Source organism: Lactuca saligna, chromosome 1 (genome assembly GCF_052625555.1).
Source record: "Lactuca saligna cultivar CGN05327 chromosome 1, ASM5262555v1, whole genome shotgun sequence".
In the NCBI taxonomy this organism is placed as follows: Eukaryota; Viridiplantae; Streptophyta; class Magnoliopsida; order Asterales; family Asteraceae; genus Lactuca; species Lactuca saligna.
The window spans coordinates 79389993-79534171 of NC_136417.1; the positions used below are offsets into that span (position 1 = coordinate 79389993).

Consider the following 144179-nt stretch of genomic DNA (forward strand, 5'->3'; position numbering starts at 1 on the left):
GTATGGTAGGAGGTGTCGGACTCCCATTTGCTGGGGAGAGGTGGGACAGAGAGTGATGGGCAGTACAGAGATCGTACTCTAGACGACAGAGCAGATTCAGCAGGTTAGGCAGAGGTTATTGACCGCCCAGAGCTGACAGAAGAGTTATGCGGACAGACGCCGGTCCGAGCTGGAATTTCAGGTTGGCGACTTCATTCTCCTGAAGGTTTCTCCCTGGAAGGGAGTGATCCGGTTCAGAAAGAGGGGCAAGTTGAGGCCCCGATTCATAGTTCCATTTCGTGTAATTGCAAGGGTAGGTCGGGTAGCTTATCGGTTGGAGTTGCCAGCAGAGTTGAGATAGATTCACAATACCTTTCACGTATCACAGTTGAGGAAGTGTATAGCCGATGAATCGGTAGTGGTTCCGTTAGAGGATATTCAGGTGGATGCGAGCCTGAATTACGCCGAGAGACCAGTAGCTATCAGGGATCGGAAGATCAAGGTTCGGCGGAACAAGGAGGTACCTCTGGTGTTGGTTCAGTGGCAACACCGGAAGGGATCGGAGATGACTTGGGAGCCGGAGCGTGAGATGCGGGAGCAACATCCGGAGTTATTCGTAGAGTGAGACTTCGAGGGCGAAGTCTAGTTCTAGTGGGGGAGAGTTGTAACAGCCCGAAATTTCAGGTATTGCTTTAAAACTATTTTGGGGCATTTTAGGAAGGGACTCGGCGAGTTGGTGCCTGACTCGCCGAGTAGGACCACAGGCTTGGTCGCAGGTTCGCGACTGGACTCGACGAGTCCAGATATGGACTCGGCGAGTCGACGCTGTTCAGCAGAAACCCTAGCCGTTTGGTTTGGATCGTATATAACGCCTCTTAGGCCGTCATTGTTCGTCTTTTGGCCGATTGAGAAGAACCCTAATCGTTTGTGGACGTCTAGAGCAGGAGGGAAAGCTATTGGAACTTTGAGGAATTTGTTAGGCAAGAAGAAGAAGAAGAGTTTTGGCCAAAGGAATATCAAGGAGGATCGAGTCCTGAGGTTTGGAGACACAGAGAGTGCGTTTTCAGGTAATACTCGGACCATTTCTGTTATTTTGATGTGTACACGAATCTAGGGTTTATGAAACCCATTTGGTGATTAGATAGATTATAATGTTGTTACCCAAACGTTTATACCCCAGTAATAGGATGTTTAGAGGTCCAGAAAGTCGCATGATTGCGTATTTCGGGACTGCATGGCATGGACTGCATGGCATGGACTCGCCGATTGCGTATTTCCAGTAATAGGAAGCAGTTGATCGACTGCATGGCATGGACTCGCCGAGTCCAATGATCAGACTCGGCGAGTAGCTTGAAGATCCACTGGGACTCGCCGAGTTGTTCTTCAGACTCGGCGAGTAGCTTGAAGATTCACTGGGACTCGCCGAGTTGTTCTTCAGACTCGGCGAGTGGAGTCGGGGTAGCCCCGCGATTCTTCCACGAGGATCTCGTCGAGTCAAGAGGGATACTCGACGAGTAGAAAGGGGAACAATAGGGAAAGTTGGGGAGGACGTCTAGACTCGCCGAGTCGCCTTTGCACTCGACGAGTCCGGTCAAGTTGACCGTTGACCAGAGTTGACCTGCATGTAAATTCTTAGGGTCAGTTGTCTTGAATGATAAGAGTATTAATAAGGGTATATGGTATTATAGGGAGTCTGCAGATCGGCGGATCGAGTGCGAGTAGTTTCAAGAGTTGATAGCTTACATTACCACGAGGTGAGTCTTCTCACTATACTTCACCCGGAAGGGTTTGACTGTGAGACCGGAAGGTTGTATATTATATGTGTTATTTATGCTATAAATAGAAAGGTAGTTGCTATGCATGATATGTATGTTTATACGGGCCGGAAGGCGATATGTTATGTGACAGAAAGGTCAGGTATGATGTATGATATATGTGCTATGTGTGTTATATTAAATGTATTATATGTTGTAAATGTTATGGGCCGGAAGGCAATATACTATGGGCCGGAAGGCAATATGATACGGGCCGGAATGCAATATGTTATGGGCCGGAAGGTGGTTATGTTACGGGCCGGAAGGCGAAGTGTTGTGGACCGGAAGGTCAGGGCCTGGAAAGGCGTATATGAGTAAGTCGTATACTGGGGAACTCACTAAGCATTTATGCTTACAAGTTGTTATGTATGTGTTTCAGGTACTAGCGAGGACCGTGGGAAGGCGCCGGCATGAGGCATACACACTGTTGCTATTTGAGATCTTGGGGATTTTTATATATGTATTTGATATGGAACATGGAATAAATACTTTTGGTTGAATGAAATCACTTTATTTTAAATGAAAATTTTATTTGAAAATTTGCGTTGTTACAACAAATGACAGCCATTAGGCCCTTTAAATAAGTCTCAAACCCGAGAAATTAGGGTTTCATTACACAGCGCTGACTCGCCGAGTCCATATCCTGGACTCGTCGAGTCCAGGCGTGATCCTGCGTCCAAATCCGCGTCCCTACTTGGCGAGTCTGAGCTCCAACTCGCCGAGTCCCCCTCACAAAACAACAAAATACAACAAACAAGATACCTGATAAAATCTGGCTGTTACAAACACCATATGCTGAACATACAACCCTAAATACCTTGGATCTATGTTTTATCTATTATACATGAAAATAAGAAGTTTCCAAGGTATTACCTGTGACAACCCGAAATTTCCATTCTGAACAAACCATATCAAGCCAATAGAAGTTAGAACAGTTATAGTGAAATTTCAGACTTTGGGTATAAGTTTGCGCATTTCTGGTTTAGCACTTAAGGAGATATCACGAGAGTGGATGCACTAGGGTTTTGTGCAACACTGTTATTCCAATACTCTATGATATTAGAGTTCATTCCAGGAATAAAATATTTTCTGCCAAAAATCTCAGGACTATATATAGAAATCTGAACCATATTCATTCATTAGTTACATTTTCAACTAGAGAAAAGCTAAATTCTCTCTCACGGATCTTCAGGTCTTTATCCCAAATTGTGAGTACTTCTATCTAGTGGTATTATATAGATTAGATTGTGTTTTATAACATCAAAATCGGATCAAAACCCCAAGATTTGGGAGTTTACCGCCCAAGAACACTTGGAGAGTAAACTCCTTTTTAAGGGCCAAAGTATGCCCAATGTCCCTCAAAGCCTTGGAAATGAACCTAGAAGCTACCATTGCATGTTTTAGACCACAAAATAATTAAGAATCAAGGGTGAAAGTGAGTTCACGGCCAAGGAAGTTATTGGTCCATGAGCTCTATATTTATGTGCCAAAATGCCCTAAAAGCCTTCCCTAAGGCAAGAGACTAATTTAGACATGTACCATAAAGTGTTTATAGCCTAGAAAACGTAAGGAATCACAAGGATAAAGGAGTTTACAGCCAAGACAAGTTCTTGGGCCGTAAACCCCTATAAATGGGAGAAATGACACCCTAACTCCTTCCTTATGCCTAGAACCCAACATACATCATATCCTTGAAGTGTTAGGAACCTCAAAACATCAAATGGCACTCCTTACCATGAGTTTACGGTTGTAAACTCATGGGGGAGTGGTCCCAGGTCCGTGAACATCAAGCAAGGCCATTTTAAGGCCATAAGCCCACCCAAACACTTGTTTAAGCATTGAAGCACTACACCACTTGAGTTGTAATAATGTTAACCTTCATTTAGGGGCCTTATAGAGAGTTTACAGCCAGGTGTTTACTCCCCTGGGCCGTAAACTCCAACACACTTGGTCTATTGACCCTAAACTCCCATAAGAGGTCTTGCACTCCTTTGTTGCAACCCATTAGCCTCCTAGCACTTAACCAAAAGTGTTTTCCTCGCATTAGGATATTTATACATGTTTAATTAGTGTTATAATCACTAATTGATTATATACATATTCTTCATATGTAATTAGGACCATTGTGTGTATCTAAAGTCTGCACTTGACTCCTAGCAGTCCTACCTCTTCAGTTCATCCGTATCACCCACAACATGTGAGTTCATACCCGTTAATCAATGTTTTAACTGTTTTTAAATGTTTTATGGCGGGGATACAAGTAGAATCATGTTAGTTACTATATCAATCACATGTGATTAGTAAGTAGCATTTAAATGATTTACTACTCATTAGCCATTTTACCAAACAGTTTCCTTCAAATGATTTTCATAAACATTTTATATGATTAAAACTCCTTATTAAGTTGTACACTTTACTCTGTACGCTTCATTTCAAACTCATTTATAATTGTGTTTCAAACAAATGTTCCTTTATACTTAAACTGTTTTATCAAACCCACGCTTTCAAAACGTTTTATAGATTGACCTCAAGTTGATCGTTTCTTAGATAATAATTACGTTCAAAGGTTTTACCAAAATTATTTTATGCGTCTATATTATCAATTGCATGCCTATATATGTATAGTTATATAAGAAATATTTAAAAAACTTAGGAAGGCTATCCACCCTATTTCCTTTTCGCACTTGAGATGTGGTCTGGTGGGATATCGGGGACCCGTCTGAAGGTCGTTTAAATATTAGTTATATATCATGTGTACATATATAGTCATAAAGGTTCTTCCAGTTCATTCAATACCCTTGGGTAGCATGGGTATATGCCCATGTCCATACGTACCAGTTACATTACTAGTAAGCTACCATAGGGGTAGTTTAGGAAGATACTAGAACTATTATTAGAACACGATATCATACAATGAGTCAGTTCATTCATGAGTCAATACTTGCTAGATAGAGAGAGAACACATGTTATAGCTAGCACACGCAGAACATTACAGCACATTACTATACATTTACGTGAGTACATTTATATGATTACATTTACATGAGTACATTTACATGATTACATTTACATGAGTACATTTACATGAATACATTTACATGATTACGTTTACATGAGTACATTTACATAAACACGCTTACATAAGTACATTTACATAGATAATATATGATGAGTTATTATTACATTTTATATGTATAGATTACGTTATATAATCGTCATTCTTATCTTTACCTTGTGATACAATCACATAATCGACGAGATGGATTGGATTTAATATCCTAGTACCAAAGGATACTTCGCGGGATTAACCATTCCTAGAATCTCTGTTAGCTACAAAGATAAAAGCACATCTCGGATGTCAACGGTTGATACCATTACAAGTATACTTTAAGGGATTAACTATTCCTACACGCAGCTGTTAGCAATAGAGGTAAATGTACATCTACGGATGTCTTAAGTTAACAACATTGTTATTTACGCTAGTACCAAAGGGTAATACTTTGGTTAGTTATATTATTACCTTTATTTTGTGACTCATTCACATAACCGATGAGGTGAATTATATTTGGGTATCCTAGTACCAAAGGATACAATTTATTATAATAATAATAACAGTAACATAGTCGGGTCTTGGTAGAAGGCTACATTCAGAGCAGCTAGGTCTTGGTAAAAGACTCCCTTTTATAATAGTAGGAATCATAGGGATTTCTAGGGTTTTCCAAACGTTTACAGTTGTTCTACAAACATTTTCATACTTATACGAGCTTTCTTTCAAAACAATGTCAAGTCTTTAATTAAAACTTTTACAAAATAAGACAAATTAAAACTTATGATCTCACTAACTGTAAAGTTGATACTCTCTTTCAAAATAACTTGTATCTTCAGGTCAACGATAGACATGTACTGATGTAAGGTTTAGAGAAGATGGAGCCTGATCAAGACTCATCTTTTATTTTGATTGTACTTTAGTGTCTATATTATAATTTGACAGAAGAAACTTGTATTAAAATTATATTATTAATGCAATGGATGATGTTGATGCTTGTTTACTGCTTTTCATTGTTGTGATACTGTACATGACTTCCTCCGCCCCAGAACGTTTCCACCGTTCTTGGTTTTGGGGTGTGACAGATTGGTATCAGAGCATTGTTTATAATGAATTAAGTATATCAACCCATAAAAGATATACTAACTATAAATACATAAGGGTTTAAAAATACTCTGACCAAGAGTTTATACTGTAAATAATAAAATATTTAATTAAGTATACGTGCCTGCATTCATGCTAAATCCAGTGTCACTAGGACAGTACAAACGAATTACTATTGTTGGGCAACATAGGTGGACTTGAGACATATAGTCAAAACTGGGAAGATATAGCCCGATCACCTCTATTATCTGAGGGTTGACTAGCATGTTCCTAAGTGTAATTGTGTGGTTGCAACAAGTCTAAAATCTTACCAAGCCTACCACAATGAGAACAGTAGAACATAACATTGAACTTCAAATACTATAGGAGTATTTGGTGTTACTATAAGTACTTAATACTTGAGAACTAAAACAGGATCTTCATTACTAAGTTGATAGTTGCTAAGTGGATACACTAAGGCTATATGTAATTAGGATGTTATAGACTTAGAATCTGTGAAAAAATTTACTTTACCCCTATTCTGTGTGAATTTGGAGTTAATGTCACTTATTCGAAGGCCTATCCTGTTTCGATTACATATAACTGGTATGCACTTCACAAATAGCGATGTAACTAATGAAGATTTTCTAAATAATTATATAGATAGTTTCATCTAATAATTATTTTCTTACCCCAATTCTCACGTAGATAACATGGTTGGACTCCATCCCCACGACAACCAGTACCTTCCGAACGAAGTCATTGCTGGATGGTTTGGAGAAGAAATAGAGAATGATCATCCGATTCCTTTGAATGATCACCATGATGAAGACGTTTTGGATGGTCCTAACTCCAAACCTGAGGTTGAAAACCTACCCCAGGCAGCTCCCATTCCAATTCCTAACCCGCATCGCGCTTTTCATGGCCCAACGCCTCCATGGGTTGAATGTTTGGAAGCATGGAGTGAAGATCAAAATCAACCTATGTCGTTTAATGGAGATCGAAGCTTCTACAACATAAATGAAGGGAGCACAACAGATAGAGTTCTACCAATCCTGATCAGTAGAGTTGCCCGAAATGAAATTTAGGGCAGGACAGCTCTACGTCGTATCGAGGAAGTTGACACCAATGGAGGGATGCATATCCTTCGCACCAACAGCCTTGAACATGCTCGTGAGAGATCTGAGAGAGACCACGAAACCCTGCTGCAAGCACTAGCTGAAACCCGAGCCAAAGTCATTGAGCTCCGAGTACGTCAGAGGGTATACGAAAGATACGTGCTTGATATGGAACGTTAACTGGCTGAACTGAGAGTTCACCAGAGGGATTACTGTCGCCAGTAATAGATGTTTTACTTTATTTTTCCTTGTTAAAAGGAATTTTTTCTGTCTATGCCCGAAATGGCATTTTGTATGAAATTATCTTGTACATTAAGTACTTTTGGTTAGGATCACTATGCTGTCAAGGACTATCCTATCTGGATATGATGTAAGACCTTTTTACAAGGTCATTTTCCCGAACTTTTACGTCATGAATATCAAAGATATTGACAGTCGGCTAACTTCTGTGTCATTCTTTATTCAAGTACTCATATCATCCTTTCATTTGAGTCTATCTGAAACTTACTTTAGTCAAGTCATTGGACTATAGTAATTTAACTTCGGAGACATTTCCATGTCTCTTTTAGTGGTTGGATCATGTTATTCACCAACCATTGATACCCCGACTTGAACGAAAGACGTCATGAGACCATTTTACGAACTTACTCTCACTCAGTACTAGGGCTGCATCATAGGGATGTAGGTCAAACTCATGAGAACATACTTCTATTCTTTTCATAAACAGTCGAACTAAGTCTAGGTTCAACTATGCTTTCTCACAAATTCATTTTCTTTCCGTGAAACATAATCATGTCGCCAAAGAAAAATGATCAACCCATCAACCAAGCACCGACCCTTCAGATTGATGCGGCTACCTTTCAAGCTGCAGTCTCGGCTACCGTGTCAGCTATTCTGACCCACCTTTACGCTAACAATGCGAATGTTAGCGGAGTTGTTAACAACAATGCCAATCCAGGTGAAAATCCAGTACCTCAACGAGCAGCAAACTACCACGATACCCCGAGTGCCGAGACCAAGAGTAAAAAAAGGAAGTTTTGGGCCAAAAATAAGGACAAATCGCTTTGAGGGGCGAATAAGAAACAACCACCGATAACGACCTTCACAGCTACGTCATCTGCACCTCCTACTACCATTCCTTCTGGTGTTCTAATTGTCCCTACACCAGCCAGGCAATATGCCGGAAACCTACTGAAATGCTATGAGTGTAGCTTTCATCATCTGGGTAGTTGCCGTCTGTTACACTGTTTTAAGTGCAACGTGAATGGACATACTACCAGCTGCAGGATCCAAATCCAACGCATTACTTCAACCACCAATTTCCAAACCTCTCAGATATGCCATCTATGTGGCATCATGGGACACTTCAAGAGGGACTGTCCAGCAGAGAAGGAGAACGACGAATCCAAAGGACTTTGACCTCAAAATGGAAAGAGGCAGTTAAGGACCCTAATATAGTATAGGTTCCCCCCAAATCGTCAGTATTTTGTATGTTCAAAAACATGTTTAAAACTAGTGCAACTAGAGTCTTATCTTTTGCAAGATCCTGTCGGTATAGGGATGCTCGTGCTGCATATACTTGTCTTTTGTAGTATATCTTATTCGCAGCAATAGTCTTGTAGTAAATCTAAGGTACTGTAACTCTGTTCATGGTTGCACGGTTGTGTTTTGTCTGTAAGCGCCTTATGTTCAAATCTAATGTCTTTAAGTTTCTGTATGATTCCGACATTATCATATGACTCGATTCGATTTGATCCTCACAAAAATAGCTTCATACGTACATCTCTTTGTCAGTAAATGTCGTTTTAGTGAAGCCTTCATATCAGAACACCAAAGTACTCATGCAGGGAGTACCTCATAGTTCTTTTCTTTTCCGAAGAAATGCCCGAAGTACCACTCGTACAGTACGTCAAGGTCAATCCAAAGATCCATACGGTTAATCTATCGCTGAAGAATGTATACATAGGGGCGATATGTAATCAAGGTTCTACAGGTTTAGAATTGATGATTCCGCTTTAACTTCTTTTTCCTCGATAGGATGTGTGCTTAAAGAAGAATTAGTTATTCGACTACCTTTTCAATCTTAATTATATATGACTCGTATACATGAGGTTGTGATTGTGAAACCATGTATGAATTCCAATATGAACTTCAGGACGGAGAACTGCTAAGCCTACAAGTAATCGCATCGTCATGTGAACAAACTTAGAACCCAGTACGACTTCTATAAACAGATTGCTCTACAGTCTAAACACCTACGAAGATACAAGAACAGCCTGGACAACTTAGCGAACTACACAAAAATAGAATTAGAAGACTAGGCTTCTCACCCTGGAGAACCCCGGTCATATTCTTCCAGAGATCGACAGATTGCATTGTAGCTATCGAGGAATCCGTCAAGATTTTCTAGTAGAAATCGTTATCTCTGCCTCGCATAAATGATTTGGTTGAGCAAATGCAAGGAAAGAATTACTTCCAGAAATGGATCTGATATCCGAATATCACCAGTTCGAGTGTTAGGGAAGGATGTCCGGAAGACTACCTTCCGAACTCTATGCGGACACTTCGAGTCCGTAGTCATACCCCTCGGATAGGACCACTACGCCCATAGTTTTCAGGAGCTAAATGAGTACGGTACGTGTTTCTTACATGGATCAGTTCGTCATTTCTCCATGTAATGACTTACTTATCTACCATCGTAGTAAGAAGAAACCCATGGAAACATTACATTCATAGGTACTTTTCGCGAAGTTCTCTAAGCACGAGTTTTGAAATCGAAGAGTCAAATTTCTATGACGCACTGTTAGTGATATGGGAAATTTTGAGTACTCTTACGATTTGTCAAAACCATTGAGAATTTGTCGACACCAGAGACGCCGGCAGTCATTCGCCAAATTCTAGGTCATACAGACCTATTGTCATAGTTCATCCAGAACCCCTCGCAAATCACAGGAAACCGTACGACCTTGACCCAGCAAGGAGTGGCCCTTGACTGGGAAGTTAAACAAGAAAAGGAAACCTTGGAGATTCCAAATTAGAGACCAAGTTCTTTAGGAAGTCTCACTTTGTGAACAGCTTAATACACTTCATAAAGTGTGGAAAGCTAAACACAAGATAGATAGGACCTCTGAGATTCTTACCAGAATCGGTCATGTATCTCACAGGCTAGATCTACTCCGCGAACTTAGTAATGTACATTCGACTCTTCGCGACTCCATCGTGAAATCATACCTCTCCGTTAGGACTCTTGTAAGTCCACTTGTCGAGATCCTCGCCTTCGTATTAGAACCGTAGTGACCCTCGCCCGAGAGGTAAAGCGGACGAAGCAATGCCATCGCAAGTTAGTGAAGGTTCGTTGGGATACCAACCGAGAACCCGATTTCACTTAAGAGCGCTAGAACCAATCGATTAGGAAGTTTCCTCCACACGACTCGATCATTCATGCTTACTTCCTTATCTAAATTCTAATTTCGGGACGAAATTCCCTTTAACAGGGGGATGATGTGACAACCCAAAATTTCCATTATGAACAAACCATATCAAGCCAATAGAAGTTAGAATAGTTACAGTGAAATTTCAAACTTTGGGTATAAGTTTGAGTGTTTCACGTATAGCACTTAAGGAGATATCAGGAGAGTGGATGCACTAGGGTTTTGTGCACCACTATTATTCCAATACTCTATGATATTAGAGTTCATTCCGAGAATAAAATATTTTTTGCTAAAAATCTCAGGACTATATATAGAAATCTGAACCATATTCTTTCATTAGTTACATTTCCAACTAGAGAAAATCCAAATTCTCTCTCACGGATCTTCGGGTTTTTATCCCAAATCGTGAGTACTTCTATCTAGTCGTATTATATAGATTAGATTGTGTTTCATAACATCAAAATCGGATCAAAACCCCAAGATTTGGGAGTTTACCACCCAAGAACACTTGGAGAGTAAACTCCTTTTTAAGGGCCAAAGTATGCCCAATGTCCCTCAAAGCCTTGGAAATGAACCTAGAAGCTACCATTGCATGTTTTAGACCACAAAATAATTAAGAATCAAGGGTGAAAGTGAGTTCACGGCCAAGGAAGTTATTGGTCCGTGAACTCCATATTTATGTGCCAAAATGCCCTAAAAACCTTCCCTAAGGCAAGAGTCTAATTTAGACATGTACCATAAAGTGTTTATATCCTAGAAAATGTAAGGAATCACAAGGATAAAGGAGTTTATGGCCAAGACAAGTTCTTGGGCTGTAAACCCCTATAAATGGGACAAATGACACCCTAACTCCTTCCTTATGCCTAGAACCCAACATACATCATATCCTTGAAGTGTTAGGAACCTCAAAACATCAATTGGCACTCCTTACCATGACTTTACGGTTGTAAGCTCATGGGGGAGTGGTCCCAGGTCCGTGAACATCAAGCAAGGCCATTTTAAGGCCATAAGCCCACCCAAACACTTGTTTAAGCATTGAAGCACTTCACCACTTGAGTTGTAATAATGTTAAGCTTCATTTAGGGGCCTTATAGAGAGTTTACAGCCAGGTGTTTACTCCCCTAGGCCGTAAACTCCAACACACTTGGTCTATTGACCCTAAACTCCCATAAGAGGTCTTGCACTCCTTTGTTGCAACCCATTAGCCTCCTAGCACTTGACCAAAAGTGTTTTCGTCGCACTAGGATATTTATACATGTTTAATTAGTGTTATAATCACTAATTGATTATATACATATTCTTCATATGTAATTAGGACCATTGTGTGTATCTAAAGTCTCCACTTGACACCTAGCAGTCCTACCTCTTCAGTTCATCCGTATCACCCACAACATGTGAGTTCATACCCGTTAATCAATGTTTTAACTGTTTTTAAATGTTTTATGGCGGGGATACAAGTAGAATCATGTTAGTTACTATATCAATCACATGTGATTAGTAAATAACATTTAAATGATTTACTACTCATTAACCATTTTACCAAATAGTTTCCTTCAAATGATTTTCATAAACATTTTATATGATTAAAACTCCTTATTAAGTTGTACACTTTACTCTGTACGCTTCATTTCAAACTCATTTATAATTGTGTTTCTAACAAATGTTCCTTTATACTTAAACTGTTTTATCAAACCCACGCTTTCAAAACGTTTTATAGATTGACCTCAAGTTGATCGTTTCTTAGATAATAATTATGTTCAAAGGTGTTACCAAAATTATTTTATGCTTTGATATTATCAATTGCATGCCTATATATGTATAGTTATATAAGAAATGTTTAAAATACTTAGGAAGGCTATCCACCCTATTTCCTTTTCGCGCTTGAGATGTGGTCTGGTGGGATATCGAGGTCCCGTCTGAAGGTCATTTAAATATTAGTTATATATCATGTGTACATATATAGTCATAAAGGTTCTTCCAGTTCATTCAATACCCTTGGGTAGCAAGGGTATACGCCCATGTTCATACGTACCAATTACATTACTAGTAAGCTACCATAGGGGTAGTTTAGGAGGATACTAGAACTATTATTAGAACACGATAGCATACAATGAGTCAGTTCATTCATGAGTCAATACTTGCTAAATATAGAGAGAACACACGTTACAACTAGCACATGCAGAACATTACAACACATTACTATACATTTATGTGAGTACATTTATATGATTACATTTACATGAGTACATTTACATGATTACATTTACATGAGTACATTAACGTGATTACATTTACATGATTACATTTACATGAGTACATTTACATAAACACGCTTACATAAGTACATTTACATAGATAATATATGATGAGTTATTATTACATTTTATATGTATAGATTACATTATATAATCGTCATTCATATCTTTACCTTATGATACAATCACAAAATTGACGAGATAGATTGGATTTAATATGCTAGTACCAAAGGATACTTCGCGAGATTTACCATTCCTAGAATCTTTGTTAGCTACAAAGATAAAAGCACATCCTCGGATGTCACCGTTTGATACCATTACATGTATACTTTAAGGGATTAACTATTCCTACACCCAGCTGTTAGCAACAGAGGTAAATTTACATCTACGGATGTCTTAAGTTAACATTGTTAGTTACCCTAGTACCAAAGGGTAATACTTAGGTTAGTTATATTATTACCTTTATTTTGTGACTCATTCACATAACCGATGAGGTGAATTATATTTGAGTATCCTAGTACCAAAGGATACAATTTCTTATAATAATAATAATAGTAACACATTCGGGTCTTGGTAGAAGGCTACATTCAGAGCAGTTAGGTCTTGGTAGAAGACTCCCTTTTATAATAGTAGGAATCATAGGGATTTCTAGGTATTTTCAAATGTTTACAGTTGTTCTACAAACATTTTCATACTTATACGAGCTTTCTTTCAAAACAATGTCAAGTCTTTAATTACAAGTTTTACAAATTAAGACACATTAATACTTATGATCTCACCAGCTTTAAAGCTTATACTCTCTTTCAAAATAACTTGTATCCTCAGGTCAACAATATACAAGTACCAATGCGAGGTTTAGAGAAGATGGAGCCCGATCAAGACTCATCTTTTATTTTGATTGTACTTTAGTGTCTATATTATAATTTGACAGAAGACACTTGTATTAAAATTATATTATTAATGCAATGGATGATGTTGTTGCTTGTTTACAACTTTTCATTGTTGTGATACTGTACATGACGTCCTCTGCCCTAGAACGTTTCTGCCGTTCTTGGTTTTGGGGTGTGACATTACTCAATACTAGCATACAAATATCATATACTACACAAGAATCTAGTTAGCATAACATACCTTAGGGTTGAGCTTGAAGTCTTGATGTATCTAGCCTTAAGAGCTTAGCCCTAATAGTGTGGAAGCCTCAAGTGGAATCACAACAAACCATGGACAAAGTATGAACTTGAGAGAGAATCTCCATGCACCCAAAAACACCCATGAACCCCAAGAACTTCATGTGTAACCACCAGTGGCGTTTTTAGGTCATGATGCGTGTATTTATATATGTGGTATTTCAAGAGTCATGGGCATAACCCAAATCCATACCCATGGGTTTTATGATCAATGGTTAATGTGGCCCAACTCTTTATGTATCCATACATAAACTTGGTCCAACGTGGATCATAAGCCCAACACATATAAATATAACTAATTAAGATAATTAGTCCCCATAGATTTAATTAGTCTTTTTTGATCACCAAATTAATTCTTGATCAATACTAAATAACTCATATGATTTCATATTAATATATTATGACTTATAATATATTAATAAATCATATATAACATCTTCTCTCAAAAATCCATCCTAAGAAATCATCCTGATGATATGCAACCCAAATGGACCATGCTACTCTTGGGTTAAGTACATACCAATAATAGTTATGGGCTTAAACATCTAATCCAATAGGGGCAACAGGAGTTGTGGCAGCACAGACAACCACAACCTGTTGGTTCTTGGAAGAGGATTGAGCTAACTTGCCCTTCTTTTGGTCCCCACACTTCCTCTTGTTGTCGACCGCTTTGGATGGTGCTGAGACAACATTTGTAGGTGTTGTTGAAGGAGGGACCCTATGATCGATATACCTTTGGGCCAATTGTTTGGCACTATCAAAGGTTTCAGGGTTTGATGCTAGAACGTTCCCTTGATACAGGGGTACCAAACCCCAAATGTTCCTCTCGATTTTGTTGTTTTCCTTAGGGACCATATTTGGACAAAGACTCACCAGATCGCTGAATCTGGCTATATAGGCTACTATATCAGAACCCTTTTGTCGTTAGGTCTTTCAGTATCTCCCAGCCCATAGCGTTAGCCACTACCAGTGTGAGTAACTTGACGTGGCCATTCCACCACATCAGGGCCCTGTCAGAGAAGGTACGTGCAGCAAATTTTTACTTTCTTCCTTCAGGACGGGAGGAAATCTCAAAGATTTCTTATGTTCTTTTGATCAATTGGGATAATGCAATGATTCCTATGGTTCAGTTGAAGAACATTGGTTTGTAGCTGATGAAGTCCTTATAGGTACACTCCCGTGTACGTGATTGGCTTTTACCGTGGTTAGAGTTGGTGCCCGTTCCAGCTCCACTGACACCACCAGAATTTACTTGAGTCATGGCTACGGTCACAGCAGCTTGGAACATTGCCGTATCAAATTGCGGGGGGGGGGGGGGGGGGGTTGGTGGTGGAGTTTGATTTACAGGCGTGCCTCTGTTTGGATGCTTGCGAGGCGACATCTTTTACTGAAAGTTTATAGAGATGATGATAATAGTAAGAATCAATTGTAAGTATGATGAGAGTGTTCCATGGAGTAAATCGCCATAGCCCAACCATTAGAATTAATGTATGATTGACATAGAGAAACAACAATAGAGTAGGGAAACAAAAGAGTAAAGTCTTTCCAATAGATTAGGTAACTGTCAATATTACTAGTATTAATGATGTAAATGAGTTCAAGAAAAATGACCTAATAGTAGGTCTTACATCAAACCATAAGGTAAAATGTTGACAGCTTAAAAGTTTTAGTTACAGTACTGGAAAGACAGGAATATTTTACAGGAAAAGTCCTACATAGATCATAGATACGAAGGCTATTCCTTAAACAAAAGGAGAAGACGAGTAGAGAATCTTCTACCGGCGACGGGTACCCCTTGGGTGAAACCTCAAGCTTGCCAGTTGACGCTCCATGTGGAGCAGGTGTCGTTCATAAACCCTCTAGCGAACCCGAAGTTCTATGACTTCAGCCCGAGTTGTAGCAAGCTCTTCCTTCAGTGCCTCGTGATCTCTCGTAGACCTCTCACGAGCATCTTCAAGATGAATGGTGCGGATGGTATGCATTCTAACATTGGCATCAACTACTTTGATTTGATGGAGAGCTGGCCTACCCTGTATTTCATTTCGTGCAACTCTACAGACCAGGATTGGCAGAATCCTATCTGCTGAGCCTCGTTCGCTCAGGTCATAAAAGCTTCGGTATCCATTGAATGGCATGGGCTGATTCTGCTCTTGGCTCCATGTTTCCAAGCTTTCCACCCATGGAGGCATCGGGCCTTGAAAAGCCGGACGAGGGTTAGGATTTAGGACATGAGCCACAGGGGGTAGGTTATTGAATTCAGGCTCGGAGTCAGAGCTATCAGTAAATCCTTCAGTGTGGTGATCATCCAAATGGATTGGATGATCATCTTCTGGCTTTGCTTCAAACCATCCAACATTGACTTCGTTTGGGAAGTAAAGGTCACCAGGAGGATGGAATCCAGCCATGATATCTACGCGAGAAAAGGGGCATAAGAATCTAATATAAATAGACGTACTACTTAAGATAATTATAAGATGATCCTTACCAGTTACTCCAATAATTGCATAGTGCATACCAGTTATATGAAATCAAAACACGATAGACCTTCGAATAAATGACTGTAACTCCAAATCCACAACTAAACAAGGAATAGGAAGTAAAGCAAATATCACAAATTCTATTTCTATGACATCTTAACCTCATATAACCTTAGTGTATCCACTTCGCAACTATTGACCTAATGGTAAAGACCTTTTTGGTTCTCAAATATGTAATTATAGTAACATAAAACACTCCTATAGTATTTTAGGTTTATGTTATGTTCTAATGTTCTCATAATGGTAGTGTTGGTAAGTTTTTAGACTTGTTGCAACCTCACAACCATTCTTGGGCATATGCTAATCACTTATCAGACAAGCATAGTTGATAAGGCTATGTAATTCCCAGAACTGATCATACATCCTCGAGTCTACTTGTGATGTTCAACAATCGTAATACTTTTGTTCTATCCTAGTGACACTGATTTTAGTATGAATACAGGTATGTATACTTAGTTAAATATTTTATTATTTAAAAGTATACAATCTTGTTCATAGTATTTTAATCCTCTTGTGTTTATAGTTTGTATATCTTTTATGGGTTTATATACTTGATTAACTATACACAATGCTCTGATACCAATCTGTCACACCCCAAAATCAGAACGGCGAAAACGTTGGGGCGGAGGACAACATGTATAGTATAACAACAATGCATAATAGTAAAAACAAGCAACAACATCCCTTGCATTAATAGAATAGTTAAATACATGTGTGTTCTTTTGTAAGTTTATATGACACCAAAAATGTACAATCAAAATAAAGACTAGTCTTGGATCTACTCCGTACTTCAAAAGCTGCATGGGTGTACCTATCTTACTGGCTCCCTGAGAGTACAATGAAAGAGAGTTTCAGCATAAAAATGCTGGTGACTTCATAAGTATTTTAGTGTCATTGTTTGTATAAAAATGTTTGTAACAGTGTAATGCAAATGCTTGTAATCGTTTGAAAATATTTGTAAATGTTTGTACTTCCTAGAAAATCCTATATTTTCTACTGAAATGTAGTCTTCTACCAAGACCCAACTATTTGTATGTTTGTTCTTTTAAGAATGTATGAGTTTTCCAAGTACAACTATTATTATCAAAATATAGTTTACATTATCATTTATGTGAGAACATCATAAAGTAAATGCAATAAGGAATACAATGTTTTATCTCAGCAGTGACACTACTAACTGTAATTGATAAAATAAAGACTTTGGGTAGTATTAAATGTGTTATACCCCTCAGGGAGTCTTGTTGCCTTTAATTCTTAGTCGGTTAATTAAAGGTTTAGATGTGAACTGGTTATAACCATGCTGATTGACGGCTGGATACATGACGACCTTTCAGTGTCATAAAACAGTGAGGTGACATTTTGTCACCCCTTGGCCTTACCGGCTAGTACTGTAGCTAGAAGTCGGGGTGTGGGAGTGTCTGCCTCATATACATATATACACACGATGCCTGCTCTCCCTCTAGGAGACTCTGGTTACAATATGATACAACAATGCCTTGTCGTATTCGGAAATAGTATGTCACATTCTAGTTATCATATTGTAATGTTTGTATAGTAAGTTATAGTGTATTAATGTTCTCTCTATACTAGTGTATAGTATGTTCTCTTGTATTGTATAGTGTCTGTTCTCTTAGTTTCTTGTCATAGTATGTTCTTCTGTTTCTCATAATGCTAAGTTTGTACCGACTCATAAATGAATTAAATCTAATATGTTTCATAGTACTAGTAATAATGAGTAATGACTTCCTAAACTATACCTATTTTAGTTTACTAGAAGAGTTGTCTGTGTGACTGAGTGTGTTCAACTGAAATAAAAGATTTTATGTCGATATATATATACTAAATATATATAGCTAAGGATCAAACGACACTCGGACAAGAACATGGTACTTTAAGTCCACAACCTAACAAGGAATAGGGAATAAAGTGAGTTATTAGTCCTAAGTCCTTCAAACCTTACTTATATAACTATTTATGCATTAGATATGGTTTTGACAATATATATATAAGTTTGAAAGAGTTAAAAGAAAAGGTTTGGCATATAAAAATAAGTTTGGTAAAGAGTTTAGTATTGTAAAAGAGTTTGATAAGCATTTTGAAGTAGGTTGTTTGATAGCAATGTTAACAATATAGTAAATTCATCTGTTTGATAGTTATTAATCACATGTGATTGATATAACAACTATAATGTTTTAACTTGTATTCCCCCCATAAAAGCATTTAAAAGTATTTAAAGGTTGATTAAGGGGTATGAACTCACCTGTAGTGAGTAACTTGAATGAAAGATCGATATAGGATTATTGGGTGTCAATTGGAGTCTTGAGCACAAACAAATCTTGTTTAACATATAATTACACATATATGAATACATTTAATGTATATAAGCACTAATGGTGATAGGGACACGCCTTAGGGACATAAAAAACACTTAGAATTAAGTGTTACCACCACATATGGTTGCACATAAGGGGTGTATGGCCCTATATTGAAGTGTAAGGCCACAAAATCATGGGTTTTGTGTGTTGCGGCTAGAGTGTGCGGCCAGGTTGTGTGTGCGGCCGCACACCCACTATGAAGTGTGCCAAAAACATATTTCAAAGCCTTATGAATGTTATAGGGAAGGTGTTTTACCCATTGGTTAACCTTATTGAAAGTTAAATGTTATTTTAGACCCTAAAAAGGGTATGTACGGCACACAAGGGGTGTACGGTCGTACACCCTTGATGATCATGTAAAAATGGTCAAAAGTGTATTCCAAGACTCTATCTTTCATTCCCTAAGTGTTCTTGATCAAGTGCTAGCCTAGAACATGAGTTTTAAGGCCCTTAAGCACCAAATGGAGGGGTATACGGCCACATGGGGTGTGTACGGCCGTAGACTCCTCACTGATCATATTCTAGACGTTTTCTAATGAGTAAATCAGTAAGTAACTAGCACAAGGAGTGATACTTATAATATGGAAGCCTTTTGGGGTGTTTGTGGTCCAAAAACATAGAAGATGTGTTTGGTATTCTTCGTGTTCTTGAAGAACACTTGAAGATCTAAACAAAATGCGTAGATTCTTGGATGAAATGATAGATTCTTACTAGGTAGTGAAATGAATCATCAAATAGGAGGAAGAAACACTTACAATTTGGAGATCTAGAAGTGGAAGATGGTTGATACTTGAGAGAAAATGAGTTTTTGACTTGAGAGAAGATGTGTTTGCTATTCCTGGTGTTCTTGAATAACACTTGAAGATCTAACCAAAATGAGTAGATTCTTGGATGAAATGATATATTCTTACTAGGTAGTGAAATGAATCATCAAATGGGAGGAAGAAACACTTACAATTTGGAGTTCTAGAAGTGGAAGATGGTTGATACTTGAGAGAAAATGAGTTTTTGACTTGGAGGAATGGAAAAAGTGTTCAAAGATGAAAAAGGCCATATATATGGGGAGTGTGCGGTTTCGGATATGTGTAAGGTTGGATGTACGGTTGGGATGGGTGTGTGGCCACACACTTGGGTGTGCGGCCGCACACACCTTGTGTTGGTGTTCTGTAGTAATAATGGTAAAGGATTCTGCTTCCATTAGAAGCATCAAATCAATAAAGGGTTGGAAGCTTTTTGATTAAGTCTGGACTTTAACGAAAATTTGGCATGGTAATGGTTCTCCATGGGTGGTCTGTCCAGGAATTAGAACAATTCGAGATTTCAGATTTCAGGAAAAGTAGGACAGGTTTTCAATATGGGATTATGTAGCACCTGGTTCCTGGTATGTAAATCTTATTTGAGTATTTCCCATTTTAGCCTTGGACTCGGCGAGTCATAGGTCCGACTCGCCGAGTAGGGACGAGACCCAGGACACGTTTAAGTTGGCGACTCGGCGAGTCCATATCCTGGACTCGGCGAGTCACCGCTGCTGGATGAAACCCTAAATTTCAAGGGTTTGCACCCTATTTAAACCCTCATTTCCGCCCCAAACTCGCCCCCATTCACCCTCAGAGCTCCCAACATCGTTTATACCCTTATTTCCTTGAGAGATTGCAGTGTTTTGGTGTGTTCTTGAAGATTTTGAGGAGAAAGAAGAGTAGATCAAGAAGAGGAGAAGGAGGCCAGGCATCTTTGTGTCATCTCAACGTTTTCCTTGAGGTATAGCTCGTTTCCCCTCTGTTTTCAAGCTTGTAGTCTCTTTTAGCTTCATGGAAGTCCTTCTTGAGCCATTCCCCAAGCTTGTTTGTGCATTGTGGGTTGTAATAAGTTGTTGGCCTTTAGACCTAGGCATTATTTAGTCCCTGGAGCTTGGATCTAATGCCTTTACGGGGTCATATTGCATGAAAGCCCTAGATCTACCCCTTTTGGTGCACTTTGAGCCCTAAAATCCATATTAGTGAATATCTACACGTAAAGTTGGAAACTTTACGTGTGATTCGTGTCTTAGAAGCCCAGATCTATGAATGGCATGGACTGAAATCGAACAAATTGGTGTATTTAATGGATGCATGGCGACGACTCGGCGAGTCACCAAATTGGTCCCTTTATGTTGTATCGAGTTTGAGCAGTGAGTCATAGGGGGTGACTCGGTGAGTTGGAAGCTGAACTCACCCATGGTAGGACTCGGCGAGTCATGGCCTGGCTCGGCGAGTCCAAGGCAATCTTCATAGATCAAGAACAGACTCGGCGAGTTGTTCATACAACTCGGCGAGTCTAAGCATGAGTGTTCATCGGATGAAGATGAACTCGACGAGTTGTTCATACAACTCGGCGAGTAGGACAAAGAACTTCAATGTCAGTTTAGAAGAAGAACTCGTCGAGTCATAGCCTAACTCGACGAGTAGAATCAGGGACTCAGGACAATCGTCAGGATAGGAACTCGGTGAGTTGGTGAGCCGACTCGCCGAGTCGGGTGAACTGAAAGTTGACTCTGACTTGGACTCAGGGCTAGACCTGGAGTGAAATGATCATTTTACCCAAAGGACAATTAGCAGTGTTTGATTGAGTATGTTGTGGGAATTGCAGCCGGAGGATTTCCGAAGCAGCAGCAGCAGTGGTGGGTCTAAGGCCACAATGCTGGCCCACCAGTAGGAGACATATGATAGATGATTGTCTTTGTGATATCATCTAGGTTTGCTACTACCCGATATGTTGTATGCTAGCATGATACGTTATATGCGATAATAGTAGAGTTCGGTTGTTAGGACCGCAGGGTAGTCAGACACCCCAAAAATGTCTGACAGTAAGTGATGATATGTTTGTATGTTAGCCTGTTATGTTATGCGATATAGGTAGTAGGAGGGGACCAGTCCCCGAGGATCGGTTGTTAGGACCAATGGGTAGTCAGCACCCCAAAATGGCTTGACATTGGTAGTCAGCACCCCATAATGGCTTGACATGGGTAGGACGGCACCCCAGAATGGCCGTATGGGTAGGTCGGCACCCCAGAATGGCCGTACCGGGTAGTCAGGTACCCCAGAATAGCCTGGCAGTATGCATGTTATGTGTTTGTATGGTATGTGGTACCTTGGGGGAACTTACTAAGCTTTGTGCTTACGTTTTACAGTTTTGTTTTCAGGTACCTCTTCACCGAAGGGGAAGGAGCTGACGCGGTAGCGGCACATCATGCACACACTCTGGTTTCCGCATTTACGAGATTCACTGGGATTTGTACTCTGATATTTTGATGGCTTGTAGGGTTTGGCTTTCAGACATGGTTTACGTTATGTTATGGTTTGATCAAACGATGTTTTTAATTGCTAATGTTTTTCTAAAGTAATGTTTTCGAACGAAATTTTCGGACGTGAAAATTGGGTCGTTACAAGTTGGTATCAGAGCCCTGGTTTGAGGGATTCGGACTCACCTTCGGAGGTGTCTGAACTCAAATCTAGGGATTAAAAGAATTGTTTTTAAAGAAAATGATTTCCAACAAGGAGAAAAGATTTTAAGAAAGAACAAAAGTGTGTGTGATGTGCGCGACCGGCAGAGCTCAAGTAAGTACTCCCCAAAGTACCCATACCAGTTTATGTTATGTTTAACTTTTATAGAACAGCATGCTAGAGTAGGACTAAGGATCTAGGAATGATGCCTTATGTGCCTGCCTTATGTGTTCCACCTATATGTGTATTGCATGCTTGTATAGTGTAGACAGCGGTAGGGTAGCCTATTAGAGTATGCCTGGTAGTATGAGCTAACACGGTGTGCTAGTTCAGTTCTTCTCTATGAGAGCGGAATTGTTTGAAGTCGTTTCCCTTGTCTGGATGCTGTTTGCGTCGTGCTACATGGGACTCCGAATAATGGGAATTAGCCATTAGGCGAATACGTCACACCACATGTGATCAGAGTTGAATAATCTTAGAGTACCGGATTTGATCCTACTGCGCAGCTCTTGTTTGAGTCCAACCGTTGTAGGGACGAGTCGGGTACTCAAAGGATTATCTGAGTCTCGTCGCATGTGATGGTGTTCGGGTGATGGCGAATTGGCATTACAAGGAGGCCTGCAGCAGCTGAGGATTGAATCGAGTAGAGCCAGAGATTTCCCTAGGGCGGGCCTGGGATGAGTATAGTAGTAACCAGCCTTAGTGTAAGGGATCTGGTGGAGTCGAGGCAGTCCTTGAAGAAGGTACGGATAGATGTGGAAGGTAGTATGGGCCCGTACTACTGAAAGCAGAGGATCTGTACCCGAACCAAGGAAGGCCAAGACAAGACCAGGGAACTTGTAAGTAGCTATGATCCCTCAGAGAGCATCAGTATATCTAATGATTGTTGTGATGTATTGCAGAATGGTGGTACTTCGATCGAGGTCGGTGGACGGTGGTTCTGGAGAGGGGTCAGGTTCGGGATCAGGTTCCAAGCTGGTAGATGAGGGACTACGTGAGTTCATCGCGTCAGAGATCACCAGGGGTATCCTTGAGTCAACTCCCATTATCTTCGGGTCGATCAAGGAAGGGATCATGGAGTTGATGGAGGATCGCCTGCGGGCATTCAGGAGCGATTTGGCATCTGGCCAGTCGGGGTCACGCACACTGTCCTTCAAGGACTTCAGGGGCAGTGGCGCGCCGGATTTCCATGAGGTAAAGGACCCCATTGCTGCCAGGCGATAGATTGCAGACATCGATTCTGCACAGTTGACTAGCTTCTGCCCCGAGGGGTCGAAGGTGAGATATGCAGCGGGGTGTTTACGGGACCGAGCCCAGGATTGGTGGGAGTCAGTGGGTGACTCGTTGGGAGCCTCAACTATCGAGGCTATGACCTGGTCGGACTTTGTGACCAGGTTCAGGGTAGAGTTTGCATTGGCTGTCGAGCTTCAGCAGCTGGCCAGGGAGTTTCTGGATATGAGACAGACGACAGAGACTGTGGCGGAGATCACCGCCAAGTTCCGAGAGAGGGCATCATTGGTGCCCTAGTATGCTGGTGACGAGGATATGAGGAGGACTCGTTATCACGATATGCTTCGAGCTGACATCCGGGAGTATGTTAGCTTTTCGGCTTGCCCTACCTTGGACTCTATGATCGCCAGGGCGAGGGAGAGGGAGATAGATTTGGAGCACATCCGGAAATGGAAATTAGAGGAGGGACAGGCAGGAGGGGCTTCGGGGAAGAAGCCCAAGGGATCAGATGGTAGGCCGAAAGGCCAGTCAGGACCCCAAGCGGGGGAGAGTTAGTGATTCATGGTGAAAGGTCGCAGTGTGGACCCACTGTATGTTTAGCAGCGAGGGCTAGGCGCTATCTTCAGCAGGGATGTGCGGGATATGTCGCGTATATGATGAATACCCGAGAGGCGAGTAAGGTGATCGTGATCGAGGTTCCGGTGGTTCGAGATTTTGCAGATGTTTTCCCGGACGAACTACCTGGGATACCTCCGGAGCGACAGGTGGAGTTCAGGATTGACCTTATTCCCGGTGCAGCTCCGATAGCCAAAGCACCCTATCGGTTGGATCCTCCCGAGATGTAGGAGTTGTCTACGCAGCTGCAGGAGCTGCTAGACAAGGGATTCATTCGTCTCAGCAGTTCTCCTTGGGGAGCCCCGATTCTATTTGTGAAGAAGAAGGATGGGTTGCATCGGATGTGTATAGATTACCGGGAGTTGAACAAGGTGACGGTGAAGAACCGTTACCCACTCCCGAGGATTGATGACCTCTTTGACGAGCTTCAGGGAGCATCTTGATTCTCCAAGATTGACTTGCGTTCGGGTTATCATCAAATAAGAGTTAGGGAGGAGGATACGCAGAAGACCACGTTTCAGACACGTTATGGCCACTATGAGTTTGTGGTGATGCCGTTTGGGCTCACCAATGCTCCTGCCGCGTTCATGGATCTCATGAACTGCGTTTGCAGACCGATGCTGGATCGGTATGTGATAGTCTTTATCGATGACATCTTGGTTTATTCCAAGACTTAGGAGGAGCATGAGGAGTATCTGAGGGAGGTGTTGGAGACCCTGATGAGGGAGAGCTTGTATGCCATGTTCTCCAAGTGTGAGTTCCGGCTGCGCGAGGTGCAATTTCATGGGCACCTCGTCAACCAGAACAGGATTCTGGTCGATCCGGCCAAGGTCGAGGCCGTGATGAGATGGGGGGTTCCGAAGTTTCCATCCGAGATTCGGAGTTTCCTGGGATTAGCGGGCTACTATCGAAGATTTATCCATAAATTTTTCAAGATAGTCGTACCCCTGACGCGGCTGACGAAGAAAGCCGTGGTCTTTCGGTGGGGACCCGAGCAGCAGGCTGCATTTGAGATGCTGAGACAGAGATTGTGTGAGGCACCGATCCTAGCGCTGCCAGAGGGCGTAGAGGATTTTGTGGTTTACTGTGATGCGTCCATTTCAGGGTTGGGCGCAGTTCTGATGCAGAGGGGGCATGTCATTGCCTACGCTTCGAGGCAGCTCAAGCCTCACGAGGCGAACTACCCGACGCACGATTTGGAGTTGGGGGCCGTGGTCTTCGCCCTCAAGATTTGGCGACATTACCTCTACGGGGTTCGTTGTACCATCTACATGGACCACAAGAGTCTGAGGTATCTCATGGACCAGCCGAATCTGAACATGAGGCAGCGTCGGTGGTTGGATGTGTTGAAGGATTATGATTGCGAGATCCTTTACCACCCGGGGAAGGCCAACGTGGTGGCCGATGCACTTAGCCGCAAGGCGGCGCCGATCAGGGACGTATGCATGAGGATGACCGTAGTGACTCCCCTATTGGAGCGAATTCGGGAGGCTCAACAGGAGGCTATCAAGGAGGAGCATCGGAAGAGCGAGCGCCTGGTGGGTCAGGTGTCCTCCTTTGATTATGATAGCCGGGGTCTATTGACACTACACCATAGGGTGTGGGTGCCGTAACACGGGGGCGTCCGCCAGATTTTGATGGATGAGGCGCACAAGTCCCGATTCTCTATTCATCCCGGGGTGACGAAGACATATAGGGATCTCCGTCTAAACTATTGGTGGCTCTGCATGAAGCGGGATGTGGCATGGTACGTTCAGTGGTGCTTGACCTGCAGGAAGGTCAAGGCCGAACATCAGAGACCGCAAGGTAAGATGCAGCCGTTGGACATTCCACTGTGGAAATGGGAAGACATCACCATGGATTTTATTACAAAGCTTCCCAAGACCGCGCGTGGAGTGGATTCGATTTGGGTCATCGTGGACCGACTAACCAAGAGTGCTCACATTAGTCCGATTCAGGAGAGCATATCGGCCGAGAAATTGGCCGATATCTATATCAGGGAGATCGTGGCGCGGCATGGGGTTCTGATATCGATGATCTCGGACAGGGATGTGCGTTTCACTTCCAGATTTTGGAAGAAGTTTCACGACGAGTTGGGCACTCGATTGCATTTTAGCACCGCCTTTCACCCGCAGACGGATGGTCAGAGTGAGCGGACCATCCAGACTTTGGAGAACATGTTGCGGGCGTGTGTGTTGGATTTCGGTGGTAGTTGGGATACCTATCTTCCCTTGGCTGAGTTCTCATACAACAACAGCTACCACGCGAGTATTGACCGACCACCATTTGAGATGTTGTATGGGCGGAGGTGCAGAACCCCGATATTCTGGGGTGAAGTTGGCCAGAGAGTCATGGGAAGCACAGAGGTGGTGCTCGAGACGACCGAGAGGATCCAGCAGGTTCGGAGCAAGCTTCAGACTGCTCAGAGTCGGCAAAAAAGTTACGCCGACAAACGTAGATCCGACTTGGAGTTCCAAGTCGGGGATATGGTTCTCCTGAAAGTGTCGCCTTGGAAAGGCGTCATTCGATTTAGGAAGCGGGGAAGTTGGGCCCAAGATTCATCGGACCGTTCAGGGTTGTAACCCGGGTGGGCAAGGTGGCGTATAGGCTGGATCTGCCAGCCGAGCTTAGTCAGATCCACAGCACTTTCCATGTTTCTCAGCTGCGGAAGTGCCTAATGGATGATTCAGTGGTAGTACCGTTGGAGGATATTCAGGTTGATGACAGCTTGAATTACACTGAGCGCCCAGTTGCAATACTCAACAGGAAGTCGAAGGATTTGAGGAACAAGAGGGTAGAACTAGTGAAGGTGCAATGGTAGCACCGCAAGGGTTCGGAATGGACTTGGGAGCTGATGGACGAGATGATGGAGCATTACCCCGAGCTGTTTCAGGATCGAGCAGTAGACTTCGAGGACGAAGTCTAAAATAAGTGGGGGAGATTTGTAGCACCTGGTTCCTGGTATGTAAATCTTATTTGAGTATTTCCCATTTTAGCCTTGGACTCGGCGAGTCATAGGTCCGACTTGCCGAGTAGGGACGAGACCCAGGACACGTTTAAGTTGGCGACTCGGCGAGTCCATATCCTGGACTCGACGAGTCACCACTGCTGGATGAAACCCTAAATTTCAAGGGTTCGCACCCTATTTAAACCCTCATTTCCGCCCCAAACTCGCCCCCATTCACCCTCAGAGCTCCCAACATCGTTTATACCCTTATTTCCATGAGAGATTGAAGTGTTTCGGTGTGTTCTTGAAGATTTTTAGGAGAAAGAAGAGTAGATCAAGAAGAGGAGAAGGAGGCCAAGCATCTTTGTGTCATCTCAACGTTTTCCTTGAGGTATAGCTCGTTTCCCCTCTGTTTTCAAGCTTGTAGTCTCTTTTAGCTTCATGGAAGTCCTTCTTGAGCCATTCCCCAAGCTTGTTTGTGCATTGTGGGTTGTAATAAGTTGTTGGCCTTTAGACCTAGGCATTATTTAGTCCCTGGAGCTTGGATCTAATGCCTTTACGGGGTCATATTGCATGAAAGCCCTAGATCTACCCCTTTTGGTGCACTTTGAGCCCTAAAATCCATATTAGTGAATATCTACACGTAAAGTTGGAAACTTTACGTGTGATTCGTGTCTTAGAAGCCCAGATCTATGAATGGCATGGACTGAAATCGAACAAATCGGTGTATTTAATGGATGCATGGTGCCGACTCGGTGAGTCGTTCATGTGACTCAGCGAGTCTGCTCGCGAGTCACCGAATTGGTCCCTTTATGCTGTATCGAGTTTGAGCAGTGAGTCACAGGGGGTGACTCGGTGAGTTGGAAGCTGAACTCACCCATGGTAGGACTCGGCGAGTCATGGCCTGGCTCGGCGACTCCAAGGCAATCTCCATAGATCAAGAACAGACTCGACGAGTTGTTCATACAACTCGGCGAGTCTAATCATGAGTGTTCATCGGATGAAGATGAACTCGACGAGTTGTTCCTACAACTCGGCGAGTAGGACAAAGAACTTCAATGTCAGTTTAGAAGAAAAACTCGTCGAGTCATAGCCTAACTCGACGAGTAGAATCAGGGACTCAGGACAATCGTCTGGATAGGAACTCGGTGAGTTGGTGAGCCGACTCGGCAAGTCGGGTCAATTGAAAGTTGACTCTGACTTGGACTCAGGGCTAGACCTGGGGTGAAATGGTCATTTTACCCGAAGGACAGTTAGCAGTGTTTGATTGAGTATGTTGTGGGAATTGCAGCCGGAGGATTTCCGGAGCAGCAGCAGCAATAGTCAGTCAGTTCCCGATCAGTTCAGCAGCTACTTTGAGGTGAGTTACCTTCTAGTAGTGGTGGGTCTAAGGCCACAATGCCGGCCCACCAGTAGGAGACGTATGATAGATGATTGTCTTTGTGATATCATCTAGGTTTGCTACTACCTGATATGTTGTATGCTAGCATGATACGTTATATGCGATAGTAGTAGAGTTTGGTTGTTAGGACCGCAGGGTAGTCAGACACCCCAGAAATGTCTGACAGTATGTGATGATATGTTTGTATGTTGGCCTTTTATGTTATGCGATAGAGGTAGTAGGAGGGGACCAGTCCACGAGGATCGGTTGTTAGGACCGATGGGTAGTCAGCACCCCAGAATGGCTTGATATGGGTAGTCAGCACCCCAGAATGGCTTGACACGGGTAGGACGGCACCCCAAAATGGCCGTATGGGTACGTCGGCACCCCAGAATGGCCGTACCGGGTAGTCAGGCACCCCAGAATAGCCTGGCAGTATGCATGTTATGTGTTTGTATGGTATGTGGTACGTTGGGGGAACTCACTATGCTTTGTGCTTACGTTTTACAGTTTTGTTTTCAGGTACCTCTTCACTGAAGGGGAAAGAGCTGGCACGGTAGCGGCACATCATGCACACACTCTGGTGTCCGCATTTACGAGATTCACTGGGATTTGTACTCTGATATTTTGATGGCTTGTATGGTTTGGCTTTTAGACATGGTTTACGTTATGTTATGGTTTGATCAAACGATGTTTTTAATTGCTAATGTTTTTCTAAAGTAATGTTTTCGAACGAAATTTTCGGACGTGAAAATTAGGTCGTTACAGATTATGAATTCGTCTTCTTCATATTTGGAAAGTTCTGCTAAGGTTGGGTTCGGTAGCCTTGGGAAGGGCGTTATATGTACGGGGTTCTTGTTGAGTTCTTTTGGCTGTCTGGTGCGCCTGAGATGGTAAGGAATGCTTTCAAGGACAAAATCTAATTTAAGTGCGGGAGAGTTGTAACACCCTGAATCTTGAGGAGCAATTGTTGGGAGTAAATCCCCATTTTAGGGTTGGACACGACATGTTGGAAGAACCAACTTACGTGTCTAGATTTGGAGAATCAAGACTTTCATTAAGACCAACACGGCATGTTGGCGGTTGCTGGAGAAAACCCTAATTTTTAGGGTGTAACACCACATATATGTTGGATTAGTGTCTAAGTCCATAACTGTTTTGGTATGTACTTGACCCGATTATGAGCATGGTCCTTTTGGGTTGCCTTCACTATAGCAATATGTAGGATGATTTAAGAAGAGAAAGGTTTAAATATGATTTATTAATATATTATGAGAATAATATATTAAAGGAGAAATCATATTGTTTAATTAATATTGGTCAAGAATTAATTAAGAATTAATTTTGTGGCTAAAAGAGATTAATTAAACTTAGGGGACTGAAGTTGTAATTATAAGATAATTATAATTGGGCTATGGATCACCTAATAATATATAGGTTGAACGAATTCTATGGGAAGCCCATTAGAAATCATCCAAGGGATATGTTTAAGGAGTCCATGGGCTGCTTAGGGACTAAGCAGTCAGATTAGGGTTTCCTAGTTGTAAACCCTAATAGCCCACATGTATAAAAGGGACCCTTAAGCCCCAAAAACGTGTAGAACAATTCCATTAGGGTTTCCAACCGTTTTTGGTGCCTCCTTTACTTCTCCTCTTCATCCAAGTTGCATATGGTGTTTGTGACTCCATTAGAGGTACTACACTTGTGGTACTTGCTTTCAAGAGCTAAGGAAATTCAAGGAACTAGTTGTTATTGCTATATAACAACAAAAGGTATGTATTCTAGTTTTTTAATATGAATTTCGAAAATTATAGTAGCATGCCAAGTTTCTTTTTGTGTTCATAAAGTTGTATAACTAATAGTGAAAACATAGATCCAATACTAGGGTTGCATGCACACATAGGATTGTTTGTATAAAACCCAACAGTGGTATCAGAGCCATTGGTTTTTGTTTTCAATTAGCTTTTATTCAAATTTGTGAACTTGACATATTAGGGTTTATGGCTAATGAACCCTAAAGGCTAGGTAATTTTCGCAATTAGGGTTGCAAAACCCTAGATGGCGATTTTTGCTAGGGTTTCCCAAATCCTTTCCTTAGCCTCCAAGATTTTGAAATCTAGGGTTATCCAACCCTTGGATTTCGAAATTACCTCCTTCCCTAAGGTTAGATCCTGAATTTTAGGGATTTGGATAATCCCATATCTTCTAATTATCTTTTAATTGTTAAATATGGTAATTAAAGATCTTGAATTATCCCATCCCTTATTTTCGAGATTTAGAGAGGGATTCAAGGGATTAGGATATCTTAGATGTATAATTGGTAATTATCCTCATGATCTAGATAATCCCTTGTGATTTAATAATTTAAATTAATTGTTTAATTTATGGTAATTATTAAATCAAGAGTTTTAATATTTAAAATTTTAATTTAAATGTCTTAAATTCGAAAATTTTAAGTGAGATTAAAACCTAATTGTTTTGAAGAGTTTCAAAACTTGCCCTCATGTTTTGGAATTTAAATTGTTGATTAAAAGTTAATTTTGAAAGTCTAAATTCCAAAACCCTGATTTTGAAAAAGTTCAAATTAAACCCTTATGGTTTTATTAAATTAATTAAGTGTATAATTAAAAGAGATTTAATAAATCCATAATGATTTTGGTTAGTTAAAAGTATAATTTAAACCACCTAGTATTTTAAAAGTGTAAAATACACCCTTATACTATATATAACATTAAAAGTTTAATATTATATATGTATAACTAAAAGGTCAGTCTTACCGTTAGTAGGCCTCATTCACGAAACTAGTCTATAAGGGGTGTTTAAGGAAATTGCCTATAAAATGGCGATTGAATGGGTATCCACTCTTACCCACCGCACTCTTGACTAGTGGAGGGTCGTTAGCCGAACGGGTAGGATAGGACAGAAACCTTCCATTATAAGTATAATGAAGTACAAAGTAACAAAATGCTTTTTCAAATTCCCAAATCATAGTTACTTTAGGCAAAATGTGAAATTGTATGCTAACCCATGGAATTACACTTCGTACCCTTGTCAAACGTTAGTGGAGCGTGTGTGGTTAACCGGCACACTAATTTGGGGATGACATTGGTGGCAAAGGGTGGCTCGATGCTTATCATAGATCAATGGAGCGTGTGTGGCTAACCGGCACATTGATTAGGTGATAGTAGCATTGGGTGCACCACGTGATTTGTATGGTTATTCACACCTTGTTTGTGATCCTCGGCATCCCAGTCACGAATAGTAGGGCATAATCGAGATTAAACATGCCATTGAAGAGTTCAATGAGTCTCAAAAGATCTAGGAGTTTCAATTCATTTAAAACTTAAACTTCTTTTTCGTTTTTCATGGTGGAAATTGGTAAATCGTCATTTACCTACCTTCAAATATTCTGCAACTAGATTACGGCATCCCTCTTCTAGGTTGTAGAGTATTGTGTTGGATCCTAGCTTGATGTTTCATTTGGGTGTTGCATCAAGAATTCTAATCAACTTAACTTGAATTTTCTCCCGTTTTGTAGATGTCTGAATCTTACAATGGTCTTCCCAAATTCTTTGGAACAAGCTTTCCAAATGAAGATGACGTTCCGAGATACGATCAAGGAAATGAGAGTCACGCTTCACTTCCTCCACCTCCTCCAATTATTCTCCCTGACCCACAAGTTCAAAGGCTTGAAAAGTTCAAGCTCACTCAAGCCCTTTTGGCAAGTAAACACGAAGATGGGAAACCTGTGTGTGCGCACGTCTTAGAGATGAAGTCATACATTGATAGGTTAAACATGTTGGGTGTCGAGATTTCAAGTGAGTTGGCTGTTGACTGGGTTCTTCAGTCACTTCCTGAATCATATAGTGAGTTCGTTAGAGAGTACTATATGATGGACCACGACGTGACCCTAATTGATCTCACCTATTTGCTTATAGCTGCTGAATCAGCAATGATTTGGCGTGCTGGTCAAGCAAATTTGTCTAGTGAATCAAACTCCCAAACTTTAATGGACACTGGCAACATTGGAAGTCCAGAAAGAACTAAGTCTGTGATTGTCCGATGTGTTGTGCCAAAGGAGTCTATTTGCTTTTATTGCCAAGAGAAGGGGCATTGGAGACGAAGCTGCCCTAATTACCTGAGAGATCTAAGAGATGGGAGAGTCAAGACGTATGGCTCTGCTTCAGGTAAAATCCATTAACTAACTCTTTTAAGTTCCTATTCTAGATTCTTAATACATGATGTGATAAGATTACATTTTGATGTTTTGAAGGATCGAGGAAAAGAGAGGAAGCTTGAGAAAAGAAGTGAGCTGAATCTAATCATGAAGAAATGGATGTCGATCGCATTACTTGAAGAATGGATTCTTGAGCTACTACTTGGAGTTAGAATAGATTGTTAAGAAAATGTAATAACATAGTTTTTCAATTGAATTACATTGTAAGGACAAATTTTTCCGCAATAAAATAAATTTTGATTTTATCTTATTTGTTTATCCTTGCGATGGCATGTATGAAAAAATTGATGTTTGAATGTTTCTATTATTAGAAATAATGGGTTTGATTCTCAATTGTATTATTTGTGGAAGTGTCAAGAGTTTACCAAGTAAGGAGAGTTTCCCATCGCCCAAGTTTCAATTGGACAGAAACTTGGAATCATGCAATGTGTATTGTATGATGAATGGAAAAACTTTCACATTTGGGAAACTTAGACTAATTCTTTGGCAAAATGTCAGTTGAAGGACTAGGAGATCAAGTACACTAGGTTGTGCGTTGATCAAGTCCACCACAAGAGTGACAAAGATATTCGTCATGATTTACTAAAGTTTAGTAAATGTGATTATACTTATAAGATTAAGTGTAATTCTGAGATTGATTGAAAGAGTTTCAATGAATAGTAGAACGAATAAAGAAGAATCGAGTAGGCAGAAAGATAAAAGTTTCTCTTTTCTAGGAAGAAGGGAGAGTACCTTTTATTGTGTTTTATGATAAGTCTTAAAGATTAAGAACCATGTCTCAATAGATCCTCTAAGTGAGTCTTAGTGCAATTGCATGTCTAAGAAGAGGAATCAAGTATTGTAGAAATGGTTAAATCAAGAAGTCAATCATACTTCGTTCCAATATCAAGTCTTAGAGTCAAGATTGTGACATTGAGTGAAAAGTCTTAAGTAGGTTTATAAAACTCATCAAATGTGGAATTTGGAAAAGTTTTCTTATTCTTGCACATTTGAAATTGGTAAGTTGTGCTGTCTTGGATAAGACAAAGACCAACTAGGACCAATTGTGTGAAGTGTTTTGTCTTGATAAATGCTTCACTAACTCTTGAATATTTGTTTGTCAAGAAATGGTTCTTGACAAGAGTATCTTATATGTCAAGAAGTCAGTGGGAGTCTTAATGGTCTTGAAAAGTTTCAAGAACAAATCAAGAATAAACGTTATCGATCATCACTAGCACACGACTTGAGGTTTACAACCTATCGTGCTGACATTGTTTTGTTTCTGTGCCATTCCAATTGAGTTAATTGTGTATATGAGTTCTATGAGTTCTCATTTGAATATACACTAAAGCCTTAGTAGATGGAAAGTAAATTGATATGTAAGGACAAGTTACAAAACTACTTGGAAGGCATGATGGGCACTCGTGTTACCATAGGGCAAGAAATCAAGATTAAGAAAGTTCAGTCCATATGAGTTTGGATTTGTCGCAAACCTTGTTTTTGGAAAATTCACATGGATAGGAACTCATACACCATAAAATCTAAGTGTCATAAGATTCCCTCCTTCATGAAAATGACTGTGAGGAAATGCTTTCACTAAGAGAGATTTTAAGAAGATAGCAATTGTGAAAATTGTATTCTCAAATTCGATTATGGTTACGGCATCCCTTTCCATAGTTCGAATTGTGAGATTTCGCAATTAGTTTCAACATTTGGAACTTAGTAACATAAGTTATGAATTGTTTAAACACACATATGAGCTATCTAAGGCAAAGGTGTATAAGGTTAAGAAGCTTAGATAAAGGCTTATCGAAGCATCTGGTATTAGAAATATGAATTTCAGAGATTCAATAGGCATTGTTTTCTGGAAGTTCATTTGTTTTTTGAATACATGTCAAAGCTAGTGGGAGCATAAATGTTATGCTTATATGATAATCATCATGATAGTGGGAGCATAAGTGTTATGCTTGTATGATTGTTATGGCGAGTATTGCAAGTTAGCAATATTAATTATAGAAAAACAAAGATTCCATTTGCAAAGTTGCATGGGTTGAAAAGTTGTTTTGCTATAATTAAGGGAGAGAATATTATACTCCATTTCAAAATCTAAAGCTTAGATTAAGAAATTTTAATATTTTCAGTCAAAGGATACATTGTGTGTTCTTAAAATTCGATTATGATTACGGCATCCCTCTTCATAGTTCGAATTGTAAGAACATGACACATAAAATATTATGGCAAAAGATTGGTAAAGTATCATATCTTTATGTAAGACATTATGCATCGTGTCCCATACGCTTCGGGTATAGGATCGATTGTAAATGCTATAGTATTTTACCATTCTAAAATTTTCCAAATGTCTAGCGCATTAAGAGGGAAAAAGGAATAGAATTGGTTTTGACTGAAAGAATTTAACAACTATCAAAGGACGATCCAAAGTTCGCTGAGGATTGATCGCTTGTAAGTAGTTGGAAGTATGGTATTGGATGGACCATATCGACATTATTATGAATAGATAAGATTCTATTAAGAATGAGTTGTCATATGGCAAATGTGGAAATGTTTCCATATTGGGAGTTGGATATTGAGAGTCTATGCCTAGATTAGAAACTTTTATGCAAGAAGGATGTTCAAAGGAATGTACTTTGAATGTGAGACTTCACATCTATGGAATTGTCTTGTAACAATTTCTAAGAAAGTACTTTGTAATTTCATTAGCTACGTCTTGGTGACTTTTGTGCTATGATTTTGCAAAGGGATCGTTGCATAAAATGTTAGAATCTAGCATATTCTAGTAGTGGCAAGAACCTTGTGTTCTTACACTAATAATTAGGATTAAGGAATTGTGAAATGAGCATCATTGGAAAAGTTTTCAGGTGATCTATTTCGCAAAGCATGGACCATAGGAAACAAAGTGTGCATGTTTAGAGCATGGGACAATTGTTGGTATAATTCAAGTAATGAGTTGATTATCCGAAACATTACATGATAAATAATGAGTAATCAATATGGTGGATAAATAGAAGGGTTTTATTTACTCTCACAAGTTTGAGGCCATATAGGATTAAGTATTGTTGTCATGTTTCAATTTGCATGTTTTGACTTCCAGAATAACTAGGTTATTCAAACATCCACAGTTGGTCATACGTTGGGAGTAGGTATGAATAAAGACTGTCATGAATCTGTCTGTAGATTGTCTGAAGTGTTTAGACATGGCACAAGTTTGCTGCAGAGTTCGTGAGTGCTTTGATAAGATTAAAGTATTGGATTAAACCCACGCTCACTTGGATCACTTCACGGTTTTATCATGAGTGATTAGTGAGACGATAATATTGTATATTCTTGAAACCGAGACGTGTGAGTTATTAATTTGTTGGTCAGTTACACATTGATAATAAGTAAACGCACCAGTAACTTGGTGTTATAAAACTTATTGTTGTGTGTGATTCGATCAGTAAATGCAAGCGAGCATTTGAGTCGAAGTTTATCCATTCCTTTTACCCAAAGTGGGATAAAAGCGATATATGTGGGCCTCTCGATGATTTAGTGATGACACCTAAGCGCTTGGCCAAGCCAAGACTAAGTTGATGTGTTCAATTGTAGTCTGTTATCAGTCGTCATGAATCGGAAGTCGGGAAATAGTATAGAGAGAATGATTGAAATTCATGTCTTTTGTCTATACGATATCTTGAGAATGGAGGAATATATAATCCCTTATCTAGAGGACACGCTATCTGATAAGATCAGAGTTGACAGCGGCTTTTGAAAGCTACGATTGCTGATCAGGTTCTGAAGTCATACGGAAAATAGTTATTAGACTTATCCAAGTGGGAGACTGTTGGATTAGTGTCTAAGTCCATAACTGTTTTGGTATGTACTTGACCCGATTATGAGCATGGTCCTTTTGGGTTGCCTTCACTATAGCAATATGTAGGATGATTTAAGAAGAGAAAGGTTTAAATATGATTTATTAATATATTATGAGAATAATATATTAAAGGAGAAATCATATTGTTTAATTAATATTGGTCAAGAATTAATTAAGAATTAATTTTGTGGCTAAAAGAGATTAATTAAACTTAAGGGACTGAAGTTGTAATTATAAGATAATTATAATTGGGCTATGGATCACCTAATAATATATAGGTTGAACGAATTCTATGGGAAGCCCATTAGAAATCGTCCAAGGGATATGTTTAAGGAGTCCATGGGCTGCTTAGGGCCTAAGCAGTCAGATTAGGGTTTCCTAGTTGTAAACCCTAATAGCCCACATGTATAAAAGGGACCCTTAAGCCCCAAAAACGTGTAGAACACTTCCATTAGGGTTTCCAGCCGTTTTTGGTGCCTCCTTTACTTCTCCTCTTCATCCAAGTTGCATATGGTGTTTGTGACTCCATTAGAGGTACTACACTTGTGGTACTTGCTTTCAAGAGCTAAGGAAATTCAAGGAACTAGTTGTTATTGCTATATAACAACAAAAGGTATGTATTCTAGTTTTATATATGAATTTCGAAAATTATAGTAGCATGCCAGGTTTCTTTTTGTGTTCATAAAGTTGTATAACTAATAGTGAAAACATAGATCCAATACTAGGGTTGCATGCACACATAGGATTGTTTGTATAAAACCCAACAATATAAAGGTCTTAAGTCCTCTTGGCTGGACTCCTTACCAGCCTCCATTGCCACTAAAACCCTAAAATCGATCTTTAAATCTATTAGTGGTGTTCTTGATCTAGGGAAAAGCTTTTGGTGTTCATTTTTGGTCCTTGTGAAGGAACATCAGATCTTCAAGTTGGATTGGTTGGTGGAAAGGCTTTGGATCTAGAATTATCTTCTTTTGTGCAAGCTTTCTAAGGTATCAAGTGTAACACCATAAAATTTAAGACAATGTTTTGCATTTTAAAACACATTTTCCAAACAAATTTATTAACAAAATCTCATTATATCATATCTTCGTTTCACAAAACATTTCCCAAGATCAAATACATAAAATCCCATGTGTGTACGAATCATGCCGGAACCTTCCCACAATCATGCCGGCACCTTCCCACAATCCCCAAAATACCATACATAACACATACTAACCACTCGAGGCTATAACTCTGTGGACCCTCTGGTCCTAGCTCTGTGAACCTTCCGGTTCTAACTATGATATACTCTGATATACACATGGCATAAATCACATAGAAATAATGCAGTGCAACACATCACATAAATAGCATACAGTAACTCTGTCACATAACTCTAATTACCACTCAAGGTAAGGTATAGTGAGAAGACTCACCTCAGATGTCTCGGTAAATCTCTGACTCGGTAGAAATACGATCTAGCCTTCACATAATCACATAAAGTAAATACTCTCATAATATAACTCTCGGGACTAGACTCAACCCTCTCTTGGCACCCTCAGAAGGGTAAAAGACCATTTTACCCCTCTTTTGGCTCAATGGCCCTCATTGTTGACCAAACCCTAAAAGTCAACAAAAGTCAACGGTCAAACTTTGACCCGACTCGTCGAGTGAACTTGGGCGACTCGGCGAGTCTACACGTGTCCACTAACTCTCTAGTCTCTCTTCTCACGTCGAGTCCCTCCCCTTGCTCGACGAGTCACACCTGGCATGAATTGCGGGGCCACCCCGACTCAACTCGAATCTTGACACTCATGGGATGTCTAGGAGGTTTCACTTGGTGATTTAGCCCCTAAAATAACATCCTAAGCTCAACACCTCCATAGCTCAACATAAAGCAAGATGAGATAAGCTCTTTAGAGCAGTATGGGTCCAGATTCGAAGTCTCAAAGCGAATAAGGGCCATATTCTCACAATTTCTTCCATTAAAGGACATGAAAACTCTACATATATGGATTCCTTCAACAAAACAGATAAAGGGACGATATAGTACCTCAAAGATGAATTCTTTTGCTCGAAATCCACAGATGCACCACCTCCTTGGTCTCCTCTAAGCTGGAAACACCACCTTCTTGTAAGAATCAACCACAAAGATCAAGAAATGCCTCCTTCCTTCTCACAATCGCTCTAGCTCTTTTAGGGTTTCTCTCTGAGGTTTGGTAGCCGCAAATGACGGCCCTAAGGGCCTTTAAATAGGTCCCAAACCCGGGAAATTAGGGTTTCATTAAACAGCGTGGACTCGCCGAGTCCACTCACGGACTCGGCAAGTCCAGTCATGAACTCGGATGAGAATCCGCGACCCTACTCGGCGAGTCTAAGCACCAACTCGCCGAGTCCCTCCACAAACTCCAAAATAAATGAATAAAATAATATACCTAGGAATCCGGATGTTACATCAAGTTTGAACCTTGATTTATAAATACTTTGATCTATTCATATTGTGCTTTGTTTTGCTATTGGCCCCTTTTTGGGTTCATGAGTATGTGAAGTTGTTTTATGGGATTAATATTCTAGATCTAAGTTGTATTGGACTCCTTGAACATAAAGGTGCAAGATTTATGGAAAAAAATAGGTTTCATGCATGCATTAAGTCACTTATTAAGTCCCATTTGAGCTAAAGATCTTCATTTAGAAATGCATGCACGTTAAGTTGCTAAATTTACATGGTTTTCCAGCTCAAGGAGGTCAGATCTATGTTTTAGGTAATGTCTTTAAGAGTTAAGTGCTTATTGGTTAAGCCTTGTGCTATTAAGCTTTATCCTTCTGGACCATATTATGGACTAGATCTGAGCTTTGGAGCTCTTGGAGTCGAATAAAGTAGCTTAATGTATTAAGTTGTTGGAACCCAACCAAACACGACGTGTTTGCAAGCCAACATGGCGTGTTGGCTGGGGTTTTCCCGACTATTTAGATGATGATGAAATACGGAGTGTTTGCAAGTCAAGATGGTGTGTTTGGTCCACATGGATTGTTAACTTTGACTTTGACTAGAAGTTTGATTAGGGTTGACCATGGGATGTTTTGGTCCTTCTTTGAGCCTTTTAGATTGCTGAATTGGGCCTTGGCTTTAGGGTCATGATATAAAGAGGGTAAAAAGGTCTTTTACCCTAGTTTGGACACTTAGTGGGGGTCAAATGTGCTTATTGGTGGATGTTTAACTTAATCGCGTATGGATTCTTGTGAGCCAGTTGCCAGAGTTTCGTTCCATGAGATTCGCAATGCGAGGCGAGTTTCCTCACTGGGTTTAGCGAGTTGAATGCAACAATGTCGGCCCATGGTTTATATGTTAGGATGCTAGATGCCTGCGTGACTCTTGCATGTGTTGTGTAATGGTATGCTTACCAGGGAAGGCCCAATGCCATGCGGGGCCTGACGAGTAGATCGTATGCTAGTCACTCGTATCTGCTTTAATGCTTACTGGGCGAGGCCAGGTGGGCTCGATGATTATATGGTATGCTATAGTCTTTGTGATTACTGCATGTGCTAGTAAGGTTATATGTTTATATGATTATAAGGTTATATGTTTACATGATTATATGGTAATATGATTATGTGTGTACCGGGCAAGGCCCAATGTCACGTGGGGCCTAGTGATTCACATATCTATAATCCAAGCGGGAATCGATGCTGGGCGGGGCCCGAATATAAGCGAGGCTCGATGTCGGATGTGGCCCGAGGCCGAGTGGGACTCGATACCGGGCGAGGCTCGATGGAGTGCGGGGGCACAATATGTGATTTATGTTTGTATGGTATGTGGTATCTTGGGGAACTCACTAAGATTTATGCTTACAATTTTTTAGTTATGTTTTAGGTACTTCGATTTTCAAATGGAAGAGCTCGCGACGATTGCAGTTCACACACCGCATGTTTTCGCATTCTGTGATTTGATGATGTTGATAAATCATGATTACTTTGTTTTTATGGAAATGATCTGTATTAACGATTATGAAAGATCCACTTTTACAATTTGTATAGGACCCTTATAATAAATAGGCTTGACTTGATTCACATCGTGATGGTCTAGGATATACAATAAATGGATGAGGCTTGATTTACATGGTGATGATCTCGGAAGGTTCAAAAATGACCCGACCTGTTTGTGGCAACGGGTCATATGTGGCATCCATATCAGATCCAGAAAACTGATTGGCTTTCTAGCAAAAAAGTATTTTCCTAGTGTTTGGTTTAATGTTGTACAGGTGGTAAACATTGCTGAGGAATTAGGTACTAAGCTTACTTCTATTTTTGAGTACAATGTCAATTCTGGGAATAACACCCTGTTTTGGCTTGAAGATTGGATGGGTGAGGGTACATTGGCTTCGAGATTTCCTTCTCTTTGTGATATTGATAAGAAGAAGTATTGTCTTATTGCTGAGAGAGTTTCAGGTGGTGATTTCAAATATGATTGGAAAAAAGAACCTAAAAGCGGTTCTGAGGTGTCGGATCTGGTGGAGATTCGAAATTATATCTATTTGATTGCAACCGGTAGTGGGACGGATATGTGGAGATCAAGACTTTCTGCTGATGTGAATTTTTATGTTCGTGATCTTCAGACTCTTTTTTACTCCAAGATGACGGTTCCTTTGCAGAATCCTATGATGTGGCTTAAGGTGGTCCCGATAAAAGTTATCGTTTTTATTTGGAGAGCTTGCATTGACAGAATTCCTTCAGCAGTGACCCTCTCTCATAGGAGTTTTTCGGTCCCTAATTGCTCCTATGAGTTTTGTAATGTTGCTTAGATGACACGAATCACTTTATCGTGGATTGCCCTTTTGTTGTCGCCTTTTTAAGGTATATCTTCAATTGGTGCAAATTGGATTGGCAGAATTTCCACATGGTGGAGGAGATTGTTAGTTTTGCTACGATTTGAGGTAACTGCTCAAATATATATATATATATATATATATATATATATATATATATATATATATATCATTTACGGATTTCTTTGTTGTGTTTGGAGAGCGAGAAATGATCGTCTCTTCAACAATGTTCGTGTGACTTCTATAATTTTGACGGATAATGTTCTTATTATGATTTTTGGGTGGATGAAACACCGGAGAAATTACGGAAATTGTAATTGGACGGTGTGGATATGTAATCCGTTTAACTTTTTATAATTTTCGTGTTGTTCTTCTTCGGCGGAGCCTTGTCTAAAAAGGCTGTGACCTTTAATATAATTCCACCTTTTTCCAAAAAATAGATTTATTACATGCTTTGCATGGTGATAAATACGTGGTCACGGAATCACATACGTCTCTACCTTTAAAGGTCCTACATGAAAAAGGATGCGTCCAAATTTATACATGGTGATGGAAATATGTAATCGAAGGTCTAGCATTTAATTAGGATAAGGTATTGGTCCAATTGATAGTGACTATTGCTATGTGTTACCGCTTTCAATATATCACATATATCACGTGGTTTTATATGGCTAGATCAAGGGCATGAGGGTATGAATTTGTAATTATTAATATTTATATTGATGGCAAAATCATCTTTTATTCTGTATATATTATAGATTGTTTTTTGTTCTTTTCTATCAAATCGTACATCACGTTGTTTTTATGACATCAAATGTCTAAAATGCTATGTAAAGGTAAAAATTATGTGTACGAATTTATGTTGTTTCCCTAAAAGATAAAGAAACCATATCACATGTTAAAAGTAAAAGAAATTATGTTGTTGATTTGAATCAAGGGTTACGTTTAAAGGTCAAGAGTTATGTTGGAACTTTACACAACACGCTATCAATTTTACGAAGTTGAAAAATATATTCATCTCTATTATAGAGATGCATATCATTAACTCCATTCTTTTATAGAGATGCATATCATTAACTCCATTTAAATCAATCGTCTATTACAGGGGAAATAACACATTGGCTCAATGATGTATTTTGAATTTATATCTTTTTAGTCTCTCTTATATATATTAGCTAACTTCATGTGTCATTTAAGCATTATTCCATTTAAAAGTAAAAACCACACAATTTTGTAGGAAAAAAAATCTAGATAATGTATCCTCTTTATCTCCCAGTTTTAAAAAACAAAGGATACGAAATCAAAGATTTAAGAAGCAGGAAATTAATCTGTAATTTCTGGTGATACGCACATTGAGTTTCCCGTTTTTCATCTGCTCTCGTTTGCGTTCAATCAATTCATACACGAAGTTATCCGTCAGTTTGATGGTTTTCTATAGAGCAGCTTAATATCGATGTTGAAATACATTTTTATCCACCATAGCACATTGTCAATCAGAAGATGATGCGATTTAAATCGTCAAACGCGATCATGAACTGATTACTGACCTCGTGTAATCTTAATAAAGTATCAAGATCAAATTCAATTCCGACCTTGAATATTGAATCGAAAGTTGATTTCTTCAACAAATCCTGTAACGAAAGGAAGTTATGATTTAATTTATTGCAGATTTCATCAACACGATATACGTCATTTTTTAAAAACTTGTAAAGCAATAATCTGCTTATTAACAGCTGCTTGTGAAACCTTCTTCAACAATTTAACAAGTGTGGTACCTAAAACGAACAATTTAGTTGAGAATTCATGACATGCTACCTTGCTTTGGTGCAAGCGCGGAACACGAAAACTATCACTTGAGGGGATGAAATCAAAACATTTTAATAACCAACATAAAAAACTAACACTTTGAAACAAAAGAAGTTATTCTATATATCCTTTGAATTTTCATAAGCTTTTTATTCTATATAAATTATTTAACAAAGCTATTATGTCATGTATGAGATTTTTAACAGAAGTTTGAACAGGAAGATGATATATTTATAGTATATGATAAGGACTTGGATCATAATATTATTTAGTTTAATTAAATACATTTCGTAAGCCATAAATAAATATCATAACATTTATTTTTGCAGCCTCTTAGTATTTTTTACAGCTTATAACCTAATGTGTTTCAAATTCCTGCCATTATCATACCAAATTCTATAACTCTAGTGAGAGAAAAGGTGAAAAGGAAAGAAAATAAAAAAAAGAAAAAAAAGAGGTTACAAATCCAATGGGGATTGTTAGATGTATATCTATATGTATATGTTTTATATTTAGTTTGTATTTGGTTGGGTCCATTACTCTTATTTATAGCCCTTTTTGTATTTTTTTGGTATTAATATACGTGAGAGGCATAATGCCAATTCATGGGAATGTATTCTCTATAACATGGTATCAAGCTATTCCACCCTCTAAACCTAGTTGATCAATACATGTGGTTGTATTCTTCTCACCTTTCACCTCTATTATTCAGCTTCTTCTCATACCACTCTCTTCATATATTGTCCCTTCTCCTTCGTTGCAATGACCGGAGATCCTTCTAATCCCAAACCTAGTCCCAACGATAAAATCTATGGGATAACCAATATCAAGTCTTATGTCCCCTTTCTTCTCGATCTCGACCGCTTGAATTATGATTTTTGGAAAGAGCTTTTTTAAAATTCACTGCATTGGATACGAAGTATACAGTCATCTTGATGGGTCTACTAAAATTGAAGATGATCCCGAATGGGAAATTGTGGACAATATTGTAAAACAATGGTTATATGGAACACTTACTCAATCCGTTCTCGAATCTATTCTCAAAACCAATGCCACTACAACAGTTGTTTGGAAGACTATTGAAGACCTTGTTTCACGAGAATAAAGAGACAAAAGCCATGGAATTAGATGATGAACATCACTCTGTCACCAATGGTGATTCTATAGTTATGGAATATTGTACTCGTATCAAGTCAGTCTATCATCTTCTTGCTAATATTGGATCCCCGGTACCCGAAAAATCCTCTTCATTTATGCCATCATTGTTTATCTCGAAAATTCGCCCATATCGTCACCACCATTCAACATCAAAAGTTGTTTCCCACCTTCTTTGAGATGCGCTCCATGTTAAGCCCTGAAGAACGGTCCATGGCAAAAGATCACTCCCGTCAGGTTCAAGCCTCACATCAAGACCATGCATCTTCACCAACCATTCTCGCCACACAACATGAAAATCGCCCCATTAATTCTCGATTTAACAACTCCGATGGTAGATGTGATGGTCAGAATCACCGAGGTGGTGGCAGGGGAGGTCGGAACGACGGGAGAGGTGACGGCAGACAGGGACGATCCAGAGGCGGACGATTTGCTCGCGGTCAAAATTAGGCCGGGGGGGGGGGGTATAATCCCTTGTTAACGTCGTCGCAAGTTCAAGGTCAAAAACAACATCATGGGCTACTTCCTTCTCCATCAATCCAACAAGTCCCATGACCTAATAGTGCACACACAAATTCTGAACAACACTGGCCCAATTTGAATTTATCCAACTGAGATGCTCTTTTCTCCATGTCTCAGTAGTCCAAAAATCAACCCAATAGCTGGCAATGGTTTCAATACCTAAATAATATGGATCAACCAACCACTTTACCACAAGCATTTAACACTATGACCTTTCAAGATCCAAAGAATACAGATTGGTACATGGACACCAGGACAATCGCTCATGTTCATGCCGATTAAGGTAGTCTCAAGTCCTTTAAAAAATTATGCACTAATTCAATAGTTTTAGTCGGAAACGGGTCTTGTATTCGTGTCACCAAAATGGCTCACAATATCTTGCTTTAAACCCTTTTCGCACCCTTATTTTAAAAACGTTCTTATGACTCCCCAAATTATTAAAAATCTCATGTTTGTTCCTCAATTTACTCGTGATAATAAATGTTCTATAGAATTTGACGAGTTTGGTTTTTCTGTGAAGAATTTTCTCAGCAAACGCACCCTCCTTCGATGTGATAGCACCAAAGATGTTTACCCAGACACCAAATCGAGTCCTCAAGTCTTTCTCAGTATTAGCTCATCATTGTGGCATCAATAACTAGGGCATCCTATTCAACCTGTTCTGAAACATTTAATTTCTTGCAATTCCATTTCATGTGATAAAAATGATTGGTCATTTCTTTGTCATGCGTGTCAACTTGGCAAGCATACTCGTTTCTCTTTCTTGTTATCTAAAACTCATGCTTTATTTCCTTTTCAAGTTATTCATTTGGATGTATGGACTTCACCTTTGCAAAGTCATAGTGGGATAAAATATTTTGTCATTTTTCTTGATGAATTTTCTCATTTTGTGTGGGTGTGCCCTCATAGATTGAAATCGGATGTGTTCTCCAAATTTCTTCATTTTCCTGCGTATGTTAAAAACCAATTCAACACTGATATTCAAACATTCCAACGTGACAATGGAAAATTATATGACAACTCTCTCTTTCATCAACTTTGTGACACGAATGGCATACATATTCATTTCTTATGTCCATACACTTCCCAAGAAAAATGGGAAATATGAGCGTATGCTTCGTACTTTAAATAATATGATTCATACACTTCTTTTGCAAGCTCATCTTTCCCCCACTTATTGGGGGGAAGCTCTGCATATGTCCTCTCATCTATTGAATATGCTTCCATCCACCTCTCTCCACAATGGCACACTCTTTCAAAAACTCTTCAACAAACACCCGTCCTACTCTTATCTTTGAGTGTTCGGGTGCCTGTACTATCCTCACCTAAATACAATCAATAAACTAGAGCATCGATCGGTCCCATGTATCTTTCTCGGGTATCCCTCCATTCATACAGGATTCCGTTGTCTCAATTTTCATTCTAAACAAATAATTATCTTGAGACAAGTCACTTTTGATGAAATCATTTTTCCTTTCTGCGTAATGACCCTTTAATTCCCTTTCCTCTACTGCTGCAACTCCAGCTGCCCCTTTGTTTCCTTTAAATAATAACCGATCCACTTTGGTGGGTCCTTCTAGCACTCATCCTATGACCAGTCATGCTAGACTTGGTATTCATAAACCCATTGACCATCTCAACCTTTATATTGACATATTTTTGATCCCTCCCCTCTTCCTAGAAACTATTCTCAAGCTTTCCAAGACCTTGACTGGCGTAATGCCATATAAGAGGAATATGATGCACTTATTTCTAAGGGAACTTGGGTAATTGTACCTCGACCTCAAAATGCTAATGTTGTTAATTGTATTTGAATTTTTAAAAAGAAACTTAATGCATATCGCTCTCTTGCTCGATATAAAGCATAATTGGTTGCTAAAGGACATAGCCAACATCTTGCCATTGATTGTGATGACAATTTTAGTCTGGTCGTTAAACCTGCTATTATTCAGATAATTCTTAGTATTTCCATCTCTCATTGCTAACTAGTCCATCAATTGGACATAAAGAACGCTTTTCTTCATGGCGATTTACAGGAAATAGTTTATATCCATCAACCATCAACTTTCCATGACCCCTCTGCTCCAGATCATGTATGCCTATTACAACGATCTCTTTATGGTCTCAAGTAGGCTCCTCGTGCATGATATTATAGAGTTGCTCAGTATATCACTTAGTTCGGCTTTACTAATAGCCAATCTGATACTTCTTTATTCATGTACAACAAATAGGGTCACATAGTCAGTCTTTTACCTTATTTTGATGACATTGTGTTGATTGCTTCATCCACAGGTCTCTTACAGCAGATTATCACCACCTTAGGTGCCGAATGTTCCACGACTGATTTGGGTGCTCTCAATTATTTTCTCGGTATATCTGCGTTCGCGACTGTCATGACATGTTTCTCTCTCAACAGAAATATGCCACAGAGATTCTGGAGCATGCTAAAATGTCTAACTACAAACCTGCTCCAACTCCAACCGAAATGTCTGAAATATTTAATTGCTCGGGCCCTCCTGTTGCTGATCCTACCCTATATCATAGTCTTGCGGGTACACTTCAATACTTGACTTTCACTCAGCCATATATATCTTATGCAGTTCAACAGGTGTGTCTATATATGCATGATCCTCGAGAACCTCACTTTACTACTCTTAAGCGGATCCTTCGATATGTTTGTGGCACTCTTGATCATGGCTTACAGCTTTATGCTTCTCGTTCCCGTGATCTAGTTGTTTACTCTAATGTTGATTGGGTAGGATGCCTACCTCTCCACGATCCACATCTGGCTATTGTGTCTTCCTAGAAAAAATATTCTATCCCGGTCATCCAAATGACAGGGTACCATTTCCAGGTCTAATGCTGAAGAAGGGTATCATGGTGTTGCAAATATCGTTGCCGAGACTAGTTCACTTCGTAACTTACTCCGGGAGCTCTTTTACCCTCCTTCGACTACTAATCTTGTTTACTGTGACAATGTTATTATCGTTTACCTGTCCACCAATCCTACTCGACACCAACGCACCGAACACATCAAGATCGACATCTATTTTGTCCGGGATAAAATGGCCTTCGGTTAGATTCATGTTCTTCATGTTCCCTTTTCATACCAATACTCTGATATCTTTACCAAGGGCTACCGTTTACTCTGTTGCTTGATTATCAGTTTAGTTTGAACGTTCGTTCACGACCTCTCGTTTGGATTGCGGGGGGCTGTTAGATGTACATATGTATGTATATATTTTATATTTAGTTTGTATTTGGTTGGGTAGCTCAGTATTGTATTTAGCCCATTACTCTTATTTGTAGCACTTTTTGTATTTTTTTGGTATTAATATATGTGAGAGGCACAAGGCCAATTCCTGGGAAAATATTCTCTATAACAGGGAAGATAGAAGGAAAACTCACCAGCCACATACATTTCTAAAGGGTAAACGATGAAGATGAGAGGTAATAAACTCACCGGTCAGAAAAGTTTTTGATCGGTTTTGATTTTCATAGTCAAATTGTATCCTAATTTTACTAAGTTTGGTTTCGTCATTTCAACAATTTTTAGACTTTTTGTTATTACTTATTTATTTTCTTTTTTAGTATCCTAATGGCTAACGAGATACCGATAAAAGATTGATTTTCTGGTTTTTTTTGAAGTTAATTACTTAATTAAATCATTTTGATGAATAGTAAATATGAAAATATCATAAATCTAGAGGGGCTAAAAAGTTATGCAGAAACAAAAATACATCCATATAATATTGAGAATTTTATATGTACCCTAGAAACTGCTTATCGTAACCCCCTCCCCATGTGAGTGTAATAGTGCTTGTGAGTCCTATGATGTGACAATCTATGTAAATGAGGCGGTATATATAGTAGCACCATATAATATTTCATGTATATTAAGCACATGAAAAATCAAAAGGCCATGCCCCGTGGCCCTAATAAGGTTCTGCCCCTGTTCTGGTGACGCCATATATCTCCATTTGCAACAAAAATTAAAAGTCGAGCATCCTAAAATTACAAATAAGATACGCAATCCAATGAAGTTCTACCATGATCGATCCTGAAAAAATCAAAAGTACCTTCGTCTAGTTTTGGAACTTAGTTTTAAGAATGAGTTCGACGTTGAAAGGAAATTAGTTTCTGAATATCCTTAATAACAAATTACAATCCTATAGATACTAACGCCACAATACTTCATTCCTAATTTTACTAAATATGGAAATGTGCAAGTTATTCAGGGAACGTGGGTATTTCTTTGTATCATGGTGAAATGCATGAAGACTTAACTGGGACATGGCGCTAGTGGTCACTAATTGACCAGATCTTCAATCTTGGAATCGATTAGGTCTTCTGATATTTCTATTGGGTCGATTCTATTCTTAGGCTGTTGTTGGTTGGATTTCCTAAGTGGGCTGGATTACATAAATACTGCCTTCCTTGAAATTGGACTTTTTCTCAAGTCCGGTAATGAAATCTGGAAACCGGAGTTTGAATTCTTCTGAATCTTCCCAGTTTGCTTCAGATGGATCTTGGTGTTTCCATTTTGTGACCACTTGGTTGGTAAATGGATCTATTTGGCGGTGTTGGAGGACCCACTATGGAACTGGAGTGTCATAAGTTAAATCGGATAGCCATTCACTGGGAAATTTTATCGCCATTGGTTGATCATGGATGTGTTTGATGAGAGATACATGAAAGACGAGGTGGACTCGTGACATGGTTGGTAGTTCTCGTCGGTAGGCGACTGACCCGATTCATTCCATAATTTTGTAGGGCCAGAAAACCTTTTAGAGAGCTTTTGAGTTTCTCTTGCTACTACTAAATGTTATCGGTAATTGTGGAGATAGAGATAAACTAGTTCAACCACTTGAAATTGTTTGTCCATCCATTTCTTGTTGGCCTATTTACTCATCCGCTCTTAGGCTTGTGAAAGGGTTGTTTTGAGAAGCTCAATAGGACATTGGTGTTCCAAGAGAGAGGCATCAATAAAAGTAGTAGTATTAGAGCCCATGGTATAGTCGTGAACGGTAGTCACTTCACGTCCGTATACAACTTTGAATGGAGTTATGTGGTTAGATGACCAGAAGCTGGTGTTGTACCAAAATTCTATTAAGTATAAGTAACACTGCCAGGAGCAGGGTTCATCATGAACGAAGGCTCGAAGGTACGAATCGAGGCAATGGTTGACGATCTGAGATTGGTCATATGTTTGAAGGTGGTAAGCACTCAAATAACGGAGCTTTGTGCCTAATCGTGGCTAAGGAGTGACCCGTGAAGTGGTTTGGGAGGGCTAGGAAATGAGCGACTTTTATGAGTCGGTCAACAATGACCCATATGGTCATTTTGCCATTGGAGGGCGGGAGATGAGTAATGAAGTCCATTGTAAGATCATTCCAAGGTTTAGTTGGTATGGGAAGGGGTTGGAGGAGGCTGTAAGGCATGTAGGTGGCACATTTGGTGGTTTGACAACTAGATCATTGGTTAATGAATGTGGTAACCTCTGGCTTGAGTTTGTGGCCAATAAAATGAAGATTATATGCGACAAACAGCAACTTGTATTCCAGCATGGCCTCCTAGTGTTGAGTTGTGAAATTCCTGCAAAAGTAAAGAACATACATGTGGAATCTTAGGATTAATGAGGCGGTTATAGATATATACCAAGTCGTTGTGAGGTGTATAATCTGGGAGTAAAGATCAATCATGATCCAATTTTGCAATCAAACTCTTGCCCTCTAGGTGGTTAGTGTAATAGTAACAAAGGTCATTCAACCAAGTGGTTGCGGGTCCATTGAGCGCCATGAGTTGTGTTGGTTCGGTGCGAATCAGGGCATCAACTAAATTTTTTCTTTACCAGGCTTGTAGTGTATCTTTAAATCGTATCCCAATAATTCTGTGAGCCATTTGTGTTGTTCGGCTATTTGGATTGTTTATGTTAGGACGTGGTTGAGGCTATGGTGATCGGTATAGAAACGAAAGCTGGAACCTAAGAGATATTATCGCTACTTTTTTATGGCTTCAATGGTGGCGTATAATTTTCTTATAGCGGTGGGGTTTGCCTGTATTCTGTCACACAATTTGTTGCTGAAAAAAGTGATAGGGTTATCATGTTGGGATAGAACCATGCCTATTACAACTCCATAGGCATCCGTGGTGATGTTGAAGGCTTCTTAGAAGTTAGTAAGGCCGAGTGTAAGTAGTTGGGTCATCGCCGTTTTAAGGGAATTGAAGGAAATGGTGGCATTCTCATTCTAGGAAAAGGTGGGATTTTTGAGGAGTTTCGTTAATGGGACAGCGAGCTGCACATAGGCTTTAACAAACCGTTGGTAATATCCTGAAAGGCCCACAAAGGCACGCAAGGTAGTGAAGGAGGTGGGTGTAGGCAAGGCTTGTATCGCTGATAGTTTCTCTGGGTTCGCATCGACACCTTTAGCGGATATAATATACCCTAGGAATGGAAGAGATGTAGTAGTGTATTGACACATTGAAGCCTTGGCATGATAATATTTGTCCACGACTGTGTGAAAAAGAATTCTAAGTGTTTATAATGGTTGTTGATGGTAGGGATGTAGACAAGAATGTCATCGAAGAAAACTAGAACGAATTTGTGTAGCACTAATCAGAAGAGATCGTTAATGGGTGCCTAGAAGGTCAAAGGGGAAGTGATAAGGCCAAAAGACATTACTTTGAAATCATAATGTCCATATGTTGTGAAGAACAGTTAACGGTGAAACCCGTATTTGGTGGTAGCCGGCACGAACTGTGATTGCATGGAGGGCCTGGTAATCGACAAAAAAGCACCAAGTGCCATCCTTCTTTTGTACTAATAGTACCAATGAAGAGTATGGGATATGAATTGGTTGTATAATGCTATTGGTGTGCATTTCGGTGATTAGATAGGTCATAATCTCTTTTTGATAATATGGATAATGGTATGGTTTTACATTGATGGCTTGAGTATTGGGAAGAAGAGGGATGTGATGATCATGTTGGCGAGATGGTGGTAGGTTATGAGGTGTGTCCAATAGAGGTTTGTATTTTATGAGAAGGTTTTCAATATGGGAGTCTGGATGGGGTTGGTAGCTTTGTGCGTTAGTGGCGGGTGTTTGATGGTGGTAAACCATAGTGTGTAGGGAGGCCACAAAGTTATTTCTAATCAGTGTATGGATGGAACTGGGTGAAGCTGAAGATGCCAACGGTTCTCCTTTTAGGATTCAAGGTGACCAAGTAAAAGAGAATGAGATTTAGGGAATGGAAAAATCTAATAGGATTGGTCCAAGTAAACAAAGCCATGCAAAACCTAAGATAACATCAACTCCTGCTACTGGTAACACAAAAATGGGCACTTGAAAAGTATTTTTATTAAGCTCGAGTGGTGTGATGGGAAGGAGGCTGTTACAATAAATAAATTGCCCATTGCCGACCATGACTGTAAATGAGATGCTTGTTGTAGATGTAGTGTTAAGGAGGGAAACAATGCAAGGTTGGATGATGTTGGGAGTGCTTCCATAATCTATAAAGGTAGCTACCGGCTGGCCATGGATGTAACCACTGATGTTTAAAGTTGTCGATGTCTGGGGCATTAGTAGGGCTGGTCCTGGGAAGATTTGAGTCGATGGAGATGAAGGGATTGGCATCATAATGTGGTTTGATGGTATGGATACCATCGTTATCTGCAATCATAAGGAGTTTTTCGGGGTAGCCACGTATCTTGGGTGAAATTTTTCCGGGCAGTGGAAGCATAGACCTTCAGCTCTTCTTTTATGTAATGCATCAGGTGATAGGAGAGTGAATGGAAGGGGATTACGATGTTTAGGCAGTGATAGTAGACTAGCGGTGGTGCTTTGAGGGACAAGATCGGTGGTGGCTGTTTTGGTAGGTGTTGGTGTGGTAGATTGGTTGGGACTGTAGATGCATGGGGAGGGTATGTAACAGGGTCGGTTGGTGGTGAGTTTATCCTCGATGAGTTTATGTGACAACCCGAAATTTGTATCTTGTTCAGTTATACAAATCAATAAAGTTCAGACTCGTGTTAGCTATCTTTTAGCTTGTACCTTCAAAGTTAGGGCTTAGAAATGAGTTCCACAAGTTCACCACTTCACAAAATGGCCAAAAACTCCAACTTGAGGAGTGTACTGTCGTACACTAGGATGTACGACAGTACACCACCCTCTGGTCATACAATCTGGGCTATAAAGGTGGGACTCAGCCTTCATTCAATCCTTTTCACACTCCTAAGCCAAGAACTCATTTTCTATCAGCTATCATCTAATTTTTCATAGAGTTATTCAAGATTGTAAGTGTTTCTTTCCATGAAATGTTGATTCGTCTCACTATCTTCTATCGATCATTGATTTCCCCATGAACTCACTTCATTTTGGTAAATCTCCAAGTGTTCTTCAGTTTCACCAAGAACACCTACTAACTTCACGGACCTAAAACACCCCAAAAGGCTTCTATATCATAAGTACTACTTCCAATGCTTGTTACTAACTAGATATACCCCCTAGAAATCGTACACCTTATGGCCGTACACATACTTTTGTGGCCATACACCCATTGAAGCAACCTTTGGCCTTTCTAACACTTCAATATAGGTGTTTCCTAAGTCCTAAGGTCTTTTCCTTTCATGATTAGTTGTATAAGCACTAATTATATATATACATATATGTGTCATTATATGCTAAATAGGATCCGTGTGTGTGCTTAAGTTCTCACTTGACACCTAGCATTCTATACCACTCTTCCATCCAAACCACTCACTGCAAGTGAGTTCATAACCCTTAATCTACCTTTTTAAATGATTTTAAAATGCTTTTAGGGGGGATACAACTTGAACTTTATAGTTATTGAATCAATCACATGTGATTAATAACTATCAAACATATGGATTTCGTATACTTCAAAATGTTTATCAAACAAATCTATTTCAAAACATGTTATCAAACTCTTGTACATACTAAACTCTTTATCAAACTTGTTTTGTACGCTAAACCTTTCCTTTAAACTCTTTTAAAACTTATATATTGTTAAAAATATGTCTATATAGATATAGTTATATGAATCAGGTTGGAAGGACTTAGGATTGATAACTCACTTTATTTCCTGTTCCTGGTTTTGTTGTGGACTTATAGTACCCTGTTGTTTTTCCGAGTGTCGTTTGGCCATTAGTTGTATATTATGTATATATATGTATAGATATAAAAGCTTTTACCTCCGTTACAACACCTTTGGGTAGCAAAGGTGTATAAACATACTCAGTCATTCAAACAACATTACTATTAAGCTATAATAGGTATAATTTAGGAGATTGTTATTGACTACTTCCAGTATGATGAAACATACATGACTTAGTGCATATATGAGTCAATACAAATATACTATTATGAGAGACTAAGAGAAAATACTATACACTATACAGAGAGAACATACTACACTATACAGAGAGAACATATTATACATACACGAGAACACTATAACATAAATGTGAGAAACTACTTCGGGGCACGACATTACTACTATCGCTCGTCTTGTAACCAGAGTCTCCTAGAGGGACAGGGTGAATTTGTGTATAGATTTACACTAGAATGACGATCCTACACCTTGATGCTAGCTACGGTGGGACCTGTAGATCTACGGATGACAAATGTCATAACTGTTCGACATATTTTAGCGTCATGTTTCCACTAGTCAATTAGTATGGTTACAACATATCACATTTTAACTTAATTAATAATTGATTTAAGGTAATTAGTACAACAGTAGTCACTATATACAATACTACACTACTACATCATTTTCCTTATTGCATTTACTTTGTGATCTTCTCACATAAACGATAATGTAAACTATATTTTGATAATGATAGCTATAATGGGAAAGACACATACTTTTACATAAGAACAACATTTAGAACAGTCGGCTATTGGTTGAAGACTGCATTTGAGTAGAAAATATAGGATTTTCAAGGAAGTACAAACATTTCCATTACACTGTTACAAACATTCCGTTCAGACTTATACAAACAAATGACACTAAATACTTAGGAACTCACCAGTTGTAATGCTGATAAACTCTTTCACAATAACTTATATTCTTAGGTCATCAGTAGATAGGTACCGATGCCAGGTTTTGAGAAGATAGAACTTTCAGAATCGCCTTTATTTTGATTATTCATTTTTGGTGTCTTATAAACTATACATAGAACACACTTGTATTAAATTATATTATTAATGAAATGGATGATGTTGTTGCTTGTTTAATATTATGCTTTCTTGTGATACTATACATCACGTCCTCCGCCCCAGAATGTTTCAGTCGTTCTGGTTTTGGGATGTGACATTTTAGCTAATCTGTAAGTTTGGTGGAGTGTGGTGGGGTTGTGAAGGGTGATCTCAGATTAGATATTGGATTTCAAGCTAGTAATGAAACAATTGCCGATGGCTTCAGGGGAGAGACCTTCAACAAAGTTGCTAATCTTTTCGAATTTTGATTGATAAACAAATACAGTGGTGGATTGGCGGGGTTTAAAAAGTGCGGCTTGATAGTTTTTATAGGTAGAGGGTCCAAAACGGATTTCCAAGGATTGACTGAAATCAGTCCAGGTACCAAGAAGACGGTTGTTGGACAAATGCTTGTACCACTTGATGTCACAATTAGGAATTTTTGTGCCTTGTAACCAAAACTTAAACCAAATTATGAATCAAAAACATAAGAGCATGTATGATGCATACTCTATGACAGCAGAACTTCAATCAAACGCCCCATGCAAGCAATTCAAATAATCATTAAGCAATTGGAAACCCTAGAAGTTCTTGTTTAAGTCCAGTTTTGGACTAGGACTTCCTTATTGGGCCCAATGGACCAATAAGCTTCCAATTTGGCTATCTTGGGCTTAGAACTCTTAAATGGGCTCTAATTGGACCCACTTCCATTTAATTTAATATTTTCGGCCATATTAGGCCTTGAGTGTAACAGATTAATTATATGAACCATTTTTGACCATAATTAACCTAATCTAGCCTAATAGGTCATAAAAATCACATTTATATTTTTTTAGGCCCAAAAATCATCTAACCTAGCTATAATATAGGCTTAAGGGAAAAAAGCCCAAAAACCTTCTCTCACCCTCCCCATTCTCGGCCCAAGCCCAAATGAAGAGGAGAGTTGACTTTGTCAGTGTCACCTCACAATTGTTCAAGGGACTTCCATGCAAGGAGACTCAAACATCCATGCACTCACATACTTCGATGACTAGCTAACTCTTTCTCTCTCTCTCTCTCTCTCTCTCTCTCTCTCTCTCTCTCTCTTCTCTCTCTCTCTCTCTCTCTCTCTCTCTCTCTCTCTCTTGCTCTCGACTGAGTCCAAGGACACACACACACACACATTTCACTCTCCTTTCTCTCAAGGAAACTCTCTCATATCTCATCCATATTTCGAGATCTAAGGAGGATTCAAGGGGATTTTTACACAAAAATCATCATCTAAGGTAAGAAATCTCTTAGATCCTTAAGCTAGCTACTTCATTTCATCCAGCAATCACCTCTTAATCCATTTCAAACTCATGATCTAGCACCTAAGAAGCATCCAAGTTCGAAATCTTCCAAGGAAGGTTGCTAAGGCCGAATTTCTTCTCATTTTCTTCCAAAAACCGAAACCAAACCCAAAGGTGAGCTTCATACCCCCTCTTTTTCGGTTTTTATAAGTTTTGTGGGGGATAATACAAGTAAATGTGTAGATCTATGAGTATATGTATGCCTTGTGTGATTTTTATGCTTATATGTATGATCTTATGTGATTGTGATGTTTATACTAGTGAAAAGAACTTAAAAATCTAGATCTACAATAAGAAGAATGAAATAAGTATAAATTATACCATTTCACACTAATCAAGTCTAGAAAAATAACCTAGTTGGTTAATATGAACATTTTTGGACTTAAAACCCATTTTGGGCTCAAAATGCCAAAAATACAAAACTAAGGGGCCCAAAATGACAAAATATAAATTCCGAAGGTTGAGATGATTCTAAAAAGTTTCTAATATGTATTTTCTGAATATCAACACTTTCGAAGGCTTAAAAATGTGAATTTTAAACATAATGGGCCAAAATGGGCTTTTCGGCCCAATGAAGCCTCAAATTGCGAGATTTTTTGTTTGGAGGGGCTGAAACTGCACATTTGTGTAAAACAAGGGATTACTTGTGTACCAAAACTATTTCAAGGGCCAAAAATGCTTTTCAAATTAAAAAGGGACCTAAGATGCAAAAATTTTCCATCTTGGGCCAAATTTGGAAAAGTTGCGAAAATGGAGGTTTCTACCGAGAAATTTTCATTTTTGAAGGATTCAAGCTGTTTATCAAGTGAATTTGTGGTAAAAATGTCTTTCCAATAAGTTTTGATACTAAAGTGTCAAGAAAAATAGTTTAAGGACTAAAATGGGAATTCTTTTATACACAAAGGGTTAGAAGTGTAAATTTTATCCAAGAAGGGGCTTAAAAAGATAAACTCTAATTCTTAAAACAACAGACCCCTTAAAATCAAAAGACGAGTATTACGTCTACCGGCGAAACGTAATAATAATTACACTTTCAACACCAATATCGTTACCAAACGAATTGATTCGGTCTCGAAACAATAATGAATCAAATATCAATAAACAATGGTACTACAATACACACGCGGTAATTTACGAGAATTCAATACACAATCTTTGGGCTCGAAAGTTTCAAATCGTGCTTGTTGGGCCTATCTAGGCCAATGACATGATCTTTAGGCCCGAAGGGAACACACTTACATGTTATTGGGCCTTATATGACCTAATTCCGTGTAAAAGGACTTTCAATAGCTTTATTGTGTTTTGGGCCCCAAGGGTACTTTGGTACTGCCAGGAAAGTCGAGAAGTCAAATGCAAGTCAGGCCAAGTGCCTTTCGCATTCACAATAGCCTTGAACGACTTATGGAAATAACGGGGGCTTCGTACCCTCTTTTCTCCTCGGATGTGGGGCTATGAGAAGTTAGGGTGGTTGGATGAAGTGAGTAGTACGGACGACACCTAAGGGATCATTTGCATTTGTTAGTTGTAAACTAGTCATTTTCATTAATGCGTGAGTATAACGACTCACAACCCATAATTAATCCAGTGTCACCTGGAATTATCGAAAACAACGTTGTATCGGAATAACACAAACTAAGCCACGTAACTTGATGTATTGGGAAAATGTCGGGTTTTCCCTGGGGAATTCAACACTCCTAACTATGTGATGTATACAAAGTCTAACAATTATTCACGTTTACAATAATCAACAAGCATACTTACGGATCTTCACACCTTTTTTTTATATACAACACTTTTTTTTAGAAAATATCGGATTTTCTGTGGTTTTCAAAACTATACAAATCATTTCTTTTCTAACCTTACTTATGAACTCACCAACATTTCATATGTTGACGTTTTTCCAAAATACTTGTATTCTCAGGTAACAGGTAAATCGAAGAAAAATGTATCTAGTGATGTCATAATGTTTGTTTAATTAGTATCGAACGGTTTATGTTTTGGGAATGTAATGTTTTGAACAATGTACTAAATGTAAACAATATCGGTTGTAATATTTCAATGCATGGTGAAAAATGATGTTATGATTCATGTATACTCATTGTGATGGTATTCAATTGGGTCACAAGGACGTTTCCGCCGTGTGGTTCGGGGGTGTGACACGTGAGTGTGTCGCAAGTGAAGTAGAGCATAGCGAGCAACACATTGTGTGTCGGGAATGCAATAATATATGAAGTACTTATCAGCATGGAAGAGCCAATCTAATGCATTGGTTCAGTCAAATAGGGGAAGCGAGATCTTAGGTGGTCGGTGATTGTTCTATGGTAGTGGAGGTGGTGGTGGTTGTGGGTGTGGTTGGTTTTCTATTTTGGTGAGGAGTGTGGTGCATTTGGTAATGGCTTCCGTTTGGTGGGACATGGTGGTGGATTGAGTGGTGATGTGGCTGATGAGGTTAGTGGTTAACTAGATGAGAGTTTGAATGTCGCTAGGTGGTGGTGGTTCATTGAAAGTGGAGACTTTTCGGGGAGGCATAGTAACATCGATGAAAGCACCAAATGATATAACCTGGTTTGAGATGGTTAGTCTCCCAAGAAGCACGAGTAAAAAGCACGTATTGGAGAAAATTATCTTAATATCCATAATAAGAAATTAAAATCCTATAAATGCTAATGCAACAATACTTGAATCCTAATTCTACTGAATACGGAAATGTGTCGGTTATTCAAGGAACATGGATAGTTCCTTGTATCATGGAGAAATGCACGCAAACTTACAAGGGAAATGGTGCCAGTGGTCAGTGATTGACCAATTCTTCAATATTGGAATTGAATGGGCCTTATGATAATTCTCTTGGGTCGATTCCATTCTTGGGCTACTGTTGTTTAGACTTCCTGAATGGGCTGGATCGCATCAATCAAGAACATAGACTTCATTATGTGTTGGTTTGACAAAACTAAAGGTGCGATGGTTTTTTGCAATCGAGGTTATATAATCGAAAAGCTCGTTGGTGTATATCAACATTCTAAAAATCGATCAAACAACCGGCATCCGGTGATTTGACAAATTCGTTAGTGAAACTTAAAAGTTTATTCACTCATAAAACATGAGAACAAGTTATATGACTGATTCGACAAATTCAAAATACTTCGTTGAACCAAAGTATCATTTCTCCTATATTATATTAGTAGTTTTTTTGTGAAAAGGAAAATTATCCTACTCCTAATCTAAACCTAAACACTACCTTTGTCTCCTGCTGAGACTTGAACCTATATCCTCTAATTTGAGAGAGTCACTCTTTACCAGTAGGCCAAAGGCCCTTTGGTTTATATTATATATAACATTAATTATGGGGAGCCTTAAGCACAGTACTCTTTGGATTTTCGAATTTGACCACAAAACTTTTTCCCTATTAAATTTTGACCACATAAGTTTTGGTGGTTATATTTTGCCACTTTCCCTTGCTTATATTCTTCCACCTCCATTTTTCTCCATCAACGACTCAGTCTAGTAAGTCCAGATGCTTCTCTAACCTTTTTTTAACCACCGACTCAAATACTTCCCCACATTTAGATAATCTCCATTAACGCCCGTCATTTGACCTCCACCTACTCCGGTGTCACTGCATCTCAAAGATCGTTGGTTATGTGCTTCCTAAGATGGAAGAAGAAATTATGGCACTGTTCAGCCCACTGACTCCTTCCACCTTCCCCTTATCATGACAGTCGTTTCAACCACCAGAACTGTAATAGGTAACATATATCTTTGAACCGCCTTTCAGTACAAAAGTATATGTTTGAAAGAAACACATATTTTCTGTATCTCTCCCACCGTAAATCAACAGACCTACGAACATGATTTTCTCCCATCTCCAGCATCGACTAGGGTTCGACATCACCACTCACCACCCCCACCATGGCCGACACCATATGAAGAGGCAGGCAATGAGTAAACTACATAAGGTAGCAGCGCATCACTTCCGTGTTGTCAATTTGGACCCTCCACCACCTCTTTCATCCAATCACCTATTACACAAAAGAAATATTTCGATTTGGTTTTTGGTCATATGGAAGTTGTTTCTTTGATATCTACACCAAAGTATGTAGAAAATCAGTTACATAGTATTATAGTACTAACATACTCATTTCTTACTTTAGTTGTTTTATTCTCTGTATTAATAATAGCATAAATGACAAAGTTTCCTGAACATGCTGTATAATTAGGGTTTTAACTGATTCATTCACTAAACATATATATCAAGGTGATTCTTGTTGACTTTGGTTACCTTTTGAAGTCTTCATTGATTAATAAAGTGGAGGACACTGAATTTGATACAACAGAGTTAAGTCCTATCAAGACACGCACACAACAACATGTCCAGCTGATGTGGTAAATCTTGCTCCAAGTAGGGATGTAGCAGTCCTTGATTTGTCATATATGTTTCGCACCGACTTCGTATATTTTTTATGCTTCTTCATTCTATAATAACATATCAGATTAGTCATTGTTTCACTTTTTCTTTTTGTTACATAGGTTGAAAATAACCTCAGCCTTTCTGCATTAATAAACAAAATTTCCCGGCATATACCGCTAATGTATCCACCAAGGAATAGCACAAGGGGAATTTTGTCAAGCTCAATTATCTTTGGGTGGAGGATCCATATCTACTACTACTACATTTTCAAAATGAAAGGTTGTATCAAATTGACCATTGATCTTATCATAGTGTGTATATTAATATAATTACCAGAAAGACACAACATTGTTGTAATTAGGATATACTAAAGAAATATAAATTACCTTTTTGATGTTTTGCAAGGAATCTTCGCTTAAGGTAGATGGGTTTAGATATTGATCTAAAAATGAAAGCAGAGAGTGTGAACGTGTGCTTCAGACTTGATGGTATGTATTTCATTTAATCTTTTGAATTACTCCAAATTTACACGACAAAGTGAAAATAATTATTTGCAAGGTTAGTTCAATTTCGTTTCGTTTTGAGGATCTATTAACACATATTTTGTTTTTTTATTTTAGTTTGATATCAAATTCGAATATAAAGTTTCTCAACAGTTACAAATTGGCCTCAGGTATGTTATCCCACTGTCGATTCTCTTTTCACCCTCTTTTTGTCTTTATTGTTGATTTTTGGACCTAGTTCCTAAACCGAAAAGGGTTTGAGTGTTATTGTATTCGGACTGGCAGTGTACAGCTTGATGTGAGTTTATATTTTTTTCTAATCTTTTTATGCACTAATTTTTGGCTGCCACTAATTCCTTTCTACTTGTGGTGATTTGATGTGATTTCCGAAGAATAAAATCTACGGTTTCGTAAACCGTTGTGTCTTCCTTCACAGCTTCTGGAATGGGTCCAAGGTACTATCTAAATCCTAGCTTCCCTCTTAATTAGGTTTATGAACTATTTTTTTTTAATATCTTTATGTTTCGAAGAAGCTATCAAATAATTAAACATTTGATTTTTGTTTTTCAATACCACCTACGTTTGTTTCTTCATTGTTTTTTGGACACCAGCACATTACACAAACTGATAAAGGAGTAAGTATAAGTTTAGTTATTTTTTTATTTTGTCTCCTTTTATTAACTAACAACTATCTTTATTCTTTGATTGTGGATTCCAAGTTGATTCTTTATGAACAATGACATCCCATAAAATTATGTTTCTCTGTTGGTACTCATTACTTCCTTATGTTACCATGCTCTCAATTCACTAAATACTTAATAGAACCATAAATAGAAATCATAAAGAAATATGGAAAGGTGATAGTGAATACAATATTGTACTCTAAGGACTAGATGATTTTATTAAATCTGAAAAATTGACATTATTTACATTGCAAATGATCAAATATTCAAATAAACTCATGAAAAATGTAACACTATAAATTTTAAAATAAAATTTTCATTTTTAAAATCACATAAACTCGATATCACATTTTCCAAAAACACAAAATGTATAAGTTTTCAAAACACAAGTCAACAAATGTTTGATAAAATCCAAGAATCCTCAAATCATGATCTCTAACTGGTGCATGCAGTAAAGTCGGCCCCCTTCCCGCGATCCTGAGAAGTGCCATAAACAAATATCACACAACACGGTAAGCACAATGCTTAGTGAGTTCCCCAAAATACCACATACACATATAATAAGCCTCTCATGGCTGTAGCTCGGCATGGACCCTCCGATCATGCATCTCGGTGAGGACCCTCCTGTCTCATGGCTCGGTTTGGACCCTTTGGTGGTGTGTCTAAGTGAAGACCCTATGGTCTCATAGCACGGGTTGGACCCTCCAGTCCTATATCTCAGGGAAGACCCTCCGGTCTCACAACTTAGTATGGATCCTACAGCCCTAACTCAGTAAGGCACATAATAGTATACCATTAATCACAAAGACAAAATGCATAATATCACATAACTTAGTGTAAGCACATAGGACCCTCCGGTCAATAACTCAAATAAGACCCTCCTGTCACACAGTATTTCCACTCAGGTAAGTATAATCAGAAGACTCACCTCGTAGGTTGAACAAGAATCTCTCGTACACAACGGTATGACTAAACTCCGCCAACATGTATCACAATCATCTTTAATTAATAATTTGTAGTAACTGCTCTGAGATGTTAAGCTAGTTCCTCTATCAAATCTTAAAAGGGTAAAAATACCATTTTACCCCTCTATGCTCTCTAAAGTCAACAATTTCCCAAACCCTAATAGTCAACAAAAGTCAACACTCAGTTCAACACTCCATGTTGACTAAAATCGTCGAGTTCTCTAGCTATTTCTCATGCCAGTCAATTTCAATGCTCCAAACTCCAGATCTAACCACCTAGCATGGAGTTACCACGTAAAGCTGCTAACTTTACGTGCATGCAAGGCCTCACAAGGCTAGAACACTCAAAACTATACTCAAGAATGGGTTTAGGATAAGAAAAAGGATCAAGCTCCATAAAGCTTAAAACATTAGGTATAAAAGGGTCTAGAAGAGTCAAGATCTGCAAGCACATCCTCTGGACATGCTTAACCTGAAAATGGTCCTCACTTTTGCACCAAAATGTCCATAACTCACGTACGAAAAGATCTAAGAAATTGTAAGTCAAGGTAAGGACTTTTTACCTCCAAATAAATGCTACAACCGTATGAAAGTCGGATTTATTGGCTCCTTCCTCTTCCAAGTTCTTCACTCTTCAAGATTCTTTAAGGAAATGCACACTTTTGGCTTTACAACTCAAAATATGGGTTAACTCACTAGGGTTTCTCCCTAGAGATGATAAAGTGATAAGGGAGGCAGAAATGAAGCATTAACGTTCTTTAAATAGGGTCGAAACCCTAAAATTTAGGGTTTTCACACTCAGCTCCTACCGGTCAAGTTGGGGTCCTCCGACTCATCGAGTAGACTTCAAAAGTCACACGACCATTTAGCACTCTACTCTTGGAGTTGGGGCCTCCAATTCATCAAGTCGCTCTTACAACATGAATATAAATTAATTAAATATAACACCTAGGGGTCATGATGTTACAATTCTCCCCCATTAGAATCAGACTTCTCCCTCGAAGTCATCCTCTAGAAACAACTCTAGGTACTACTCCCGCATGTCGGACTCTGGCTCCCAAGTCCACTCGGATCCCTTTCGATGCTGCCACTAAAACTGCACCAAGGGCACCTTTTAATTCCTGAAGACCTTTACCTTCCTATCCAAGATCCCTATTGGCTTCTCTATGTAATTCAGGCATTCTTCAACCTGAATGGTCTCCAAAGGGACCACTGATGTCTCATCAGCCACACGCTTCCTTAGCTGGGACACAAGGAATGTGTTATGAATTAGGCTCAACTCTGCAGCTAGCTCTAACCGATACGATACCTTGGCCACTCGTACGACAACTCTGAATGGGCCAATGTATCTACAACCCAACTTGCCCTGCTTCCTTAATCGGGTCACCCTTTTCAATGGGGATACCTTCAGGATAACAAAATCCCCGACCTGAAACTGTAGATCTGAACGGATCCGGTCAGCGTAACTCTTCTGATGACTCTGAGTGGTTAGTAACCTCTTTCTAAACTGTAGGATCTACTTTGTCATATTGAGCACTATCTCTGTGCCCCTATCACTCTCTGCCATACTTCTCCCCAACAGATAGGAGTCCGAAACCTCTTTCCATATAAATGCTCAAAGGGAGGCATATCGATATTAGAATGATGGCGGTTGTTGTATGAAAACTCATCCAAGCGTAAGTAAGTGTCCCAACATCCACCGAAGTCCATAACATATGCGTGTAGTACGTCCTCGAGCATCTCAATCATCCGCTTACTCTGCCTGTCGATCTGTGGGTGATATCAGGTACTGAAATGCAATCGGGTACCCAAATCCTCATGGAATTTCTTCCAGAAACTGGAAGTAAACCACACATCCTGATCTGACACGATCGATGTGGGCATCCCATGTCGTGATACCACCTCTTGAATATATATCTCGGCTACTTTCTCCACGGAAGAGCTTTCATTTATAGCGAGAAAATGAGCACTCTTCATCAACCGATCTACAATCACCCATATCGCATCAATACCTCACGCGGTCCTCGATAATTTGGTAATAAAATCCATAGAAATATGCTCCCACTTCCATAGGGGAATCTCTAAAGGTTTCAACTGGCCATGAGGATGTTGGTGCTTTGCCTTAACCTGACAACAAGTCAAGCATCTCTCGACTACCCATGCCACATATCTCTTCATACAAGGCTACCAATAATCCTTTGTCAAGCCCAAATACATTTTTGTGGTCCCCGGATGGATCGAGAATCTCGGCCTATGGGCCTCCTCCATCAATATACATCGAGCTCCACCCGTATATGGCACCCATATCCGCCTGCGGAAAGTCATAAGTGCCCAACTAACCATCTCAAACTCAAAAACCTACCCGATTACCCGCTCTCTTTTACAGTTCTCTAGTCTCACGGCCACTACTTAGGCCTCCCCGATCATATACAAGACTGTAGCCATCACCTTCATCCTCATGCATACGTCTCAGATCGGAGCACTCACTGATCTATGAATTAGGGCATCGACTACCATATTATCCTTGCCAGGGTGATATAAGATCTCACAGTCATAGTCTTTCACTGCATCTAACAACCTCCTCTACTTATATTCAGGCTAGGCTGATCCATAAGATGCTTCAGGCTCTTATGGTCTGTGTATATGGTACACCAGACACTGTAAATATAGTGGCGCCAAACCTTGAGGGTAAACACATCTGCCCCCAACTCCAAATCGTAGGTGGGACACCACATCTCTTGAGGCTTCAACTGCCTCGATGCATATGCTATCAAGTAGACCTGGCAATTTGATACACGAAACGATTAACACGACACGAAGATGATATGATAAATCCTAGTCAATGGTACGGCTATCTTGGAGAAATCCTCGATAATTCTCAGATAATAACCAGCTAATCCCAGGAAACTCTGAATCTCGGATGGAGACTTCGGAAGCTCCCATCTCTTCACGGCCTCCACCTTGGCCGGGTCTACTGAAATCTCGTCCTAGTTGACAAGGTTCCCAAGAAACTGCACCTCGCGTAACCAGAACTCACACCTGGAGAACTTAGCATACAAGCTCTCCCTCCTCAAAGTCTCCAGCACCTCCCGCAGGTGCTCCTCGTGCTCCTCCTGTGTCTTGGAGTAAACCAAGATATCATTAATGAAAAATATCACAGACCAATCCAACATCGGTCTGCACACGCGGTTCATGAGGTCCATGAACGCGGAAGGAGCATTGGTGAGCCCAAACGGCATCACCACAAACTCATAATGGCCATAGCGCGTCCGAAACGCGGTCTTCTGCACATCCCCCTCTCTGACCCTCATCTGATGATAACCTGAACGCAAATCGATCTTGGTGAATGAAGATGCTCCCTGTAACTGGTCAAAGAGATCATCAATCATCGGGAGTGGGTAACGGTTCTTCACCGTTACCTTGTTCAACTCCCGATAGTCTATATACATCTGATGCGACCCATCCTTCTTCTTCACAAACAAAATCGAGGCTCCCCAGGGTGAACTGCTCGGCCCAATAAATCCCTTGTCTAGAAGCTCTTGCAGCTGGGTAGACAACTCCTGCATCTCAGGAGGAGCCAACCGATAGGGTGCCTTGGCAATAGGAGTCGCACCAGGGACTAGGTCGATCCTGAACTTCACCTGACGCTCCGGAGGTATCCCAGGAAGCTTCTCGGGGAATACATCCGCGAACTCTCGTACTACAGGCACCTCGTCCACCGTTGCTCTACCCGCCTCCCAGGCATCCGTAATATATGCGACATAACCTGCACAACCGTGCTGGAAGTAGCGCCTTGCCCTCGCCGCTGAACATAAGGCTGGCCCATGCAGTGGTCTCTCACCCTTAATCACCGACTCTCCCCCACTTGGGGCTCTAACTCACACTAGATGTTGCGTGCAGTCTATTACTGCTCCATTGGGGCTCAGCCAATCCATACCAATAATGACCTTGTTTCTCCGCAACGGAATGGGAACTAGGTCAACCAGATACCGCTCCTCAAACAATCTCAATACACAATCCCGGAAAACCTCTAATGCTCGAACTGATAAATCGTCGGTAATCTCCACCTCTAAAGGGCAATCCAACCTGCCTAAAGACTCGGGAAACTTCTTGCTAAGCGCACGGGAAACAAATGATCGAGTAGCCCCCGAATAGAACAACACCTGAACTGGGATACCGTTCACATGGAACAATCCAGTCACCACATCGGGTGCGGCACATGCCTCCTTGGTAGTCAACTGAAAGGCCCGACTTCTCACCACTGGAGCCTCTGACTTGCCCTGTCGGCCATCTGTGATCCTCAAAGTTGCTGGAGCCAGCGCCTTCATAGGCGCTGATGCTGCTGTCAACTGAGGGCAATTGGCCCTCTTGTGGCCCCTCTGGTTGCAATGGAAACACAGCAACTCAGATGTCTGAACAACCAAGGCAGGGGCAGTACAATCCCTGCTAAATTATCCGATCTTGCTGCACTTGTAGCAACCCAACGATCCCAATCTACATGCTCCCTCATGCGACCTGCCGTATTTCCCGCAGTGGCCCGGTTCTCCTTGGCCTTTCGGCCTACCATCTGATCCCTTGGGCTTCTTCCCCGAAGCCCCAGGCACCTGCCCCGCCTCTTCCTTCCTCTTTTGGATATGCTCCAAATCAATCTCTTTCTCCCTTGCCCTGGCAATCATGGACTCCAGGGTAGCGCAAGCTGAAAAGCTAACATGCTCTCAGATGTCAGCGCGGAGCATGTCATGATAGCGGGGTCCTCCTCATATCCTCATCTCCAACATACTAGGGCACCAACAATGCCCTCTCCCAGAACTTGGCGGAGATCTCTGCCACAGTCTCCATAGTCTGTCTCATGTCTAAGAACTCCCTGGCCAGCTACTGAAGCTCGACAGCCGGCACAAACTCTACCCGGAACCTGGTCCCAAGGTTCGACCAGGTCATAGCCTCAACAGCCGAGGTTCCCAACGATTCACCGACGCACTCCCACCAATCTCTAGCTTTATCTCTCAAACACCCTGCTACGTATCTCACCTTCGACCCCTCGGGGCAGAAGCTAGTCAGCTGTGTAGACTCAATGTCCGCAATCCATCTTCTAGTAGCAGTGGGGTCCTTCGCCCCATGGAATTCTGGTGCACCACTGCCCCTGAAGTCCTTAAAGTACAATGTGTGAGATCCTGACTGGCCATATGCCATGTCACTCCTGAATACCCTAAGGCAGTCCTCCATCATCTCAACTATCACTTCCTTGATCGACTCAAAAATGATGGGGGTCGACTCAAGGATTCTCTGGTGATCTCTGACATGATGAACTCGCGTAGCCTCTCATCTACTGTCTTGGAACTTGATCCTGAACCCAATCCCTCTCCAGAACTGCCACCAGCTGGCCTCTAACGTAGTACCAAAATTTTGCAATAGACACAGTCAACCATTAGTGATACTGATACTTCTAAAGGAATCACATCTATTTCAAGTTCCCTGGTCTTGTCTCGGCCTTCCTTATTTCCGGTACGGATCCTCTGCTTTTAGTAGTACGGGCCCATACTACCTTCCACATCCATCCGTACCTTCTTCAAGGACCTCCTTGACTCCACCAGATCCCTTTCACTACTGCTGATCACTGCTATACTTATCCTAGGCTTGCCCTAGGGAAACCTCTGACTCCACCCTACCCGGTCCTCAGCTATTGAAGACCTCTTTGTGATGCCAATTAGCCATTAACTGAATACCATCACATGTGATGAGGGTCAAATAATCCTTCGAGTAACAGACTCGTACCTACAACAATTCGACTCAAACGAGAGTTGCGCAATAGGGCCAAATCCAGCACTCTAAGTTTATTCAACCCTGGTCACATGTGATGTGACGTATTCACCTAATGGCTAACTCCCATCACTCAGAGCCCCACAAAGCACAAAGCGAGAATCATTCGGACAAAAGGGAACAACCTTGAGCAATTTCGTCATCATAGAGAGAAACTGATCTATCATACAGTGCTAAACTCCTACTGTCGGGCATAACCTAAACAGGCTATCCTACAGCTGTCTACTCAATACTAGCATGCAATTCTCATAAGTTGAAGCACATAAAGCAGGCATGTAAGGAATCACTCCTAGATCCTTAGTCCTATTCTAGCATGTTGTTCTACTACACACTCGTTTTTTTTTCGTAAAACTCTTTACTTAATCCTTTAGAAAACTTTTTCTTTTTAGAAATCCTTTAATCCCTTGATTTGAGTTCAGACATCCCTGAGGGTGTGTCCGAATCCCTCAAACCAGGGCTTTGATACCAACTTGTAACGACCCAATTTTTCAAGTCCAAAATTTTCATTTTTAATTAAACACTTTGCAAAACATTTGAAAATAAACAACATTCGATCATATCGTTTCTTAAAACATATTACGTGTCTGAAAACCAAAACATGGAATCAACCATAGTGTCATAGTACAAATCCCAAAACATTCTCATAATGCGGAAAACAAGGGGTGTGTTTGATGTGCCGCTACCGTACCAGCTCTTTCCGCTTCACTGAAGAGGTACCTGAAACCAAAACTCTAAACTATAAGCACGAAGCTTAGTGAGTTCCTCCATAATACCACATACGATACAATCATATAATGAACATCTAGGAGATACGGGCCTCGCCCACGCTCATGGAGATTCGGGCCTCGCCCACACTCCGCTAGCTAGGAGATACGAGCCTCGCCCACACTCCACTATCTAGGAGATACGGGCCTCGCCCATAATCCGCTATCTAGGAGATATAGGCCTCGCCCACACTCCGTTATTTAGGAGATACGGGCCTCGCCCACACTCCGCTATCTAGGAGATACGGGCCTCGCCCACACTCCACTACTAAACCATAACATACAAGTATCACACAGACAACGAGTATAAACAATTCTACCACACTAGCATATATCATCATCAGACTCAACTAAGAGATACAGGATCTGCCCACACTCCGATACTATCATATTATCTATACAGGCTGGCCTTGGTTCCTTAGATTTGTTCCTACTGGTAGGAAACTCACCTCAAAAGTAGCTACCAAAAGTCTGACTGTCGGACGTCTGACTGCTGCACCGGTAATCCTCCAGCTACAAATCCATAAACATAGATTAGCCACACATAAATACCCTTAGATCAAATAACTGACCCACCCATGGTCCAAGGTCAACTCCTTGGTCAAATTCAACTTCAAGTTGACTGGACTCGCCGAGTCATGGCACAGACTCGCCAAGTCCTTCTCCTACTAACCTGGTCCTACATGCCAAGTCCCTCTTCCCACTCACCGAGTCACCCTTAACTCGCTACTTGGGACTATAGAACCAACTCGCGATACAGCTCGCCGAGTCCATGAACAACTTGCCGAGTCCCCACGAGCAGACCTCTTACACGCTTCCAATTCCTCATCAGAGCATCCTTTATGAGGATTTGAGTTTCTAGGACTATTGCTACACGTTAAATTGCTAATTCCACGTGTAGATACGAAGGGTTGGACCTTCAACACCTAAACCCCTCTTACTCAGTAACAGTTCATATGACTTGCCGAGTTTGAAGAACAACTCGTCGAGTTCCAGGCAATATTCATAGGACTCGCCGAGTTGTTAATCCAACTCGCCGAGTCTAAGGCCACCTTCATAGAACTCGTTGAGTTCCACTTTGGGACTCGTCGATTCCCTTCGAACTATTTCCCATACAGACCAAATCTGAGACATGGAACGCTTCCAAACCATAGATCCATGTTCCTAGGGCATGCTTATCACGTAAAGTTGCAAACTTTACGTGCATGCATGGCCCTATAAACTCCAAAAGGCAAAACCAACCTCTTAATGAGGTCATACACTCAATGGGGACCTCAATCACTTCAACCATAGACACTTTATACTTTTAATATGCCATAAGGTCCAAATGTGGAGTCCGTTCAGAACATACAGCATAAACACACGGAGTTTGAGGTTTTAGCGCTTGAAAACCACTAATTTGGGACAAAAAGCGGACCTAATGAACTAGTGATCAAGGTAAGAACTTTTCTAACTGAATGGAAGCTTCTCACAGTGTAGATTCCGGATCTACCTCCCCTCCTTGCGCATTTCAACCTCTTCCTTCTTCTTCTATGCTGCAAACCTTCTTCACAAAGCCAAAAACACTCTCAAGAACAATATGGGGGCTAGGGTTTCGCTCTACAACTCTCTGGAACTGTTAGGGACAAAGAGGCCAAGTTAGAGCGTCTAAATAGGGTGCAAAAACCCGGATTAGGGTTTTTGCCCAAACAGGGTATACTTGTCGAGTCCGGGGATCGACTCACCGAGTCCAAAGTTCAGTCCCCGTGTCTTATCCCGCCCCTACTCGGCGAGTTGGCCCATCAACTTGTTGAGTCCAAGGCAAAAATGCGTTAATTTAAAAAAGTTAATTACAAGGAGTACGTACTGGGAACCAGGTGCTACATCAAACCTTATACTTTATAATATTATAAGTTAATAATATTTATATATATGTATAAGAGAAGTTCGTTTTACCATTGGTAGGCCTCATTCACGAAGTTTGTCTATAAGGGGGGTATAAGGTTACTACCTATAAAATGGTAGTTTAATGGATGTCCACTCTCACCCACCGCTTCCTTGACTGGTGGAGGGTCGTTAGCCGAATGGGTAGGAAAAGGGCTATAATTCTCCCTTCATTAAAAGTATTAATGATAAATACTAAGTAACTAAACTCTTTGTAATACCCAATCTTAGTTACTTAGGAAAATGTAAATTTGGTGCTAATCCATGAAATTACACTTTGCACTTTGTTTAAGTCGGTTAGTGGAGCATGTGTGGTTAAACGGCACACTAACTTGTAATTAACAAGGTAGGCAAAGGGTAACTTAATGTTTATCATAGTATCGGTGGAGCGTGTGTGGTTAACTGGCTCGTCGATTGAGGGGTAAACACTTAAGAGTACCAAGTAATTTGCATGGTTACTTCACACCTTGTTTTGTGATCCTCGGCATCCCAGTCACAAAACCTGAAGGGCATACTCGATATTGAAACATGCCATTGAACAGTTCAAAGAATTTCAAAAGATCTAGGAGTTTGAAATCCAAGTAAAACATAACTAAATTATTTCATTTTTCATGGTGGAGATTGTGAATCATCATTCACCTACCTTCAAATAATCTATAGCTTGGATTATGGCATCCCTCTTCCAAGTTATAAAATATAGTGTTGGGTCTAGCCTTAATATTTCATATTGGGTGCTATATTAAGGACTTTAGATCAACTATCTTGAATATCTCCCAAAATATGTCTACTTCATACATTTATGATCTTCCCAAATCTCTTGGAACTTCACTTCCTCCACCTCCTCCAATTATTCTCCCTAACTCACAAGTTCAAGGTCACTCAAGCCCTATTGGCAAGCAAGGTCTATGTGTGCTCACATCTTGGAGATGAAGTCACATATTGACAAGTCACGAGAGTTGGTTGTCAAAGTCTTAAGAAAGTTGGATGTTCAATCACTTTCTAAGTCACATAGAGAGTTACCTTTGGGACTACTATGAAATAGATTATGACATAACCCTTAATGATCTTATCTATTTGTTTAGTACTGCTAAATTAGAAATGATTAAAGCAAATTTGATTAGTAAATCAACTTTCCAAACCTTCAATGGACATTGACAATGGTTGCATTGGATACCCAGTAAAAGCCTTCTCTTCCCAATGAAAGGGATTGGCCATAGTCAACCCGATTGACCAAATGGTAAAGAGAAAAGCTAAGTCTGAGATTGTCCTACATACCATTCCCAAAGGGTCTATATGGTTCTGTTGCCAAAAGGAAAGGGTATCGGTTGTGAAGCTGCCAAATTTACCTAAAAGATCATAAGGTTGGTAAAGTCAATAAGTTTGACTCTACTTCAGGTAAAGTCCACTATCTAACTCGGTTAAGTTTGTATTCTAAGATTCTTATTACATGATGTGACTGGGTCACATATTGATGTTTTAAGAATCAAAGGAAAAGTGAAGGAAACTTACAGAAAACATATGTTGAATCTGACCACGAAGATGGATTTCTATCGCTTGATTGAAGATCAGATTCTTGAGCTACTTTTAAGAGTTATGACAGATTACTAGGAAACATGTAATAATATAGTTTTCATTTAAAGTTGCATTGTAAGGAAAAGTTTTTACAACATTTTATGAATAAATAAAGATTTGTTTTACTTTATTTTATATCTCCTTCCAATGGCATTTATGAAAACATGATGTTTGTATGTTTTTAGCAATAATAGAAATATGAATTTGATTCTTTCATTTGTGGGAGTGTCTAAATTTACCAAATAAGGAAATATTCTCATCACCCAAGATTTCACTTAGATAGAAACTTGGAGTCATACAAGTTTTATAGTATGATGAATGAGAACATTCAAGCATTGTAAAAATTAAGACTAGTTACTTGTTCACATGGATGTGTGAGTCAAGTAAAGGACTAAGGGATCGAGTACACATTCTTGTGCACTAGTCAAAGTCCACCACAAAAGATCTATAAGACTATTCATCATGTTTTACTAAAGTTTAGTAAATATGGTTACACTTACAAGTTTAAGTGTAATTCTGATACATTGAAAAAAAATTCGATGTATGGTAGAACGAATAAGAAGAATCAAATTAGGCAGAAGGATAAAAGTTTCTCAAATCTGAAAAGATGGGAGAGTCTTGAGTATCATGTTATATGATAATCTTAATGATTAAGAGACCTTATCACAATTCATCCTCTAAGTACATTCTGATAGCTAAGAATAGGAGCAATGAATTGTTGAAGTGGTCAAATCAAGAAGATGATTCATACTTTCGTTCCAAAACAATTCTTAGAGTCATACTCCAAGACTGTAAGTTGGGTGGCATATATTAAAGAAAGGTTTAAAACACTTGTCAAATGTAAGAGTAAAAGTTTCCTAGTCTTGTACATTTGAAATTGGTAAGTTGTGATGTTTTGGATTAAACAAAGACCAACTTAGGCCAAGTGTGTGAAGTGTTTGTCTTGATAAAGAATCAGCACTACATCTTGAATATTTGGCAAGATAGTCTTATATGTCAAGAGGACAGTGGGAGTCTTAAATATCTTGAAAATAATTTCAAGATCTAATCAATAATAAAAACCTATAGTTTAATACTAGCACACAACGTGAGGTTTATAACCTATTGTGTAGACATATTTCTATTTCTGTGACCATTCCAGTAAAAGTTGGCTTTGCATATGAGTTCTTAGAGTTCTCAATTGGTTTCATAACAACTTAGAAGTAATGGCGGGCCCTTAAGCTGCCAGGTGGCAAGAAAATATGATTGAATTCAGTCCATATGAGTTTGGATTAGTCATTATCCTTGTCTTGTGACTATGGTTTTGAAAATCCACATGGATAAGAACACATACACCAGAAAATCTAAGGGTCATAAGGTTTCTCTCTGATTCTTGAAAATGATGGTGAGGAAACATTTCCACCAAGTAGACTTGAAGCAGATAGCAAAGATCTAAAAAATTGAGACTATGATTACGGCATCCCTTTTCATAGTTCTAAAAATTGCTTAGAGACACATGTGAGCTATCTAAGATAAGTTGTATAAATTTTGATAAAGTCTTATCAAATCATCTCGTATCAAAAGTCTGAACTTTGGTATGAAAGTAAATAAAATATTGATTTCTAGAAGTCCAACTGATTTCTGAGTACATATCAAAGCTAGTGGGAGCATACGTGTTATGCTAATAATCATCATGTTAGTGGGATCATGATAATTATCATAAAGTTTGAAAATTATCAATGTTAATTATAGAAAACAAAAGGTTTCATTTGGGAAAAAGTTGTTTTGCTATAATTAAGGGAGAGGAAATCATACTTCATTTCAATTCTAAAAGCTTACATTGAGGTTATAATCATCTTTAGTCAAGGATATATATGAATTTTGTGTTGGAATGGCTCAACATAAGGAAATTATATATATATATATATATATATATATATATATACATATATATATATATATATATATATATATATATATATATATATATGAGTCTATTATTTGCGTTCTAAAATTCGATTATGATTACGGCATCCATTTTCATAATCTGAATTATGAGAACATGGAAAATATAAAATATTGTAGCAAAAGACTGGTCTAGAATCATGTCTTTATGTGAGACATCATGAATCATGTCCCATTTGTTTTGGGTACAAGATCGATTACATGTGCTATAATATTTTTCTTTTCTAAATTTTCCAAATGCGTGGGGCATTAAGAGGGAAAAGGTTCTAGAATTGGATATGACTAAAATGATTAAGCAATTATCGAGGACAATCTAAGGTTTACCGATGATTGGTTGTTCAGGGATAGTTGGAAGTATAGTGTTAATAAAAGGAAGGACCATATTGACATATTCTGAAAAGAGACAACTCTTGTTCAGAAGTGATAGTCAAAATAGGAACGTTTCATAGGTGGAAGTTATTAAATCTATGTAAGATTAAAAAAAACTTAATGTAACAAGGATGTTTCCCATGGAATTGATCTCCATTAGAATACTCTGTAATATCTTTTGACAAGTCTTTGTGACTTTGTACATAGTCATTACAAGAGGATCTGTGCATATAAGTTTAAAATCTAAAAGATTTTGATAAATGATAGGAATTTGGAATTCTTACATTTCCATTAAGGATTTGGGAGTGTGAAATTAGAATCATTAAAATTCAATTGGCTTATTTCACAAAGTAAGGATCATACACAAACATAAAGTGCATACTTGGTGTGTGGCATGACTAGTGTTTAGAAAAACATAGTGTACATGCTTGGAGCATGGGACAACTAGTGTTTTTAATTCAAGTATTAAGTTGATAAAACCAAAACAATGAATAATGAGTAATCAATATGGTGATAAATAAAGGGTGTTTTATTTATATTCATAGGTTTTGATACCATATGAGATTCAATTATTCTTGTGTTTCATTTTGCATGTTTTGACTTCCAGAATAAACTAGATCATTCTTCACGAATGACTAAGTTATTCAAACCATCCACAGTCGGTCATATGTTGGAAGTAGATATGAATCAAGACTGTCATGGGTTGGCTTGTAGATGTCTAAGATGTTGGAAAAAGTGGTGCTACAACACTCATGAGTGCTCATAAGTTCTGAGTACCGGATTCAACCCACGCTCATTTGAATCGCTTCATGTATTTTATCACGAGTGATTATAAGATGATAATATCTTATATTCTTCAAACCTAGAGAAATGAGTTGTTACAACGAGTTGGTTATACATTGATTGCACAAAACCGCATTGGTAACTCGATGTTACAAATCATGTCTTTGTGTATGATTCAGCAAGTAGTAGAACAAGACATATGAGTCGAAGTTTATACATTCCTTTTACCTTCAGGATAAAAGCGATATTTTTGGGCCCCTTAATGATTTAATGATGATACATGTGAGTGCTTGACCAAGCCAAGACTGATTTGATCTGTCCAATCAGTCAGTCATCATGAATCGGAAATCAGGAAACAACAAATTGACAGAGAGAATGATTTATAATCCATGTCTCAGTCTATATGATATTTACAATGGAGGAATATATGTTCCCTTATCTAATGGACAAGTCATTAACAAAGGTCAAAGTTCATCGACAAGGTCAGAGTTCGACAATAGCTTTTGAGAGCTACGATTGTTGATCGGTTCCTGAGGTCATACGCAATAATAGTTTTAGACTTATCCAAGTGGGAGACTGTTGGATTAATGTCTAAGTCAATAACTATGACTGGTAAGACTTGATCCGACCTGGCATGGTCCATTTGGGTTGCATGGCATTGGGATAATTGGATAGATAAGATGAGGAAAAAGGATACTAGTGATTTATATTAATATATTATAAGTTCTAATATATTAATATATAATAATATTATTTAATTAGTATTGATCAAGAGTTAATTTATAATTAATTAAGTGATCAAAAGGAACTAATTAAATTTTGGACTCTTAGATATATATGTGTGATGGGCCAAGTTCATTTAGGTTGGGCTAAACTTTCATGGATAGTCCATGGATTGTTTAACCCATGGATCATATGAAATGAAGGCTCATGGGTTTAACCTTAATCTTCACACTATATAAAGATGTCCTTGGTTGGTGAAATCGGCACTAGTGTATGTACACAAAAGGGCAAGGCCAATTTCACTAATGAGAACTAAAGTATCCTTATTCTCAAGGTTATTCCAAGTGTTCATGGTGTTGTGTGAACCATTTAAGGTGTCACACTTGGGGCACTAGGCACTCAAGCTTCATGAAAACAAGTTACATCATAAAGGTATGTATTCTATCTATTTTATTACCCAAGTATCAAAGATTGTATGCTAGATAGGGTAATACCTTGGAATATTCATATTTGCATGTATAATAGAGAAAACATGGATCCAAGGTATTTAGGGTTGCATGTCGACTTAGGAGTGTTAGAATGCTCAAAACCCGACAACAAACACCTATAAACATGTATGTACATATATATACTTTACAGTTAAATTTTATATTTATAATATATTAGGGACCATTTGCATAAAAGTCAATATATATAATATATAGCCCTAGCTTAAAATAAGCCATTAGAAATGTGATTATTTGTCTTTCCTCATGTTTACGTGTAACATGGATAAAACCATGTCTATTCGTGTTGTGTCACCTATCACATGGTTTTTTTACTTGTCGTGTTCGTTTTTGATACCCCAAACACGTTTTATAGTTCGTGTCATGTTCGTGTTTAACAAATTCGTGTCGTGTAAATTCGTGTCTGACATGAATACACAACACGCAAACACGGATTTCCAGGACTACTATCAGGTATCCCTTTTGCATCAACACAGCGCCCATCCCTGATACAGATGCATCACAATAGACTACGAAGTCGTCCACTCTCAAAAAGGGCTAACACTGGAGTTTCGCACAATCTCTGGCAAAGAGTCTCGAATCGGGCATGCTGCTTTGATCCCCAAATGAAAGTAACACACTTCCTGATCAATCTGGTGATTGAGACGACAATCTTGGAGAAATATTTGATAAACCTCCGGTAATATCCTACAAGGCTTAAAAATTCCTGATCACAGATGGGGATCTAGGCACCTCCCATCACATAACTGCCTCAATCTTGGCCGGGTCAACCAAAATCCTATTCTACTTAATGAGGTGTCCTAAGAACTGGATCTCTCGTAACCAAAAATCACACTTGGAGAATTTGGCATAAATCCTCCCCATCCTCAATACTACAAGAATCTCCTGAAGATGCTCCTCGTGGTTGTCCCTAGACCTCGAGTATACCAAAATTTCATCGATGAACACGTTCACTGACCTGTCCAGCATAGCCCTGCCACCAGGTTCATGAGGTCCATGAATGTTGTTGGTGCATTGGTGAGTCCGGAAGGCATCACCACAAACTCATAGTGCCCATAACAAGTCCTAAAGGTCATCTTCTGGATATCCTCCTCGCAAACTCTCATACGATGATACTAAGATCTCAAATCAATCTTGGAAAACCAAGACGACCCCTGCAACTGATCGAATAAATCATTGGTTCTCGGTAGTATAGAGCGGTTCTTAACCGTTAGCTTGTTCAACTCTCGGTAATCGATGCACATCTGGTGTGTAGCATCATTTTTCTTGACAAAACAGAATTGGGGGTCCCCACGGTGAGCTACTCGGCCTAATAAAACCCTTCCCCAGCAGCTCCTGGAGCTGCGAGGATAACTCCTGCATCTCAGCTGGTGCAAGACGATAAGGTGCCTTGGCAATTGGCAACACACCCGGAACCAAGTTAATCCGGAACTCCACCTGCCTCTTGGGAGGCACATATGGCAATTCCTCAGGGAAAACATCCAGGAACTCACACATTACCATAACATTGGAGATAGAACTCGGCCTCCCAGGGCCAACTCTTGTATCCATCACATATGCTAAGAAGCCCATGCACCCTTGCTGTAAACTCTACCTCGCCCTGGTGGCAGAGCAAAAAGCTGATCTAGATATGGTCCCCTCGCCAGACACAGTAACTACTCCCCCACTAGGGTCTCATATGGTCAACATCTGATGTTCACAGTCAATCACAACTCCAAACCGACTCAACCAATCCATGCCCACTATGACACAGACATCACCCATCGCTATCGGCACCAGATCTATCGGAAACTCAACACCGAAAATCTCTAATACACATCCAAGGTATACATCAGTGGCAAAAACTACATGTTCCTCGGCTATAGAAACCCTCATTGGTCGACTTAAAGGCTCATGTCTGACACTAATGTGATGACTAAAGTATAAGGACATGGAAGATCGACTTGCACCCAAGTCAAATAACACCAAATTAGGTACATAACTCACAAGAAAAGTACCTAGATACAACACAAAATAAGCATAAATAAGTCTCAAAATAACATAAATAAAGAGATACGTACCAGCAACAACATCAGGCATTTGCACGGACCTCCTCCGCAGTCAATTGGAATGCTCTCCTACGATCTCTTGGAGGCTCGGCCTTCCCCGGCCGGCCATCAGTAACACGTAAAGCAACAAGAGCAGTAGCCTGTGCTGATCCCTCAGTGAGCTGGGGACACCTAGCCTTCCGATGGTTCATCTGGTTGCAGTGAAAGCAAACCACAAATCCATTGAGGTTATCCCTCACCATATTCCCCTCCTATCCATATTTGTAGAAAATCCCCACTCGGCAAGACCCCTCATGAATCATGTCACACTTGCCGCAAGTGCGGCCCTTCTAGCCTCCAGCTCTCGAATCAGCAAGCTTAGCCATCACCGGCTATGACTATGCTGGTCTCCTATCTATCCCCTGCTGCTCTCCCTCTTCTCTGGTCTAAATCTCCAACTCAATCTCCCTCTGCCTGGCATTGGTCTGCAACTAAGCCAATGTACGATAAGACGAGTTCTCCATGAACTCCTGAATATCCCTCCTCAAGATGTTCAAATACTGGCTCACACATTCCTGCTCAGTAGACACGTGTTAAAGGTAGAACAACGCCCTCTCATGAAACATCCTCATAATCTCTTTCACTGATTCCGTCTTCTGCATGAGAAACAGAAACTCTAGTACCAAATGTTCCCTCTCCACCTTGGGAGCATACTAATCTCTAAATAACTTGGTGAACCTCTTCCAAGTCACTGCAACATGATCTGCAGGGTTAAAATTAGTCGTCACAAACTTCCACCAGTCCTTTGGTCCCAAGCGAAGCAAGTTCAGCGTAAACCAAACTCTAAAATGCTCTGGGCATGAACACGTATACAAACACCCCTCGATGTAAGAGATCCTTCTCATGTAAGTAATCATATGCTACGTCTCATCAAACTTTGGTGGCTTTGTGTTGCTGAACTCACAGAACATCAACGAGTCACATCCCTAGGGCCTGGCAGCAGCTATGGTCGCGGTGGCTGCAACAGCAGCAACATCCGTGACAGCAGCATATCGCTCATCAAATGTCTCAATCAATGTGGTCTTAATAGACCCAGACATCTCTAGTATTGCCTCTCTTATAGTGACGGCCAACTCCTCATGAATGATCCTGTAGATCTCCTCTTCACTGGTACCACTGCTCCTAGCGTTATTACGGGTAAACACCATGGTGTCTCTGAAACATAAACACAAAATCATCAGAGACTAGACCAACCACACACACACGGTTACCCACCCCTACACGCTCCTTAGCATCCTAAGATGGTTTCTTGGGTCGCATATAGATCTGGTGCTTTCAGTAGTATGGGCCCAATACTACCTTCCAAACCAACTAGTAGTTGTCCCAAATCCTCCTCCTAGGATCCTAATTCACAAGTACTCTATCCCTCATGGATATCAAACTACTCTCTTGGTAGATTCCTCAATTCTCGTGTAGGTATCTCTCCTAGATTAATCAAAACTCTCTCTAAAAGAGTTTTACTATGTTTCCCTACTCAGTACACGCACTGAGAAAATATCATATAAGATCAATAAATAGCATACCCTAGGCTAAGACATCACGAATCAAGCAACTCTAGCTCTAAATTTCGAAATACCTAGCCTATCCTCTAGCATGCAACTCTAATATCTAATAAATATCTCATAACATAAACAAGTCATGGTATTTTCGGAAATCACCCATCATGCTCTGGCTGATTGTACACACTGCTCCATCTCGATACCTCTTAAAAGTTGTTACTCATTTTAGAAAATCATTTCTTTTTAAAAAACATTCTCAAATCCTCAGTTTGAATCCATACATACTCGAGAGTACACCCGAATCCCTAAAACCAAGGCTCTGATACCAACTTGTAACACTCTAAATTTTCAAATAAATTTATCATTTTTAAAATAACTTAAACTCGATATCAAATTTCCCAAAAACCACAAAATGTATAAGTGATCAAAACACAAGTCAACAAATGTTTGATAAAAGCCTAGAATCCTCAAATCATGATCTCTAACTAGTGTGAACAATCAATTCGGCACCTTCGCACGATCTTGAAATGTACCAGAAACTCATATCACACAACACGGTAAGCACGAAGCTTAGTGCGTTCCCCAAAATACCACATACACAAATAATAAGCTTCCCATGGCTATAGCTCGGCGTAGAACCTCCGGTCATGCGTCTCGGTGAGGACGCTCGGGTCTCACGGCTCGGTACGGACCCTTTGGTCATGTGTCTCAGTGAAGACCCTTCGGTCTCACATCTTAGGTTGGACCGTGCAGTCCTATATCTTAGTGAAGACCCTCCGGTCTGACAACTTGGTTTGGACCCTCCGGTCCAAACTCAGTAAGGCACAGAATAATATAGAAGATATCCCAAAGACAAAATGCATAAGATTACATAACTCAACATAAGCACATAGGACACTCCGGTCGGTAACTCAAATAAGACCCTTCGGTCACAGAGTATTATCGCTCAAGTAAGTATAGTGAGAAGACTCACATTGTAAATAAGCAAGTAGGTCTCATACTCCTTGAACGTCTAGACTCCGCATACATATCATAATCATCTCTAAGTAACACTTATAACCATAACCATAAAAAGTTTGAATAACCCCTTCTCTAACACTAGTAAATGGAGAAAGACCATTTTACCCCTCCATGGTCTTCATAATTTATGTCTTGACCAAACCCTAAAAGTCAACGCTCGAGTCAACAGTATATGTTGAACCAACTCATCGAGTGCACCTATACGATTTGTCGAGTCCCACGTGTTCTTAAAAAATCGGGAAACTCCAACTTAACTCGCTGAGTTGTTTCATCAACTCATCGAGTTTGCGTGTATCCAGACTATAGGGGGAACCCTGACCGACTCATCGATTTGGCTCATCCACTCGTCGAGTCCATTAAGTCTATTTCTCATTCATACGATTTTAAGCAGAACTAAAGTCTCATAGTCTAGATCTAGTCTCCCAAGGCTGATATACCACATTAAGTTGTAAGCTTTATGTCCAAGCATGGCACCAAGGGCTCAAAATGCGAAAACAAATCTCTATGGAGGGTTTAATGCATAAACTTGGCGAATAGCTTGATAAAGCTTGAATCTTTTGCTCCAAGGGACCTCATGCTTGAAGTTTCAACTTCATGGCATATTTAAACAACTCAAAGGCTAAAAAGGAAGACGGAAATGGACACAAACTCCCTAAAGAAGAGATATAACAAAACAATGATCAATGTGATAGCTTTTTACCTCCAACTAACAGCTAGCACTGGAAGAAGACTGGATCCAAGGGCTTCTTATCGTTCCAAGCCGTATACTCTTCTATATCCTTCCATGAATGCACCAAATCACACACTTTTAGTCTCTCTCTCTCTCTCTCTCTCTCTCTTTTAGGTGATACCAGCTCGTTTAGGGTATCTCTCAAGGTGTTAAAGTGATAAGGGAGGCAGAAATGAAGGCTTAAGGTACTTTAAATAGGACACAAACCCTAAAATTTAAGGTTTTCACACTCAGCTCCTACTCGTCGAGTTGGGGTCCTCTAACTCATCGAGTAGACTCTAAAAGTCATGCGGACGATTAGCACTCTACTCGTCGAGTTGGGGCCTACAACTCGTCGATTCTCTCTAACAACATGAATATAAATTAATTAAATATAGTACTTTGGAGCCGGGATGTTACAAATACTACCTTCCACACCAACTTGTAATACTCCCAAGTCCTTCCCTAAGATCCTAATTCACAAGTACTCTATCCCTCACGGATATCAACTACTCTCTCGATTGATTCCTTAATGCTTATCTAGGTATCTCTACTATATTACCTAAAAATCTCTCTAAAGGTTGTCTGCTATGTTTCCCTACTCAGTAAACATACATACCAAATAGCAGATAAGACCGATCAACAGCATAGCCTAGGCTAAAGCATCATGAATCAAGCAACTCTAGCTCTACATTCTGAAATAACTAGCCTATCCTCTTGCATGTAGCTCTAATATCTCATAAATATTTCATAATGTAAACAAGTAATGGTATATTGGGAAATTACTATTCGGACTCTGGCTCATTGTACACATTGCTCCGTCTTGTTATCTCTTAAAGCTCTTACTTGTTTCAGAAAATCATTTCTTTTCAGAAAACATTCTAAAATCCTCAGTTTGAATCCAGACATACTCGAGAGTACATCAGAATCCATCAAACCAATGCTCTGATACCAACTTGTAACACTCTAAATTTTCAAATAAAATTTTCATTTTTAAAATCACATAAACACGATATCACTTTTTCCAAAAACACAAAATGTATAAGTTGTCAAAACACAATTCAACAAATGTTTGATAAAATCCCAGAATCCTCAAATCATGACCTCTAACTGGTGTGTACAATCAAGCCGGCACCTTCCCGCGATCCAGAGAAGTACCTGAAAGACATATCACACAACACGATAAGCATGAAGTTTAGTGAGTTCCCCAAAATACCATATACACAAATAATAAGCCTCTCATGGCTATAGCTTAGCATGGACCCTCCGGTCATGTGTCTTGGTGAGGACCCTCGGGTCTCACGGCTCGGTATGGACCCTCTGGTCATATGTCTCAGTGAAGACCCTCCGGTCTCATAGCTCGGTTTCGACCCTCCTATCGTAACTCAATAAGGCACAGAATAGTATAACATTAATCACAAAGACAAAATGCATAATATCACATAACTCAGTGTAAGCACATAGGACCCCCTGGTCAATAACTTAAATAAGACCCTCCGGTCACACAATATTACCACTCAGGTAAGTATAGTGAGAAGACTCACCTCGTTGGTAGAACAATGTCACACCCCCAAACCAGAACAACGAGAACGTTCAGGGGCGGAAGACGTCATGTCAAGTATCATAGCAATTGAATAGTAAGCAAAGTACACACCACCATAATATAAATATATTTGAAAAGTTACATGATTGCATGTGTTACATATTTGCAAAAGAAATCAAATACAATATGGTGACCCAAAATGTGTTACTAACGCCAGCGCGTTAGTCTTCAAAAGTAGTTGTTACCGGGTTTAGCAGTTTCCTGAGAATACAAGTTATTTCAAAGAATAAGTGTCAACTTTTAAGTTGGTGAGTTCATAAGTAGAGTTTTGAGGAAATGTATGCCATTCGAAAGTGCGTATGTGTTTTCCCAAGAAAATATGGTATTTTCTTATAAAAGTATGAAACGCATGAGAATATTTGTTGTATAAATTGTATGTATTTAAACCAGGAAAAATCCCTTATTTTCCTAAAAGTGAAATGATGTGAAATGCAGTCTCAAATGACCAAGACCGTAAGCTGTAAGCAACTATTACATGCTCAAAAGAATGATGTTGTAAATTGTTGTTGTACAAAATGAATGTTTATGAACAAGGAAAATCCTATATTTTCCTAAATGTGAAATGCAGTCTCAAATGACCAAGACCGTAACCTGTAAGCAATTATGACATGCTAAAAAGAAGATGTATAGTTTTATTGTTAAGTAAAACTAGTTGTGGAAGTGTTTATCATGAGTTTTTGATTATGCTGATAATACCCTAAAATATAGTTATTACCTCCCCTAAGTATGATTGAGTTATGTACTACTACATGCTTGAGTCATTGTTTCCGCGAGTTTTGAGTTCCTCATAACCATACTAGACGCAGTACCGATGTTGACATTTGTCACCCCTAATGACGGACTGTAGCTAACAGTCAGGGTGCGGAGTTGTCAACCCCGTATAGATCTATACACACTTGTCACGCTCTCCCTCCAAGAGACTCTGGTTATAGGTGGGGAGTTTCGATTGGTACAAACAAAGCCATAAGACACCACATGATTGCTAACAACGAGTTCACGAGTAATATGATGAAAAATCGTTTGTATTAAATGATTTCCTTTTTCTACGGTGTTACAAACACGTGATGATGAGTTAAGTTTTCTTGTAAAAGCATCATGTTATAGTTGAAATGGTTACCCTTGATATGATGTAGTATGCAAACGTATAAATAAAACATATTTCTATTTATAAAACATATTGTATCCCAAGAGGGTAAGTTGTGTTGTAGGGTGTTTTGCATGATAATAACTTCATAAGATAGTTAAAATAATAGTATGAAAAGTATAGCAAAAGATCGATGTCTCACACGATTTTAGTCGTGTGTTTACTTGTATTCCCCCCCTTTAAAAGCATATAAAAGTATTTATAAAGCATTTAAAAGTGTAGTTTATAAGGGTATGAACTCACTTGATTGATTGAAGAAAGCGCGATGAAAACCGAGCAAAACTTCTACTCGAGAAAGAGGATCTCTCGAGATTCTCGGGAAATCTCGGGAGTCTCGGGAGTGTAAAACTTTCTTCCCACCTTGGATATGAAAACCGGGCCTTTGGGATGCTTCCGAGGGTTGAAACGCAGAGCTTCGGCGCGCAAAAGGAAGGAAATTAGCAACTTTATCCGGCACCCTCGCACCCTTTATATAGGGGCTGGAGGGCACACGTACGCGGGGCGTACTCCCGTACGCGGTGCGTACGGGACGTCATCGCTGACGGCATCCTCGGTCGGAGCATTGGGGCGACGTGGCCGAAACGGGGCCTAGCATCCGGGTACGCGGGGCGTACGTCGGTACGTTGGGCGTACGAGGGATCGGACCGGTGACTCCTTCTTCGGATAATATCGGGCTTTAATTTAATTTATATTTAAATTAATTAACAAACTTCAAAAATTCATACATTTCTCATACGAACTCCATTTTTGACGTTCTTTATATCCACGCGAAGGCGAGACTACGGTCTACAACTTTCGTTTAGACTCCGTCGGCTAGTTTTGATTTTATTTTTAATATTATATTTTTAACAGGCCGAGATAGGAAAAGTCCGTTAAAATTCCATAACTTCTTCATCCGACGTCCGTTTTCGTCAGACATTTTACCGTTGCGCTAGTATTGTTGAGCCCTTCGATTCTCATTTATGTTGTGTTGGCTAAAAGTCTCTCGATCTCTATTTCGATTTTTTAGCTGTCTACTGTTATATCTGTAACTTAGAAAAATCACAACTTCCTCATACGAAGTCAGATTTGGACGTTCTTTTTATGTACGGTTACGGTTTGATGATATCTAAAACTTTCATTTAGATATATAAGGCTAAAAATTATTGTATTGAAACTGCGCGTTTTACGTCTATCAGTGTTGCCGGTTTTGCTGAAAATCTTCGGTTGGTCATAACTTCTTCATTATAACTCGGATTCTAGGGTTCTTTATACGTACGAAAACCTTGATACGATTCCTACTGCTTTATTTAACCCAAATAAGATTTTAGGAAAGTTTTAATTTTTACCTATATTTGACTGATGTTAATTCATTGCCTCGAAATATCTGGTTGTCACATCGTCCCCCCATTAGAGGGAATTTCGTCCCGAAATTTGAGTTTAAGCAGAATTGATACTAAGCTACGAATAGAAGTTTAATTTGCTTCCCGTGCTTCTTAAGTGAACTCGGTTCCTCACTTGGCATTCCAGCGAACCCTTCATTATCGGTACACGACTTTGCTTCTTTCATTTGACTTTACTGGCATGATAACTCTTCTTGGTCGAACGTATGTTGGATGTTTTTGTGGACTGTGATAATAGTACCTCTTGTACCTTACAAGTAGTGTCTCCAGCTCTTCAGAGCAATTATCATTGCTCCTAACTCAAGATCATGTGTTGTATAGTTAACTTCTTTTGTCTTAAGCTGTCTTGAGGCATAGGTATTGGCCTTTCCTCTTGCATAAGAACACAACCTAGTCGTGCTGATTATGAAGTCAAACCTTGTGGTCGATTAGATGTCGTGAATATCTACAAGTAAGTATGATTACTCATGAATTTAGGAAGAAGAATAGGTACTTTTTGTTCCATCTATCTCTCTTGTCCCGATCGGCGGAAAAAGGCATGTGTTTAGCTTCTAAGTTTATTCACATGGCAGCATGATCACTCGTAGTCTTAAGTAGTCTCCATCCGGAAGTTCATCTTAGAACTCATAATTTGTTCATCAATTTTAGTTTCGCGTATACGAGTCGTATATAACTAAGACTAAAAAGGTAGTCGAATAAATGATTCTTCTTTAAACCCACATCCCAACGAGGAAAAGAAGTTAAAGTGAAATCATCAATTCTAAACCTGTAGAACCTTGATTATATACTACCCCTATGTATACATTCTTTAGTGATAGATCAACCGTATGGGTCTTTGGATTGAACTTGACGTACTGCACGAGTGGTACTTCAGGGCGGTTTGTTGAATTTTTCTTCGGAAGGATGGGAAACAATAAGTGCTCTGTGTACGAGTACTTTGGTTTTCTGGAATGACGGCTTTGCTAGAAAGATGATTTCGGAGGAAGAGATGTACGTATGAATCTGTTTTTGTGAGGATCAAATTGCATCAAGTAGTATGATAATGTTGGAATCATAAAGAAACTTAAGGACATTAAGTTTGAACATAAGACGTTTATAGACAAAACACAACCGTGCAACCACCAATAGAGTTATAGTACTTTTGACTACTACAAGACTATTGCTGCGAATAGGGTATACTAAAAGGCAAGTATCGCAGCACGAGCATCCCTATATCGAGGGGATCCCGCAAAAGATAAGACTCTAGTTGCAATAGTTTTAGACATGCTTTAAAAAGGCATACATAATGCTGACGATTGGAAGTGAATCTATACTATAGTAGGGTCCTTCGTTGCCTCTTTCCATTCTGAGGTCAAACTCCTCCGGATTCACCGTCGTCCTTCTCTGTTGGACAGTCCCTCTTGAAGTGTCCCATTATGCCACATAGATGGCATATTCGAGAGATTTCGACATTGGTGTTTGAAGTAATGTGTTGGGTCCGAGTCCGACAGCAATTGGTAGTATGTTCGTTCTTGTTGCATTTAGAGCAGTGTAACGGACGACAACTACCCAGATTATGGAAGCTGCACTTATTGCATTTCGGTAGGTTTCCGGCATACTGCCTAGCTGGTGTAGGGACAATTGGGATACCAGAAGGGATGGTAGTAGGAGGTACAGATGTCGTGGCTGCGAAGGTTGCCACATGTTGTTGTCTTTTGCTCGCCCCTTGTGGTGATTTTCCTTTAGCTTTAGCCCAGAACTTTCGTTTATCATTCTTGGGTTTGGGATTCGGGGTTTTGTGGTAGTTTGTTGCTCGTTGAGGTATTTGATTGTTACATGGATTGGAGTTATTGTTAACAATCCCACTGACATTCGCGTTGTTAGCGTTAAGGTGGGTCAGAATAGCTGACACAGCAGCCGAGACTGCATCTTGAAAGGTAGCTGCATCAATCTGAAGAGTTGGTGTTTGGTTGATGGGTTGATCATTTTTCTTCGGCGACATGATTCTGTTACATGGAAAGAAAATGAATTTGTGAGTGAGAATGGTTGAACCTGGATGTACTTCGATCGCTTAAGTAAAGAGTAGAAGTATGTTCTTGAATTTTTGACCTACATCTCTATGATGCAGTCCTAGTTCAGACTAGAAGTATGTTTGTAGAATGGTCTTTAAACGTTTATCGTTCAAGACAAGGTATTATAGGTTGGTGGATAATATGATCCAACCTTTAAAAGAGGCTTGAAAATGATTTCGGAGATAAATTACCATAGTCCAATAACTTGATTAGGTGGGGTTTTTGATAGACTCCAATGATAGTATAATGAAGGTATTTGAACAAAGAGTAACACGGGAGTTAGTCGACTTTCGATATCATTAATGCTTAAGATGTAATAGGTTTGGGGAAATTGACCCTGTTGTAGGTTATACATCATATTCAGAGTAGAAAAGTCCTTGACAGCATAAAGACTTTACTAAAAGTACTTACAGTACAAGGCAGTCACATAGAAAGTACTACATAGCACATAGACAGGAACATGGTTCTTTAAAACAAAGAAGGAAGTAAGGTATCTCCTACTGGCGATGATCACCCCTATGGTGAACCCTTAGTTTGGTCAGTTGATGTTTCATATCAAGTAGGTATCTCTCGTACATCCTCTGGCGTACTTGGAGCTCTATAACTTCGGCTCGAGGTTCAGCTAGTGCTTGTAGCACGGTCTCATGGTTTCTCTCAGATCTCTCCCTGGTGATCAAGGTGATTGGTCCAAATGGTATGCATTCTTGCATTGGCATTAACCTCTCCGATACGTTGAAAATTCGTCCTGCCCTGAATTTGGTTTCGGGCAACTCTACGGATTATGATTTGTAGAACTCTATCTGCTAAGATTCCTTCACTTGAGTGGTAGAAGCTTCGGTATCCATTAACAACATAGGTTGATCTTGCTCTTCGCTCCATATTTCCAAGCATTCTACCCAAGGAGGTGTCGGGCCATGAAGGGCTGGACGAGGGTTAGGGTTTGAATTGGGAGCTATTAGGGTTAGGTTCTCATTTTCTAGTTCGGAGTTATCATGATCCGAAAGGTCTTCAGCATGGTGATCATTCAAAAGGGAGTGGATGATCATTCTCTGGTTCTTCTCTGAACCATCCAACACTGCCTTTGATTGAGAAGTACGGGTTGTCGTGGTGATGAAGTCTAGCCATGTTATCTATACGAGGATTTGGGTAAAGAAATAATTATTAGACGAACTATCTAGATATTTATTAGAGAATCTTCATTAGTTACATCGCTATTTGTAAAGTGCATACCAGTCATATGTAATCAAAATAGGATAGGCTTTCGAATAAGTGAACTCAACTCCAAATTCACAAGGAACCGGGGTAAAGCAGAATTTCACAGATTCTAAGTCTATGACATCCTAGTTACATATAACCTTAGTATATCCACCTAGCAACTATCAACTTAGTAATGAAGATCCTTTTTAGTTCTCGAGTAAGTAATTATGGTAACACAAAATACTCCTATAGTATTTTAGACTTAGGTTTTGTTATAATGTTCTCATTGTGGTAGTGTTGGTAAGTTTTTCTTTTTAGACTTGTTGCCACATCACAACCATTCTTGGGCATATGCTAATCACTCCTCGGACCAGCATAGTTGATCAGGCTATGCCATTCCCAGGACTGACCATACATCCCCAAGCTTACTTGTGATATTCAACAATCGTAATACTTTTGTCCTTGTCATTGTGACACTGATTTTAGTATGAATGCAGGCACGTATACTTAATTAAATATTTTATTATTTAAAAGTATAAACTCTAAGTCAGAGTATTTTTAATCCCATTGTATTTATAGTTAGTATATATTTTATGGGTTGATATACTCAATTCACTATAAACAATGCTCTGACACCAATCTGTCACACCCCCAAACTAGAACGGTGGAAACGTTCAGGGGCGGAGGACGTCATGTCAAGTATCATAACAGTTGAATAGTAAGGAAAGTACACACCACCATAATATAAATATATTTGAAAAGTTACATGATTGCATGTGTTACATGTTTGCAAAAGAAATCAAATACAATATGGTGACCCAAAATGTGTTACTAACGCCAGCGCATTAGTCTTCAAAAGTAGTTGCTACCTGGTTTAGCAGTTTCCGGAGAATACAAGTTATTTCAAAGAATAAGTGTCAACATTTAAGTTGGTGAGTTCATAAGTAGAGTTTTGAGGAAATGTATGCCATTCAAAAGTGTGTGTGTGTTTTCCCAAGAAAATCCGGTATTTTCTTATAAAAGTATGAAACGCATGATAATATTTGTTGTATAAATTGTATGTATTTAAACCAGGAAAAATCCCTTATTTTCCTAAAAGTGAAATGATGTGAAATGCAGTCTCAAATGACCAAGACCGTAAGCTGTAAGCAACTATTACATGCTCAAAAGAATGATGTTGTAAATCGTTGTTGTACAAAATGAATGTTTATGAACAAGGAAAATCCTATATGTTCCTAAATGTGAAATGCAGTCTCAAATGACCAAGACCGTAACCTGTAAGCAATTATGACATGCTAAAAAGAAGATGTATAGTTTTATTGTTAAGTAAAACTAGTTGTGGAAGTGTTTATCATGAGTTTTTGATTATGCTGATAATACCCTAAAATATAGTTATTACCTCCCCTAAGTATGATTGAGTTATGTACTACTACGTGCTTGAGTCATTGTTTCCGCGAGTTGTGAGTTCCTCATAACCATACTAGATGCGGTACCGATGTTGACATTTGTCACCCCTAATGACGGACTGTAGCTAACAGTCAGGGTGCGGAGTTGTCAGCCCCGTATACATCTATACACACTTGTCACACGCTCTCCCTCTAAGAAACTTTGGTTATAGGTTGGGACTTTCGTTTGGTACAAACAAAGCCATACGACACCACATGATTGCTAGCAACGAGTTCACGAGTAATATGATGAAAAATTGTTTGTATGAAATGATTTCCTTTTTCTACTGTGTTACAAAGACGTGATGATGAGTTAAGTTTTCTTGTAAAAGCATCATGTTATAGTTGAAATTGTTACCCTTGATATGATGTAGTATGCAAACGTATAAATAAAACATATTTCTATTTATAAAACATATTGTATCGCAAGAGGGTAAGTTGTGTTGTAAGGTGTTTTGCATGATAATAACTTCATAAGATAGTTAAAATAATAGTATGAAAAGTATAGCAAAAGATCGATGTCTCACACGATTTTAGTCGTGCGTTTACTTGTATTCCCCCCCCCCCCCTTTAAAAGCATATAAAAGTATTTATAAAACATTTAAAAGTGTAGTTTATAGGGGTATGAACTCACTTGATTGATTGAAGAAAGCGCAATGAAAAACCGAGCAGAACTTCTACTCGAGAAAGCGGATCTCTCGAGATTCTCGGGAAATCTCGGGAGTGTAAAACTTTCTTCCCACCTTGGATATGAAAACCGCGCCTTTGGGATGATTCTGAGGGTTGAAACGCAGAGCTTCGGCGTGCGAAAGGAAGGAAATTAGCAACTTTGGCCGGCACCCTCGCACCCTTTATATAGGGGCGTACTCCCGTACGCGGCGCGTACGGGACGTCATCGCTGACCGCATCCTGGTCGGAGCATTTGTGACATCCCCAAAATCACAGCATGAAAAGACCGGTTTTGTTTATACTTTATTTCAAAATCAGAGTTATCTTTTAATAAAAGGATTGCGGAATTTGTCCCAAAACAATAATATGATAAAGATTTATCAAAAGCATTTCCATAGAAATGTATTTCATTAAAAGACTCGGGATGTCATGTTCGTACAGATCAAAAGTATAAACAGTACAATATAAGCCTTACTACATTATTTCATGTCTACAGGCCTATATCCGTAATCCCTCGTCCAAAACATCACACCTATGCTCATGCGCCACTACCTGTAATACATAAAACTGAGTGGGTCAGGCTTGGGAGCCTGGTGAGCACATAGGGTTTTCAACCCACAATAAATAAGTTTATTAATTTCATCAATCAACAATAACCCGATTACCCGTTCCCGTTATCCTCACTTTACGTCCCTAAACACCTATCATAAGGGACCTAGCCTAAGGATCATCATCGGGATGGACACTACTGCTAAGGGGATTCCTCAGCAATAAATGTCCTAATAGGCAACCATGTGGGGGATGGAGTACACCGGTGAACACATCGTTCACAACACCTACAGGTTGCGAGCCTGCTAGTGTTCCACTGGACTGTCTAGAAGAGTCCGTGGTCGTCATCTATACTCTGCTAGATGACTGGATCAACAAAAACAACATCGAGGCCTCTCATCATTTTATCACACATCACCTATTACATCTACCCATGTTTTACCCCAACATTTTCGTAGATATAAAATACATATACAGTTTAAATCATTGAAAACATGTATAACAACGTTCATCTAGCATAGATAGCAAGTATTCAGATAATGTGCACACATAGCACGTAATTTATATAAAATACTTCATATCTATGTGTAAGTTGGAAGTAACTATGCACTCACTTGAGTAGGTGGTGACTCAGCACTCGGACAGCGCTTCGATACTCTCAAAACGATATTCCTTCGATAAAACCTAGTATCGATACCACTAGGGTTTAGTTTAATGATAACCGCGACAAATTAATTAGTTTGAATATTATTAAGTGTTAATAACGCTCAATATAACTCATAATAATAGCCCAAATAATTATTTTAAGGACCTAATAACATTCCTATAATTATTTGAAAGCTATATTAAAAATTGCGTAAGCGTAGCATACTTACAGCGAATTTTATCGAAAACCGGGACTTAATTAGAGCAGCGTTTCGAAACCGAAAAACTCCTTTTTCTCGGGACTCTGGGAGCCTCGGGGCTTCCTTAGGGTGCTAGGGGTTTAACTAGGGCTTAGGGGTGGTTTGGAACCTTAGAGAGAGAAAGAAACTAGAGAGAGAATAAGAAATGGTGTGAAAAATGAGGGCACCTTCGGCCCCCTTTTATAGGCGCGAGGGCCTCGGATACGCGGCGCGTCCAGCAGCGCTACGCGGGGCGTAGCTCGGAGGTGGCTGCCAGCTCGCAACAGCTGGCTCGCACTCGGACTCGGACGGATAAGGCCGAAGGTACGCGGGGCGTACCGGACCTCGTACGCGGGGCGTAATGCGAGTCGTCGTGGCATGATCCGGAGCGAAGCCTTTGTCAGCAAGCAACGGCTCAGAAGCGGCCACGTCATCATCTTCGCAACAGCTTTCGCATTTTCGAGTCCTAACTTCAAAAATTCGTAACTTTCGCATACGAGCTCCGTTTTTGACGTTCTTTATATCCACGCGAAGGTGGGAACATACTCTACAACTTTCGTTTAGACTTCGTTGGCTAATTTTGACTCGATTTTAAATTTTATTTTATCAACGGGTCGGGATAGGATTGGTCTGTTAAATCCTCATAACTTCTTCATCCGACATCCGTTTTCGTCCATCTTTTTCTTGTTACGCTACTCTTAACGAGATCTTTGATTCTCGTTTAGGTCGTGTGGGCTAAAAACCGCTCGATCAAACATTTGAATTTCGGGCTGTACACTGCTAGTCCGAAACTTCGAAAAATCGTAACTTCTTCATACGAAGTCAGATTTGGGCGTTCTTTTTATCGATGTTCTTAGGTTAACATAATCTACGACTTTTGTTTATATTTCTAAGGCTAAAAAGTCTTCTATCATAAATTCACTATTTACGTGTCCCGGTGCCGTGCCGGTTTTGCCGTAAAACTTCGGCGGGCCATAACTTCTTCGTTATAGCTCGGATTTCGGCGTTCTTTATATGTACGGAAACCTTGAGGCATATTCTACAACTTTATATAGAGATATCGGGATTATCTCACACTTTAATTTTGACGCTCATTTTTATTCTTTATTAATTATACATTTATAATTAAACAATAAACACACAATCACACATAATACTCAAATATTTCATATTTATTACTTCAAAAAGAGTTACAATAGTTGACCTAGACTATTACATTGTCAAAAATGCTTAGCCCTGAAAACCCGGGCGTTACAATTCTCTCCCCCTTAGGATGATTCTGTCCCGGAATCATGCATCAACAAACAGATGTGGATAACGACTCATCATGTCATCCTCTGTTTCCCAAGTGAGATTCGCCCCATTCGAATGTCTCCATTGGACTAGCACTAAGTCGACCATCTTGCGTCGTAACTTCTTAGTCTTACGGTCAACAATTGCCTCGGGCTCTTCGATCAGCCTTTTATTCTCATCCATCCTTAACTCTGAGATTGGAATTATGTCGGGAACATCTCCCATGGATTTTCTCAAATAACACACATAGAAGCTGTTATGAATACCATTGAGTTCTTCGGGCAATTCCAGCTTGTAAGCTTGGTTCCCAATCCTCTGAAGAACTTTGAACGGTCCAATAAACCTTGGACTCAACTTTCCTCGTTTCCCAAATCGTATAAGTCCCTTCCACGGTGAGACTTTAAGCAAAACGGAATCCCCAACTTCGAAGGTTATCGGTCGTCTTTTCTTGTCAGCATAGCTCTTCTAACGATCCTGAGCTGCTAACATTCTTTCCCTAATCACCTTCAATTTCTCAGCAATCTCATGGACCATATCGGGGCCCATAAACTGCTTCTCTCCGGCTTCAAGCCAACAAGACGGCGTATGACACTTCTGTCCATACAAGGCTTGATAAGGTGCCATCTTGATGCTCGAGTGAAAACTATTGTTGTAGGAAAATTCTACTAGAGGTAAGTGTTCGTCCCAATTCCCTTGGAATTCGAGGGTACATGCTCTCAGCATATCTTCCAACGTCTGAATCGTTCTTTCGCTCTAACCATCAGTTTGCGGATGGTAAGCAGTACTCAAACACAACTTTGTACCCAACTCCTCTTGTAGACTCCTCCAAAACCTCGACGTGAAACGACTATCACGATCTGACACAATCGTAAGAGGGACACCGTGAAGTCTTACAATTTCCTTCACGTAAGAATTTACGAGCTTATCCATAGACCACTTCTCGTTGGCTGCTATGAAGTGTGCACTCTTTGTGAAATGATCCACGACTACCCAAATCATGTCGTGTCCGTTCTTCGTTCTGGGTAGTTTAGTCACAAAATCCATGGTGATGTCTTCCCATTTACCCATGGGTACAGGTAAAGGTTCTAAACTCCCATATGGTTTCTGATGTTGTGCCTTAACCCTCGCACATGTTACGCACTCAGCCACATACTTCGCAACATTGAGCTTCATCATCGGCCACCAGTAGTAGGGTTTTAGGTCCCTATACATTTTAGTGCTACCGGGATGAATCGAGTACATGGTCTTGTGTGCTTCTTCCATTAGAAGATCTCTTATTCCTCCCGTCTTAGGTACCCAAATTCGATCTTGGAATACCTTCAGTCCTCGACTGTTCGTACCGAACACTAACGTTTTTCCTAAACGTTCTTCCTTTCGGTCATTCTTTTCTAAGGCTTCTTCTTGAGCTTTCCTGATACTTTCCACAATCGTCGAGACGACTTCAATTCTTAACGCTCTTGGCCTTTTTCTTTCAAGATTGACTTTCCGACTGAGAGCATCAACAACAATATTTGCTTTACCTGGGTGGTAAAGTATCTCACAGTCGTAGTCCTTGAGAAGTTCTAGCCAGCGTCGTTGCCTCATGTTCAACTCCTTCTGATTAAAGAGATATTGGAGACTCTTATGATCAGTGAAGAGCTTGCACTTCGTGCCGTAGAGGTAATGCCTCCATATCTTTAAGGCAAATACTACTACTGCCAACTCCAGATCATGAGTGGGGTAGTTCTTTTCGTGCTCTTTCAATTGTCGAGATGCGTATGCTATCACTTTTTCTCTTTGGGTCAGAACACAACCCAACCCGACTCCAGATGCATCACTATAAACTGCGAAATCTTCGACTCCATCGGGTAGAGAAAGTATCGGTGCTTCACATAACTTCTTCTTTAGCTTCTCGAACGCCTCATCGTGTTTCTCACTCCATGTATACGTAGCTCCTTTATGGGTCAAAGCTGTTAATAGAGCAGCTATCGAAGAAAAACCTTGGATAAACCATCGATAATATCCGGCTAATCCTAGAAAGCTTCGAATCTCCGTGGGACTCTTCGGACGTTCCCACTTCATTACAGCCTTGATCTTGGCAGGGTTAACCATTATTCCTTCCTGGTTAACAACATGACCCAAGAATTGGACTTCCCGTATCCAAAAGTCGCATTTGGAGAACTTTGCAAAAAGCTTCTCCTTCTTTAACACCTCCAATACTTCTCGTAGATGCTTGCCGTGCTCCTCTTGGCTTTTCGAGTAGATGAGAATGTCGTCGATAAACACTATCACGGATTTATCGAGGAATGGTTTACAGACCCTGTTCATCAAATCCATGAATGCTGCGGGAGCATTGGTTAGTCCGAATGACATAACCAAGAACTCGTAGTGTCCATATCTTGTTCTGAATGCAGTCTTCTCAATATCCTGCTCTCTCACCTTCAGCTGATGATATCCTGACCTAAGATCGATCTTTGAGAAGTAGCTTGAACCTTGCAGCTGATCGAATAGGTCATCAATCCTCGGCAATGGATACTTGTTCTTCACCGTTGCCTTATTCAGCTCTCGGTAGTCTATGCACATCCTCATGCTTCTGTCCTTCTTCTTCACGAATAACACCGGAGCTCCCCAGGGTGATGAACTAGGTCGAATGAAACCGCTGTCCAACAGCTCCTGAAGTTGCATCATGAGCTCCTTCATCTCCGTCGGTGCTAATCGGTAAGGTGCCTTTGCTATCGGTGTTGTTCCTGGTAATAAGTCTATACGAAATTCTACTTGCCTATCAGGTGGTAATCCGGGAAGATCTTCTGGAAAGACTTCCGGATAATTGCACACAACCGGTATATTCTGCACCTCTTTCTTTTCTTTCTTAGCATCAATTACAAATGCCAAGTACGATGCACATCCCTTGGACAAACATTTCCTGGCTTTAATCAAGGAGATGATTCCAGAACTCACTCTGTGTTTGTCCCCGTACACCATAAATGATTCCTTTCCGGGTGGGTTTATCCTAACTATCTTCTTTCGGCATAATATCTCGGCATCATTGGCGCTAAGCCAATCCATACCCAAAACGATGTCGAAACCGTTTAACTCTATGGGTAATAGTTCCTCATGGAATTCGTTTCCGTTTAGGTCAATGACGATGTTCCTAATACGATTACTAACAGGTACGAATTTGCCACTGGCAACTTCTACAATTAGGGCGTTATCAAGTTTTTCTACAGGTAATGCTAATTTCGCACTAAATTTATGCGACACAAAGGAGTAGTTGGCTCCGGAATCAAACAGTATATTTGCAGGCAAACCATTTACAAGAAAGGTATCTGAAGCGACGTCTGCTGCCTCCTTTGCAGCCTCGGGCGTCATCTGGAAGGCTCTCGCCTTCGGCTTCGGTGGTATGTTGGGTCTTCCTGCCTCCTTCTTCTTCGGGCAGTCCTTCAAAATGTGCCCTTCTTCATTACACCCATAACAGGCCTTCTGGTTGAGGGTGCATTCGTTGGCATAGTGCCCAGGCTTTCCGCATTTGTAACAAGTGACCCCTCCATCACACTTCCCAGAGTGCTTCTTCTTGCACTTGTCACACCACTTTGCTTCTGATCCTCCTCCTCTCGAACTAGACTTCGAGAATCTACCTTTCTTACCGGACCTCGAGGATCCGTCAAAATTCCGTTTCTCTCCCACTTCCGCTCTCTCCAGACCCTTTTCTTGTATCTGGGTCTCCACATTCTTAGCAGCCCAGATGGCAGCTTTTAGAGTGGTAGTTTGCTTGACCATTGGACCGAAGTCCGCTGGTAATCCGAGGGCAAATTTGTTAACCTTGGAGAGTTCAGTTGGGACGAGGTGTGGAACAAGCTTCATTTTCTCAGTAAAGCTTGCAGCGTATTCAGTAACGCTCATTCTTCCCTTCTTTAGATTCTGGAATTCGTTGCTGATCTCCAGAAGATCCTGCTCAGAGCAGTATTGCATCTTCAACTGTACCAGAAAATCCTCCCACGACATTTTGCTTGCTTCACCTTTGGGCATTGAATCAGCTAATAGCTTCCACCAGCTTAGTACTCCAGATTTCAATTGAGGAACTGCAAGAGCAGTCTTCTGCCTATTGCTACACTCGCAACTCTCAAACATTGTCTCCATCTCAGAGATCCAGTTCATGACTTCCACCGGCGTCGGGCTTCCGGATAGACTCGGTCGCTTGGATGCCATGAAATCCTTGTATTTGCATCCACGTCCATCATTTCCTCCATCCTGGTGGTTTTGCCTAACTATCGGTGGGTTGGCTTGACCAATAGTCCCACTGTAGTTTCCTTCTTCAGTCTGCCCTTCGTTCAACTCGGGCTGTTCGATCTAAATAGTCGCTTCCTCTCGATTTTGCTAGAGCAAACGCCTGGTTTCCTCCATTTGACGATCCAACATTGCCTGGATCATCGCTTGCACTCCGGCCATCGTTATTGGTCCGGCAGTGGCTTCCACAACTGGTATTTGCTCGATCACGGGGGGTTGGTGTCCGTTCCCATTTGCGTTTACGTTTCCGCTACGGGTCCTTACCATCTTGATCTATACACCGAATAAGGTGGATTTAGATCTTTATTTAGGAGAGACGTTTTAAATCGTCCTTATCACTCCGAAACGTTTACATGCTAGTTCTAATAGCGTAGTCGTACGTTTAGAATCCTAAACACATAAGGTTTCCAGATCCGGTCGGCAACAGACCATAGATCCGAACAAAATAACAGCATATCATGCATAAAGCATTTAGCACATAAAAGCATTTTAGGCACAATTCCTAAAATAAGCTAGTGCTCACACCTCACAATCATCGCTTAGCATTCTAAGTTTACGTCTAGAAATCCTACAAATTCCTAGTTCGCTTAAACTAATGCTCTGATACCAACTGTGACATCCCCAAAATCACGGCCAGAAAAGACCGGTTTTGTTTATACTTTATTTCAAAATCAAAGTTATCTTTTAATAAAAGGATTGCGGAATTTGTCCCAAAACAATAATATGATAAAGATTTATCAAAAGCATTTCCATAGAAATGTATTTCATTAAAAGACTCGGGATGTCATGTTCGTACAGATCAAAAGTATAAGCAGTACAATATAAGCCTTACTACATTATTTCATATCTACAGGCCTATATCCGTAATCCCTCGTCCAAAACATCACACCTATGCTCATGCGCCACTACCTGTAATACATAAAACTGAGTGGGTCAGGCTTGGGAGCCTGGTGAGCACATAGGGTTTTCAACCCATAATAAATAAGTTTATTAATTTCATCAATCAACAATAACCCGATTACCCATTCCCGTTATCCTCACTTTATGTCCCTAAACACCTATCATAAGGGACCTAGCCTAAGGATCATCATCGGGATGGACACTACTGCTAAGGGGATTCCTCAGCAATAAATGTCCTAATAGGCAACCATGTGGGGGATGGAGTACACCGGTGAACACATCGTTCACAACACCTACAGGTTGCGAGCCTGCTAGTGCTCCACTGGACTGTCTAGAAGAGTCTGTGGTCGTCATCTATACTCCGCTAGATGACTGGATCAACAACAACAACAACGAGGCCTCTCATCATTTTATCACACATCACCTATTACATCTACCCATGTTTTACCCCAACATTTTCGTAGATATAAAATACATATACAGTTTAAATCATTGAAAACATGTATAACAACGTTCATCTAGCATAGATAGCAAGTATTCAGATAATATGCACACATAGCACGTAATTTATATAAAATACTTCATATATATATGTAAGTTGGAAGTAACTATGCACTCACTTGAGTAGGTGGTGACTCAGCACTCGGACAGCGCTTCGATACTCTCAAAACGATATTCCTTCGATAAAACCTAGTATCGATACCACTAGGGTTTAGTTTAATGATAACCGCGACAAATTAATTAGTCTGAGTATTATTAAGTGTTAATAACGCTCAATATAACTCATAATAATAGCCCAAATAATTATTTTAAGGACCTAATAACATTCCTATAATTATTTGAAAGCTATATTAAAAATTGCGTAAGCATAGCATACTTACAGCGAATTTTATCGAAAACCGGGACTTAATTAGAGCAGCGTTTCGAAACCGAAAAACTCCTCTTTCTCGGGACTCTGGGAGCCTCGGGGCTTCCTTAGGGTTCTAGGGGTTTAACTAGGGCTTAGGGGTGGTTTGGAACCTTAGAGAGAGAAAGAAACTAGAGAGAGAATGAGAAATGGTGTGAAAAATGAGGGCACCTTCGGCCCCCTTTTATAGGCGCGAGGGCCTCGGATACGCGGCGCGTCCAGCAGCGCTACGCGGGGCGTAGCTCGGAGGTGGCTGCCAGCTCGCAACAGCTGGCTCGCACTCGGACTCGGACGGATAAGGCCGAAGGTACACGGGGCGTACCGGACCTCGTACGCGGGGCGTAATGCGAGTTGTCGTGGCGCGATCCGGAGCGAAGCCTTGGTCAGCAAGCAACGGCTCAGAAGCGGCCACGTCATCATCTTCGCAACAGGTTTCGCATTTTCGAGTCCTAACTTCAAAAATTCGTAACTTTCGCATACGAGCTCCGTTTTTGACGTTCTTTATATCCACGCGAAGGTGGGAACATACTCTACAACTTTCGTTTAGACTTCGTTGGCTAATTTTGACTCGATTTTAAATTTTATTTTATCAACGGGTCGGGATAGGATTGGTCTGTTAAATCCTCATAACTTCTTCATCCGACATCCGTTTTCGCCCATCTTTTTCTCGTTACGCTACTCTTAACGAGATCTTCGATTCTTGTTTAGGTCGTGTGGGCTAAAAACCGCTCGATCAAACATTTGAATTTCGGGCTGTACACTGCTAGTCCGAAACTTCGAAAAATCGTAACTTCTTCATACGAAGTCAGATTTGGGCGTTCTTTTTATCGATGTTCTTAGGTTAACATAATCTACGACTTTTGTTTATATTTCTAAGGCTAAAAAGTCATCTATCGTAAATTCACTATTTACGTTTCCCGGTGTCGTGCCGGTTTTGCCGTAAAACTTCGGCGGGCCATAACTTCTTCGTTATAGCTCGGATTTCGGCGTTCTTTATATGTACGGAAACCTTGAGACATATTCTACAACTTTATGTAGAGATATCGGGATTATCTCACACTTTAATTTTGACGCTCATTTTTATTTTTTATTAATTATACATTTATAATTAAACAATAAACACACAATCACACATAATTCAAATAATACTCAAATATTTCATATTTATTACTTCAAAAAGAGTTACAATAGTTGACCTAGACTATTACATTGACAAAAATGCTTAGCCCTGAAAACCCGGGCGTTACAGCATTGGGGCAACGTGGCCGAACCGGAGCCTAGCAGCCGGGTACGCAGGGCGTACGTCGGTACGCTGGGCGTACGAGGGATCGGACCGGTGACTCCTTCTTCGGATAATACCGGGCTTTAATTTAATTTATATTTAAATTAATTAACAAACTTCAAAAATTCATACCTTTCTCATACGAACTCCGTTTTCGACGTTCTTTATATCCACGCGAAGGTGAGACTACGGTCTACAGCTTTCGTTTAGACTCCGTCGGCTAGTTTTGAATTATTTTTAATATTATATTTTTAACAGGCCGGGATAGGAAAAGTCCGTTAAAATTCCATAACTTCTTCATCCGACGTCCGTTTTCGTCAGACTTTTTACCGTTGCGCTAGTATTGTTGAGCCCTTCGATTCTCATTTATATTGTGTCAGCTAAAAGTCTCTCGATCTCTATTTCGAGTATATAGTTGTCTACTGTTATATTTGTAACTTAGAAAAATCACAACTTCCTCATACGAAGTCAGATTTGGACGTTCTTTTTATGTACGGCTACGGTTTGATGATATCTAAAACTTTAATTTAGATATATAAGGCTAAAAATTATTGTATTGAAACTTCACGTTTTACATCTATCAGTGTTGCTGGTTTTGCCGAAAATCTTCGGTTGGTCATAACTTCTTCGTTATAACTCGGATTCTAGGGTTCTTTATACGTACAAAAACCTTGATACGATTCCTACTGCTTTATTTAACCCAAATAAGATTTTAGGAAAGTTTTAATTTTTACCTATATTTGACTGATGTTAATTCATTGCCTCGAAATATCAGGTTGTCACAAACAAGAATATCTCGTTCGCAACGGTATCACTAAACTCCGCCTACATGTATCACAATCATCTCTAATTAATAATTTTTAGTAACTACTCCGAGATGTTAAGCTAATTCGTCTACCGAATCTAAAAAGTGTGAAAAGACCATTTTACCCCTCTATGGTCTCCAAACTCCACAATTGTCCAAACCCTATAATTCAACGAAAGTCAACACTCAAGTCAACATTACATGTTGACTAAACCCCTTGAGTTTTCTAGTTATTTCTCAAGTCAGTCGATTTCAATGCTCCAAACTCCAGATCTAACCTCCTAGCATGGAGTTACCACGTAACGTTGCTAGCTTTACATACATGCAAGGCCTCACAAGGCTAGAACACTCAAAACTATACCCAAAAAGGGGTTTAGGCCAAGAAGAAGGATCAAGCTCCATAAAGCTTGAGACTTTATGCGTAAAAGGGTCTAGAGGAGTCCAAATCTGCAACCACATCCTCTAGACATGCTTAACGTGAGAATGGTCCTTATTTTTGCACCAAAATGTCCATAACTCACATAAGAAAAGATCTAAGAAATGGTGAGTCGAGGTAAGGACTTTTTACCTCCAAATAGATGCTACAACTGTATGAAAGCTGGATCTAAAGGCTCTTTCCTGTTCCAAGTTCTTCACTCTTCAAGCTTTTTCAAGGAAATGAGCACTTTTGGCTTTACACACTCAAAATATCGGTTAACTCACTAGGGTTTCTGTTTGGACGTGATAAGGTGATGAGGGAGGCAAAAATGAAGGCTTAAGGTCCTTTAAATAGGGCACAAACCCTAAAATCTAGGGTTTTTAAACTCGGATCCTACTCGTCGAGTAGACTTCAAGAGTCACACGGCCATTTAGCACTCTACTCGTCGAGTTGGGGCCTCCAACTCGTCGAGTCGCTATGACAACATGAATATAAATTTATTAAATATATTACCTGAGAGTCGGGATGTTACAAAAAAAAAATCATTCCTTGACAAATAGGAGAAGGATGTGGTTGGTTTGATTGCTAAAGAGCAAGAGAAGAGGCAGATTGCAATTTCTTTTGACTGTGAAACATTTAATGCGGATGAAGCAGCAGAAGGGCATATTAGGCAGTTCAAGCACGAATTAATTGGATTGGATGTTGTTGGTAAGCATATCTTCAAACTCAGTGCAGTTAATATTGGGAAGATGAGCACCATGGGTTTGGACTTCAAAGCAGAAGTGGGATTTTTGGAGCCAAGTTCCTAAACTTATGATCCAAACAACATTTTTGATCCAAGTAGAAATCTACCCTTTGTTAAAATTTGTTGATATAAAATCTCTCAATGTTAGATTTAATGAATCGTTTGATGATAAACATGGTTAATGAATCTAACTACGACTACAATGGTCCCTAAATTATATGAAAGTACAAAAGTAGATATAAGTATGCTAACAATCAAATTTTATGATTTATTATATGGAAAAGCCAGTCAAATATTACAAAAGTTGTCATTACAAACACTATTTACATTTCAAACTTTGTCATTAGAAAAAGTAATAAATTATTTAAAAAAGAGTAAATGGAACATTTCTTTCATTGCTTATCCAAGTTCATGATTGTTTGGTTTTTATTTTTTTGACTGTGACTTTACAGGGCATCGGTGTTATCTAGAGTATCCAAAGCTTTGCTCGGAAAATTGGTCAAACCGAAGTTCCATAGAAATATTTATTGTGTTGTTGTTTACAAACCCACCTAGGTATGGGACAGGGGCAATTCTGTCTTTTTTTGTCTATAAATTAGTTTGTGTTTATATACTGCTATGGCTAGTGAAACTTCTGAAGAGCTTCCTGAGGCTGTAAGGAAAGAGAGCTTAAAGCAAACTACAAAGTCAAAGGGAGATGGACAGGTAGTTTCTTGCAACATTTATCTAAATTGCTTTTGGTCTCAACCTTAGAAAGACACATCAGCTTTTGGAATCAGATGATGAGGATGATGTAAGTCTCAATCCTTCTTTTTATCGTTGCATAAACAAGAATACTTTTCTACCGATTTTATCATTCATGTCGATAAACTGATGAACAGCCGCAGATTATATTATACAAATATGTTTGTGTTTTTAAATAAATAATCCAATTTGTGTGTTTGAACTGTATGTTGTCTAATAAACAATGCAATTAAAAACCAAAAATTTTGACCCATGCGTAGCATCGGTGCCTCTTTCCTAGTTAGTAGTTAAAAGTAAATAAAATATATACTGTAATTGATTCGTTAAAAACCGGCTTCAAATCAATACTCAAAATATTTGGTTTATAGAAAAATATCCGGAGTTACATTATTTTCCAGATAACTAAATCACTAATTAACTTTCAACTCTTTTGTCGATTATATTGAATTTCATTACATGATGATGACGTAGCAGTATAGCGCAAATGTTTAAAAACAAATTATTTTAAAGTTAGATACTGTAAAACTAGAAGTTGTGTTTTCCAATGAAAGTATTTATTAAATATATAATTTCACATTTAGCAGAATTTTTGACTCTCACTGCTTATTTGCGAAATTTTAATTTTCCTTTTTTCTATAATAGTGTTTCTCGCAAATTTAATGAATTCTACAAATATTTCACTTTTTCAGGAGAAGGTATATATACCAAAGTAAATCTCAATTTGCATAGCCAATGTATGAAATACGTAGTCATTTAGTTTAAGTTTTGAAAAAGATCGTTATCTTGTGTTCCATTTATTTGGTAATTTTTGTGTCAAACTCTTTTTGAAAATAAGTACGATTGTGATTATCAGCTTATTCCTTGATCAGGCATCAATTTAGTATTCGTTACCACGCAAATTGATGATTGTACACGAGAAAAAAAAAAGCTTTTTCGGTGCTCGTATGTGGAAATGACCAGTGTAACAAATGCAATGCAGCCAAAGTAATTATTTATTTAGCTCATTTAATGAGATGTCATTGCTGTTGTTACAATTAGTAAGGGTTTTTTTGGAGCCCCACTTCCATACCCATTGGCTCTCTTCTATTACTACCTGTTAAAGAACCTACTGTATTTTTCTAGATATGTATTGTATTTCTAGTTTATATGGCCCATTTTATTGTGGCCATTTTCCTTTGTATCTTCTTCTTCCATCCTAATAAATAAGTATTCTTTTGCCACGTGACAATTGCTAAGCCCCTCCCAAACGCTAATTTTTCGGCTCAAAATTACCAAGTGAAGTTCCGATAATGCCCTTTGTGCTTATTAGTACCTCATCCGCCTTCATTCTCGCTCTTGTGTTGGATATAATTAAGAGTTTATATTTGAGGTTTGAATTCTAATTGTCTGAGTGGGTAGACGGATTGATGGGGGAGTAAGAGGAAAGATTGTTTTGTTGTGATGCACTTCATATGAGGAAAGATTGTTTTATTGTGCTCCTTGTTTTTACTAATTTCAAATGGAGTATGAAAGGAGATTTGGTGTTTTTATGCTTTTGTATATGTACTTAACTTTTGATGATCACTGTTTTTCATCAATTATGATCCACCAATAATTTAAATCGAACGCTACTATGAAGAAAACTGGTAGGTTTTATGGTTTTATTTATTTATTTTATATATTTGCTAAAGGTTTCAGAAGGTTAGATGTATTTAAATGTATTTAAGAAGAAAACTGGTAGTTGTTATGGTTTTATTTATTTATTCTATATATTTGCTAAAGGTTTCACATGGTTAGATGTATTGGACTTTTCTCCAGTAATTATGGTTTTGTATTCTTGGTTTCACATAAATAGCCTTTGTTTCAAATTTAGTTTTTTTTCATTATTATTTCTATGTCAAAATGAACCATATAATTTGATCCGTTCATATGTTTATATCATATATGCAAAATTCTTGTGACTAAATGTGTATATACAGGGTAACGTGCTTGGATTAGGTGATAGAATTAAGTTGAAATTGTAAGGAGGATATGGGTTCAGAAGGTCGAGAGATAATAATTGTTGATTCTACTTGTATCAAATATAGTTGTAAGCCTATTTTCACCCCTTACATTCTCAATGCTCTATCTTGCTCACTCTTTCAATTTTTTAAGAATCTACCAGTTGCATCCTTCTACACTAAAAGACTCCATTACCTAGGGTGCACCTTATTTCTCCTATCTTACCACTTTGACTCCACAATGAATATCTACTGCCACTGCCAATAAAGAAACACATAGGATTGCAACCTAAATGCAGTCTAATTACTAAACTAAGTTATCAACTCGATGCTTAAATGGTAGTTTTTTAGAACAAATTTAACCAGCCCTTCAAAAACTTTAAGCTAAAGTTTAGGTGTTATTAGATATTTATGGTTTGTAATTAGAAATTTAATCAACTTGTTAAAAGCTAAACTTCACTTTTTATGTGAATTTTAATTGACCCAATAAATATCTAAAGCTAAATTTAAGTTCAAATCTTCATTAAAACGAACAAGTTCAAGATTTGAAGCTAACGTTTTAACCATCAAATGTTTTAATGCAAAGTTTAGCCCTGTCATTTGAAGTTTAGTCAACCATGAAATGTAATTTCTAAAAACAATTTGGATCCAACTATAGGGATGTAATCTGTATATAATTCTTTTATTAATGAGAAAACTCATCATATGACCAAAAGGAGGGGGTGTTTTTAGCAACTGACCATGAAAAACACAACTTTATTAAATGGTCACAACTTCGCAGAGAGAGGTTTTGTGAAACTCCTTACGATCTAAGGAATCCCTAGCTTGCTACAAAGCGCGCGTTGTTGCAAACAGTCTAAACGAACGTCTTGGTTTTGATTGTGATGATACTTTTAGCATTGTGGTTAAACCAACCACCATTCGTATTGTTCTCATCATTTCTGTCACTCATAACAAAGGCATATTCGACAACTTGATATCAAGAATGCTTTTCTTCACAGGCATCTTCTGGAGACTGCTTACATGCATCAACTACCGGGTTTTTGGGACTTTTCCAGACCGAATCATGTATGTTTATTACATAAATCTTTATATGGGCTCAAACAGGCACCACACGCTTGGCTTCATTGTTTTGCTTCGTTTATCTATCACCTTGGTTTTGTTCACAGCAAGAGCGACTCATCTTTGTGTATTTATAGACAAGGCCCTAATTTTTCCTATCTTTTTTTATATGTAGATGATATCATTCTTACAGGATCTTTATCAGAGTTAATTACTCACATCATATCCACTCTCAATACCGAGTTTTCCATGAATGATCTGTGTAATTTGCATTATTTTTTAGGTATCTCTGCTACTCGATCTGCTGATGGCTTATTTTTGTTTCTACACAAATATGCCATTGATATTCTTGAACATCCATCCATGCTTGATTGCAAATCTACACGTACTCATGCTGATCTTTCCACGAAACTTGATGGCTCGGGTTCACCAGTTGATGATCTGAATTTATATCGTAGCCTTGTTGGTGCTCTTCGGTATGTTGCTTTTAACCGACCTGATCTTTCTTATGTCGTTCGACAGATCTGTTAATATATGCATGACCCTAGAGAGCCTCACTTCACTGCTCTCAAGTGCATTTTACATTATGTATAGGATACTACTACTCATGGATTATAGTTTTATAGCTCTCCCTCTCGTGAGCTTATTGTCTATTCTGATGAGGATTGGGGTTGTTTGTGGGATCCAGAATCTTCTTTTAGAGTTGCACTGCTCACCTGATCGAGCCCCTATTGTTTATTGTGATAATGATAGTGTTGATTTCATGCCATCTAATACGAATCAACATCAACAGACTAAGCTTATTGAGATTGATCTTCATTTTGTTTGTGACAAGGTTGCTACTGGGCACATTTGGGTTCTTCGTGTGCCTTCTTCATTTCAATATGTTGACATTGTTACCAAGATTCTCCCATCTCCAATGTTTCTAGATTTTCGGTCTAGCTTAAACACTACAGATAATCCTCTCGTTTCAACTATGGGGGATATTAACGGACCTATTGTATTTATCTAGTTATGTATTGTACTTCTAGTTTATTTGGCCCATTCTATTGTGACCCTTTTCCTTTGTGTTTTGTATATATAAACATTCCTCATTAATAAGATACCAGATATGGGAAAATACAAGGTTATACTAGCTACCTCTTTTATCATTTAAATTGTATTTCAAAAACATCATCTTCGACTATGGATTACATCACATACGTAATAAGAACCAACTACATATAAAAGAGATTTCTTACTGTCAAATATTGTATTTGAAATATATGGATTTAATGTTTTTCTAATATTAAACTTTTTACGTTATGTTTAATGGTTTTAAAGTAAGGATTTGATGTATATTTAAGCTTTCTCTAGTTTTCAATATATAAATACTTTTGGATTTTTTATGAAATGTAAACATTAGATCTTATACTAGAAAAATCCACAGGAAACCCATTGTTGTATATATTTCGTCGGTAATCCGTCACAAGATATTTGGTTGGTAATCTGTTGTGTTTTACCGACGATAAAATTTGTGGCTAAAATTTCTCGCTACGTCTGAAAAGCATCTCAAACAATTACACAATAGAAAGAAAATACAGAGGTATTTAGATTAGTTGAAATTCCATTGGTAAAACCCATAAATTATAATATATGTGAAGGATCTTCCCCAAAATTATCACTTTTGTAAATCCATATAACAAATTTACCATTTTTTTAACATATCATGATAATCACCTACTTCAAAATTGAACTACGATAGGAGTTCGAGACCTACATTGTTGCGGGTTTAGTTATTTTCATATCCCATGCTCAATTTCAAAAGGTTTCTCTACATTTCTCTCTACATGCATTTCGAAATTATGCCCCATACAGTGGAGACCATGTTCCTTCCAAGGGCAAATTTCATACCCATCCTTATAAAAATTAAATATTATATATATCTTTCAAAAGTTCATAATTACCTATATATCCTTTTTAACCTATTAAACTCACATTTATATCCTCTCTTATAATTTTTATGATATAAATTAATTTAATACCTATATATATATCTACGAAAATACTCTTTGTAAATTATATCCCAAATTAAATACTATTACTTTTTGCTAAAAATTGTTAATGAGGTGCAAAATTAACTCTCGAACCAAAATACACTATATGCTGCGTGAATAAATTTCATCTTTGGCCTCAAACATGCGATTTCATTACCGGCAATGAATAGTATGCGTTGTATATGAGAATTCGATATGTCAAAAATACTTTCTGATATATAACTAATTTAAATATAAAATCCTATTAAAGTTTCGAAGTTGCCGGTTATTTATGTATGTATCGCAAAGCTATTGAAGTAGGTATATTAATTAATGTGCATCACGGTTATTTGTAAGGTTTCAACTTTCAATTGTTTAATGAGGCTTAAATTGCATATTGTAACTATTGATTATTTGGATTTTGACGTGTTCGAGATCTTGAAGGTTTTTTGTAAATTACATGATGTTTCTCTTTATTTAATTCGGTTTAATCTTAATTGGATTCAATTTAGCTCTATTAACAAATAATATGGAAAAGTGTATTTTAGTACAATCATTCTTTATTTTGATTTTTAAATATATTTTAGGGTATTAAATTGATTTATACATCATTAAATTACAAGATTGGATATGTGAGTTTAAAAGGTTAAGAAGGATATATATATATATATATATATATATATATATATATATATATATATATATATATATATATATATATATATATATATATATATATATATATATATATATAAACTTTACAATGATATAAACGTAATATTCAATGTTTGTAAGCACATGCATGAAATTTTTCATTTTTCGAATAAAATCAAATTTTGATCCTTTTAATCATGATTTTGAAGCATTTCTAACAATTGTAAAGGTTTGAATTATATTATATGAAATTTAAAAGTTCTATTTTTCTTATCTTAATATTTAGTTTGTTGTATAAATGTCCTATAGTGTGGAAATATCCTATAAACATATTTCAAGACGCTAAAAACAAATCAAACTCACTCAAGCCATCTACCCTACATAAATAGAACTCTCACCAAGACTCACATGAAACACACCTAACGAATGACATTAAGACTTGATATTTCACCCTCCCCTAATGTGCATCTCACAAACACAGAATCTTTTATAACACATGGTGCTTTGAAGTTCTTTTTGCAAGTAATAGTTGTCATGTCAAGTGGAAGGTTAAAGGCTTTTTGAAGTATAACTTAAGTTCTTAGGAATGACTTAATAATTTTTGTGTTAGCTCACAATATTTATTACTAGAAAGTGGTTTGGTTTACACACTTTTGATGCATGCTTGTGATGTTTAAATTTTATGTTGTTAAATTTTAGGTTTTATATATGAAAATGGTTTTTACATGTTAAATAACATTTTATCATAATTTAACATCACTTGGAGTTTGATAAATAAATATTCAAAAGATATCATAAGATGTTTATAAATGAGTTTTTTAATAAAGTGTTTCAAAACCTTTAAAATTGAGATTTAAAATTACAATTTTGAAACTCATCCAAAACTTCATATCTTAACTATAAAATGAAGTTCTATTAAAAGACTATAATCGATTCTTATAGCGCTCTAGTGCTAAATTCTAAAAATAAGATATTAGTTTATAATTGATCGTGGATAACGGTTAATAAAATGAATTTTTATTTGACACCTAAAGAATTGTATACAAATGATATAATTTTTCCAAAAGGTACATGAATTATTAGATGCATGCAATATTCATGAGACCATGTTTTTATAACTATATTTGTAAAACATATATATACAACCTTTTTCATAAAAATGAAAGTCTATGTCGTGTTTTTCGAAGAAAATTTGGTCGTTGTTTGTAGGTCCTTGTGGCACACGATGACACACCCTCGGCCGGCGGCAGAAATGCCGAGCTGTGCGACGTTAGAAGGTTGGATCACAAATATTAGACATAAATTGAATAGTACAAAATGGTATATAACTTAAATAGCATTTCCATTATGGATACAAATACTACATCATAACATACTTATAAATTACTAGAAATTCTAATACAAAATGTGCCTTGATAGGTAGGCATAACTATAATGATAATAAGTATTCGGTGACTTCTTCGATCAACCACTACATTTGGGAGTGCAATCTTCCATATTTTGGTTTCCTATGAATACATGTAATTTTGAAAATGTCAATGTAATGTTGGTGAGTTCACAGTTTTGACTATTATACTTTGAAAATACTTTTTTTATATAAGTTTGTTATGTTGTATAAGTGTTTTGATTCCTTGATTTGAAAATTGTATACTATTATCCGTAGGTACTAGGGTTTCCTTAATCCTCAATTATTCTATACACTAGTATTGAATTCATATCATAGGAGTGTATTTTTACGAAAAGGATGGTATTCTTATTTATAGTGTAGAATGACTGTGGGTGAACTTTTATACCTAATATAGGTTAAATTGGATATCTTACAATTTTAACCTATATAACTATGTACTTATGACGTAATTAGAGTATCAATGTTTATAATTATAATTAATATTTAATTTAATTGGATATTTTCATAAATCCAAACTAGCAGAGTGGTAATAAAACCATTATTCGAGCTGAATGAAGGCATAACATTCTATAGTTATCCGTCTGAATTAAGTAGAGTAACAATAAGAAATGATGCTTATTCGAGAGGTTTTGGCCATCAAACTACTAGGTACTATGTCATGCTATAGGATTGACCTAACATAAAGATTAAATACCATGTTATTTCTTTGGTCGGATCTAGGTACTATGTTAACCTAGAGAAATGGCCTAACATTACGATTAGTTGTGGTGGAACTAGCTAGTTACCAGGGGTAGCCCGTGCTACCCCTCAGATTTGTCTAAGAACCCTCGAAAATTTTGGATGTCGTCGATGATTATGTATGGTGCTACAGTTTGTGCTACTCCTTTTTCCTTGTCCTTGCCATTTTTTCTTTGTTTGCTTCTTCATCTTCACAAATTCGAAAGTAAAGGGACAGTGGACTGAAATTGATCCCTATGTCTTATTGTTCATCTTCATCATCTTCATAAAATTGATCTTTATGTCTTATTCTGAAAGGGCATAGTCATAGGGACTGGAATCAGAAGAAGAAGTGCTACTCCTAGGGGCTAATTGGAGAAGAAGAGAGCTAGAGAGAATGGATCCAATGAAGATTGCCTTTATAGAAAAAGATGAAGGTAAATGTAATTTCTCCAATTTGGAATCAAAGGTAACCCTAATTACTACGATTTCATACCAAAGCTAGAATGTAACCCTGATTTGATTCAATAGTTCTAGGTTTTTAGGTTTCTCACTTTGACTTACATAGCCTTCCAGAGTGTTTAGTGTAGATTTGTGATTGTGACTAATATTTGATAAATTTAAGGAAATTGTATTCGTTCATCCTTACCTGAAATCTACACTCATGAATGCGACTAATAAAGCTAATATATTTCTTTGTGCCAATTCCATGGAGTGTATTAGTTTGGTTGGAATGGTTGTTGGAAAAGATAAGTTCAAAGATGATGCTAAATATGTGTACTTTCGTGGGTGATAGCTATATTATATATTTAATTTACAAATGTTTTAATTTTTGCATCTTAGAGACTTATAACTTTTTACATGATTCAAGGATTCTTTTCATTTTCTATTATTGAAATTTTTTTATACTGCAAAATCATCTAGAATTAAAGTTTATAATTACCCTTCTGTTTATAAATTATGAGGACTACAAATGGCTATTGATATTGTAGCATTGAGACCATCATATTTTGAAATAAGAGAATATGGATCAAAACTAGTGTCCTTAAGGAGAAAGCTACAACATATAACATGTTATGTTGCTATGTTTATGAGCTACAACATACAACATAAGCCCAACGTACATATGTGTACGCCTAGCATACTCACATGTACGTGTAGTGTACAACTCCTGCTCCTAAAATTACAAATTTGTCACTAGGGCTTCTTGTGACCACTTCCTTCCTAAACAAGGACCAAAATTACATTCTTTAGAACCAAGAGATAAATTTGAAAGTGCCTAAAAACCAGGGAGTTACAAGAAGCGAATGATGTTCTGTTATACGCCTATGACTTTCACTGCACCACGTTGTGGGCTTGGGCTCACGTGATGGTATCGCACTGGGCCAAATTCAATGGGCAGTTGCATGTTGGACTATATTTGGCTGGGTTGTTTAGTCCAAATGGTTCATTTAGAAACTAGTCTTTTTCCTTTTATTTAATTTTATGAAATCATTATGATTTTTTTTTAAATGTTGTTCATAAATATATTTTTCTTTTACAATAAGGACACCACACTCGATTTTGAAAATATATGGAGAGTGAATAAGAAAAGTTATCCTAAAAATGCAAAACAAATAAAAGAACAAAAGAAAAGAAAATGCAAGTCGAGCTCGGGTTGCCTCTTGAGAAGCACTTGTTTTTTTTATGGAGTCATGAGTCGGACTCCATATCCCAACATGGTATTTGTTAGAGGTACGATCTCTACGTACACCTTTTTTTCTCTCCACCTTTTCTCGTACGCTTGCAATCTACTTAAATAGGAATTTATATAATTTTCCTTTTTTATTTTAGATTCTCCTTCCTTATGCTTTCGTTTCACCCCTTTATTCTTTATAACAAGTTTAGGTTCTCGTTTTTCTTTTTGTAGCTCCTTAGCTTCGACATCCTCCTTATCCAAAGTTGCCTTGCTCAAGTCTTGTGTAATTTCTTCTTCTTCATCCTCACTTGATACCAAAATTTGTTCACTTTCTTCAGTCATTAGAGACTTTGGAGTTTTAAAAGCAAAGACCTCAAAGTCCATTGGAATTGAAGCTCTTGCTTAGTACGCTTAACTTGTTCTATTGTTTGACTTTCTTCTTCCATCAATTTTTATAACTCCTCAAGCTCGTTTTCTTCATCCATAAAGAATACTTCATTTTGAGCACAATCTTTCTTGAATACATCTTCCACTTTGAAAGTCATTTCATCATCCCCCACTTGTAAGGTAACCTTCGACTCACGAACATCCACCAAGGGTCACACATTATTGAGTACAGGGTGTCCAAGGATAATTGCAGCATCTTTATCATCCATCATAACTAGCACCACAAAGTCAATTGGAAAAATAAATTTTCCAATTTTTACCAAAATGTCCTCAATTATGCCTCAAGGTTGAGTCATCAAACGGTTGGCCATATGAATTGTCATTATAGTATCCTTCAATTCTAGAAGGTTGAGCTTTTGGTAAAATAAATATGGCATCAAATTTATACTCACTCCATAATTGACAAAAGCAAATGTCTTCATGTTGTTTCTAAATTCACATGGAAGTTTAAGGCGTCTGAGGTCTCCCATTTTCCTTGGTATCCCCTCCATAATGACCATGGAATTGTTCTCACTAACGACTACCTTGGAGGTATTCTCTAGTTATTAGCGAGTGTCGAGTAAATCTTGAAGAAATTTGGCATATTCTGGAACTTTCACTAAGGATGCAATAAAAGGGGTATTGATCGGAATTCCCTTAACTTGATTCATAAACCAGATATGCTTTTGCTCCAGCGGGTGAACTCTGGCTCGAGAGTGAAACAGTAAAGGAGCTTGATATACTCGATCACCAGAAATTTTTTCCTACCCAGACTAAGACCATGTCGTGAGGATTGAATCCTCTTATCGTGATGATGGTATTTCAATAGCCTTTTTTCCTTCAATTTTCTTCTCCTTTGGATGTGATTCAAGCTGCTTTGTCTTTTCTTCCAAGGCCTCTAAGAACTCATAAATAGTGACTTCGTAGTAGTGATGGCCATGACATGTGGTTGTGGTTTATTATCGATATATTTAGGAAGTAACTGCTTGTTAACCAATGTAGTGAATTGCCCGAGTTGAGCTTTAATATTTTTCCTGGATGCTTGATTATTTCTCATCGTAGCATCAGCTGTATTGTGATGTTTTTCAGAAGCTTCGATGAATCTGTAAAGCATTGACTCCAAGTCCAATTTTATCTCGGGTTGTGGTTGTTCCTTTTGGTAAAAGCCCCGACTGGTTTGCCTATATCTCTCTTCTTTTTGTGTTTTATACTCATCATAAGGCAACCATTCTTTCTTTGGCTTCCTCAAATCTTCATCATAGCGCTCTCCACTGAGTTGTAAAGTTGAGCTTTCATATTCCCTTTTTGTTCTAGATCGCAAACTTTTGTTAAATGTGGACAGTTGTAATTTTCACAACCCATACGTATTGTGTGTATGGATTGGTTCATCTTAGTCATTCTTCTATCCATGCTACTTAACATTTCCAATATCATCGCCATATCTTCCGAAGCACCATTCCCAACCCCGGTAGTTCCATCATTACAAAGATTGTGATATTCTTGTGAATGCTTTGAAAATTCATCAGTTAGTTCTTTCATTTCAGCGAGATTTTTCTTTGTTAAAGGTCCTTCAGAATCAAGGAGTCCACTTGTTGTATGTCCACCCCATCGTAGAAAATCGATACTTCTTTTTGCTTATTTGGATCATTTTGGGGAAAATTCCTTATCAACCCTTTATATCTCTCCCACACCTCATACAAAGACTCCCCTACTTCGTTTTCAAAATTAGCTATGGCTTTCTTGATTTTAGAAACTTTTGATGGTGGGAAAAGTTGTTGGAGGAATTTTTCACACATCTGTACCCGAGTGGTGATTGAACCTGGTGAAAGTGACTTCAACCAATCTTTCACCTCTCCTTTAAAAGTAACCAAAAGTATTCTTAACAAGACAATCTCTCGTAGTACATTAGGAATGGTGAAATAATCAGAAATGTCATTGACTTCATCAAGGTGCTTGTACGCATTTTCATGAAATTTTCTAGAAAATGGAATATTGTTAAGTGCGAAAAGGATGTGTCCCTTAAGCTTGCGAGTGGCACAAGTCATAGCAAGTAAAGGTGATTAGAGAAAGGATGTTAGCAACTCAATATTGTCAGAATAGCTATAGTGATAAGAAGCTACGACCAATGACATTCGAACTTTGAGATTTGGTGTTTCTTAAAGTCTCACCAATGAAGGGACTTATAATATTCGGTAAGAGAAGGAAGCTAATCCAAGGGTTATTGGACCATTTAAAGTGGTTCGAAGAGTTGGAAATCAAGATTACAAGCTGGAATTGCCAACTGAGGTTGATGGAATTCATAACACCTTCTATGTTTATTATTTGAGGAAGTTCTCAGGAGAAGTTCCCGATATAATTCCACTCTTGGAATTAAGGATTGATGAGAGTAATAGGTTGATTGAAGAGCCTCAGGGGATTATTGACCATAAGAGAAATAAGTTATGGTAGAAAATGGTCAAATTAGTTCTAGTACGATGGAAACATTTGAACTGGTCGAATCTCACCTGGGAGACATAGGACGACATGAAGAGTCGTTATCCTTACTTTCTAGATGATTCCGGGACAAAATCATCCTAAGGGGGAGAGAATTGTTACCTCGTGTTTCCCACTAGACATTAATAAAGATAATGAAGTGGTTTAGGGTCAATAGTTGTAATCTTTAAAGGTTAATAAAAGAGGATTATTTGATTATTAATTGATATTTATATGTATATATATGTATACATTGTGTGTTTCTAGCCAGATAATAAAATATGGATAAAATTTGCATGTAAATAGATTAAAACTTACGACGAGTAGCCTATATGTGAGATAAAGTAGTCATAGTAAGGATTTTGGAGGTATAAGGAGAGCTCAAAACTGACTTATAACATATAAGTTATGACTCGTTGAAGTTTCTTGTTCAAACCGGCGCAACTAAGATATCGTAAATAGCATATAGGATTTTGGAAGATTATTAGCCATAGTAATCTAAACGAAAGTCATATTAGTCATTAAATCGAGAGCGTATATATATAGAGAACATCCCAATTTGACTTCGTAAGAGGAAGTTAGGATTTTTAGGCAACATACGGCTCAGAAATCGAAGTAGAAATCAGATGATTGTTAGGAAAAGCAATCTAAATGAGGGTTCAAGATCTTGTCTATATGGTTTAGTCGATTAAAAGACAATCAAGAAGGGATATTATATGAGAAAGTTATGAATTTTTAAAGGAATTTAATAATCTAAGCCTACTAAAAATATAGTTTTAAAAATAAAGTCAAAATTAGCTGACGGAGTCTAAACGAACGTTGTACATCTCACAAGAGCTTTCTGGAGATATAAATAACATCGAAAACAGAGCTCGTATGAAAGAGATAAGATGTTCTGAAGTTTTCCGAGAAGCGTCATACTCAGGTGGGTTGCAAGACACGCACCTTCTTGAACGTGGGGCGTGTACCACCATATTTAAGGCATGTGGCGTAAAACGATAGGACTAACATCGACTTAGGCTGCTCATTTTCCTCCTCACTTACTTACTTACTTACTTACTTCTCTCTCTCTCTCTCTCTCTCTCTCTCTATATATATATATATATATATATATATATATATATATATATATATATATATATCGAAATTCTCTCGATTTTAGCCCATTCCCCTTAGTTTTAGCCTTTGGCGGAGCCCTGCTATCCCCTATAGTTGCCTTATTATCTGTAACGCCCGGGTTTTCAGGGAACATTTTTGTCAATGTAATAGTCTAGGTCAACTATTGTAACTCTTTTTGAAGTAATAAATATGAAATATTTGAGTATTATGTGAATTATGTGTGTTTATGTGTTTATTTTTTTATTATAAATATATAATTAATAAAGAATAAAAATGAGCGTCAAAATTAAAGTGTGAGATAATCCCGATATCTCTTCATAAAGTTATAGAATATGTCTCAAGGTTTCCGTACATATAAAGAATGCCGAAATCCGAGCTATAACGAAGAAGTTATGGCCCGCCGAAGTTTTACGGCAAAACCGGTACGGCACCGGGAGACGTAAATAGTGAATTTACGATAGAAGACTTTTTAGCCTTAGCAATCTAAACAAAAGTCGTAGAATATGTTAAACTAAGAACATCGATAAAAAGAACGCCCAAATCTGACTTCGTATGAAGAAGTTATGATTTTTCTAAGATTCGGCTTAGCAGTGTACAGCCCGAAACTCTAATTTTAGTTCGAGCGGTTTTTGGCTTACGCGACCTAAATGAGAGTTGAAGATCTCATTAATAGGAACTCAACGGTAAAAAGACAGATGAAAACGGAGTCCGGATGAAGGAGTTATGAACTCTTCGCGGCCATTTAACAGTCTAAACGCCTCTTACTGTTAAATTTGAGATCGGTCGAGAATTAGCCGACGGAGTCTAAACGAAAGTTGTAGATCTTGATTTTACCTACGCGTGGATATAAAGAATGTCGAAAACGGAGCTCGTATGCGAAAGTTATGATTTTTCTAAGTTTGAAGGCTGATACGCGATAGGGGGTGACGTGGCACCACCAGAATTGGACACGTGGCACCACCAGAAGGCCACCACATGGACTGACTCGACGAGTCCACCCAATTCCTCCCCTATAAATAGAGGTGCCGGGTTCCCTCATTCTTCACACCTTCCTAAACTATTCTTTCTCTCTCTAGACTCTCTCTCTAGCCCCCTAACCCCCCCCCCCCCCCTAAAAGCCTAGGTAAACCCCCTAGCACCCGAAGGAAGCCCCGAGGCTCCCGGAGTCCCGAGAAAAGAGCCTTTCGGCTCGAGAACGCTGCTCCAGCGAAGCCCGGTTTTGCGAAAAACCTGCTGTAAGTGAGCTATGCCTACGCTATCTTTAGTATAGCTTATGTTTTAATATAGTAACATTATTAGGAAGTTATAATGAGTATTTGGGCTATTATTATGATTTATATTGAGTGTTATTTAACGCTTATATAATAATAATAATAGTCAGACTATTAATTAGTCACGGTTATCGTTAGACTAAACCCTAGTGGTACTGGTACTAGGTTTTATCGAAGGAATATCGTTTTGAGAGTATCGAAGCGCTGTCCGAGTGCTGAGTCACCACCTAATCAGGTGAGTGCATAGTTACCTTCAACTTACACATAGATATGAAGTATTTTATATAAATTATGTGCTATGTGTGCATATTATCTGAATACTTGCTATCTATGCTAGATGAACGTTGTTATACATGTTTTCAATGATTTAAACTGTATATGTATTTTATATCTACGAAAATGTTGGGGTAAAACATGGGTAGATGTAATAGGTGATGTGTGATAAAATGATGAGAGGCCTCGATGTTGTTGTTGTTGATCCAGTCATCTAGCGGAGTATAGATGACGACCACGGACTCTTCTAGACAGTCCAGTGGAACACTAGCAGGCTCGCAACCTGTAGGTGTTGTGAACGATGTGTTCACCGGTGTACTCCATCCCCCACATGGTTGCCTATTAGGACATTTACTGCTGAGGAATCCCCTTAGCAGTAGTGTCCATCCCGATGATGATCCTTAGGCTAGGTCCCTTATGATAGGTGTTTAGGGACGTAAAGTGAGGATAACGGGAACGGGTAATCGGGTTATTGTTGATTGATGAAATTAATAAACTTATTTATTGTGGGTTGAAAACCCTATGTGCTCACCAGGCTCCCAAGCCTGACCCACTCAGTTTTATGTATTACAGGTAGTGGCGCATGAGCATAGGTGTGATTGTTTTGGACGAGGGATTACGGATATAGGCCTGTAGATATGAAATAATGTAGTAAGGCTTATATTGTACTGTTTATACTTTTGATCTGTACGAACATGACATCCCGAGTCTTTTAATGAAATACATTTCTATGGAAATGCTTTTGATAAATCTTTATCATATTATTGTTTTGGGACAAATTCCGCAATCCTTTTATTAAAAGATAACTCTGATTTTGAAATAAAGTATAAACAAAACCGGTCTTTTCTGGTAGTGATTTTGGGGATGTCACAGTTGGTATCAGAGCATTAGTTTAAGCGAACTAGGAATTTGTAGGATTTCTAGACTTAAACTTTGAATGCTAAGCGATGATTGTGAGGTGTGAGCACTAGCTTATTTTAGGAATTGTGCCTAAAATGCTTTTATGTGCTAAATGTTTTATGCATGATATGCTGTTATTTTGTTCGGATCTATGGTCAGTTGCCGACCGGATCTGGAAACCTTATGTGTTTAGGATTCTAAACGTACGACTACGCTATTAGAACTAGCATGTAAAAGTTTCGGAGTGATAAGGACGATTTAAAACGTCTCTCCTAAATAAAGATCTGAATTCGCCTTATTCGGTGTATAGATCAAGATGGTAAGGACCCGTAGCGGAAACGTAAACGCAAATGGGAATGGACACCAACCCCCCGTAATCGAGCAAATACCAGTTGTGGAAGCCGCTGCCGGACCAATAACGATGGCCGGAGTACAAGCGATGATCCAGGCAATGTTGGATCGTCAAATGGAGGAAACCAGGCGTTTGCTCCAGCAAAATCGAGAGGAAGCGACTATTCAGATCGAACAGCCCGAGTTGAACGAAGGGCAGACTGAAGAAGGAAACTACAGTGGGACTATTGGTCAAGCGAACCCACCGATAGTTAGGCAAAACCACCAGGATGGAGGAAATGATGGACGTGGATGCAAATACAAGGATTTCATGGCATCCAAGCCACCGAGTCTATCCGGAAGCCCGACGCCGGTGGAAGTCATGAACTGGATCTCTGAGATGGAGACAATGTTTGAGAGTTGCGAGTGTAGCAATAGGCAGAAGACTGCTCTTGCAGTTCCTCTATTGAAATCTGGAGTACTAAGCTGGTGGAAGCTATTAGCTGATTCAATGCCCAAAGGTGAAGCAAGCAAAATGTCGTGGGAGGATTTCTTGGTACAATTGAAGATGCAATACTGCTCTGAGCAGGATCTTCTAAAGATCAACAACGAATTCCAGAGTCTAAAGAAGGGATGAATGAGCGTTACTGAATATGCTGCAAGCTTTACTGAGAAAATGAAGCTTGTTCCTCACCTCGTCCCAACTGAACTCTCCAAGGTTAACAAATTTGCCCTCGGATTACCAGCGGACTTCGGTCCAATGGTCAAGCAAACTACCACTCTAAAAGTTTCCATCTGGGCTGCTAAGAATGTGGAGACCCAGATACGAGAAAAGGGTCTGGAGAGAGCGGAAGTGGGAGAGAAACGGAAATTTGACGGATCCTCGAGGTCCGGTAAGAAAGGTAGATTCTCGAAGTCTGGTTCGAGAGGAGGAGGATCAGAAGCAAAGTGGTGTGACAAGTGCAAGAAGAAGCACTTTGGGAAGTGTGATGGAGGAGTCACTTGTTACAAATGCGGAAAGCCTGGGCACTATGCCAACGAATGCACCCTCAACCAGAAGGCCTGTTATGGGTGTAATGAAGAAGGGCACATTTTGAAGGACTGCCCGAAGAAGAAGGAGGCAGGAAGACCCAACATACCACCGAAGCCGAAGGCGAGAGCCTTCCAGATGACGCTCGAGGCTGCAAAGGAGGCAGCAGACGTCGCTTCAGGTACCTTTCTTGTAAATGGTTTACCTGCAAATATACTGTTTGATTCCGGAGCCAACTACTCCTTTGTGTCGCATAAATTTAGTGCGAAATTAGCATTACCTGTAGAAAAACTAGATAATGCCCTGATTGTAGAAGTTGCCAGTGGCAAATTCGTACCTGTTAATAATCGTATTAGGAACATCGTCATTGACCTAAACGGAAACGAATTCCATGAGGAACTATTACCCATAGAGTTAAACGGTTTCGACATCGTTTTGGGTATGGATTGGCTTAGCGCCAATGATGCCGAGATATTATGCCGAAAGAAGATAGTTAGGATAAACCCACCCGGAAAGGAATCATTTATGGTGTACGGGGACAAACGCAGAGTGAATTCTGGAATCATCTCCATGATGAAAGCCAGGAAATGTTTTTCCAAAGGATGTGCATCATACTTGGCATTCGTAATCGATGCTAAGAAGGAAAAGAAAGAGGTGCAGAATATACCGGTTGTGTGCGATTATCCGGAAGTCTTTCCCGAAGATCTTCCCGGATTACCACCTGATAGGCAAGTAGAATTTCGTATAGACTTATTACCAGGAACAACACCGATAGCAAAGGCACCTTACCGATTAGCACCGACGGAGATGAAGGAGCTCATGACGCAACTCCAGGAGCTGTTGGACAGCGGTTTCATTCGACCTAGTTCATCACCCTGGGGAGCTCCGGTGTTATTCGTGAAGAAGAAGGACGGAAGCATGAGGATGTGCATAGACTACCGAGAGTTGAATAAGGCAACGGTGAAGAACAAGTATCCATTGCCGAGGATTGATGATCTATTCGATCAGCTGCAAGGTTCGAGCTACTTCTCAAAGATCGATCTTAGGTCAGGATATCATCAGCTGAAGGTGAGAGAGCAGGATATTGAGAAGACTGCATTCAGAACAAGATATGGACACTACGAGTTCTTGGTTATGTCATTCGGACTAACCAATGCTCCCGCAGCATTCATGGATTTGATGAATAGGGTTTGTAAACCATTCCTCGATAAATCCGTGATAGTGTTCATCGATGACATTCTCATCTACTCGAAAAGCCAGGAGGAGCACGGCAAGCATCTACGAGAAGTATTGGAGGTGTTAAAGAAGGAGAAGCTTTTTGCAAAGTTCTCCAAATGCGACTTTTGGATACGGGAAGTCCAATTCTTGGGTCATGTTGTTAACCAGGAAGGAATAATGGTTGACCCTGCCAAGATCGAGGCTGTAATGAAGTGGGAACGTCCGAAGAGTCCCACGGAGATTCGAAGCTTTCTAGGATTAGCCGGATATTATCGACGGTTTATCCAAGGTTTTTCTTCGATAGCTGCTCCATTAACAGCTTTGACCCATAAAGGAGCTACGTATACATGGAGTGAGAAACACGATGAGGCGTTCGAGAAGCTAAAGAAGAAGTTATGTGAAGCACCGATACTTTCTCTACCCGATGGAGTCGAAGATTTCGCAGTTTATAGTGATGCATCTGGAGTTGGGTTGGGTTGTGTTCTGACCCAAAGAGAAAAGGTGATAGCATACGCATCTCGACAATTGAAAGAGCACGAAAAGAACTACCCCACTCATGATCTGGAGTTGGCAGCGGTAGTATTTGCCTTAAAGATATGGAGGCATTACCTTTACGGCACGAAGTGCAAGCTCTTCACTGATCATAAGAGTCTCCAGTATCTCTTTAATCAGAAGGAGTTGAACATGAGGCAACGACGCTGGCTAGAACTTCTCAAGGACTACGACTGTGAGATACTTTACCACCCAGGTAAAGCAAATATTGTTGTTGATGCTCTCAGTCGGAAAGTCAATCTTGAAAGAAGAAGGCCAAGAGCGTTAAGAATTGAAGTCGTCTCGATGATTGTGGAAAGTATCAGGAAAGCTCAAGAAGAAGCCTTAGAAAAGAATGACCGAAAGGAAGAACGTTTAGGAAAAACGTTAGTGTTCGGTACGAACAGTCGAGGACTGAAGGTATTCCAAGATCGAATTTGGGTACCTAAGACGGGAGGAATAAGAGATCTTCTAATGGAAGAAGCACACAAGACCATGTACTCGATTCATCCCGGTAGCACTAAAATGTATAGGGACCTAAAACCCTACTACTGGTGGCCGACGATGAAGCTCGATGTTGCGAAGTATGTGGCTGAGTGCGTAACATGTGCAAGGGTTAAGGCACAACATCAGAAACCGTATGGGAGTTTAGAACCTTTACATGTACCCATGGGTAAATGGGAAGACGTCACCATGGATTTTGTGACTAAACTGCCCAGAACGAAGAACGGACACGACATGATTTGGGTAGTCGTGGATCGTTTCACGAAGAGTGCACACTTCATAGCAGCCAACGAGAAGTGGTCTATGGATAAGCTCGCAAATGCTTACGTGAAGGAAATTGTAATACTTCACGGTGTCCCTCTTACGATTGTGTCAGATCGTGATAGTCGTTTCACGTCAAGGTTTTGGAGGAGTCTACAAGAGGAGTTGGGTACAAAGTTGTGTTTGAGTACTGCTTACCATCCACAAACTGATGGTCAGAGTGAAAGAACGATTCAGACGTTGGAAGATATGCTGAGAGCATGTACCCTCGAATTCCAAGGGAATTGGGACGAACACTTACCTCTAGTAGAATTTTCCTACAATAATAGTTTTCACTCGAGCATCAAGATGGCACCTTATCAAGCCTTGTATGGACAGAAGTGTCGTACGCCGTCTTGTTGGCTTGAAGCCGGAGAGAAGCAGTTTATGGGCCCCGATATGGTCCATGAGACTGCTGAGAAATTGAAGGTGATTAGGGAAAGAATGTTAGCAGCTCAGGATCGTCAGAAGAGCTATGCTGACAAGAAAAGACGACCGATAACCTTCGAAGTTGGGGATCCCGTTTTGCTTAAAGTCTCACCGTGGAAGGGACTTATACGATTTGGGAAACAAGGAAAGTTGAGTCCAAGGTTTATTGGACCGTTCAAAGTTCTTCAAAAGATTGGGAACCAAGCTTACAAGCTGGAATTGCCCGAAGAACTCAATGGTATTCATAACACCTTCCATGTGTGTTATTTGAGGAAATTCGTGGGAGATGTTCCCGACATAATTCCAATCTCAGAGTTAAGGATGGATGAAAATAAAAGACTGATCGAAGAGCCCGAGGCAATTGTTGACCGTAAGACTAAGAAGTTACGACGCAAGATGGTCGACTTAGTGCTAGTCCGATGGAAACATTCGAATGGGCCGAATCTCACTTGGGAAACAGAGGATGACATGATGAGTCGCTATCCACATCTGTTTGCTGATGCATGATTCCGGGACGGAATCATCCTAAGGGGGAGAGAATTGTAACGCCCGGGTTTTCAGGGCTAAGCATTTTTGTCAATGTAATAGTCTAGGTCAACTATTGTAACTCTTTTTGAAGTAATAAATATGAAATATTTGAGTATTATGTGAATTATGTGTGTTTATGTGTTTATTTTTTTATTATAAATATATAATTAATAAAGAATAAAAATGAGCGTCAAAATTAAAGTGTGAGATAATCCCGATATCTCTTCATAAAGTTATAGAATATGTCTCAAGGTTTCCGTACATATAAAGAATGCCGAAATCCGAGCTATAACGAAGAAGTTATGGCCCGCCGAAGTTTTACGGCAAAACCGGTACGGCACCGGGAGACGTAAATAGTGAATTTACGATAGAAGACTTTTTAGCCTTAGCAATCTAAACAAAAGTCGTAGAATATGTTAAACTAAGAACATCGATAAAAAGAACGCCCAAATCTGACTTCGTATGAAGAAGTTATGATTTTTCTAAGATTCGGCTTAGCAGTGTACAGCCCGAAACTCTAATTTTAGTTCGAGCGGTTTTTGGCTTACGCGACCTAAATGAGAGTTGAAGATCTCATTAATAGGAACTCAACGGTAAAAAGACAGATGAAAACGGAGTCCGGATGAAGGAGTTATGAACTCTTCGCGGCCATTTAACAGTCTAAACGCCTCTTACTGTTAAATTTGAGATCGGTCGAGAATTAGCCGACGGAGTCTAAACGAAAGTTGTAGATCTTGATTTTACCTATGCGTGGATATAAAGAATTTCGAAAACGGAGTTCGTATGCGAAAGTTATGATTTTTCTAAGTTTGAAGGCTGATACGCGATAGGGGGTGACGTGGCACCACCAGAATTGGACACGTGGGACCACCAGAAGGCCACCACATGGACTGACTCGACGAGTCATGACTCAGACTCGACGAGTCCACCCAATTCCTCCCCTATAAATAGAGGTGCCGGGTTCCCTCATTCTTCACACCTTCCTAAACTATTCTTTCTCTCTCTAGACTCTCTCTCTAGCCCCCTAACCCCCCCTAAAAGCCTAGGTAAACCCCCTAGCACCCGAAGGAAGCCCCGAGGCTCCCGGAGTCCCGAGAAAAGAGCCTTTCGGCTCGAGAACGCTGCTCCAGCGAAGCCCGGTTTTGCGAAAAACCCGCTGTAAGTGAGCTATGCCTACGCTATCTTTAGTATAGCTTATGTTTTAATATAGTAACATTATTAGGAAGTTATAATGAGTATTTGGGCTATTATTATGAGTTATATTGAGTGTTATTTAACGCTTATATAATAATAATAATAGTCAGACTATTAATTAGTCACGGTTATCGTTAGACTAAACCCTAGTGGTACTGGTACTAGGTTTTATCGAAGGAATATCGTTTTGAGAGTATCGAAGCGCTGTCCGAGTGCTGAGTCACCACCTAATCAGGTGAGTGCATAGTTACCTTCAACTTACACATAGATATGAAGTATTTTATATAAATTACGTGCTATGTGTGCATATTATCTGAATACTTGCTATCTATGCTAGATGAACGTTGTTATACATGTTTTCAATGATTTAAACTGTATATGTATTTTATATCTACGAAAATGTTGGGGTAAAACATGGGTAGATGTAATAGGTGATGTGTGATAAAATGATGAGAGGCCTCGATGTTGTTGTTGTTGATCCAGTCATCTAGCGGAGTATAGATGACGACCACGGACTCTTCTAGACAGTCCAGTGGAACACTAGCAGGCTCGCAACCTGTAGGTGTTGTGAACGATGTGTTCACCGGTGTACTCCATCCCCCACATGGTTGCCTATTAGGACATTTTATTGCTGAGGAATCCCCTTAGCAGTAGTGTCCGTCCCGATGATGATCCTTAGGCTAGGTCCCTTATGATAGGTGTTTAGGGACGTAAAGTGAGGATAACGGGAACGGGTAATCGGGTTATTGTTGATTGATGAAATTAATAAACTTATTTATTGTGGGTTGAAAACCCTATGTGCTCACCAGGCTCCCAAGCCTGACCCACTCAGTTTTATGTATTACAGGTAGTGGCGCATGAGCATAGGTGTGATTGTTTTGGACGAGGGATTACGGATATAGGCCTGTAGATATAAAATAATGTAGTAAGGCTTATATTGTATTGTTTATACTTTTGATCTGTACGAACATGACATCCCGAGTCTTTTAATGAAATACATTTCTATGGAAATGCTTTTGATAAATCTTTATCATATTATTGTTTTCGGACAAATTCCGCAATCCTTTTATTAAAAGATAACTCTGATTTTGAAATAAAGTATAAACAAAACCGGTCTTTTCTGGCCGTGATTTTGGGGATGTCACATTATCATATATTTCTATGGAATCCCTTAAGCATTATTGTCTATCACAAAGATGATCCTTAGGATAGGTCCCTTGAAATTAAATATTAGGGATAGAGAGTGAGAATAATAGGAAGGGGTATTAGGGTTGATAATTTGTTAATAACCAATAAAGATTTAATTATTATGGGATGAAAACCCTATGTGCTCACTAGGCCCCCAAGCCTAACCCACTAAGTTTCTTATATTACAGGTAGTGGCACAGGAGCACATGTGTGATGATATGATTTATGGATGCCTATAGGCCACTAGGTTAGACAAACTAGTGTAAGGCCCGTTTTATTTCGTTTATGCTTAAGTACTTTATCAACAATATCATCCCAAGGTTTTAATACGTCTCTTCGGAAATGTTTTGATAATATAATTATCAAGTTTCTGGGGACAAATCCCGCAAAATTATTCGTTTAAGGATACTTTGATTTCAAAATAAGCATAAATAAATCGGTCTTTTCTAGCCGTGAAATTGAGGATGTCATAGTAGTGATCTGCTAGATTTATATGTATATATCCTTATACGTTAGGGTGCTGCAGTAGTGGTATGTTAATTAGAGTACCAATAGGTTGTTTATCGTCTATTGGAGTGCCATATGGGTTGTATGTAGTCATGTAGGATATCTTGAGAACTCTTGATCTAGGCATTCTTTCATGTTCCTTGTTTTGTTGTGGCTCTGTAGTAGGATCATCTATTAAGGTGATTATCTCACCTTTGCATGCTTATAGTTATGCAGTGTGCCATGGAGATTAGATTGTAGTAGAGCAGTGTGCAATGAGGAGTCTATTAGGAAGCAGTAAGTTGTATGATTGGTAATTGCATGTATTATGTGTCTACTTGATGCTTGATTGTTTATTTGTTGACATATGGTGGTAGATGAGATTAAGGCGGTCATGTTATGTGTTGTAGGCCAAGATACCAGAAGTGGGCCAATTGTAATCCGTAGGCACGGAGGCTCGATAACAGTGGTTGGGTTGAGGCGGAAGGCCAACATATCCTGGGCAATATAGTTGATTGACTATAGGCCCAGTATGTATGCTTTTATATGTTCTGTTGTGTATGATAATTTACGGGAACTCACTAAGCTTTGTGCTTACCTAGTTGTTTACATTTTCAGGTCCTATCGGTGATCGTGTGAAGGAGAAGGCATGACTGTACACACTCATTAGCAGCATTGACGATTCCACGCTTATTGTTACTTTGATTTTCAATAAATGTAATTTGGAATAAATGGTTTTCTTAAAATGGATTTATAAGTATGTAGTTTTCCCGTAATAAAAATGAAAATTTCTGGTTGTGAAAATGGGAATTTACTTTTTTATAGTTTATGTATGTTATATTTTTCTTTATGCTATTGTTTGTTTGAATCTCAACTTCGTGTATGTGGTTACAAGGTTTGATTGAGGTTGTGAAAGAGATGCTACCCTTTGTAGAGCACAGACAATGTGCTTGGAACATCAATCAAAACTTGCAAAAAAGATATAGTGGTGCCTATTATAGCTCTTTATTCTGGAGATTTGAAAGATCAAAAACTTAACAAGCATCTAAAAGTTCCATGAAAGAGCTTGAGCTGTTAAATCCAAGTTCTCATAAGTACTTCATGGACAAAGACACACATACATGGTCATTGGCATTTTACCAAACTAAAAAGTGTTGTGTAGTTGTTGAGAATAAGATGTGTGAAAGCTTCAATTCCATCATATCAGATGCTAGGAAAAAGCCTATTATCATAATGTTATAGGGGTTAAGATTGTATATGATGGAAAGATTGTAGAATTTAAAGTTGAAGGGCAGAATACTAACAAAAAGGAAGAAGTATTCACAAGTTAATAATGGCACCAAGAAGGTTTCTAAAATGTGAAAGGTGTGAAGTGTAGCATTTAAAAGCAACTAGGTCACAATAAAGCAACATGTTCTGTGGGAGGACCCCAAAACATAATGTGAAGAACACAAAGAAATTAAATGTTAATGTAATCCACTAATAATACTTTAATTGTATTGTACATAAAATGTAGTTTTTCATTAATTACATAACAATCTTTGACCATGCTATATAGGTAACTGCAAATGAAGGTTAACAATAACAAGAAATTCAAGTCACTCCATTTGAGGTGAAAGCGACTACATAGGTTTAGGTTGAGGAGGATGTACATGCTGAAGATACATTAAAAGAGGTGCAATTTGATGATGCATTAGAGGAGGTGAAAGTTGAAGAGGCACTCCATGAGATGGTATTAACATTGAAGATTTGTTTGATGTTGAGCAAGTTGAAGAGGAGAATGTTGGAAATGTACAATTGCAAGAGGTCAATGTTATTAATGTTCAACTTCAAGAGGTCCCAATAGCACCACGCATATCTTATTTATCAAAGAGGACAAGGAAAAGAAAGTCAAAGAGAATCTTGAAGTTGAAGTTGGTTAAGAAGTGGGTGATAATGATGCTCTGGGGAATTTAAAGGAAAAATCTCTTAATATAGAGTAGGATAGTGTTTGGTCATGTTTTTTTAATTAAGATCCTTTGATAATTTTTTTATTTAATTTATGTTTGAATCTTGTTTTAATTTAGGTCCCTTTATACTAGGTTCCCTAATTTTGAATGTTTCTTTGAAACGTGTTTTAATTTACGTCCCTTGAAACTTGGTTGCCTTATTATTGCATGGATGCACATGAATGGATAATATGATACATTATGATATAATGTGAATGATATACATGAACCAAAACAATGTGGTCCTAATTTTATCACTTTGTCAATTCCTAACCATAAAAACGAAAACAAAGTGGTCCACTCCTATATAATCTAACATTTCTGGTCCCATGCTCTTATTAAAGTAATGTGGTTCATTCCTACACATGAAATTTACTCAATTCCTTATAAACAACATAAATAAAGTACTTTTGCAAGCTCCAGGAATCTAAGACACACACACACACACATTCACATAGACAATAATACAAGGGCACTTTTCATTACAATATTATAATAATGTAACGACCCAATTTTTCAAAGAAAATTTTCATTTTTTATTATCCAAACACATTTACAAAAATTACAAAAACCCAATATATTTGTTTTCAAAACACAATTCAATTACAACTTTTATTCCAAAACATCAAAGTGCCCCATAAATACGCCTGAGAGAGTACATGCCGCGCCATCAAGCTTTGCCCTTGCCCTTGGGCTCCAATGTACCTGAAACAATTCCATAAACTATAATATAACACTTAGTGACTTCCCCATAACATACCCCACATACAAGCCACATAACACACATCATATCAGCTATAAAAGCTACCTCTACCACATTTCACATATCACCTTAGCTATAAAGCTATCTCTACCATTAGCCATAAAGGCTACCTCTACTGTTACCTATAAAAGCTTTCTCTACCCTTATCCATAAAGGCTATCGCTACCGTTAGAGATATAAAGTTGTCTCTACCATATCCCTAGAGGCTATCTCTACCGTCAACCATAAAGGCTATCTCTACCACATATTACCACATAATCATGCCACACACCTCTACACAGCAAGTACACCAACTATCATCAAATGGGCCAGCCTTGGTGCCTTAGACCCATTGGTTTGGTGAGGAGACTTACCTTTTGTCTGACGAATCCAAAAGTTACTCTCATGGCAATCTATAACCACCCGCACTAAATAATAACATTACCCAATATTATAACTTGACGTATTCAGTGGAAAACCCAAACTTCAAGTCCCTCCATAAGGCCCAACCATTATTCCTTTGATAATGGGATGAAAGTCCATGTCCATATATCATTAATGGGCCTCATGGCCCAATAAGGCTTGACCATAGCATCAATGGCCCAAAACAAATAAACTGGCCCACCATCCCCAAAATACAACTAGGCTCAATGACCAATTGAGGCCCAACAACTCAAAGGCGTAAAACAGATCCAAGCCCATCTGTTGTGCATACGCTTAGCATACCGCCCTGGTTCTTACATCGTAGAGAGTCTCTGGGACTTACGCATTGTGTACATTAGGTTACACATAGTGTACTAACAGATTAATCACTTTTTCCATTAAGTTCTTAATACTCAATTCTTTCACATCCACAAGTCAGACCTAAGCCAATTAACATGACCTAGGGCATAAAATTGGCATCTTTATGCCTTTGCATGTCTCATATGTTCCCAACACTCCCATTAAGACCATTTTAGGGGTCTTAATCCATGCATGAGGTCAAAACTGTTGGGTTTTAGCCATAAGAACTTTCCTATGTGCGCATGCAAAACCCTATTGCTTGGATCTAGGCTTTCTAATAAACATGCTTTTGAATCCAAGACTTCTAATGGCTAATTAGGTTAAAAAACAATATTAAAACAGATCTAGAATCATACCTTTGAATCCCTTGTTGATCTTGTTTGTCTTGGAGCTTCTAGAGTCACAATTGTCACTCCTCTAATGGCTTACAAACACCAATAGCAAGCAAGATGATTTAGGAGAGAGGAGAGGGGATGGATTCGGCCAGAGTATCCTTGCTTAAGGTTGTGTGTCAAACTCCCACATCCATAGGGTCTATTTATACTATCAGACTCCTTAAGGGTTTCACCCTAAACCCTAATTGGATAATCTTCTCTTAAGGCTATCCAAATCCATTCCATAGATATCCCTATGGACGATTTTGAGCTATCCTAAAGCTCTTAGAATCCGTCCAAGGTCCATCCTAATGGATTTACAGTCTAAAGTCTAACTATCAAACAATTGACAGTTTATACCCTCTTATTTAATTAATCTCTTTAAGTCACCAAATTAATACCAATTAATTTATGACTTATATTAATCAAATAGCTAAATATTATTCCTTATAATATTTACTCTCTCTTAATAAATCATCCTTCAAGTTGCTATGGTGAAGGCAACCTAAAAGGACCATGCACCACCGAATATAGTTATAGCCTTAGACACTATTCCAACAGTCTCCCACTTGGATAAGTCTAGTAACTATACAAGTACAATACGGTTTGCAATCGTAGCTCTCAAAGACGCTGTCAACTCTGATCTAATCAATCTTGTCCTTTAGATAAGGGATCGTACAGTCCTCTGTTAGATATCATGCTGACAAATCCTATGGAATGGTTAGTCTAGCATTTAGATTTCTCGATCTTCGATTTATTTGACATAGAACTTAATCGAACACATCAATTCAGTTCTGACCGGGCCCGGCACATAAGTCAAATCAAATCATCGAGTGGCCAAGATATCTCTTCTACCCTCTTAGGATAAAATTTACAGATAAACTTCGACTTATATGCATTTACTTATTCATTAACCAACTATACACAACAATGCGTTTTATAACATCAAGTTACTGATGCGTTTTCGCATTATCAATGCACAATCAATTAACAAATAATAAACCATATATCTAGGTTTTAAGACCATATGATATTATCATCTCGCGGTCACCTTTTATATCGTATTCCATAAGGTGATTCCAGCAAGCGCGGGTTTATTCCAATGCTCAAAACCAGTTCATAAGCACTCATGAACGTTGCAGCAACCCTTGCTATGTTTAACACCATTTAGACATTCTACACACCAATTCATGACAATCTTCATTCATATCTACTCCCAACATATGAACGATTGTGGACCATTTGAATAATTCCATTATTCCTAATAAAATCAATTATTCTGGAAGTCAAAACATGCAAAGTGAAACAATAGTTAAACAACTAACATGTGATAGTAACTTTACTCATAAATAAAACTTCTTTATTTAATCATCAAATGTCAATTACATTTATCTATTATACGTTTCTAATACTATCTAATCTATGCTAATATCATCCTTCAGCCCAATACTCCTAGCATGCTGCAAGTGCTTAACCCTACTCAGTCCCTTCGTAAGCGGATCTGCTGGGTTATCTTCTGATGATATCCTCTTCACTACGAGTTGTCCTTCTTCTACACGATGTCTAATGAAGTGATATTTTCTGTCGATATGTCGAGATCTACCATGATCCCTCGGTTCCTTGGTCAAGGCAACCGCACCTTCGTTATCACAGAAAATCTCCATGGGCTCCTTTATGGCCAGCACAACTCCAAGATCACCGATGAAGTTCTTCAGCCATATTGCCTCCTTCGACGCTTCGCTCGCTGCGATGTACTCTGATTCGCACGTTGAATCAGCTACGGTTTCTTGCTTGGAACTTTTCCATGTCACTGCTCCTCCATTTAGGGTAAAGACCCAGCCCGACTGCGAACGGTAGTTGTCCCTGTCGGTCTTGAAAGCTGGCGTCACTATACCCTCGCACCTTCAAGTCATCACTCCCTCCAAGGACTAAGAACCATTCTTTCGTCCTCCGAAGGTACTTAAGGATGTTCTTCACCGCAATCCAATGTGCTTTGCCAGGGTTCCCTTGATATCTGCTAACCATGCTCAAAGCGAAGGCTACATCAGGGCGAGTACAAGTCATAGCGTACATGATTGAGCCAACTGCGGAAGTGTATGGTACTCGGCTCATTTCTGCTATCTCAGCTTCGGTACTCGGACTTTGAGTCTTACTCAACTTGGCATTTCCTTGTATCGGTAGTTCTCCCTTCTTTGAGTTTTCCATACTAAAACGTTTTAGTACCTTCTCCAAGTAAGTATTCTAACTAAGTCCAATTAGTCTCTTACTTCTTTCTCTTACTATCCTTATTCCCAAAATGTAAGAAGCCTCTCCGAGGTCCTTCATAGCGAAGCACTTCCCGAGCCAGGACTTAACCTCCTGCAGAGTCGGGATGTCGTTTCCTATGAGTAATATGTCATCGACATATAGAACGAGGAAGCTTACTATACTCCCACTGGCTTTGACATATACACAAGATTCGTCTTCACTTTGTACAAATCCAAACTCTTTGACTTTCTCATCGAAGCAAAGATTCCATCTGCGAGACGCTTGCTTAAGTCCATAAATGGACTTCTCAATCTTACACACTCTATTCGGATGCTTCGGATCCACAAACCCCTCTGGCTGAGCCATGTAAACATCCTCAGCCAACTTTCCGTTAAGGAAAGCGGTCTTGACATCCATTTGCCAAATCTCATAATCATGAAATGCGGCAATTGCTAGCATCACTCTAATAGATTTAATCTTCGCAACTGGTGAGAAGGTCTCATCATAGTCAACTTCGGGAGTTTGAGTAAAGCCCTTCGCAACCAATCGCGCTTTATATGTGTGTACGTTCCCATCCACGTCGGTCTTCTTCTTGAAGATCCACTTGCAACCTACGGTCTTACGTTCGGGCACGTAATCAACCAAATTCCAAACTTGGTTATCGTACATGGATTGGATCTCGCTATCCATCGCCTCTTTCCATTTCGCAGACTCCGGGCCTGCCATGGCTTCCTTATAGCTATTAGGTTCATCAAGATTTACTAGTGTACCATCACTAATATACGTGTCCCCTTCGGTAGTAATATGAAAACCATAAAACTGGGGATGAACTCTAACTCTATCGGAACGTCTAAGAGGTAAGGATTCGTCAATCGGTTCAACCGGAGTCTCCTCGGGTTGAATGCCAGCGGTAGAGGTTCCTTCATCTATCGACTCTTGAATCTCTTCAAGTTCGATTTGCCTCCCACTGTCTCCTTGGCTTATGAGTTCTCGCTCTCGGAAAACTCCTCTCCTCGCAACAAAGATAACATTATCTTTCGGTCTATAGAAGAGATATCCAAAGGAAGTTTGCGGGTAGCCGATGAAAATACATCGCTCACTTCGAGGTTCAAGCTTGTCGTGAGTATCTCGTCTTACGAAAGCCTCGCAACCCCAAACCTTGATATGTGCCAACGAGGGAGCTTTCCCCGTCCACATCTCGTGAGGTGTTTTGGCAACCTTCTTAGTAGGGACTCGGTTAAGGATATGGGCGGCAGTCTCTAAGGCATACCCCCAAAAGAAGATAGGTAGTGAAGCACGACTCATCATAGAGCGAACCATATCCAATAAGGTTCGATTACGCCTTTCTGCCACACCATTCAACTGCGGTGTCCTAGGAGGCGTCAATTGCGAAACTATTCCACACTCCTTGAGATAATCGTGGAATTCAAGACTTAGGTACTCTCCTCCTCGATCGGATCGAAGCATCTTGATTTTCCTGCCCAATTGATTCTCCACTTCATTCTTGAACTCTTTGAACTTTTCAAAGGTTTTTGACTTTTGCTTGATTAAATAGATATACCCATATCTACTATAATTGTCGGTAAAAGTCACATAAAAGCGGTTCCCATCCTTCGTGGTTGATCTAAAAGGTCCACATACATCGGTATGTATTAGGTCTAATAGTCCCTCACCCCTTTCACAAGTACTCGTGAAGGGTGACTTAGTCATCTTTCCAAGTAAACAAGACTCGCATGTGTCATCTTCCCTAAGGTCGAATGACTCCAACACTCCATCCTTTTGGAGTTGGGCTATGCGTTTCTTGTTGACATGTCCAAGACGACAATGCCACAAGGATGCTTTATCCATACTAGTGGAAGAATCAATACTCAAAACATCATTTCCTAAGTTATCAACAATCATAACAGTTTCATATATTCCATTACATGGTATAGATTCAAAGTAAAAGACACCATTTAGATAAACCAAAATAGAACCATTCTCATTATTAAAAGAAAATCTAAATCCTTGTCTATATAAACCATGAAATGAAATGATGTTTCTAGCCATTTCTGGCGAATAGCAACAATTGTTCAAATCTAAAACTAAACTATTCTTAAGCACTAAAGAATACACTCCAATCTTGGTCACAGGCGACGATCTTCTGTTCCCCATGATTAGATTGATCCTTCCTTGCTCCACATCCCTACTTCTTCTTAGTCCCTGCACATTAGAACAAATGTGATAACCACAACCGGTGTCAAGAACCCAAGAAATAGCATGATTAGAATCGTTAGATTTTATTGCATATATACCTGCGAAAGATGGCTTGATCTTTCCTTCCTTGATGGCTTGCAGGTAATCCGGTCAGCTTCTCTTCCAATGTCCTATGTTGTGGCAGTGGTGGCACTCTGCCTCCTTCGGGTTAGAGCAGGGCTTAGAGGGATCAACTTTGGTCCCACTAGAAGAGGAACCATCTCGGGCTTTCACCTTTCAATAGTTATTTGAAGAAGCTTTCCTCTTCTTTCCCTTCCCTTGACCAATAGCCAAGACAGGAGCAGCGGATGGATTGGGAGTTGGTGCAACAGACTTGTCTCAGCAACCCTCAAGAGACCTTGGAGTTTACTTAGAGTGACCTCCTCTTTGTTCATGTGGTAGGTCATCCTAAATTGATTGTACATCAGAGGCAAAGAGTGAAGCACCATGTCGATCGCCAAGTCTTCGCCGAAGTCAACATTTAACTTGCGAAGGCGGTCGACATACCTTTGCATCTTTTGCAAGTGCACGGTAAGAGATTCTCCATGACCCATCTTGGCGGAAATCATGTTAGTGAAGATCTCGTAACGCTCTTGTCTCGCGTTTTGGTGGTACCTCTCCAACAAGTCTTGATGCATCTCGTATGGATACATGTCCTCGTAGGACTTTTGGAATTCGGAGTTCATGGTAGCGATCATGATGCAATGTACTTTCGTTGCATCTCGCTCATGAGTTTCAAAGGCGGTGATTTCGGCGGGAGTAGCAACTTCGGGGTTGATTTTCTCGAGCTTCTCGTCGAGGACATACTCTTTATCCTCATAGCGAGCAATGGTGCGAATGTATCTTATCCATTCGCCAAAGTTCGTTCCATCGAAGGTGACCTTTTAGCAAAGGCTCATCAACGTGAAAGAACTAGCAGCAGCGTTGTTTGCATTTGACATCTATAGAAAGGACAAAGATAGATTAGAACAAGAATCCCTAATTATCACCCAATAAGAAAATTAGGGCTAGGATCCAACAATAACATTTACATAGTAGAAAAGGGATGTCGTAATCTAACATGCAAATAAATTGAAGGTAAGTGAATGACGATTCACTAATTCTCCATCACAAAACTTAAACTTTTAGTCCTAAGTGTTTTTGAGAATTCCTAGGTTCGGATGAGATTCATTGAACTATTCAATGGCATGTTTAAATCTCGATATGCCCCTCTTGTTTGTGACTGGGATGCCGAGGAACACAAAGCGGGTGTGAATTACCATGCAAATTCACATGGTGCCTTCATTGTAACGATCACTTATTCGATGTGCCGGTAAACCACACACGCTCCATCGAACTATGATAAACAATGAATCACCCTTTGCCACCTTCGCTTAGAACCAATTAGTGTGCCGGTAAACCACACACGCTCCACTAACATCTTAGCAAGGTGCAAAGTGTAATTTCATGGGATTGCATCAATTCACTTTTCCTAAAGTAACTAAGATTGGGAAATTTTAAAAGAAAGTTTAGTTACTTCGTATTTCTTATTATACTTTTAATGAGAGGATGAGGTTGCCCTATCCTACCCGTTCGGTTAACGACCCTCCACCAATCAAGCAAGCGGTGGGTGTGAGTGTACACCCATTAAGCGCCATTTTATAGGCCGCAACCTTATACCCACCTTATAGATAGGCTTCGTGAATGAGGCCTACTAGCGGTAAGACTAGCATTTAGTTATACATATATATATTATCCTAGTAATATTATATAAGTATAGGGTTGCATTTTAAACTTTTCAAAATCTAGGGTTTGAAATTTAAGTTGTCTAAATTAAAACTTTAATTACAAATATAAATTTCAAAACTTAAGGGTAGGTTTTAAACATTTAAAACATGAAGGATCAAATAACAAATAATTCCAATTAACAATTAATATTCTAATTATCTTTATTTGATTTATCTTGATTTCTTTGAAGATAATTACCAAAATAATTAATTATTATCATATAATGAAATTAAATATTTTATTAGATGATAAATATCTTTAATTAGATCAAGATAATAGTCATATTTATCAAAAAATCGGATTTACATTGATCTAATATGATTAAGGTAAGTTTCCATAAGATAATTATGAAAAAATCCCGAATCTGGCCATTCCTGACGCTTGGACTCGCCGAGTGCACAAAGGGACTCGCCGAGTCAGGCCTACTCGACGAGTCCACCTTGGAACTCGACGAGTCAGTGACTCAAAACCCAAAAAATCGAATTTTGCAGGTTTGTTTCAGTTATTCAAGCAACAATTTAAAGAAAACCAATCTAGGCTCTGATACCACTGTTGGGTTTTAACCATAAGAACTTTCCTATGTGCGCATGCAAAACCCTATTGCTTGGATCTAGGCTTTCTAATAAACATGCTTTTGAATCCAAGACTTCTAATGGCTAATTAGGTTAAACAACAATATTAAAACAAATCTAGAATCATACCTTTGAATCCCTTGTTGATCTTGTTTGTCTTGGAGCTTCTAGAGTCACAATTATCACTCCTCTAATGGCTTACAAACACCAATAGCAAGCAAGATGATTTAGGAGAGAGGAGAGGGGATGGATTCGGCCAGAGTATCCTTGCTTAAGGTTGTGTGTCGAACTCCCACATCCATAGGGTCTATTTATACTATCAGACTCCTTAAGGGTTTCACCCTAAACCCTAATTGGATAATCTTCTCTTAAGGCTATCCAAATCCATTCCATAGATATCCCTATGGACGATTTTGAGCTATCCTAAAGCTCTTAGAATCCGTCCAAGGTCCATCCTAATGGATTTACAGTCTAAAGTCTAACTATCAAACAACTGACAGTTTATACCCTCTTATTTAATTAATCTCTTTAAGTCACCAAATTAATACCAATTAATTTATGACTTATATTAATCAAATAGCTAAATATTATTCCTTATAATATTTACTCTCTCTTAATAAATCATCCTTCAAGTTGCTATGGTGAAGGCAACCCAAAAGGACCATGCACCACCGAATATAGTTATAGCCTTAGACACTATTCCAACAAAAACACCCATCAAGACTTCATTTTTATGTTATAAATGGACCAAGAGACCTCAACTCACAAGAGGAGATCCAAAACCAACAAAGGGGACAAAACCAAAAAAACCCTAGCTAGATCTAATGGTTAAGGTGGAAAGGTCCAAGCTTTATACCTCCAGAAGCTCCTCAAAGTGGACTAGATGCGTATTCTTGTAGCGCAATGTCACTCCAAGCTTCCTTGACAACTTCTCCTTCTTGAACGATGCTAAAATGGCCACCAACACCATTTGTAAGATCAAAATGGTCTCACAAGATCTCTCTATAGTAGAAGAACGAACTAAGGCTATGGAGGCTCTCTAGGGTTAAGTCCAAGGGGCTTAAGGATGATTAAATAGGCCTCAAGCTGAGAATTTAGGGTTTGGACATCTGGTACTTACGCCCAGCATACTTCTAGTCCCAGCATATGTGTTGCCGCTTCACGATCAGACTTGCATAGTACGTTAAGTGTTCTCATATGTACGCCCAACATACTTAAGGGACTATTATGCTAAAATTAGATTTCTTCAAGGGTTTCAAAGTAATACCCAATCTGGAGTGTTACAACTATCCCCTACTTGAAGTAGACTTCTTCCTCGAAGTTCGTAGCTGTGAATAGATCGAGATAATGCTCCAGCATCTCCTCCTCTAGCTCCCAAGTCCATCCAGAGCCTCTTCGGTGCTGCCATTGCATGTTTACTAGCTTCGGTACCTCCTTGTTCCGAAGACCCTTTGTCTTCCAGTCTAAAATAGCAATCGGCCTCTCGATGTAGTTCATGAAGGGTTTTGAGCATTCTAACACTCCTAAGGTGTACATGCAACCCTTGAAAACTTGGATCTATTTTTTACTAAGATACATGAAAATTTGATTTCCAAGGTTCTTAACCTAACTAGCATGGCATGGGGAACTTTTAAATATAATATCTAGTAGAAGAACATACCTTTTGTGGTTTGGATTCCTTGAGAACCATGTGAACCTAGCACCTTAAGTGTGATGCCTCAAATGTCCTACACAACACCACAACACTTGGAATAACCTTGAGAGAAGTTCACTAACACCTCAAAATTGGCTAGCCCTATTGTTCTCTTCTTAGTGGCTGATTTTGCTTGTTATGGAGTTTCTTATATAGTGTGCAACATGTAGGGTTACTCCATGTAAACCCTAATGTGGATGGCTTTTCATATTCAATGGGTTTATAACCTCCATGGACTATCCCTGGAGCACCTTATGGGTTTTAGCCCAATACATATAAACCATGGATAATTAGCCGACTATAAAATAATGGATGATTTACACAATCAACCCCATATATTTAATTAGTCTCCTTTTGATCACTTAATTAATTCCAAATTAATTGTTGATCAGTACTAATTAAATAATATTATTAATATATAAGAACTTATAATATATTAATAAACATTAAGTGTCCTTTCTCTCATTTAGTCTATCCAAGTGTTGCAATGCCATGCAACCCAAATGGACCATGCTAACCGGGTCAAGTACATTCCAGGAATAGTTATGAACTTAGACACCTAATCCAACAGTCTCCCACTTGGATAAGTCTAATAACTATAACTGCAAGAATAACTTTAGGAACCGATCAGCAATCGTAGCTCTTTCAAGATCTCGCGGAACTGAGATGATGATACGCCATTTAAGATAAGTGGTCATATAATCCTCTATTCTAGATATTAGTCGGACAAATACATGGAATGATGTCTTACTTACTGTCCAATAGTTTTTTTCCTGATTTTCAATTTGTTTGACATGAAACTTAATCGAACACATCAATTTAGTTTTGATCGGGCCCGACACATAGGTCAAAACAAAATCATCGAGGGGCCCAAATATCGCTTTTAATCTAAGGAGGAGCAAATAAACTTCAACTCGTATGCTTGTTCTACTAACTGTTGAATCATACACAAAGTCATGTTTTATAACATTGAGTTACCAATGCATTTTTGTATAATAAATGTATAACCAACTCATAGTCAACAAGTCATATCTCTAGGTTTGAAGACATATATGATATTACCGTCTCACAATCACTCGAGATAAATTCCATGAAGTCATACAAGTGAGTGTGGGTTGAATCCAATACTCAAAACTTATAAGCACTCATGAGTGTTGTAGCAACTCTTGCTATCTCCAACAACCTAGACATCTACAAGCCATGTCATGATAGTCTTGATTCATATCTACTTCCAACATATGACAGACTGGGGAGAATTTGAATAATATGATATACCATAACATAATTATTTTGGAAGTCAAAACAGGCAATATGAAATGATAATAAACGATTGACAAAAGATAGCAACACTTATACTAATAAATAAAAAACAACTTTTATTTATCGTAAAATGTCAATTACACTTTAAAATTTTCAAAAGCTATCTAATTTCTAAAACTAATATCATCCTTTATCCCTATGAGCCTTGCATGCTAAAGATGCTTAACCCTACCCAATCCCTTCATGAGGGGATCAGCTGGGTTCTTATCCGATGATACCATCTTTGCCACGAGGAGTCATTATTCTATTCGATGTCTAATGAAATGGTATTTTTTATCGAAGTGTCTGGATCTCCCGTGATCCCTTGGTTCCTTAGCTAAGGCAAATGCACTTTCAGTATCAATGAAATTTTCCATAGGCTCCTTTATAGCTGGTATAACTCCAAGGTGTGTAATGAAGTTCTTTAGCCATATAGCCTCCTTTGATGCCTCGCTTGTCGCTATATACTCTGATTCGCAAGTTGAATCAACGATTGTCTCCTTCTTGGAACTTTTCCAAGTAATTGCTCCTCCGTTTAAGGTAAAGACCCAGCCCGACTGAGAGCACAAATTATCCCTATCAGTATGGAAGCTAGTATCACTGTACCCTACTACTCTCAAGTCATCACTCCCACCGAGGGTAAGGACTTAGTCCTTAGTCCTCCACGGGTACTTGAGAATGTTTTTTTATCGCAGTCCAGTGAGCTTTGTCAGGGTTCCCTTGATATCTGTTAACCATGCTTAACGTAAACTCCACATCAAGACGAGTATAAGTCATATCATACATGATCGAGCCCACAGTGGAAGCATACGGTGTTGGATTAATGTCTAAGTCCATAACTATATTTGGTATGTACTTGACCCGACCCAGCATGGTCCATTTGGGTTGCACTTCACCAACACAATTTATATGGATAGTCTTTTGGGAATAGTATATTTATGATTACTATTAATATATTATAAGTTCTAATATATTAATATGGAATCAGATTATTTAATTAGTATTGATCAAGAATTAATTTAGAATTAATTAAGTGATCAAAATGAACTAATTAAATATGGACTCTTATATATATGGAATGGGCCAAGCTCATTTAGGTTGGTCTAAGCTTTCATGGATAGTCCATGGAGTGTTTAACCCACGGATCATATGAAATGAAAAGTCATGGGTTTAACCCTAGTCTCCATACTATATAAAGATGTCATTGGTTGGTGAAATTGGCACTAGTGTGGTACACTAAGAAGGGCTAGCCGATTTCACTAGAGGGAACCAAGTATCCATATTCTATAAAGTCTTCCAAGGTGTTTTGGTGATTTGTGATTCCACTTGAGGCTTCCACACTATTGGGGCTAAGCTCTTAAAGCTTGAAGACATCAAGATACATCAAAAGGTATGTCATCTAACTAGTACTTTGTAGTATAAGAACTTCATAATATGCTAGTTAGGATTAAAGCGTTGGAAAGTTCTTATTTGCATGTATAATAGAGAAAACATAGATCCAAGGTTTATAGGGTTGCATGTACGACATAGGAGTATTAGAATGCTCAAAACCCAACAATGGTATCAGAGCCTGGTTTTGTTTTCTTGTTATACTTGCAATAGAAGCTGAAAAATCGAGTTTTGTTGCTGTCTGCCCAGCAGACTCGCCGAGTCCATGAAAGGACTCACCGAGTCCAAGGCAAAATCGATCCAACTCACCGAGTTGGTTCGTGCACTCGACGAGTTGGACCCCCAGACAGCATAAATTCGACTTTTTTGGCTGGAATTGGACTAGGAACATTACCCTAAGATGTTTTTGGACTTATAAACTT

At 39.1% G+C, this 144179-nt stretch overlaps 1 protein-coding gene across 1 annotated transcript; it reads left to right on the plus strand.

Annotated features, from left to right (window-relative positions):
• The first annotated feature begins 50146 nt into the window (after positions 1-50146).
• LOC145008980 (uncharacterized) lies at positions 50147-109041 on the plus strand. The gene is made up of 8 exons (XM_078967629.1): positions 50147-50452; positions 104028-104175; positions 104665-104767; positions 104812-104917; positions 104970-105005; positions 107937-108003; positions 108281-108473; positions 108592-109041. The coding sequence occupies exons 1-8, from the start codon at positions 50147-50149 to the stop codon at positions 109007-109009; spliced, it is 1377 nt and encodes a 458-aa protein (XP_078823755.1). The 3' UTR covers positions 109010-109041.
• Positions 109042-144179: the final 35138 nt, after the last annotated feature.

What these genes read in the sequence shown, in the direction of transcription:
- LOC145008980 (XM_078967629.1), top strand. Translation starts at nt 50,147, where the DNA reads ATGAGCGACTTTTATGAGTCGGTCAACAATGACCCATATGGTCATTTT. An exon ending in GTTGTGAAATTCCTGCAAAA is followed by an intron (nt 50,453 to 104,027) that starts GTAAAGAACATA and finishes CTTGACAAATAG; the next exon opens with GAGAAGGATGTGGTTGGTTT. An exon ending in AGTCAAAGGGAGATGGACAG is followed by an intron (nt 104,918 to 104,969) that starts GTAGTTTCTTGC and finishes AACCTTAGAAAG; the next exon opens with ACACATCAGCTTTTGGAATC.